This window comes from Elgaria multicarinata, chromosome 7, assembly GCF_023053635.1.
Source record: "Elgaria multicarinata webbii isolate HBS135686 ecotype San Diego chromosome 7, rElgMul1.1.pri, whole genome shotgun sequence".
Taxonomy (NCBI): domain Eukaryota; kingdom Metazoa; phylum Chordata; class Lepidosauria; order Squamata; family Anguidae; genus Elgaria; species Elgaria multicarinata.
Window position 1 is genome coordinate 112,261,916 of NC_086177.1, and position 127,360 is coordinate 112,389,275.

Here is a 127,360-nt window from a genome sequence, read left to right on the forward strand (position 1 = left end):
CTTTAGGTGTTCTAGGAAAAGACGGAAGAGGCGGGGTGTCATCAGGACAGGCATGGCGTCATGTGAGTACTGTGCTGCAAATCTGCACACCAGGCATGGTAAGAGCTCACTAAATCACTGGTGTGATGAAGCTCATCATGATGAAAGACTCTCAAAAATATGGATTAGTCTTGAGCAGGAAATGGGACCTCCCCCACACACCAAAGGACCATAAACTTGAATTTCAAGGAAGACCTCCAGAAGCAGGGAATTCCATAGGAGGGGGGCCACCACACTGAAGGCTCTTCCTCTGGTGGACTCCAATCGGAGGACGGGTCTATGTGGAACCACCAGGAGCAGACCCTCGGTTGACCTCAGTGACCGGGCAGGTTGTAGGGGAGAAGGCGCTCTCTCAGGTATCCTTCCCACATGCAAGCAGTCAAAGCACTACATACACACATGAACATTTACACCCAGCTTGGGGAGTACAATTCATGACCATTGGCCACCCTGGCTGTGGCTGATGGGAGGTGGAGTACAGCAGTCCCGGGATAGCCACCAATTTCCCATGCCTGATTTACATGTCACTTCCATGTTACATGGCAAAAAGAGCATAGACACATTGATATGTGCAATGCTGTCTGCCTCTTGCCTAGAACTGGGAAACATTTCTGGTCCAGTGACTACCGCTGCATAATGACTACGTTTTCTGCACTTGTTGTGCCTTTAAAAAAATAACAGAGGGAGAGAGAGAGAGAGAGAGAGAGAGAGAGAGCAATTCAGTCCCACCCTCCAACTCTCCAGCACACTGGAAATAATCGCATATAATATAAGTGCTATTGAGTGCAAATTTTTATCATGAGCATTTGTAATTTAAATTAAATCTGCAGAGGGAGAGAGGATGGCGGGAGAGAACTCGTAACCGCTGCACTGTTCATTTCAAGCTTGTTATGTGTTTCAGCGAGACCGATAACGTTTTAAATGTGAACATTGTTCCAGAGCCTTGTATAAGAATTAAAGCAGCTTAGCATCCTAAGGCTCCCTTAACTGCTAGAATCGAGTTATTCTTGACAATGGAGAAATCAATTGGCATTCAAGTTAAAGAGATAGCAGAGGAATAAACAAAGCAATTTAAAAACAAAGGGAATTGTTTGCATACTGGTTTGCAAAGGACGACTGTCTCCCATTATTTCTATTCCTGTTCCCACCTCAGTCCCTCCTGCCACTCATGAGCAGTGCTTCATAGAACCATAGAATAGTGGAGTTGGAAGGGTCCTATAAGGCCATCGAGTCCAATCCCCTACTTAATGCAGGAATCTGCTTAAAGCATCCCTGACAGATGGTTGTCCAGCTGCCTCTTGAAGGCCTCTAGTGTGGGAGAGCCCACGACCTTCCTAGGTCATGGGTTCCACTGTCGTACTGGACTGGACAGCAGTGCAGTTATATAATTTTACACCTTTGATTTAATGGTCTTACAGGGAACTCTCTTTACTTGGGTAAGAGCAGCCCTCCTGCATATAGAAGCCTTCATTGAGTTGGGCTCTTGACCTCTGACCCTGACAGCACCACTGGGCCTTGGTTTTAAGACATCTTTCCAAAACAGCTGGTTGCGATTACACAGAAATGTACTTTGCATGTGTTCAAAGGCTTATTATTATTATTATTATTATTATGTGCTCCAGAGATTAAATTTGGCTTTAATAATTAGTTATAGGGCGTAGCCCAATATGCTGTGTACCTCAGGGATTTGTTCTGCCGAGGAACATTCAAGATATAGCAAGGCCACGAGGAAGCAGTTAAGATCATTAGAAGATCCATGCCGGATCACACCAAGGGTCTGTCTAGTCCAGCATTCTGTTCAGACATTAGCCATCGAGGTGCCTGTGGGAAGTCCTTAAGTAGGACATAATAGCACTCTCCCACTGATGTTCCTCAGCAACTGGCACACAGAGGCATATGTCTCAATACTGCAGGTTCATCATCTGTAGCCACAGAATCATAGAATCATAGAATAGCAGAGTTGGAAGGGGCCTACAAGGCCATCGAGTCCAACCCCCTGCCCAATGCAGGAATCCACCCTAAAGCATCCCTGACAGATGGTTGTCCAGCTGCCTCTTGAAGGCCTCTAGGGTGGGAGAGCCCACAACCTCCCTAGGTAACTGATTCCATTGTCGTACTGCTCTAACAGTCAGGAAGTTTTTCCTGATGTCCAGCTGGAATCTGGCTTCCTTTAACTTGAGCTCGTTATTCCGTGTCCTGCACTCTGGGACGATCGAGAAGAGATCCTGGCCCTCCTCTGTGTGACAACCTTTTTAAGTATTTGAAGAGTGCTCTCATGTCTCCCCTCAATCTTCTCTTCTCCAGGCTAAACATGCCCAGTTCTTTCAGTCTCTCTTCATAGGGCAGCCATTGAGAGCCTTATCCTCCACAAAGTTCTCATTCGCATCTGTTTTACTTGCATCTTGACACCTGTGGCCTTACACCCCACAAGTCAGTTCACTAATGAATGTCTAGGATTTGTAAGTCTATTGTGTTTAGGATGTTGACCTGAGTGGGTGGAGATTGAATATCTTAGGAGGGGGGAGGAGGATATATAAGGGAATGACTGAGGTGATGGGGTTTTTTTTTAAAGTACTTGGGTTCGAGGGGAGAATTAGAGGATCAGGGTAAAGAGGGTGGTCTTTTGAGTGTAGTGTGCAGATAGTCAGTTGGTGTCTATTAAACAATCCTGATAATAAAGAAAATTCAAGAGTGAAGGTGTGAGAGAAAGGAAAGCGTGTATGAGAAGAGAGAAAGGATCGGATGAGGGTTTTTAACAAGGGTCTGAAACGTTTTATTATGCAACAAAGTTTGTGAACGTTGAAATAAATTTTTATTCAGTTTGTTTTACTACCACAAAAATCCCACGTCTCCTTGGCATTTATCATCTGCAGTTATATACATATATACATATAACACCCATTCTGACATTAATTCACCATCTGCGCATATAATTCACAGCGCATTATTTTATTCCTGAAATTATTCCTGTTGAACCCCTTTCTCCACATAGTTTGTAGAAAGGTGGTGTTGGTCCCTCACCTCAGGGCTCATAAAGTGGTGGCGCTTAGCTCGAGCAGGGAGTGTCCGCGGACAGGCCTGTTGTAGAGAGCCTGTGTCGTGGCACAACACCTTCCGCCTATTTAGATGAGTCTTCTGTGGCATGATAAAATGCAGGTGTGTGGACCCAACTCCATTTGGGAAGATGTTTGCATGAAGCAGTCTCTCACCTTATCCCACACAAACACACACACACACAGTCACAGCAGTCCCACCGTAACAACAGGACCTATCGTTTTTCTTGATGGTAATTGCAGCAGTATGATTGAAATGGGCGCATTCCCAGCTGGAGTTGTGCCAACTCAGTTGAGTTTCCCATGGTCTTCCATGCCGCAAAGTGTATCTGTAAATCAAATGTGCTAGGATAATGTGTGTTACTATCTTCATTGACTGTACCACTTCAGCCAGACGGTGGGGAAGGGGTTCTGAAATAAGCAGGCCCAGCCTCTGGCTAGACGCAGCCAGCCCTCCAGATGTTTTGGACTACAATCTCAAGATCCCTGGCCATTGGCCATGCTGCCTGGGGCTTCATGGAAGTTGACGTAAAAAAAAGTGTCAAGAAGAAGCTTGGAATACCTGTAATTTGCCCCTAGGTATCACTAAAGTTCTATTTACATCGCTATGACAAGTTATCAGTTCTTGGTAACAAAATTAAGTCTTTGCTCTTAAATGTTATTTATTTATTCATTCATTAAAGGCATTGATTAGAGACTGAAACAGCTGGGCATGTTTAGCCTGGAGAAGAGAAGATTGAGGGGAGACATGATAGAACTCTTCAAGGGCCAGGATCTCTTCTCGATCATCCCAGAGTGCAGGACATGGAAGAACGGGCTCAAGTTACAAGAAGCCAGATTCCGGCTGGACATCAGGAAAAACTTCCTCACTGTTAGAGCAGTACGACAATGGAACCAGTTACCTAGGGAGGTGGTGGGCTCTCCCACACTAGAGGCATTCAAGAGGCAGCTGGACAACCATCTGTCAGAGATGCTTTAGGCCTGCATTGAGTGGGGGATTCGACTCGATGGCCTTGTAGGCCCCTTCCAACTCTACTATTCTATGATTTATAGGAGAGGGGAGTCATTCTAGTCCCGAGGAAAGCAAATGCAATGGTGGCAGGAGAAGGCCAGGAAGAGCAGCCAGCTGAGATCACCCTGAGTGAAGAAAAATCATCCAAAGACTGCTAGTAGGGGGGGCACTGCCCTCCCCCCTCATGTCAGTAGTTGTAAGACAAGAAAATGGAGCCATGGGGGGAGGGGGATACACATCAGGGAATTCAACCCACATGACGCTTTAGCTACAAAAACCCAGCCTCGTTTTCAGACAGTAAAGGACTCGGTGCCGAGAATGTCCTACTGCCCATATGGTTTTCTCCAGTGATCATTCGTCTTTTGGCATTTCAGACACTTTTCATGAGCCTGATAAAAGTTCCCTTGGCTGCTGTCCACCCGTTTGGTTAACTCTCTGCAGAGAGCAATTAGAGCCATTGCAAACTCTGCTTCAGCACTCGGAGTTCAGTCGAAAGCTTTTGCGACAAGATCCCTGTCCCCTCCATCCCACTTTCTTCTCCCTTCACAAGCAGCTCCTTACGCTGGAATTCTTCCCTGGTATAATTCATCCCGAATAATTAGGTGGGCTGTCTGGCCTCATAGAAGCAAGCAGCCTTTTATAGTTCAAAAGGCTGCTTCTAATTGGGCTTGCCTCTTCTGCATGCAACACCATTCTTCCCTAACTTTCTCCTTCTCTCATTTGTCTCATGGAAGAGTGGGGGGAGATTATTCCGGTAGTCAGTCTGACCCCCTCCCCGAGCAAACTCCAAAGCCCTATTTTTAAGTACCACTTTGGAAGAACACAGCCCACAATTCCACGAGCCACAGATTGTTTCTCTCTGCAGAATGGAATTGCCCCATTCATACACTGTCATAGCAATAGATCCCCTTTTTAAATAAATAAATAAATAAAACCTTTCTCTCTGTCTCTGATTCTGTCTCTTTCTCTGTCTCAATGTCTTCTATCAAACACAGAAAACCTCATTGGAGTTTGGTGCTGAAAGACTGGGATGATCGAGCAGAGGTCCTGGACCTCCTCCCTGTGACAACCTTTCAAATATTTTAAGAGTGCTCTCATGTCTCCCCTCAATCTTCTCTTCTCCAGGCTAAACATGCCCAGTTCTTTCAGTCTCTCTTCATAGGGCTTTGTTTCCAGACCCCTGATCATCCTGGTTGCCCTCCTCTGAACACGCTCCAGCCTGTCTGCGTCCTTCTTGAATTGTGGAGCCCAGAACTGGACGCAATACTCTAGATGAGGCCTAACCAGTGCCGAATAGAGAGGAACCAGTACCTCATGAGATATGGAAGATATACTTCTATTAATGCATCCCAAAACACTATTTGCCTTTCTTGCAGCCACATCACACTATTGGCTCATATTCAGCTTGCAATCTACTTTTTTTAAAAAAAATATATTATTTAATACTTCAACATACATCAATACAATAAAAAACAATACTACATAATACATAAATTGTTAGATATCATTTGATAACATATATTCTAACTTATTCTATTGACATAATCATACTTAACATAAAAGTGCTCCCACCACCACCATGGGATCTTATTCCTGTTTCCAAAATCTCATTGTTTCTTCTGGAGGTGCTTTCCCACTCCCCTCAAAAAAGACAAATTCTAGGAATTGTTTCCATATTCCCTCAAAATCATTCGTTTTTGTCATCCCTCGTCTCACTTTTATATTACACGTTAATTTGTCATTAATAGCAATATCCCATATTTCTTTATACCAATCTTCTATATGATAATCCCCTTGAAACTTCCAATTCCTAGATATCATTAACCTTGCTGCTGTTAACAAATTCGTTATCAATTCTTTTGTCTCTTTCCTACAATTTAATTCTCCATATAATGATAACAATGCCACTATAGGTGTCTCTTCAATCTCCATTCCTAAAATTTCTTTTATCTCATTAAACGCCATTTTCCATAACTTTTGTACAAATTCGCATTCCCACCACATATGTAAATACGTTCCCTTTTTTTGACAACCTCTCCAGCAATTTGCTGAGTTCAACTTATTTATTTTATTTAATCTCACTGGGGTTAGATACCACCTCCATATAATCTTATAATAATTTTATTTTATCCTCACAGACATACTTCTCAACACTCTTTGTTTCCATATTCCTTCCCAGCTCTGTTGCCCTATTTGTTCCTTTAAATCAGTTTCCCAAACTATCTTGCCAGTACTTTCCATCTCCCCCTTTTCAACTAATATTCTATATATTTCACTTGTTAACCCTTTTATTAATTTATTTTCCCATTTCTCAAATTCTTTTTTTAAGATCAGCTCCTCAAATTTCGTAATCACTCTACACTCTCCATTATCCTTTATCCATTTCTTCGTTCATCAGCTTGTGATCTACAACAATTCCAAGATCCTTCTCGTTTGTAGTATTGCTGAGCCAAGTATCCCCCATCTTGTAACTGTGCATTCGGTTTCTATTTCCTAAGTGTAGAACTTGGCATTTATCCCTATTAAAGTTCAGCCTGTTGTTTTCAGCCCAGCACTCCAGCCTATCCCTCCCAAAGCAGTCTGTCAGTGAGCATTATGTGCCCATGGAGTTTATAATCGCATCTACAACTGCCTTCCTCACCCCCCAGATGTGTTGGACTACCTCTAGTCATGCTACCTGGGAGTTTTAGTCCTACACATCTGTATGGGGGGCAGTTGGGGAAATCTGGGACAGGGTATTGACAGAGGTCTCGCCACCACCACCCTCTTTTCAAAATGGGTCACCAAATTAAGGACGCAATCCTATCCAGTGCAGGTTAGCTGGAGCACAGTGGGGATTCTGGCCTCCATGCTCTGCCCATCCTGCATTTTCCCTAGACAGATGATTTCACCCTTCTAAGCACAGCTTCAGGGAGGGGAAGGGAAGGAGGCCAAGATATCCATAGTAAGTTGTGTAAAGCATCTTCTGCTGTCTCATCCCCTCTCCAATCCACTACCACCCCAACTGGCCCTTTTTCACCATCTCCGTGTTCTATTTTTAAGCATGGAGGTGTAGCCAGTGTGCTCCACCTACGAGAGAACCATGCCAGCTATGAAGGGGTGGGGAACACCATTGCTATGCTCCAAGGTTGGAGAGGTGGTTCTGACCTCGGATCTCAGAAACCAAAAAACCTATGTCCCTCAGACACTGTCTAGGGGACATAGGACTGTTCCCTAAAACACATTATGGGCACAATCCTATCCATATTTTGACAGGGGGGGGGGAGTCCTACAATGCTGAAGGAGCAGTTTCATAGCATGGGGGTTCTCCTGGAACCATCTCTGTCACTTGAGGCTCAGGTGGCCTCGGTGGTACAGAGTGCCTTCTACCAGTTTCGGTTGGTGGCCCAGCTATGCCCCTATCTGTACAAGGATAACCTGGCTTCAGTTGTCTATGCTCTGGTAACCTCCAAGTTGGATTACTGCAATGTGCTCTATGTGGGGCTGCCTTTGAAGATGGTTCAGAAGCTGCAGCTTGTGCAAAATGAGACATCCAGATTAATAACGAGGACCAGGAGGTTTGAACATATAAGACCGATTCTGGCCTGCTTACATTGGCTGCCTGCATGTTTCCAAGCCCGATTCAAAGTGCTGGTTTTAACCTATAAAGCCTTACATGGCTTGGGACCACCATACCTGATGGAACGCCTCTCCCAACATGAACCTAGCTGTACACTTCTGGTCACCACACCTAAAAAAGGGTATTATAGAGCTGGAAAAAGTGCAGAAAAGGGCAACTAATATGATTAAGGGGCTGGAGCATCTCCCCTATGAGGGAAGGTTACATCCACTGGGATTGTTTAGCTTGGAGAAAAGGAGGCTAACGAGAGACAGGATACAGGTGTACAAAATTAAGCCTAGTGTGGAGAAGGTGGACAGGGAGACATTTTTCTCCCTCTCTCAAAATACTAGAACCCAATGGGGTCATTATCCCATGAAGCTGATGGGTGGGAGATCCAGGACAAATAAAAGGAAGGACTTCTTCAAACAGCGCATAGTTAAATTATGGAACTCACTACCACAGGATGTGGTGATGGCCACCAATCTGGATGGCTTTAAAAGAGGGTTGGATAAGTTCCTGGAGGGAAAGGCTATCAATGGCTACTAGCCCTGATGGTTGTGTATTATCTCCAGTATTCGAGGCAATAAGCCTGTGTGCACCAGTTGCTGGGGAACGTGGGTGGGAGGGTGCTGTTGCACCATGTCCTGCTTCTTCATCCCTGGTTGTCCACCGTGTGAACAGAGTGGTGGACTAGATGGACCCTTGGTCTGATCCAGCCTCAGGGCTCTTCTTATGTTCTTAACCTACCCAGTACACTGCGCTCAATATCTAAGGTCCTCCTCCGGGTGCCTACTCCAAGGGAAGCTCAAGGATGGCAACAAGGAAGAGGGCCTTTTCAGTGGTGGCCCCCCAATTACGGAACAATCTCCCCAATGAGGCCTGCCTGGTGCCAACATTGTTATCTTTTCGGCACATCAAGACTTTTCTTTTCTCCTAGGCATTTAATAGCAAATGCTGAGTTTTTTAATTGACCCCAGATCTATATTTGGCCTGGCTGAGAGTTCACAGTTGTTTTAAATATATATTGTCCTTGTATGTTGTCTTTTGTCTGTTTTTATGCTTTTATGGTTTAAAATTTTATATATCAATTTTAATGCTCAATATTTTAATCTTTGTAAACTGCCCAGAGAGCTTCGGCTATGGGGCGGTATATAAATGTAATAAATAATAATAATAATAATAATAACAACAACAACAACAACTCCCAGCATTCCACAGACTGCCATACTGCCTGGGGAATCCTGGGAATTCTAGGACTTCTTTGTGTAATCATAGAATCATAGAATCATAGAATAGCAGAGTTGGAAGAGGCCTAAAAGGCCATCAAGTCCAACCCCCTGCTCAATGCAGGAATCCACCCTAAAGCATCCCTGACAGATGGTTGTCCAGCTGCCTCTTGAAGGCCTCTAGTGTACGAGAGCTCACAACCTCCCTAGGTAACTGGTTCCATTGTCGTACTGCTCCTAACAGTCAGGAAGTTTTTTCCTGATGCACAGGATTGCCCCCATGTTAGAATGATTTCAGAAAATAATTTAAAATACTCGTTTTGACATGGGGACCTATTCCAAAACCACCCCAGAGGTTTTGCCCATCAGGACTATGATTTCCTAACTGCTGGTTTAACAAAGGATCTCAGCACTTTTGTAATCATTTTAGATGACTGTTAAAAATGTACGAAAGCTTTGGTTGAACAGCAGGATATGTTAAACAACAAAGCTCCATCCAACTTTGCTTCTAAATTCCATTCACTGTAAGATAAACAGTTCTAATCTGTTGGCTCTCTTGGGTAAACCTTAAGGAAGATTTCCACTTGCATTGTAGTGTTTAATTAATTTAGATAATTAATTAATGTTATTGTATATACAATAGCCTACTAATCAAAGCTTGCCCACACAACATAAGCATGGCAGCAGGAATGTAGATACTGAAGTATATAAAACTCATTCAACAATGACAACCCTTGAACAATAAAACCCATTTAGCCCCAAATTATAGCATGGCCATGAGAGTGAGAGGAAAATTGGTCCCCATTCACACTACTTGGCAGATGTCAATTTTCCAACATGAATATTGGTTTTGTGTATGGAAAACCATGTACCACTCACATGACTTTCTCCGTGTGAATAACAATGAAACTCTCTTGCACGGCCTCAGGCTCAGAAGTTCTCAGTGAGTCATGACCCATGTTATTTAGTGGAAGAGACACTGTTTGTATTTTCAACATCAGGCAACAAAATTTCTTGGACCAACTCAAAATATTATGTTCCAGCAAAGCTGAGAAGTCAGAGAATCATAGAAACATAGAATAGTAGAGTTGGAAGGGGCCTACAAGGCCATCGAGACCAACCCCCTGGCTCAATGCAGGAATCCACCCTAAAGCATACCTGACAGATGGTTGTCCAGCTGCTTCTGGAAGGCCTCTAGTGTGGGAGAGCCCACAACCTCCCTAGGTCACAGGCTCCATTGTCATACTGCTCTAACAGTCAAGACGTTTTTCCTGATGTCCAGCTGGAATCTGGCTTCCTGTAACTTGAGCCCGTTATTCCATGTCCTGCACTCTGGGAGGATCGAGAAGAGATCCTGGCCCTCCTGTGTGTGACAACCTTTCAAGAATTTGAAGAGTGTTATCATGTCTCCCCTCAGTCTTCTCTTCTCCAGGCTAAACATGCCCAGTTCTTTCAGTCTCTCCTCATAGGGCTTTGTTTCCAGTCACTGGATGCCTGGGAAGGTTTGAAGAGGGGTGTAGCTTAAGATCAAAAGGATGTGGATACAGGAACAGAGATGTCTTAGCTTGCAGAGAGTTGCTTACAGGGAACTGATCAGTCAGACCTTGGACAGACCACAGACCTTGGACAGCTCCCAGAGGAAGCAGGAGTTGTTCCAGCAGGTTGCAAAGCCCTATTGAATCCTCTTACAGCACTGTGCAAGGCTGGATTGTTACCAGAGCTCTGCCCTTCAACTGGGTTGAAAAGAATTTAAAGGGTTGTGGTGCTTTGGTGTCAAAGCACGGAATGTGATGTCATTACATGATCTCAGATGGAACTTTTGGTCTTCTTCAGAAGGGACCGCTCATCTCTTCTACCTTCTCCTCCATGAGAGTTCATAGAAATGTAGGATAGTAGAGTTGGAAGGGGCCTATAAGGCCATCGAGTCCAACCCCTTGCTCAACACAGGAATCCACCTTAAAGCATCCCTGACAGATGCTTGTCCGGCTGCCTCTTGAAGGCCTCTAGTGTGGGAGAGCCCACGACTACCATAGATTTTCTGTAAACCGCCCAGAGAGCTTCAGCTATGGGGTGGTATAATAATAATAATAATAATAATAATAATAATAATAATAATAATAATAATAATAATAATAATAATAATAGGTCATGGGTTCCATTGTCTTACTGCTCTAACAGTCAGGATGTTTTTTCTGATGTCCAGCAGGAATCTGGATTCCTGTAACTTGAGCCCATTATGTCCTGCACTCTGGGATGATTGAGAAGCGACCTTGGCCCTCCTCTGTGTGACAACTGTTCAAGTCCTTTAAGAGTAGTCATGTCTCCCCTCAATCTTCTCTTCTCCAGGCTAAACATGCCCAGTTCTCTCTTCATAGGGCTTTGTTTCCAAACCCCTGATCATCCTGGTTGCCCTCCTCTGAACACACTCCAGCTTGTCTGCATCCTTCTTGAAGTGTAGTGCCCAGAACTGGATGCAGTACTCAAGATGAGGCCTAACCAGCACCGAATAGAGAGGAACCAGTACCTCACACAATTTGTAAGTTCCCCCTCAGATATCTGTGGATTTACAGGCTGTGATGCCCTGGCAAATTATCACAGCTTACAATCATTACAGCAATCTCTATCAGAAGGATCTTTTGACAGAGTCTTAACCTTGACCACCCAGGGCCAAATCAGATGACACCTGCCCCTCATCTGACATGCACACGGCAAGGAGCTAGAGTGCACCTTTTCTTTCCACTCACCTGACACTTGCCCTGCCTCCAACATCTGGATCCTTGGATGTCCATGTGCAAGAGTAACACTCAAATAGGACCTATGCACATAAAATCCCACACATGTCAGCCTAGGTCACATGGCTATTTTCCAGGTTTTATGTAGAAAATTGACTGTGTACACATAAGCCCTGTTTGAATGTTATGCCTCCAAGGAGAAAGTTCCCAGATTTGGGATGTGGGGCAGATGTACGGGATGAATGGGGAGTGAAGGCACACTCTCATTCCCACCATCACCACAACCACCACTATGACATCTGTGGGCCAGTTTGGGCATTGCTATCATCCAATCAGACCCCAGGCTTTCAGGCTGGTTTGGATGAAATTCTTACAGGAAGTCTCATAAAAGGATGATTGGGAAGTGATGTGCTGCAAGTGAAACTTTGTGGGTGTGTTTTTCTCCTCCGTCTGCATGCATTCACAGCAGGAAGCCCCGCTTCCCACAGAGGCAATTTCAACAATTAAAATCAATCATGGACAGGAAAAGAAAAGGGAAGAGCTCAAACAAAAGAGGATGAAATTATGGAACAGAATGGAACGATACTGGCTGCAAGAGCGGTAAAACAGTGTTTCAGTTGAAGATTAGACTTGGTCTCCAATTTCAGCAACGCTGTTCTTTTCCGGCTTTCACCCTTTTAGGTCTTGGATGCACCAAGAAAAACAAGCCTGTCCAACTTTCTGGACCGAGGTGGTTGCACACATAAGCCTGCTTCACAACTAATCTGAGAAAACCAGATTTTGGGGGGTGGGATGTCATTATGTGCAACGATCGAGCACCTGTTTCGCACATGGATCATCCCTGGTTCACTCTGTGCTATTAACTTTCCATATGTCAGGTGCCCCAAGTCACTCTTCTCACTGCAAAGAAGGGCGGAGAAGGAAGTGCCTGGAATTACCCGGGTTTGAGCCCTACAAGATAGTTTCATTCTAGATCTTAAAGGCTAACTCTGTCACTCCCCAAACTGTTCCAGCACTGGGGTCTCAGGACAAACACCAAAGGACGGAAGCTAGATAAAGGAGAGGCTGCACTTTGCCCGTAGTCCCCATGATAAACATTGGATGGAGCAATCCTGGTTTGCTTGATATCCAGAAATTAATTTGGCTTTTCCAAATCCATTGCAGACCAACCTACTATGTAGTCCCTTGCAAGCAATGACTGATCAATAACACCATTCAGTAGGGGTGTGCACGGACCCCCAGATCCTCTTTGCGGCCGATACACAAATTGCGGATGAGGCCCGCTCCGCCCCGCCTCAATCCGCCTGGGGGCCACTCCGCTCCGCTGCGGAGCTCCGGCTCTGAATTGGAGCTCCGTAGTGGCGGGGAGTGGTGTCAGGTAAGGCTCCCCCTCCCTCCTCCCCCTTACCTGTGTCCGTCGCAGCCCATCCCAGCTTCACTAGAGCCTGCAGCTCAACCAGGAACTGTAGGCCCTGCCTACACTTCCTGGTTGAGCCGCGGGCTCTAGTGAAGCTGGGATGGGACGCAACGGACTCAGGTAAGACCCCCTCCCCCTTGGTCCCTTACCTGGCTCTGCTGCCATCGCAGCACAGGCGGCAGCGGTGGCAGGGCCATGTAAACCCCCCTCCCTCCTCTCCTTTACCTGCGTCCATCCGCGGTCCCGCGGCTGCTTCAACTGAGGACTCAATTGAAGCAGCCGCGGGACCGCGGACGGACTCAGGTAAGACCCCCCTCCCCCCTGGGCCCTTACCTGGCTCTGCCGCCGTTGTGGCCTAGTCTTCCTGTTTGAGTCCTCGGGCTCAATTGATGCAGCGGCGGGACCGCAGACGGACGCAGGTAAGGGAGAGGAGGGGGGGGGTTTACCTGGCCCTGCCGCTGTCGCCGCATGGGCAGCAGCGACAGCAGCAGGGCCAAGTAAACCCCACTTACCTTTTTGGCGGAGCTCCGGATCGAGGCGAAGGATCCGCCTTCACCTCGATCTACCCCGTAACACTCCGCGAGTCCCCCAATGCTCTTCGCCTCCGCCTTAAGGGTAGGCGAAGCCCCCCGCTCCTGCTTCTCCGGTTCGAGGAGAAGCGGAGCACATCCCTACCATTCAGCACATAGGCCATAGCTAGACCTAAGGTTTATCCCAGGGGGGAATCCGCACGTCGTACCGAGACCGCTTCTAAGCAACCCCAGTGCGACGTGAAAGCGATCGTGTAACTTGCCTTTGGAAGAGCCGAGGAAGAGATGTCCATGCCGCCACCGCCATCCACAGACCTCCTCGCCGGCCGGCGAGGAGAGCTCGGCTGAAGAAGGCGGGGTGGAGAGCCACCCCGCCTTCTTCCCCCGAGCTCTCCGTCCCAGCCGGCGAGGAGATCTGTGGGTGGCGGAGGCGGCGGCAAGGACACCTCTTCCTCGGCTCTTCCAAAGGCAAGTTACACGATCGCTTTCACGTCGCACTGGGGTCGCTTAGAAGCGGTCTCGGTACGACGTGCGGATTCCCCCCTGGATCGTCCAGGGGTCAAACCTGTTCATCTAGGTGACACACAGGGGATCCAGTGCTCAGGCAGGGGTGAACCCTGGATGATCCCAGGATAAACCTTAGGTCTAGCTGTGGCCATAGAGGAACCTAGTGGTCTTGGGAACATCCAAGCTATTTCGGCACTTTCTGGGGCCATGTCAGATGTCCAAGTATTTCTCTTGGACTCTGAAATGGGTCAGAAATACCTGGACCCCCTAATTCATGAGTGGGCCACTTTCCAGACCCTCCCTCTCTCCACAGGCCACTCCTGCCACCAAATTTCAGTTCCTTAAACAGGACACTTTTAAAACAACTTCTTTTTGTCCTTTTTCAGGATCTTTAGCGGAATTTCCATGGGGAACCTGGCAGAAAAAAATAGTGCTGCATTGCTGAACTTTACCAGTGCCTGGGCCACAGAAGAAGATGAAGGCCGCATGAAGTCCAGGGGGTCCGTGTTGCCTAGCCCTGCCCTAAATGTTCTCCTTCCCTTTCTGGACATGTTCACCACTTACATCTACCACCCAGCACAGCCATAGGAACATAAGAAGCTGCTTTATATTGAGTCAGAGTCCATCTAGCCCATTATCATAGAATAGCAGAGTTGGAAAGGGCCTACAAGGCCATTGAGTCCAACCCCCTGCTCAATGCAGGAATCCACCCTAAAGCATCCCTGACAGATGCTTGTCCAGCTGCCTCTTGAAGGCCTCTAGGGTGGGAGAGCCCACAACCTCCCTAGGTAACTGATTCCATTGTCGTACTGCTCTAACAGTCGGGAAGATTGTCCTGACGTCCAGCTGGAATCTGGTTTCCTTTAACTTGAGCCCGTTATTCCGTGTCCTGCACTCTGGGAGGATCGAGAAGAGATCCTGGCCCTCCTCTGTGTGACAACCTTTTAAGTCTTTGAAGAGTGCTCTCATGTCTCCCCTCAATCTTCTCTTCTCCAGGCTAAACATGCCCAGTTCTTTCCGTCTCTCTTCATAGCGCTTTGTTTCCAGACCCCTGATCATCCTGGTTGCCCAGGGTGATTGTCAATGCTGACTGGCGGCTTCCTTCCCTCCAGGGATTCAGGCAGGACTTCTTTCCTCACCTTACCTGAAGAAGCCAGGGATCGAACCTGGGACCTTCTGCATGCGAAGCAGGTGCTCTATCACATCAGCTGTGGATCCTTCCTATAAACGGTGGTGCCTACAAGTGGTCCCTATAATTGGTGGTGCCCTTTGCACTGAAGGGAGGAGTCATCACTGTTTGCTGCCCTGAGCCCCAGGGCACCACTACAGCCCCATAGATCAGTGAGAAGGGGCTTCCGTGCTCTGCATTTATTTATTTATTTATTTATTCATTACATCTTTATACCGCCCAATAGCCGAAGCTCTCTGCATGACTCCTTGCCACATCCGCAGTACGACAATGGAATCAGTTACCTAGGGAGGTTGTGGGCTCTCCCACACGAGAGGCCTTCAAGAGGCAGCTGGACAATATCTGTCAGGGATGCTTTAGGGTGGATTCCTGCATTGAGCAGGGGGTTGGACTCGATGGCCTCGTAGGCCCCTTCCAACTCTACTATTCTATGATTCTATGATCCTATCCCAGCACAGATGCTATGAAAGATATGCAAATATACTTTCATGTCTGAAAGGCCCCAGAGGGTGGACACAAACCCTTTCCCAGCAATCAGGTCTAAGAGGTTTAAGGAATTCAATCTTATATATTTGCTATTTATTATTACATTTACATCCTGCCTTTTTTCCCTCTTGCAAGGAACCCAAGTCAGCTTACATGGTCTTCCTCCTCTCCATTTTATCTTTACAACAACAACCCTGTGAGGTAGGTGAGGCTGAGGGCCTTGCTAGACCTGCCGGGATAAGCCGGCAGGGAGGCGGGGCGACGGCGTGCAAACTTTAACGCGCGCCGCCCAGCCTCCTAGATGCACAACGCGCAGGGACGACGGAAGCCCTGCAGCGCCGGCCATTTTTTTAAAAGTTTAAAGGGGCCACGTGCGCCCGAAGACTGCGGAGAAGGTAAGGGTTTTTTATTAGTTAAACCCCCCCCATCCGCTCCTGATCCCTTCCTGATCTTTCTCTCCCTCCATGTCCCGTGTGTCGTCTCCCCTCCTTTTCCCTCCGTGTGTGTGTGTGTGTGTGTGTGTGTCCTGTGTCATCTCCCCTCCTTTTCCCTCCGTGCGTGTGTGTGTCCTGTGTCATCTCCCCTCCTTTTCCCTCCGTGCGTGTGTGTGTCCTGTGTCATCTCCCCTCCTTTTCCCTCCGTGTGTGTGTGTGTCCTGTGTCGTCTCCCCTCCTTTTCCCTCCCGGGATCTTCCCAGCCGATGGGCACAGCGCTCAGCGCTGTGGCCAGTCCGCGGCTTTTTGTGGCTACTCGTGAGTAAGCGATTAGCCGCAAAAAGCCACGGAAGTCCCTAGACCTTCCCCAGCTCCGGCCTCAGGCCGGAGCTGGGGAAAAGGCGCGCCATAAGCGAATTCGCTTATGGCGCGTTGGAGAAGGCCTCAGCGCGGCCTGTCTCCGGATTCCCCTGTGCGTCATCTGGACGCACAGCAGGGAAGCCGGGACAGAAGGCGCGCTAAGGCCTCGTCTAGGAAGGCCCTGAGAATCCATGACTGCCCTAATGTTTTCCAGTAAGCTTGATGGCTGAGTGGGGACTAGAACCCAGATCTCCTGAATCCCAGTCCAACACTCTAACCACTGCACCACACACCGGCTATTAAATTCTTTGCAAATTCCTATCTGAAAAGATCTGCTCTTCGCCTCTTTGACTCACAGTCTAATGGAAACTTCAGTATCCAGCAAATTTCACACTCCCCATAATGTTGCAATACAGTTCTTGGCCATGTAAATGTATTAAAGCATGCATTTAAATGCATATTTCAAGAGAAAGTACACATATACTTTCCGTTTTGAATGAAAAGACACATTCAAATGCACATTTAAAACGCACACTTAAAACCATTTCTGAAAGGAGTATTTTTAAAAACATTGCAAATTTAAGTAGAGAAGGAACAAGTGGTAATATATTTCCAAGCACATCCACACAACTTTTGTCAAGTGCTTTTCCTCTCGTACCACCAGTGCTCTTTTTCTATGGCAACGCAGGAAGACCAAGCTCTCTCTGTGCTTCGAAGACGCTAAGTCAAGACAGGAGCCCGCTTGTGTAAAGGGCAGCTGAAACGGAGCCATGGATGGCTCTAAGTGGGCTTGACTAGAAGGAGCTCAACCATAGAATCATAGAATCATAGAACAGTATAGCTGGAAGGGGCCTATAAGGCCATCGAGTCCAACCCCCCACTCAATGCAGGAATGTTGGAGGATGTTGTCTCAGCAGCAAGCTAATGCCAATGGGAGGAGGAGGAGCAGGATGGCCAGCTAAAGGGCCCTCGCCTGATTTTATAGTTGTAGTGAGGCTGGGGAGATGGAGGTGCTGCTACTGGTTCTTCAGACTCAGAGGACAATGTCAAGAGAGCCAGTGTGTTGTAGTGGCAAGAGTGTTGGACTGGGAATCGGGAGATCCAGGTTCTAGTCCCCACACAGCCCTGCAAGCTCACTGAGTGACTTTGAGCCAGTCACAGACTCTCAGCCCAACCTACCTCACAGGGTTGTTGTGAGGATAACATGGTGAGAATAAAATGGAGAGGAGGAGGATTATGTATGCTTCCTTGGGTTCCTTGGAGGAAAAAAAGCTGGGATATAAATGTAATAAATAAATAAACTGCCTGGATATGGGTTAGCTGAATACAGGACTGCCTGTCTGTCCCCTTGAAGAGGAGAAGAAGGAGGAGGAATCATAGAATCATAGAATAGCAGAGTTGGAAGGGGTCTACAAGGCCATCGAGTCCAACCCCCTGCTCAATGCAGGAATCCACCCTAAAGCATCCCTGACAGATGGTTGTCCAGCTGCCTCTTGAATGCCTCTAGTGTGGGACAGCCCACAACCTCCCTAGGTAACTGGTTCCATTGTCATACTGCTCTAACAGTCAGGAAGTTTTTCCTGATGTCCAGCTGGAATCTGGCTTCCTTTAACTTGAGCCCATTACAACAATTCCAAGATCCTTCTCATTTGTAGTATTGCTGAGCCAAGTATCCCCCATCTTGTAACTGTGCATTTGGTTTCTATTTCCTGAATGTAGAACTTGGCATTTATCCCTTTTAAATTTCATTCTGTTGTTTTCAGCCCAGCACTCCAGCCTATCAAGATCACTTTGAAGTTTGTTTCTGTCTTCCAGGGTATTAGCTATCCCACCCAATTTTGTGTCATCTGCAAATTTGATCAGCATTCCCTGCACCTCCTCGTCCAAATCATTAATAAAAATGTTGAAGAGCACTGGACCCAGGACTGAGCCCTGCGGTACCCCACTTGTTGCCTCTCCCCAGTTTGAGAAGGTTCCATTGATAAGTACTCTTTGAGTACAATTCTGTAGCCTACTGTGAATCCACCTAATAGTTGTTCCATCTAGCCCACTTTTAGCTAGTTTGTTAATCAGAATGTCATGTTATACTTTGTCAAAAGCTTTGCTGAAGTCAAGATATATGTCCACAGCATTCCCACAGTCCACAAGGGAGGTTATCCTATCAAAAAATGAGATCAAATTAGTCTGACAGGATTTGTTCCTGACAAATCCATGTTGGCTTCTAGTAATCACTGCATTGATTTCAAGGTGTTTACAGATTGACTTCTTTATAATCTGCTCCAGAATTTTCCCAGGGATGGATGTCAGACTGACCGGTCTGTAGTTCCCAGGTTCCTCCTTTTTGCCCTTTTTGAAGATAGGGACAACGTGAGCCCTCCTCCAGTCGTCCGGCACCTCACCCGTCTTCCATGATTTTGCAAAGATAATAGAGAACGGTTCTGAGAGTTCTTCCATTAGCTCCTTAAGGAGAAGGAGAAGGAGAAGGAGAAGGCGGAGATTCTTCTGAAAAGGATGAGGGCCAGAGATCATGACACCAGTCTGAGGACTGACGCCAGGGCCAATTCATATCCATCAGGCCCTTACCTCAGTGCCTTCTTTTGAGGCGATGCAACTTGTATGAGGAGAACTGTCTGCCTACATGCTGGTCCTTTAGTCTTCATTGGTGGTTTCAGCTTGATCCCAGCATGGCTTTGACAATGCACCTGACTCTCGTCCCTTTAATCCTTGATTGTTAACTGGGAACGTGAGCCTTGCCAGGTCTGGACTGTGCCACTGCTTTGAGACCATTTTGCATGACAGCCAACTCCTGAGAACCTGGAGTTTCACCCTCGTCAAGGCCTCACACTTCTGGAAAGTCTATAGGATGCAGAATTCAGTTTTGAATTCATTCTTGTTCTGCTTTGACAAATAATTTCACATCTTTCGTTTAGTGTGAAGCATCAGAGGTATGTAGGCTGGCTGTTATTAACACCATGTCCCGGATATTTCTGACAGCACGGCAGGCAACAGAGAGGATCCCGTTTCAGCTGCAGCGGCATAGCGAGCCCCTTGAAAAACAGCGCGTGACGGGACCACCCAGGCCTTGTGGCTCAAATCGCCTGGCATGCTGTTAAAGCAAGCTGGGGAGAAGTGTTTTCATGCAATCAAACTCAAAACCACAGTCGCTGTTGCCTTTCCACTGGGGGAATCTCTTCCCTGACATTTCTCATTATCGCACGGTAAAGGTGTGTGGGAGCTCGTACGAAGCGTCTTCGCTTCCATCTGTTTGAAGGCGCTGAGAAGCAATGAAGTCAAAGCAGCTGCCTCCCCTGCTCCTCAAACCTCTGCTGTGAGTGTCAGATAAACCTTATCAGGGAAGGAGCAATTCAGCTGCAGTTAAAACTCCAAAGGAGGAGCGAACCTGCACGAATGCAGAGACTCAGGGGACCCCAACGGCCCCAGGCAGAGCCTTCAGCCCCGTCCTGTCCTGTTCATCGGCACTGGTTTCCCTCCACGCATGACACAAACAACTTGTCCCGAATTGTTCCAGATGGCGAAACCCCATCTCCCCAAAACCCGACAAAGGGGAAACAAAATGGCAGGTGTAGTTTTCGTTTGCCTATCCCGAGTCTTCTGCTGATCTATATCATTCACTGAGTGCTGAGTTTTGATGTTATGAGACAGGCAAAGAAAGATCTTTCTATCTGCTTTCTTCACACTATGCCGAATCTTATAAACCTTTTCCAGCCTGGTACCCTCCAGACTTGTTGGGCTACATCTCCCATGACTGGCTGAGTGGTGCTGAGATTGTAGTCCAAAACATCTGGAAGACACCAGGTCGGAGAAGGCTGTTCTATCCCTCATCATCCATTTTCCAGACGTAGTCCAAAACATCTGGAAGACACCAGGTCGGAGAAGGCTGTTCTATCCCTCATCATCCATTTTCCAGACTAAAAAGACACAAATCATGAGCCTTTCATCTCAAGGAAGGGCAACTGTGCCTCCTTCTGCACCCCTTCCAAATTCTAGCAGCTCATCTACACCAAGCAGGATATTCCACTATAAAAGCAGTATGAAAGCAGTATATAAAAAGCAGGATCTACACTACTGCTTTATAGCGGTATTGAAGTGCACTGACAACTATTGGGACCCATGACACATCGACACCAAGCAGGATATAGCACTATGAAAATGGTATATGATCTGTGTCAATAGGCCCCAACAGTTGTCAGTGCAATTCAATACCGCTATAAAGTAGTAGTGTGGTTCCTGCCTTTTCATACCGTTTTCATAGTGCAATATCCTGCTTGGTGTAGATGAGCCCTAGGTTAGCCTTCTGCAATCTCCAGATATCTGGGGCTACAAAGCCCATCATCCCCAACCAGCATGGTCCATTTTTGTTCTGGCAGACCTTTGGTGAACAGTCTGGACCTCTGTTTATGCATTGGCATGTTTAAAATTGTTATTTGTATTTTACATTGTTTAAACATTTTAGGGTTTTAACTGTTTAACTTTGATCTATTTCATAGAATCATAGAATAGCAGAGTTGGAAGGGGCCTACAAGGCCATCAAGTCCAACCCCCTGCTCAATGCAGGAATCCACCCTAAAGCATCCCTGACAGATGGTTGTCCAGCTGCCTCTTGAAGGCCTCTAGTGTGGGAGAGCCCACAACCTCACCAGGCAACTGATTCCATTGTCGTACTGCTCTAATAATCAGGAAGTTTTTCCTGATGTCCAGCTGGAATCTGGCTTCCTTTAACTTGAGCCCGTTATTCCGTGTCCTGCACTCTGGTAGGATCGAGAAGAGATCCTGGCCCTCCTCTGTGTGATGGCCCTCCTCTATTTCTATCAATAGGTTTTAATTGTATATGTTTACATTTTGTAAAGCTGCCTTGAGGCCTAGTATTGGCGAAAAGGCGGGAAATCTATATAAATAAAAATGTAAATGTCCGTTCGAAACAGACGTTATATCTCTGAAAGTTCTTCACCGATTGCTTTGAAATTTTGACACAACGTTGCATTCGAATATGCGAGCGTTGTTATGTAACTATGTTCTATATGGGGTCAAAGGTTTGTCTTAAAATTGAAGAAATAGGCCTCCTCAAAACCAGTCCTGCTGATCATTGTGACATCGCCAACCAGTAGGCCAATCCGCTGCCTCTGACTCCTCTCCTATTTGCATGTTCTCTCACAATTGGCTGAGTGAATATAGATGTCACACCTGTGACAGTTACACGTTCTGAAGAAAGGTAACTGCCAGGAGTTTCCACTAACCTCCTCACCGTAAAAACATCCTTTTTAAAAAACCAAACAATCTGCTTTACTTCATCCAAATAATGCCTCGCAGAAGATCACACTTAGGTCGTCGTACTCACGGAGCGGAAGCACTGCGATGAGAAATTGCAAATCAGACTGAGGAAGAACGGGCATCAGCAAACGAGAAAAAAAGAAAAAGAATGCCTCAAATACGTGCCAAGGAACCAGCCAAGCAACGTTCAGCCAGACTTGAGGATGCACGGTTGCGAGCACGGCAATCGCGTTCTACAGCTTCAGATCTGCTTTGTTCTCAACAGAATGAACGCGACAGGCTGAGAGTGGCTGAAAGACGTCCACGAGAAACAGCACATCAGCGTCAAACACGACTCCGTGGTAAACAATCACACGATTACAATCGCCTTGCATTCCGGTACAACCCAGCTGATGATTATAATTTGAGGCGGCATGTTCTCATCGGCACTGTGACTGAAGTGTGTCCTTATTGCAAGGCTCTTAAATTTAATGGAGAAACAAAAGGAATGTGTTGTGCTGCTGGAAAAATTAAACTGCCTCAACTTGGAGAACCACCAGAGCCATTACAAATTTTGCTTGCCGGATATACCGCAGAATCAAAGCATTTCCTATCTAACATCAGGAAATACAACTCATGCTTCCAAATGACGTTGTTCGGCGCAGAAATCATCACAGCTCCATTTATGCCAACTTTCAAAGTCAAAGGACAAATTTATCATAAAGCCAGCTCCTTCCTTCCGTTTCAAGATAGTCAACATAAATTCCTACAAATGTATTTCATTGGTGATGGCAATGATGAATTGAATGCACGCTGCGGAATTTATACCGGCATAAAAAGGTCCGTCGTTTCAAAACTGCAACAGCTACTTCACGAAAAAAACAATTTAGTACATTTGTTCAAAACAGCAATTGACATGATGCCATCTGATACACACAAGATTGTTATTCATGCTGACAAAACGCCTGCTGGAGAACACGTGCGAAGATTCAATGCTCCAACTATAGACAAAGTGGGAATTGTTATAGTCGGAGATCAATCTTGACAGGACCTTTCAAAGGTGAAGATGTCCTCATTCCTCGCATTCCTATGATTCCAACGGATATGCCATTTCAATTTAAGAGATTGCAATTCCCCATTCGATTGGCATTTGCAATCACCATCAACAAAGCTCAGGGCCAATCTTTAGAATTGTGCGGTTTAGATCTAGACACAGATTGCTTCTCACATGGACAATTATATGTTGCGTGTTCTAGAGTCGGCAAACCAGACAATCTCTATATCTACACAGACAATGGAACAACTAAAAATATTGTATATCCACAAGCATTGTGAAATTAAACATATTAGAAACATCCGCTTTGTCTTTACTTTCTTTTCAATTTAACCAGACTGAGCCACAGCAACGCGTGGCAGGGTACAGCTAATAATAATAATAATAATAATAATAATAATAATAATAATAATAATAATAATATCACAACAACACCAATTCCCTTCATCTCCATTGACTGCATCCCAAAGGAAACCAACCTTGGCTAAGTCCTGCACCCCTGGAATTTCACAGGGAATATTTCCTGGCCCTTCCATCAGAGGCCTCCAAGCTACATGAGAAAAGCAGAAGTAATTGGATTCGAAGAGGCTGGATATGATCAATAGCAGAGGTCTTTGTTCGAGGGATGCTATAACACCAGGAAGTATATTGAATAACACTGCTGGGAGGGGAGACCTCTTACAGTGATAATGGCTGATTGACAGGCATGCAGTGTAGCAGGGGTCCTGTCAGGCATAGGTACAAGGCTGGCCTTGTACCCATACCTGACAGGGCCCTTTCCTTCTCAGGCACTTCAGATTGGGCAGCTGAGCCCCACTTTGCGTCAATATAGAAAAGCCCCAGTAGTGGCGTTGGGCTGGCCAGTCTTGGCGATATGTCGGGCATGTTACATGTGAAGCTGCCGTGCCATTTGGAACCCTTGTTCCTGGTCCAAATTTGCACCATGCAAAGCAGGTGCTCTGTGCCTGAGCTGGGACATCTCCCCAAGGGGGCTGCCTCATACAGAGTTGAAACATCAGTCCAGTGCAACCAGTTCTGGCTGCGAGCAACTCTCCAAGGTATAAAAAGAGCCAGTGTGGTGTAGTGGCTAAGGTGTTGGCGTGAAAGTCAGGAGAGCCGGGTTCTAGTCCCCACTCGGCCATGGAAACCCACTGGGTGACTTTGGGCCAGTCACGGATTCTCAGTCCAACCTACCTCACAGGGTTGTTGTTGTGAGGTTAAAATGGAGAAGAGGATTATGTACACCACCTTGGGTTCCCCTTGGAGGAAAAAAAGGCAGGATATAAATGTGATGATGATGATGATGATGATGATGATGATGATGATGATGATGATGGAGGAAGCAGCAGCCAGGCACCTCTCCACCGTGCCTGGATCCAGCTCCAGCTGAGAGCCCCCTCCCTCCTGCTACCAACTGTCTCTGCAGAGACCACCAGTGAGGGAGGAAGCAGCAGCCAGGCACCTCTCCACCGTGCCTGGATCCAGCTCCAGCTGAGAGCCCCCTCCCTCCTGCTACCAACTGTCTCTGGAGAGGCCACCAGTGAGGGAGGAAGCAGCAGCCAGGCACCTCTCCACCGTGCCTGGATCCAGCTCCAGCTGAGAGCCCCCTCCCTCCTGCTGTCACCTGTAACTGCTGAACTTTACAACTAAGATTGTAGTGCCTGAATTTGCTTTCCTTTTCCCCCTCCTCCTCCTCCCTCCCAATCCCCTTTCCTTTTGTGTCATGTCTTTTAGATTGTAAGCCTGTGGGTAGGGACTGTCAAGAAATACTTTTGTAAGCCGCCGTGAGAGCCTTTTTTGGCTGAATGGCAGCATAAAAATCCTTAAATAAATAAATAAAATAAATAAATGATGATCCTCTCCAGCCCTGCAACATGAGAGCAATTAACTCGGAATCTTCTGCTTGCAGAACATTTGCTCTATTGCTGGACTGTGGCCATCTCCCTGAAAGGTCTGAACTGATGAAGCCACCTTATACTGTAGTAGGGGGTTCCATGTTTGATCATGGGACCTAACAAGCTAGCTTCAATCCCTTCCGACCACATGCTCAGCATGCAGGAGAAGGAGACACACATGTAGACTGATATATGCGCATAGAGCTCTTCCATGTAAGGATGGATCCCGGGCCAGTCAGGATCTCCACTTGCATCAAGGATCTATATATATATATATATATATATATATATATATATATATATTGGTAAATGTGCACATCGGCAGGTGTGATGCTCACCAAATGTTCAGCGAGAGGTGCACATGGCTGGCATTCACACTGGCATCTGGGGCCATGGTCACTAGATGCTTTGTCTGAAACACACACACACACCCCAAACGAGTCAGTCCTTTTGTCCATCTAGCTTAGCACAGTGGTTCTTCTGGCTGGAACAGACTCTGCAGTTTGGGATCCACTAACTTGAGGTGCCCAAGAGAATTGTCTAAAACCGCCATCATCAACCTGATAGCCTATGGATGTGTTGGATGACAACAACCAGCATCCCATGAACTGTAAAAGTTTGCAGTGGTGGCTATTTCAGAGACGTCAGGAGAGGAAGGTTCCCAGAATCTAAATCTTAAGATCTAGATTCTAGGATGGGCAAGGAGAAACCCATCTCCATGTGAAGAAACCACAGGAGATAAAGAACTAACAGAACTTGGGCCACAGCTAGACCTAAGGTTTATCCTGGGATCATCCAGGTTTCGCACCTGCCTGAACACTGGATCCCCTGTGTGTCACCTAAATGAACAAGTATGACACCTGGATGATCCAGGGATAAACCTTAGGTCTAGCTATGGCCTTGGTGTGCCTTTTTTTGGTTTGTTTTAGCTTTCCCACTCATTGAAACTTCGCTGTGCAGCTCTTCACTCTAGATGGAGCAAATCCACAAGGTTAATGAATCACAGCCATGACATTTGGCCCATTTTTATTGGGGATATACTTATTTCATGCCACACAGTCCATCAAAGAAGGAATTGGGAGAATTATTTGCACTCAAGTGCAATCACTTTTGTTCCATTCGGGTCCTCCTGAGGACACTTTGCGACTCACAAATTGCCCATTTAAGAGTAATAAAACCAAACCCATGTAAGCTATTACGTGTCACAAATGCCTGATGCAACAAGCTACACACACACACACACACACACACACACACACACACACCAGGGACACACACACACACACACAAATGAGATATTTGCAAATGGAAATGTATATGCAAATTCCTTCCCACATAACGAGTTGTTTCCCAGAGTGAAGGGGTGACCACACATATCTTTAGGTGTATTCTCTCCATTCCAGACGCTTGATGATTGTCAATAAAGCTGTGACCCTTTTACGCAAAGCAAGAAGCTATTCATGCCTACAATAAACTCAATTGTATCTTCGTTCTCATAATAAACCACACCGAAGCCTTTTGAACAGAGCACACAAAAGCTATTTCATTGTCCTCCTGCAGCCTGTAGGGAATCAAGATTTCCTGTAACTGCGGCACGGAGTTTCAATGAGCAACAATTCCCAACCGTCTGCACGGAGGGTACCTCTTTGTCTGGAGCAGTTTGGGATTCTTGGTCTATTGAAACTGGGTGAGCCGATGAAGGAAGTGATGGACAAAACATCAACACGATCATAAGCAAACCTGTTTTTCATCTCACAGAGGAAACGGGGAGGTTGCTGAGAATCAGGAGATTTAAATGTTTGAGCTTTATATTCCAATTGGAGGTTTACTTGTCACACTACCAGTCCCCTCGATCTTGATGCACTTCACGTACATCCAGGGTGAAAAACCTCAAGTCCAGGGGCCAAATCTGGTCTTCCCCAGGGGCCATCTTCTTTTCCCCTAGTAGACTGCAGCTCCTGAGTCCTTCTCGGAAAGGGAATTTGGCCATGGGCTGAAAGAGATTTTGTACCCCTGATGTAGATCAGTGGTTCCAAAGTGGGCGGTACTGCCTCCTTGGGGGCGGTGGGATTGCATAGGGGGGGCATTAAGAGGCAAGGGGGCGGCAGGGGGCACTCGAGGTGCTCTTTTCCGAGAAGTGCCTCTCCAAAAGGCACTTAAACCCAGGGACATTTTTATGGGAGAAGGTAGTTTGGTCCCAAGCCACAAAGGGGAAGAATCCACACATGTATTAATACCGTCTAAGAAGAGTCCTTTTAACGGTGAATTGAAATGTTTCAAAAGCACCAAACTGCTAATGAAGAGACATACCCTGTTTGGTGTGCCCCGCCACGCTGGCTGCAAAACAGGCGTTCGCTCTCTTTTCCCTCCCTCCCTCGGCAAGCCTGGGGCAGGTGCTTCCCATTTAAAGGGGCTGTGTGCAGTGCAACCCTTTTTTCATTCTCAACTCAGCTCCTCTGCCCAGCCACCACCGCTGCTGCTCAGCCCAGGCACCCAGACCAGCAAGATCCAGAGGAGTGTGGCCCTTATGGGAAGCACCTGCCCCAGGCTTGCCGAGGGAGGGAGGGAAAAGAGAGCGAATGCCTCTGTTTGCAGCCGGCGGGGCGGGGCACACCAAGCAGGGTACGTCTCTTTATTAGCATTTTGGTGCTTTTGAAACATTTCAATTCACCGTTAAAATGACTCTTCTTAAACAGTATTAATACATATGTGGATTGAGGAGGGTCTTGTTGGCAACATGGCTCCAGACAACTCAGGCTGATGGAGCGCCTCTCCCGGCATGACCCTACCCAAATATACTACACTCATCATCTAAGGCCCTCCTCAGAGTACCTCCTCCTAGCAGAGGTTTGCAAGAAATGGAGATTTATTTATTTTTTAATTAAGTTAGGATACTGCTGTGATTGACCTGCTTTTTAAGCACATGCATTCTCTTGCAGCAGCATTTTGCCCCCCCCCCCCCCGGGCGCTCCTTGGAGTGAGGCTTGCAACCACTGTTAATCCCTCCCCCCTCCCTCCCCAACCCCATTGGACTCCATGAGACTTACTTCTGAGTAGACATGCTTCTGAGTAGACATACTTCTGAGTAGATCAGGGAGGGAACCTGTTGATTATGAATTTGTTACTGTTTTGAATTTTATTGCTATTATCTTCCTTAGTGGGTCGTTGAAAAACACTATTCTGAATAATGATTTTTATAGTGTAAGATAGAGGGCACTGGGCATGAGATTGTGGAACCAAGGGGGTGGTTACCTGAAAAAGTTTGAGAACCACTGATATAGATGCTTCCATTCCTGCTGAACATTGAGCTCCTAGTACAACACCCTGACAATTGCATGTAAACTAGTGTTCGTCTGGGCTTCCATCAAGAAAGAAGGTGGGAATTGTAGACGAAGGTTGGAGTCAATCCAACCTTCCTGCAAGGTAGGCCCCAGACCAAACGTCCTGTTGTCCCCGGCCACCCCTCGCCCTAGCCCTCTTCCCAACCAGGACGAGCCAGAGATTCCTGGAATAAAACACACACACTCAGCTAAGGGCCAAAACAAGTTCCATTCAGCTAAAACTAACATGTAAGGTTTTGGCCAGAGGTAGCAGCAAATGGGAAAGAGGGGAAGAAGAGGACAGGAAGGGAGGAGAATCAAAGGAGGGACCACAAAAGGATAATGTACTAGAAGCCAAGGCTCCATCTGAAACCTTCAAACACACAACCCACCCCCACCCATAAAAGCGGCTAGCCTTGTCTCAGGAAATCCAGACATTTAAAATAAACAAAAGACCCTAGCTTACTCCGAGCAGCCGTCCAATGCTGACTGGGATGTTCTTCCTCCAAAACCAGAGCAGAAGAGACTCACCCCAAACGGGATACCCTTTTTGGAATTTAGGGCCCCATGACCTCTCTGAACCAACCCCCAGCTCTGCCTAACTCTTAACAACCCTCCTTCTCACCACTAAACCCAATTATCCTAACGACCAGGGAGATAACCTGCAGGTGAGAGGCCCAATCTGACCTTGCAGTCTCGGCGCCAAGAGTTCCACACTCCCACCTCCACTTAACATGCCATCATCGCTACACAACACATACCAGAGCAGATACAGAGCAAGAATAATACAATTAAAAAGCCAGTACAGCCCGCAAACCCGCAAGGCCCCATGTCCTTCACAGGAATTATTGATTTGAACCCAGGCCACTTTCCCACCTCCCCCTGATCAGTAATCTCAGGGTAGACAGAATGCCTATACACGAGTGGAAACACCCCTAACTTCAGGGATAAAACACTGAGAAGTATTCCCTCTCTAGAAACCTATGAGAAAAGTGAATCTGATGAGAATCCCGAACCATTTGCAAAATAAGAATCCAACTCACTAAACAGATCCATTTTCTGTCCAAGAAAGCATCAAATACAAATACAGTTTCCTCCTGGAGAATGAATAAGGAATTACTGCTCATTATCTTTTTCTATACTCTTCCTCTTGAGTCTTCAACTCCATCAATGCAAGGACAGCTAAAGTTGGAGATAGGAGGGAGAGGGCACAGTTCAAGCTGCAGGTAATAGAAAGGAGATCAAATACAGCAGCCATCCAGAAGGGCTGCCCTGCAACTTCCATCATTCCCAGCCCACGTGCTGGCTGGGAATGATGGGAGTTGCAGTCCAACACATCCAGAGGGGACCAGGTTTGGAAACCTAGTTTACGCTGTCTGGAGAAAAGTCTGCACTTCTCAGTGCAAGGCCTAATGTAAACCACAAGAGAACCATAAACCAGAGTAATTTGTAGACATGCCTGACCCTGTGAGGGAGTAGAGGCAGGCATGCGTTCTACTCAGTGGAGCATACTAGGAATTGCAAAAGGCAAAGTAGATTTCAAAAAAGAAGAAGAAGAAGAAGAAGAAGAAGAAGAAGAAGAAGAAGAGGAGGAGGAGGAGGAGGAGGAGGAGGAGGAGGAGGAGGAGGAGGAGGAGGAGGGGGAAGAAGAAGAGGGAGAAGGGAGAAAGGAGGAGGAAGAAGGAAGGAGGAGGAGGAGGAGGAGGAGGGAGAAGAAGAGGGAGGAGGGAGGAGGGAGGAGGGATGACACACTAAACCATGGTAGTTAACTATTTTGAGCTAAACATTAGGGCTTAGCGTGTCATGTGAACCATGACTTAGCATATTGTGTGAATCATTCCTAACCATGGTGGTGACATAAATACGGTTTAAACATGCTCATTAACCATTTGCTGCAAAAGGGTTAGCAGCCTAACCGTGGTTGAGTGCATTGTCTGAACAGGCCCACTATGTTCTGTCACTAGCTGTCCATATTTATAATTTGCCTCTTGACCTAAGTTCTGCCCGGTCAATAATTGCCACTGTTTCATTTTGCCTCTGTGGCGCATCTTATGGAACATAGGATGCTGTCTTATTTACTGTTCCATGTCAGACCAATAGTCCATCTAGATCAGTACTGTCTGTGTTGACTGGTGGCATCTCTAGGGTCTCAGATTAGGTTCTTCCTCAGCCCTACCTCAAGATGTGAGAGATTGAACCTTGGGGCTTCTGCAAGCAAACCACGTGCTCAGTTGTATGTCTGTCGCTCCCCCAATCCCAAAACCCACATGGTTCCTTGCAGCACGTGTAAAAACTTAAAACACAAAATCACAGGTGACTCAATTCCCAAATGCACACAACCAACCACAGGACCATCATAGAATCATAGAATAGCAGAGTTGGAAGGGGCCTACAAGGCCATCGAGTCCAACCCCCTGCTCAATGCAGGAATCCACCCTAAAGCATCCTTGACAGATGGCCTTGACAGATGGCATCCTTGACAAATAGCCATGCACGTTAATGTGAAAAGTCACCCTTATTCTCCAGGCCTTCCTCTCCTTTCCTATAACCCCCATACTTACAACTCTAAAAATAACAATTCCAAAATATTTGTAAGCCTGAACAAGGGATGCAACTCGTATCATGCAATGTAAATATAGACGCTTTGTTGCAGGAAGTAATTTGTGCTATTTCTCTCCCCACCCCCCATCTGTACCTGATCGGCACAGCAAGGTTCCGAGCCGACTCCCAGGGGTGCCTTTGTGGCGATGGATTGCTCACTGAGTCAGCAAACAGGCTAAATGTAGAAAATGACAATATGAACAAGCAGAAGAGGAAAACTCATTAAACAGTAGGGGGAAGAGGAGCGGCGGCGTTCTCCGTACTAGTGCAAAATGATTAACATTGTCCAAAAGGAAACAGCAGCTCACTGGAATGAAAACAACCCAATTGCCATTTTAAGAATTGAGCTATAACCTGCATCCCTTGTGTCAATTGTGGCCAAGATGCAGTAAATTAACTGCCTGGAACAAGAATGCTCGGGGTATTGCGTCCAAGGGACACTCGGGGCATTTCCCAGGGCACTGAGGCCAGGGGACACTCAAGCATCAATCTGAGTCACCACGGATGTTTGAGTATCACTGTAGCCATGCCAACTTATTGAGGGTGGGGAGTTAGTGCGTGAGCAAGGGGGAAAGGCTGTCTTGAGGAGCCTGGGGAAATAGTCAGATGGTCCTGGAACCAAGCTAGAAAGAAAAGGTGGTGTCAGAGGGCATGTCTACACCATGTCTTATTCCTGGGATTGTCCTGGGATCATCCCTGCGCGCCCACATGATGCACAGGGGATCCCAGGGGCAAGGAGGGATGATCCCTCTATTTCCCCAGGATAACTGGGACGGCTTTTAGCCCAATTTTCCCTGCAGTCTCGAGACCGCGGGAGTTGTAGGCGGCCATCCTGGTTTTGTCCCAGCTCCTGGGACACGAGGAGACGGGAACCGGGCATGGGGCATGAAGCTGTTCAGGCACTCCGTGCCCATCGGGAGTGGGATGGGGGGAGCGGGTGCAGGGTTTTTTTTAAAAAAAAACCCTTACATTTGCATTGGAGCACATGTGCACTCATCATCTGTTAAAAAAAATGGCGGGCGCAACACCCCTCGTTCCTCTTGGCATGTCGCGCACACATCTGTCCAAAGGGGAGGATCTCGTGAGCACAATATTGCGAGATCCTCCCTCCCGGAATGCCGGGAGGTGTAGACATGCCCATAGAAACAAGCAGTCAGGAAGAGAGAGTAGGGAAGGAAAAGATGAGAAGCAAAAGAGATGAACTGAGCCGTTGGCTCTTTGGCAAGAGCGGTGGATGTCAAGGGTGGAGTGAAGGTGCTTTCAGATCCACCTACCCCATTCTGAAACCATCTTTGCGTTGGTTCTGAAGAGACACGTGCGTTCGTCAGGTTTCTTTTGTGCTCCAATCAGCCCCCATTTGCCAAGCCTGGCTTTATCTGATCCCCTGTGACACAGCCATAAATCAGGGAAGAGGCAGATTTATAGGCAAGTGACTCAGGCAATCACCAAGGGCTTGGAAGGCACCACTCGGAGGCTAGCTCCTCAACTGTTGGCTCAACAGTTCATCTTCACTTGTTAAGCTGTCCAACACTGACCCGCATAGAATCATAGAATAGTAGAGTTGGAAGGGGCCTACAAGGCCATCGAGTCCAACCCCCTGCTCAATGCAGGAATCCACCCTAAAGCATCCCTGACAGGTGGTTGTCCAGCTGCCTCTTGAAGGCCTCTAGTGTGGAAGAGCCCACAACCTCACCAGGCAACTGGTTCCATTGTCGTACTGTTCTAACAGTCAGGAAGTTTTTCCTGATGTCCAGCCGGAATCTGGCTTCCTGACACTTGAGTCCATGATTCTGTGTCCTGCACTCTGGGAGGATCGAGAAGAGATCTTGGCCCTCTGTGTGACAACTTTTCAAGTATTTGAAGAGTGCTGCCATGTCTCCAAAAGATGGCACCACCCTAAGCAAGCACCCCTGCCCTCCTCTGTGGGACAACCTTTTAAGTATTTGAAGAGTGCTCTCATGTCTCCCCTCAATCTTCTCTTCTCCAGGCTAAACATGCCCAATTCTTTCAGTCTCTCTTCATAGGGCTTTGTTTCCAGACCCCTGATCATCCTGGTTGCCCTCCTCTGAACATTGCTGAGCATGGCCAGCAATGTTTTAAACCACCTCCTTCCCTCTCTCTCCCTCTTTTAATGTATAGGAAAATTTACAAGTTTTAGTAAACTGTGTATGTGGATATTTGCGACCAGATTTGTGGGCTCTCCCACACTAGAGGCATTCAAGAGGCAGCTGGACAACCACTTGTCAGGGATGCTTTAGGGTGGGTTCCTGCATTGAGCAGGGGGTTGGACTCGATGGCCTTGTAGGTCCCTTCCAACTCTGCTATTCCATGATTCTATGATGGTCCTGTGGTCGGTTGTGTGCATTTGGGAATTGAGCCACCTGTGATTTTGTGTTTTAAGTTTTTACACTTGCGAGCAGTGGCTGTTTAGAATACCTTCTATGGGCTTCCTTTGAATATTTGGAATTATACCGTATATTGTAGGAAGTGACATCTGATTATCTATATTGTTTGGAACTTTTAAGTCAGTCCCGAGAAAAATTAGCCCACGGTACTAATTAGCTTGGCACACTGGCCATTGAGTAAGACCTAGACTCAAAATGCCTCTGGCCAAATTGATTAAGTCTACTGAGTATTTTCTGTCTAGCAGTTTGATTGTTTTGTTGTATTATTGTACATGTGAAATGCTCTGTGCATGTTGCTTTAAACATTATATTTTAGTTTATAAAATTGCAGGGGGTTTTAACCCATTTCCTTAACTTCCTTGCTTTCATTTATATTGTGTTAGGTTAAGGTTGTCACCTTTTTTTGCAGTTAAACTAGAGTGACCAGATACAAAAGCAGGCAGGGCTCCTGCACCTTTAACTGTGGTGATGAAGAGGGAATTTCACCAGGTGCTGCATGCATACAAAGGACACCTGCTGAAATTCCCTTTTCTATACAACTGTTAAAGATACAGGAGCCCTAACCTCCTTTTCATAAATCCACAGACAACATATAAACAATTTGTTAAACCATCAGCCGAAATCAACTTTTTGACATTGATTTCGCCCTCCAAGCTAGAAGAGGTTTGACGCCAGTGGTCTAGGGCCATCATTTGGTAAAGGCCACTTGCTCACTCCTTCCTGCTGTTGTTTGGGTTCTGTGCCGATGGTCTAGTCTAGTCAAGGGCACTCTGGGTTTGTGTTGTGCTGGAACATGCAGCACAAGGCGCCGTCTCTGTGGGATGCATTCCCTGTGACAAACACACTTGCCTTCAAATGTACTGGGCGAGATCACAGAACTCTTTTGAACATGGATTCATCTGAAGTAACTTCTCTAGAACTGAACTCTAATCTTTCTTTGGCACGTTCAGCCTTGTTTCCTTGGGTCCCAAAGGAACCAAGGCCAGGCGTCCGCTGGGTGCGTTGATAAAACACTTCCTTGCCCGAGCGATCACATTCTGAGCCACACAGGAGCAGGGAAAGTGCACCTTGTCACATATAGAGGGGAAATGTAAGTTGGGAGACTTTGTAGAATAACTCCTGCCTCCACCTCAGCCAGGAGACTGGGAATGCTCTGAATAGCAGCCTTTTCCTGGTTACAGCAAAACTGGGACAGAGCTCCAGGGGATCCAGTCAAGGTCAATTCCAAAAGCAATGCCATAGAATCGTAGAATAGTAGAGTTGGAAGGGGCCTCTAAGGCCATCGAGTCCAACCCCCTGCTCAAGGCAGGAATCCACCCTAAAGCATCCCTGACAGATGGTTGTCCAGCTGCCTCTTGAAGGCCTCTAGGGTGAGAGGGCCCACAACCTCCCTAGGTAACTGGTTCCACTGTCATACTGCTCTAACAGTCAGGAAGTTTTTCCTGATGTCCAGCTGGAATCTGGCTTCTTGTAACTTGTCAGTAGGCAGTCCCAAGTTAAACACCAGGAGATCCAGAAAAGAGCTGGGTTTGTAGGGAAATACAAGGCAGGAAGCTGGTACTCACGCACTGACCCAGCACCTACTGCTTGGAACTGAACCCTTTTAAGCCTGAGCCTTCTGAGCCCCACCCACAGCATAGCTGCAGGCCATTACTGCCAGCTGAGGAAAGGTCTGCTCATCAGCTGCTCATGAGAAGAGCCATGCTCATAAATATAACTTTACTCATGAGGAGTCCTTATTCTTCTTCATCGGGCAGATGGCAGAACCTTGACTTTTGGGTGCTTATGCCCCCTGGGGCTAGGTGGCCGCTCAACATCTGCCGCTTTGAGTCTAAGAGGGGAATAACTGGGCCGTGAGGCTTAAGGTTAATGGTTGTCTCTCCTGAGGGACTGGTCTGCCTCAAGTTCCCCAGACACAGGCAACTCCTCTGTGATGCTTAGCCCAGGAGATTCTAGGTCAAACTCCAAAGAGGAGTCTTCCACTAGGGGAATGACAAGCTTTTTTTCATTTTCTCTGTTAAGTTCTTTCTATCTTATGTTCTGAACAAAGGAGATAAGCAATGCGATGGGGGGGGGGGGTTTGGCATGAAAATGAAAATGTCCCATTCCCTTCCCAACCTGGAACATCTCAACTGGTCCTATTCACTAGGACAGAGAGAACAGCCCGGGCCCATCCCAATTGTGATAAATCCTGCCTCTTGCGGGGGTTGACCCAAAGGTCCTGCCCCTTCTTTGGTCACATAGAAACTCTAGAATAGAGAGTAAGCTCTTCTTTCTGTCACCATAAGAAAACGAAGGTCCCTTCAGCACTGGACAGCTCCTCAACAGTGCATTGCCTTCAATGACTCACACATGGCTCTTCCCACCCTGACCCCACAAAGTTGATTCATCCCTGCCTCAGATGGATGGAGAGATGATGGGTGGTGAGGACAGGAAATAACAGCAAGAGAAGTTGTAGCATCTCCAGCTTTGGACATTTCTAAGGAAACTTTGGACGGACATCTGGAAAAGATTATTTAGATGCAGGATATCCTGTCAAAGTGAGAGGAGTGGGCACAACACTTCAAGAAGGATGCAGACAAGCTGGAGGGTGTTCAGAGGAGGGCAACCAGGATGATCAGGGGTCTGGAAGCAAAGCCCTATGAAGAGAGACTGGAAGAACTGGGCATGTTTAGCCTGGAGAAGAGAAGATGGAGGGGGGACATGATAGCACTCTTCAAATACTTGAAAGGTTGTCACACAGAGGAGGGCCAGGATCTCTTCTCGATCCTCCCAGAGTGCAGGACATGGAATAACGGGCTCAAGTTACAGGAAGCCAGATTCTGGCTGGACATCAGGAAAAACTTCCTGACTTTTAGAGCAGTATGACAATGGAACCAGTTACCTAGGGAGATTGTGAGCTCTCCCACCCTAGAGGCCTTCAAGAGGCAGCTGGACAACCATCTGTCAGGGATGCTGTAGGGTGGATTCCTGCATTGAGCAGGGGGGTTGGACTCGATGGCCATATAGGCCCCTTCCAACTCTACTATTCTATGATTCTATGAAGTAAATGATCTACTGGTACCATCGTACTCGGACTATGAGCCAGGAGCTGGAGATAATGGCTCAAAGGGAGCAGTTAAGCCAGCAAAGGTCTACAGGGGATTGGGGGGTCTGATATATTCATCGCAAACCCTACCTCTTCCCAGGCTTCTGCTGGGCCATTGCGTTTAGCTGGCCCTTCTCCCTCCTTCTGAATAGAGTAATAGAACCTTCTGGAAGTCAAATAGGTGCTCAGAGCTGGCCTCATGTGCAGCAGAAGGAAGCTCCCACATGAAGCGGCAGGGAGGGTAAAGAGCGGCAAATCTGTGCCCCCCCCCTCTCCACGCCCACACCAGAACGGCTCACCTGGACATCCTGAGCAAGGCAGCCTCAGCACAGCAAGGCAAGGGTTAATAGTGCTTGCTGATGCTTCCTTCAGCACACCTGCGCTTCCTGTGAGCCGGCACCTGTGCTGTAGCTTTCGTCGTTGGCTGGTCCTCGCCATCCTCTTCCTCCAGTTTCAGAGAAGGAGCCACATGGGTGGGCTTGTGGCTGCCTTTTCAGAGAAAGGGCCAGCATTAAGTGGAAGGAAGTGGGCCGAGCAGGCGGAGGAGGAGGTAAAGAATGGAGCTCTCCCCCCACAAAGGGTCTGCCACTTCTTAGCAGGTACATGCGCAAACAAATCACCAGCACGCTGCCTCTGGCGTGGCTCCTGAGGGCAGAAAGGCCGTTCAGAGGCAGTGCGCTGGCAATGCGGGCGGGCGTGTTCACGCTTGACAAGCAAGTTCCCTGGTGTCAGGAGCCATGGCGCGGCAAGGTGGACGGGTGTCCAAACAGCTGCTGCTGCTTGGGCACATGTGGGAGGGGGCGGAGGAGGCTGCAGGGGGGAGGATCATGAGAGGGGGCAGAGGGGAGGGGCCATGGGGGCACAGAGGGTCCCCGGCGCTTCAGGCAGCAACCTCCCTTGAGCCGGGCCTGTAGGTGCTCCTATATAAATTCTGGCCTTCCTTCCAGGTCCACTGCCACCTTTTCTTTTTCAGGGCTGGGGGCATGGGTGAAGGAGGAGAATCAGGGAGCAAAGCAGGGCTTCAAGAACATAAAAACTTAAGAAGAGCCCTGAGGCTGGATCAGACCCAGGGTCCAGCTAGTTCAGTGGTTCCCAAAGTGGGCGGTACTACCCCCTTGGGGGTGGTGGGATTGCATAGGGGGGTGTTAAGAGGCAAGGGGGTGGCAGGGGGGCGCTCAAGGTGGTCTTTTCCGAGAAGCCCCTCTCTGACCCAGGGACATTTTTATGGGAGAAGGTAGTTTGGTCCCAAGCCATATAGGGGAAGAATCCACACATGTATTAATACCGTATAAGAAGAGTCCTTTTAACAGTGAATTGAAGTGTTTCAAAAGCACCAAAACCCTAATGAAGAGACATACCCTGCTTGGTGTGCCACGCCACGCCGGCTGCAAAACAGAGGCGCTCGCTCTCTTTTCCCTCCCTCCCTCGGCAAGCCTACGGCGGGTGCTTTGGATTTTGAATAAATATTAAATTAATTGTTACTGTTTTGAATTTTATTGTTATTATCTTCCTTAGTGGGTCGTTGAAAACCGCTATTCTGAATAATGATTTTTATAGGGTAGGGTAGGGGGCACTGGGCATGAGTTTGTGGAACCAAGGGGGCGGTGACCTGAAAAAGTTTGGGAACCACTGATCTAGTTGGACTCGATGGCCTTAGAGGCCCCTTCCAACTCTACTATTCTATGATTCTAGTCCGGCACTCTGTTCACACAGTGGCCAACCAGCCGTCGACCAGGGACCAGCAAAGTAGGTCATGGTGCAACAGCACCCTCCCACCCATGTTCCCCAGCAACTGGTGCACATAGGCTTACTGCCTCGGATACTGGAGGTAGCACACAGCCATCAGGACTAGTAGACATTGATAGCCTTCTCCTCCAGGAGAGGGTTCAAATAGGATTGGAGAAGTTACTGGGAGGCCCAAGTGAGTCATCCCTGAGAGAGGACTCTTCAGGCTGCCGTTGGGCTACTGCAGGTTCCTCCTAGTCTTCAGTTGGAGGGGAGTTCTCTATGGAGTCCTAAGTCTCTTTCTCTGAAGAGGTTTCTCCAGGATCTGGGTCACATGGGACCATGACACATTCTAGCAGCTTTAGAGTGTGTCTGAAGCTTCTGGTTGTCCAAAATCTTGCATTCCACCTTGATATGGCGGCCCAACTCTATTTTTGGTGTATTGAATGAGTGCTTCGAGATAAAAGAAGGCGGGTGTTTGGAGAAACTCATGCTTCTTTTGGGGAGGGGGAATGAAACGTTGTTTGTGAAGGGAGACATCCAACCATTGTTCTTTTTGCAGTAAGTGTAGTGCTTAGCCTAACAGCCTGCTAATATCAAGAAAATGAAACACCCACCTTGAACATTAAGCCTGCTCCCAAACGCTGTGGAAATTGCAGAGCAAACATTTTCCTTTGTGATTGCTGCATAAGTATACAGAGGAAAACCCATGGCTCTTCCAAAAGCTTTCAGGAACGTTCATTCATATGCACGAGGAAAAACGACGAGAAGAAATATCTGTGGCTGTTAAAAGACATTTTCTTGTGTTAAGCATGGAGCCGCTTTTGCTGCAAAGAGAGAGGAAGAGGAGCAAGGGGGAGGCCGGGGGCGGGGGGGGAGAGAGAGAGAGAGAGAACGAAACACCACCCTCACCTAACAGGTTTCTTAATAGTGTGCTTAGACGAAAATTACAATCTTGCTCGCTCGTTTCTCTTTCTTCTAAACAGAAGAATGAAATTGAAGGCCTTGCAAGCCATTAGGATAAATCAAGAGCAGTTAGGCCCGGCGAGGTATTTACAAGGCGTGCGTAATAGAAATTTTTGTCAAAGACAGTGTAATTACCTAGCGGACCCAGGGCTTGAAATGGAAAGGGCGACAGGAAGGAGGGGACAACAGGAAGCATGGAACCACGGTGATGCACATCAAATGCTATTTTGATGCTATTTTGGGCTGCATTAATAGAAGTATAGCTTCCAAATCACGTGAGGTACTGGTTCCTCTCTATTCGGCCCTGGTTAGGCCTCATCCTGAGTATTGCGTCCAGTTCTGGGCTCCACACTTCAAGAAGGATGCAGACAAGCTGGAGTGTGTCCAGAGGAGGGCAACCAGGATGATCAGGGGTCTGGAAACAAAGCCCTATGAAGAGAGACTGAAAGAACCGGGCATGTTTAGCCTGGAGAAGAGAAGATTGAGGGGAGACATGAGAGCACTCTTCAAAGACTTAAAAGGTTGTCACACAGAGGAGGGCCAGGATCAATTCTTGATCCTCCCAGAGTGCAGGACACGGAATAACGGGCTCAAGTTAAAGGAAGCCAGATTCCAGCTGGACATCAGGAAAAACTTCCTGACTGTTAGAGCAGTGTGACGGTGGAATCAGTTACCTAGGGAGGTTGTGGGCTCTCCCACACTAGAGGCATTCAAGAGGCAGCTGGACAACCATCTGTTAGGGATGCTTTAGGGTGGATTCCTGCATTGAGTAGGGGGTTGGCCTTGTAGGCCCCTTCCAACTCTGCTATTCTATGATTCTATGGAATAAATGGTATACAGCTCCAATAAGGTTTCAATCCGGCTACTCAGCACCTTGTCATCTTTATCACAAGCCAGCAGACGTCCAAATGGGCTTGCAAATGAAAAGGAGGCATGAAAACAACTTTATTGGGCAGAAATAATAAATACTAATGCCCCAGGCCACCTCGCTTCGAGAGATCTCAAACATCCTCGTCATCATCATAATGAGACTATGGGCCTTGCTAGACCTACCAGATAATCCGGTGGGGTGTCGGGGCGAGGCTGCGCTGCAGCTAGCGCACGCCGTCGCCCCTAGCGAGACGTAAACCCGCGACGGGGTAAGGGAAAGCCCCGTAGTGTACTCCAGTTTTTTTCATCTTAAAGGACCATGTGCGCAGGAGCGCACCAACGGAAAAGTAAGTAGTTTTTTTTAAAAAAAATAAAGGGTTCCCCACTCCCCCTGCCCCTGATTTTTCCCCCACAATGTCTGATGCCCCCCTGCCCACTCGCTCGCCCGTCCTCCCTCTGCTCGCAATGCCCTGTCCCCTTCTGCCATGCCCGTCCCCGTTCTTCTTCCCCCCCCCATCTCTCCTGCCGGGTCCACTCTTTCCCCCAGCCCCCATCTCCCCCCCCCCGTGATTTCCCCCCCCAGCCCGATGGGCACAGGGCTCCTATGGAATGCTGTGCCAAGTGCGTGGCTTCTCCCTGCTTCTCACGAGTAAGCGAGCAGACGGGAAAAGCCACGGAAGTCGCTAGACTTTCCACAGCCCTGGCCTCGGCCCGGGGCTGCGGAAAAGCCGGGCCATAAGTGGATCCGCTTATCCTGGGTCAAGGGAGGACTTAGCCTGGCCTGACCCTGGGATCCCCTGTGCGTCATCTGGATGCATAGCAGAGAGCCCGGGCCTCACACCGGGCTAAGTCCTCGTCTAGCAACGGCCTATGAAAGGCAAGAAGAAAACCGTCCCAGCCAGGTTCTCTCAAGTCATGCCATCTTATTTCTCCCCAAGAACCACAATGTGGGTGGCACTGCGTTTTGGCCGCTTTTGATCAAAATGTGGAATTTACATTTCGCCCAGATTCCAAATCTAGGCAGCCTAGTTTGCCGCTATCGGCCCCGTCTCTGAACTCTCTCATGGTAAGAGTTCCCATCATGCAGTCTCGGGGCCAAACTGCATGATATGCCAAAGCCTTTGCATGCAGCTGCCCCCTCTTTGCTTTTTACTCACAAGGAAGTGCACAGAGGCTGGATCCAGATCAGGACTACTGCACATGGGTAGGGGAAGTTTAAACCACCCATCCTAGGTGTTGGTTGAGAGGCAGGACATAAATATTCTCAATAAAATCATGGTTGTAGCAAAGGTGCATGCCAAAAGTGAAGATCTTCTTAGTCCTGCATGAGAAGTTTTGGGGCAGTTGAACATGCTCAACTGTATAGCACAGCCTTTCTCAACCTGGGGCGCTCCAGATGTGTTGGACTACAACTCCCAGAATGCCCCAGCCTGGGAGATGCAGTCCAACACATCTGGAGCGCCCCAGGTTGAGAAAGGCTGGTATAGCACATGCCTTGAGGTGCAGAAAATCCCAGTTCAATCCTGCACATCTCCAGATAAAAGGATTAGGTAACAGAGGATGGAAGCCACCTTTGCCAGAGACCTGGAATACTGCCTGTCAGTGTAGAATCTACTACTTTAAAGTCCCCAAACATTTTTGGCTCAGTGGGCACATATTTTTTTTTAATTTTGAGAGGGTGTGGTGGGCACTCTCACAAAATGGCTGGCATGAGGGTGGGGCTTGCCATTGTTGAATGGCTACAATGGTGGGCATAGGTGGACACGAAACTTTGATTTCCAGGAAGGCAAATAGTGAGAGTAAAAGAAAAGCCACTTGTCCAAGAGCCTTATTTCCAGGCAGAGGTGTAGTCTGAGCTCCAAAACACAAAATTAGGGTGATCATATGGAAAGGAGGACCGGGCTCCTGTATCTTTAACAGTTGCCTAGAAAAGGGAATTTCAGCAGGTGTCATTTGCATGCATGCAGCACCTGGTGAAATTCCCTTTTCATCACAACAGTTAAAGCTGCAGGAGCTATACTAGGCAAAAGAGGGCTAGGTTCCTGCAGCTCTAAATGTTGTGATGAAGAGGGAATTCCACCAGGTTCTCCATATATACAAATGATCCCTGCTGAAATTTCCTTTTCAAAGCAACTGTTAAAGATACAGGAGCCCTGTCCTCCTTTTCATAGGGTCACCCTAACAAAACCATTCTTTCAAACTCAAATAAAGATGGTGGTATAGGGAGCACTTCGCTTGACAGCATGACACCTGCCCAGTTTTAAGGGGGGAAATAATTTAAAAGTTTTCAGAAAATGAAAATCAGGAGGGGCAGAGATCCTGGTGGGTACTGAGTGAAGTGTCTGAGCCCCCGGACACCACATTGAGGAACCCAGTGGTAGACTATAGTGGGATAGAAGGACAAATATCTGGCCATGTGGACTTTTCCTACACTGCATCTGCTAAACACAACAGTTAAACATGCACAAAAAACAATTTCCTCCTTTACTTCGGTCATCATGGACATAGGCAGAAAGTAATTTTTAACTTGGCTCCTATGTTTCAGGTTGGAAATGAAGGTAGATCCCAAATCTGATTAGGGTGAGTAGACCAGATACAGCACAACCTTGTTCTCTGGTCGCATACTCCATATCTATCCTTCCAGCACCTTTCAAACAACACAGACTTTGCCCTGTTCTATTCTTCTCATGGCCCCCCATTAAACCGGATTGATACCAGCTCTATTCTGGTATTCAAGAAGTACCAGAAATAAATCTGGTTTTGGCTAACAACGAGGCTATCAACATTCTGTGGGTTGGAATGGATGACCTTCGGGTGGATCCCAATTCTACTGGATAATTGTGCCAACTAGAATAATGACTAACAATGCAAGATGCCACTTGGGCATTGATCAGCCCTTTTTTTTGCATAGTGTGTACCAGTGATGTACGTATCAATCAAGGTTTATTCTCCCAAATATAACAAGACGGAGAGATCAATTACTGGCATTCAGATGAGTCTGTGAGGCCATTACCCCGTCTGATGCACAGTGAATGCTATAACTTGCACGTCTCCTTCTGTATCAATCATGCAGCCTTCACAGCATCCAGAGCCTGCCAGTTCCACCAGTCCTCTGTTGAAGCCTTCGAGGCAGAATGTCCAGTTTGCCTGGTGTAGGGCTGAGCCGAAATGATGCCCCATTTGCATGTGAAAGAATAGGGGCATTTCGGTTGATGGGGAGGAGGGATTCAGGACGTGGGGAAACCCATCCTCCTTCATGAATCTGCTCCTCATTCTCTCCCCAAAGGTCCTCGACAGCAGTGTTACATTAGAGGAGTGCCATTTTCCCCCAGAACTCCTCATACAGCAACACAACATCAGGATTTATTTATTTATTTATTTATTTATTTATTTATTTATTTAAAAACATTTATATCCCACCCTATATCAAGAAGATCTCAGGATGGCGTACAGATAAAAGTATACAGTATAAAACAGTAAATATACACAGCTAAAAACAAATTAAACCAAGTTAAGACAATATATAATTTAAAAGCAGTTAAAACAATGTGCCACCTTAGTGAATTCAACCATTAAAAGGAAAAAGGAAAGGAACCTCTTGTGCAAAGCACTTGAGTCATTGCTGACTCCTAGAGGGAGGCCTGCTTTCGCTGACGTTTTCTTGGCAGACTTTTGTAGTGGGGTGGTTTGCCATTGCCTTCCCCAGTCGCAGTTCCCTTTCCTGGGTGCTCATTTTACCGACCTCGAAGGATGGAAGGCTGAGTCGACCTGAGCCGGCTGCCTGAGAACCAGCTTCCGCTGGGATCGAATTCAGGCCGTGGGGAGAGTTTCGGTTGCAGTAACTGCTGCTTTACCACTCTGCGCCACATGAGCGCCACCATTAAAAGCATTGTTAAAAAGCCATGTTTTCACTCGGCGCCGGAATAAATTATACAACAATGCTCCCAGGGGCACGTGGAAGAAAAAATGGTGGCCGCATGCCAGCAACTCTGAAGAGGAGCTCTGCAGTTCATTCACTACCACCTAACTCCCATCACCCTGGTCCTGAAATTATTAGAATCATAGAATAGTAGAGTTGGAAGGGGCCTGTAAGGTCATGGAGTCCAACCCCTTGCTCAATGCAGGAATCCACCCTAAAGCACTAAGGCAGATTATTATTATTATTATTATTATTATTATTATTATTATTATTATTATTATCATCATCATCATCATCATCATCATCATCATATCTGTACACCACCCTGAGATCCTAGTGATATAGGGAGGGATACAAATGTTTTTTGTAAAATAAAATAAATTTTGTAAAGTAAAATAAAATAAATAAATAAATAAATAAATAAATGTTATATTTATATACCACCCTATAGCCAAAGCTCTCTGGACTGGTTACAAATATTAAAACACGGAACATTGAAAACAAATATAAGGCCATCGAGTCCACCTCAGGAATCCACCTTAAAGCATCCCTGACAGATGATTGTCCAGCTTCCTCTTGAAGGCCTCTAGTGTGGGAGAGCCCACAACCTCCCTAGGTCACTGATTCCATTGTCGTACTGCTCTAACAGTCAGGAAGTTTTTCCTGATGTCCAGCCGGAATCTGGCTTCCTGTCACTTGAGTCCATGATTCTGTGTCCTGCACTCTGGGAGGATCGAGAAGAGATCTTGGCCCTCTGTGTGACAACTTTTCAAGTATTTGAAGAGTGCTGCCATGTCTCCAAAAGAGGGCACCACCCTAAGCAAGCACCCCTGCTTGAAATCTTGCAACACCACAGGTAGTACTAGCTAAAGGCAGAAGCATTGCTAGCTCCAGATTTTTGAGGGCCCCTTGGGCATGGTGCCCTCAATGGTCCCCCTACCTCAGTGAGTCTACCTTCGCACCACTGTTGTAACCAGCTGCTTTCCTCCTCCACCTCCTCTTTCTCATCATTGTTACTAATTGCTTGCTTGATAGGCCTCTGCCAGTGAGCCAGGAGGCCATGGCATCTACTGCTCCTCCTTCCTAGGTAACTGATTCCATTGTAGAGCAGTACGACAATGGAATCAGTTCCCTAGGGAGGTTGTGGGCTCTCCCACACTAGAGGCCTTCAAGAGGCAGCTGGACAAGCATCTGTCAGGGATGCTGTAGGGTGGATTCCTGCATTGAGCAGGGGGTTGGACTTGATGGCCTTGTAGGCCCCTTCCAGCTCTGCTATTCTATGAGTCTATGATTCATTCAGTCAACAGACACCTCTTCAAACTTGGAGTGAATGTGAATGCTAGGAGCTATCCTCTAAGTTTAATTGGGCTGTAGCTAGACCTAAGGTTTATCCCAGGATTGTCCTGGGGTCAAACCTGTTCATCGAAGTGCCACACAGGGCATCCAGCGCTCGGGCAGGGACGAACCCGGGATGATCCCAGGATAAATCTTAGGTCTAGCTACGGCCTTAGTTTAACAAAGCAAGGCAGTTGCTTATCAACTAAATACATGGTTTCCTGCTGTGCTCAGCAAGCTTTTACTGGACTCTTCCTTCAGGGAATGGAATGCCGCAATTTTTGCCATACCACTAGTCTAGCAGACCTCCTCCCACCTCCTCTCAGCTGTCGCACCTGGATTCGACGTTTTCTTTGAGTTATCTCCCAGGGTTTCAAGATCTCTTTCCTTGGTTAATCGCGAACCATTCAGATGCCATCATTGTATCTACAGAGTTAGGATCCAATGTGGGTCAGCTTTTTAATGAACTTGCATACTCTTCAAATACTTGAAAGGTTGTCACACAGAGGAGGGCCAGGATCTCTTCTCGATCATCCCAGAGTGCAAGGCACGGAATAAAGGGCTCAAGTTACAGGAAGCCAGATTCCAGCTGGGCATCAGGAAAAACTTCCTGACTGTTAGAGCAGTATGACAATGGAACCAGTTACCTAGGGAGGTTGTGGGCTCTCCCACACTAGAGGCCTTCAAGAGGCAGCTGGACAACCATCTGTCAGAGATGCTTTAGGGTGGATTCCTGCATTGAGCAGGGGCTTGGACTCGATGGCCTTGTAGACCCCTTCCAACTCTGCTATTCTATGATTCTATGATTCACACCACCACTGCTGGTTGGGCCAGAGCAAGAGGCAGGAGAACCAGCAGGTTGCAAGGGTGAAACTCAGAGGGGCTCTTCTCAGTGGGGCCCCATTCCAAGGATGAATCCATAGCTTCAGAAAATAACATCTAGGCCTGCCAATCTTGCTCACAGTGGAATTTCTCTAGTTACACATTCATGTGCAACAGAGCTCCTTTGGCAAGATTTGCTCTATGACGATCAAAACTCGTCCACACTCCCCTGTCTGTGCACAACTGGTAATTACATTGCAACAAAGAAACATTTATTTAATACCTACTGCTACAAGCACAATGCATAGCGCCAGTTATCTATCCTCATTTTTCTATGACACCCACCGCTGTGGCATCAATGTACCTGCCGAGGTGATAAAGCATATGTGCAAAAATATTCTTCTATCCAGCAGGGACTGCAGTGAATTTCTTAAAAACGGGAGATTGATCTTGTTTTACTAGCGTTGTTGGGAAGGTACTCATTTGGGGAAATTAGCTGGAACAAAATAGTTTTGGGAGCTAAGGCTGAACCAAATGTTCTCCAAGTTTGCTTTTCATCTTGAAAGGGATGGTTTCTGTCCTGGAGGTCAGTCCCACCACCCACACCCCATCACTTCTCTCCAAAAACACTTAATTCCATCTCTTTTGTAAACCTGTGGTACCAATCACAGCCACTTTACTATTGCATCCAGTTCTGGGCACCACACTTCAAGAAGGATACAGACAAGCTGGAGCATTTTTAGAGGAGGGCAATGAGAATAATCAGGGCTCTGGAAGCCCTGATTATCAGGAGAGACTGAAAGAACTGGGTGTGTTTAGCCTAGTGAAGAGGAGATTGAGGGGAGACATGATAGCACTCTTCAAATACTTGAAAGGTTGTCACTCAGAGGAGGTCCAAGATCTCTTCTCGATCAGCCCAGAGAGCAGGACACGGAAGAATGGGCTCAAGTTACAGGAAGCCAGATTCCAGCTAGACATCAGGAAAACCTTCCTGACTGTTAGAGCAGTGTGACAATGGAATCAGTTTCCTAGGGAGGTTGTGGGCTCTCCCACACTAGAGGCCTTCAAGAGGCAGCCAGACAACCATCTGTCAGGGATGCTTTAAGGTGGATTCCTGCATTGAGCAGGAGGTTGGACTCAATGGCCTTATATACCCCTTCCAACTCTACTATTCTGTGATTTTATTATTCTCCTTCATTAGCCATATTTGCCACCATTTCATTCCTCCTCCAATGATCCCAACCAACCAGGGATCACATAGTGGACATGATAGGTCTGTCAAATGCTATTGTTCTTTATGGAACCTCCATGTTCACAGGTAGTATGCCACTGAATACCACTTGTGGGGTGGGGCAAAACGCCAAGGATAGTCTTCATGTTCTACTTGTGGGCTTCCCATAAGCATCTAGTTGGCCATTGTTCGAAGCAGGATACGAGACTAGATGGCCCCTCAGTCAATCCAACCAGGTTCTTCTCATAGCCATCATTCTAGTCTGAAAAAGTCAATCATTGTCAAAGAAATTGGAGTGGGGGGGTGATCATAATCCGTACACCAACACAGATGACAGCATTTCCTTGTAAAACACTTTACAGCCACATAAATGTGGTCAGGTATCATAAGAACATAAGAAGGGCCATGCTGGATCAGACCGAGGATCCATCTAGACCACCACTCTTTTCACACAGTCGTGACCAGGGACCAACAAAGCAGGACATAGTGCAACAGCACCCTCCCACCTATGTTCCCCAGCAACTGGTGCGCTTGCTGCAGTAGTGCACTTTTTCTACACTAACATTTTAAGCAAGCTACGAGCCTCTATGACAGTCAAAGGGGATAATCCTTCATGTGCACTACTCTAAGCTCTTCCAAGGAAAGTCAGCATACAAATGTGATAGATTTATGGGGACAAGAAGCTCAGTTTCGCTGGGAGGGGGGTGCTTCCCTCGCTGGGAAAGACCACACACAGCAAAGCCCAGTCCCTAGAACCCATGCCAGGTGGAGAATCCACCCACCTGAAAGCAAATGATGTTGAGTTATGTCATACAGCCTAGAGGGCCAGGAGGTCACCATCTCTCCTGTCTTTTGCCAGTGTGGTGCAATCAGATTTGGATATGTGATGATACCGAAAAGCCAAATCAGAGTGAGGAAAGTCTTCCATCCCTGACTCTGAATGGGAGAATTGGAGGAAGAATGGGAGAATTCAAAGGAGGGCAACCAGGATGATCAGGGGTCTGGAAACAAAGCCCTATGAAGAGAGACTGAAAGAACTGGGCATGTTTAGCCTGGAGAAGAGAAGATGGAGGCGAGACATGAGAGCACTCTTCAAATACTTAAAAGGTTGTCACACAGAGGAGGGCCAGGATCTCTTCTTGATCCTCCCAGAGTGCAGGACACAGAATAACGGGCTCAAGTTAAAGGAAGCCAGATTCCAGCTGGACATCAGGAAAAACTTCCTGACTGTTAGAGCAGTGCGACAATGGAATCAATTACCTAGGGAGGTTGTGGGCTCTCCCACACTAGAGGCCTTCAAGAGGCAGCTAGACAAGCATTTGTCGGGGATGCTTTAGGGTGGATTCCTGCACTGAGCAGGGAGTTGGACTCGATGGCCTTGTAGGCCCCTTCCAACTCTGCTATTCTATGATTCTATGATTCTATAACACATTTCTCTCATTTTGCAAGCCCTCTGAATTAGTATTGAAATGGCAGGGGGGGTGGGGGAGAGAGAGAGAGAGGTAATCACACAGAGGGCGATATATTCATTTTTTATGAAGCATCACCAACCATTTCAGCTCAGCTCAAGAAATGTTCTAATGTTTCTTTGAGGAGGGCTATGCAAAAACGCATTACAAGCTTGACTGAGGACCATCATACTCTGGGAACTTCTCCTACAACAGCACCATTGAAACGAATGGGAAGTAACATTGTCTTAGTGGATTTTCGTAACAGGAAGTACAAAAACAACAGCAACAATAAGCAGAACAAAAGCACAGCGACGCACGTGCATGCCGAGGGTTATTTGTAGTGATTATGCTTTGTGTGATCAAAGATTGTAGCAGATCTTTCGTGTGGCGGAGCTGTGCTTCTCCCCATGTCTTCATGCGCAAGTCCATACTTTTGCAGGAGAAAGTTAATCTCAGAAACCTACCCTCCCCCCTAAAGATCATGGAGTCACTTCCAGCAAAGGGTAACTGAGAACTTGAACACAGAACTAACTTTGTTTCTTTCCTTCTTTCCACGTCTGAAAAGAGTGCAGCTAATTAGCAAAATGACAAAAACGTCAAATGCCTTTTTTGATGTGCGAAGAGCTGCCAGGGCTTTAAAACAAACCGGATTGCATGGCCCAATGAAGCCTCTGAGGTGTGCATGGAAGTGCAACAGCGACACCTTTTGGGAAAGCACCCATCTAACAGGTGCGGATCGTGGCATCGTGCAATAGAAGGAGGAGGAGGAGGAGGAGGAGGAGCAGGAGGACAGCTGCAAAGGAAACCTTCAGGGCCGGTGCCAGGCTATTTTGCACCCTAGGCAAGGTGAGCTACTTTCACCCCCACCCACCCCCACCCACCCCAAAAAAAATGCCAACTTTGATTTTTAAGAACGTATGTTTCCTGGAAAAAATAAGAAGAACAAAACTTGAAACTGCTAAATTTATTTTAAAGTGCCAGAAATACGTCATGCCAATTATAGCAAACAAATTGGAAAGGAACGTCTATGGGTCTAAAATGCATTATTTAATAGGAATATCACCTCCAAATTATTCCCCCCAACTCACATACACGCACGCACGCGCACACACACTCAGCATCACTCACTCCAAACAAACGGACGCATGAACACATGCATTCACTCAAAGACCCCCTGCACCCCATTCACTCATACATTCTCTCTCTCTCTCCCTGTCCCTCTCTCTCTCTCTTCCGGGCACGTTCCGGAAGTCCGAACGTGCAGCCGCCACACCCACACCCCAGAGTCCCTGGCTTCGCTTCAGCTGGGTGGGCGCAGGCTGCAATCTCGCCCAGCTGAATCCCCAGGCCAGCCCGGCTCACAGCCAACGCGCGTGAGTGCTGCACTGCGCCCAGAGCCCCTCTTAGCTTGGTGCTCTAGGTGGCCGCCTGAGTGGCCTCTATGGTAGCACCAGCCCTGGAAACGTTCAAGGATGAAAAGGGGCCTGAAAAACTAAGCCTACCACGAACGTTGCCTGTTCAAGGATGGATCATAGCTGGAAGTTTGTATCCCATGACCAGGCTGAATGCTGCAAGGCTGATGAAAACGGTATCAACATGATTCATCCTTGCACAGGCGGATTTTTGAAAAAATCTTTCCTGATGCTGTGGTAGTGGGGGAGGTGGGGGCCTTGTGGATGATGACAGTGATCTAAACCCATTGCTGTGTGCATGTGGCACCTTACAGCTACACATGAGCAAAGAGCAGACAGACCCCTGCCCCATGAAGGTTACAAAGTAAGATACATAGGAGAGGAGCATAACAGGAGGAGAGGAAGCAGTTTCAACAAACGTTGGCAAACGCTATTACACATATGTACACATACTTGGCTCAGCAATATGACAAGCGAGAAGGATCTTGGAATTGTTGTAGATCACAAGCTGAATATGAGCCAACAGTGTGATGTGGCTGCAAAAAAAGCAAATGCTATTTTGGGCTGCATTAATAGAAGGATAGCTTCCAAATCATGCAAGGTCCTGGTTCCCCTCTATTCAGCCCTGGTTAGGCCTCATCAAGAGTATTGCATCCAGTTCTGGGCTCCACACTTCAAGAAGGATGCAGACAAGCTGGAGCGTGTTCAGAGGAGGGCAACCAGGATGACCAGGGGTCTGGAAACAAAGCCCTATGAAGAGAGACTGAAACAACTGGGCATGTTTAGCCTGGAGAAGAGAAGATGGAGGGGAGACATGAAAGCACTCTTCAAATACTTGAAAGGTTATCACACAGAGGAGGGCCAGGATCTCTTCTCGATCCTCCCAGAGAGCAGGACACGGAATAATGGACTCAAGTTAAAGGAAGCCAGATTCCAGCTGGACATCAGGAAAAACTTCCTGACGTTAGAGCAGTACGACAATGAAAGCAGTTACCTAGGGAGGTTGTGGGCTCTCCCACACTAGAGGCCTTCAAGAGGCAGCTGGACAACCATCTGTCAGAGATGCTTTAGGGTGGATTCCTGCCTTGAGCAGGGGGTTGGACTCGATGGCCTTGTAGGCCCCTTCCCTCTCTGCTATTCTATGATTCTATGATCCCTCTGGTCCCTGCCCCTGTCCACTCTTGCAGTCAGGGGCTGCCACAGTTAAAGATATGATGTAGGAAAGGGTTTTTTCCCCTGGTGAACTCTATGAAAAGGCTTTGCTCCCTTGATCTGAGATGTGGTCTACTCCAACTGGCAGACTAAGGTCTAAGGCAAGACGTATCCCCAGAAAGGGTACCTGAGCAACTTCCGCCAGAAACTGGATGTCCCATGGGGACTTCTGCATGCAAACCATGTTGCTCGGCCACTAAGCACACCAACCGTCCGACTTTCAAGCGGCTGGCCTACTACTTGTTGTAGACAATGGCTTACATTGGCCATGCTGGGTGGGAATTTTGGGAGCTGCACTCCAAAATCGGAGTGGGATGTCTAGTTTACATTGTCTCAAGAGAAATCTGCTCTTCTCAAAACAAGGAACATATGTAGGAGTGGATCCCCCAGAAAAGTGTGTGCCTGTGGTGTAAAGTATTCCTAGTTTATGCTGTCTGGAGAAAAGTCTGCACTGCTCAACGCAAGGCCTAATGCAAACCACAAGAGAACCATAAGCCAGAGTGATTTGTAGAAGTACCTGAGCCTGTGAGGAAGTAGAGCTAGGCATGTGTTCTACTCATTAGGAACTGCAAAAGGCAGGGCAGGTTTGGAAGGAGGAAAAGCTACAGGGCAGATGTAGATAACTGCAGTGAAGTGTGCCACCTCCCAGAACCTCTAGCAGTGCAAGGCTGCCATCTTGAGGAATCGAGGGATTTTTGCACCATCTTTTAACATATCCCATAAACCGAAGACAGCATCCGAGATGACAGAATGATAGGGCTGATTCATGCCATGAATGAATCGTGCATCCATGAAGACCTCTTGATTTCTCTATTCTTAATTACTAGACCCTTGATGACAGGCAGCTGACTGTCCTTCTGTTTGAAGCGCTACTCAGTCCAATTTTGGTTTAAAGATGAAGAACTCTCGGAAGTGAGAGAAGGCGCCTTTGAAGTTGCCCATTAACACTCAGGACCCCTCGTCACAATCTTCTTCGCCATGGTGAAATTCATTGCATTTCCATTCCAATTATAGTAATTATTTCCCATTGTGCATATATGCATATAAATTAGCATATGCAGTTTTATGCAAATCTGTGTTCACTTTTACACTCTCTTTTGATGATAAGTAAATGGCCACCTTCGGCAAAACTACGGACATTTTTGTTAACCTCCATAACTCCAATATTTAAGTCTGCAACAGGCTTCTGACGCAGGTGTATGACTAAAAACTGCTGAAAGAAGCACTCTTCAAATACTGAAAAGGTTGTCACACAGAGGAGGGCCAGGATCTCTTCTCGATCCTCCCAGAGTGCAGGACACGGAATAACGGGCTCAAGTTAAAGGAAGCCAGATTCCAGCTGGACATCAGGAAAAATTTCCTGATTGTTAGAGCAGTACGACAATGGAATCAGTTACCTAGGGAGGTTGTGGGCTCTCCCACACTAGAGGCCTTCAAGAGGCAGCTGGACAACCATCTGTCAGGGATGCTTTAGGGTGGATTCCTGCATTGAGCAGGGGGTTGGACTCGATGGCCTTGTAGGCCCCTTCCAACTCTGCTATTCTATGATTCTAGGAGTAGTACCAAAACCTCAGAGGCCAGATAAAAGAGACAAAGCCTCAAGCCTCAAATATTATTATTATTATTATTATTATTATTATTATTATTATTATTATTATTATTATTTATATAGCACCATCAATGTACATGATGCTGTAAATAAATTCCATTAATGAGCACCAATTTGCCACACACACAAAAATAAACTTTTAGTTTTTAATAATTAAAAACTAACAGTATCAATGTGTCCTTTAAAAAAAAAAACCCACCCCTAAGAAGGCTTCATAGAATATGTCGTCTTACAGAGGCTCTTGTTATAATTACAGGACAATAGTAGCTGCAGCACAAATTTATCCAGCAAAATTCATCCACTGGATACACTGTTTTGGTGCTTCAAGAGTAGGAGAGAAGCAAGCGTACATTTTGCCCAAGGTATGAAACTGGCATCCCTGAAATTGCCCTCTCCCCACCCACCCACAATAGCAAAACAGGGACAATAAATATCAGAAAAGGAGCAGTCCATGGAGTATTTGGCTCTATGGTTGAATCTGAGGACACAATGCTAGGCCCGTCACCATAGAAACCTGCCGAGCTGGTATCAGTGCAGTAACTAAGAACACTGAACGTTCTAGAAGAACAGCCGGCTTTTATTTGTTCATTTAGTCAAGGGCGGAGGCCTAGAACGTGTCAACATAGCCTGGGCAACCATGAGAAAATTCTGCTAGAGGAAATCTCAAAGGCAGCCTTGGAGGTCCAGCCTTGGCGAACCCAGGGGCAGTCCAGAAAAAAACTAAACTACAGCATCTGAATGACATATTCCAGCGAGTGGGGCCTTGTGAGGATGGCCAACAACTGGTTTTGCCAGAAGGGTGGCGAACCCGCGAACCCATATTTTATTGGTCCTACCTGTTTTCAGATTACAAGTCCTGGCAACTCAAACTGAAAAGCTAATAAACAAGGTTCTGTCACAGTCTGCCAACACTCAACCAGATTCCATCCTACCTAGAGCTCTGACCCATAAGGTTCATCCATCACTCTTCCCTTTACTAGGGTGACCATATGAAAAGGAGGACAGGGCTCCTGTATCTTTAACAGGAATGTAGAAAAGGGAATTGCAGCAGGTGTCAATTGAAGAAGGTGAAATTCTCTCTTCATCACAACTGTTAAAGCTGCAGCAGCCCTGCCCTCTCTTGTATCTGGCCACTCTACTATAGCTAGTGTAGCTTTAACTGTTGTGATGAAGAGGCAAGTTCACCTTCTTCAATTGACACCTGCTGAAATTCCATTTTCTACATTCCTGTTAAAGATACAGGAGCCCTGGCCTCCTCTTCATATGGTCACCATACCATTACCTTCTGGGCTCAGTCCTGACTCCACCAGTGATCATCCAATCTCCTTCCGGCGCCCGCCATCTTTCGCCGACCAGCTTCTGCCCTGTCGCCACGCATCAGACCCATTAGGACCTTTATCCTGGATTTGTTCCCTGGGTCCACGCAAGTGGCCTTTATTTTAAACTCAGATGTTGGTGCCTGGAATAGGGGGCTAGGCCCAAATTCTGTGTCCACACACAGGCCAGATCTACACCAAGCAAGATATGACACTTTGAAAACAGTTTGAAAACTCTATATGAAGTGTGTCTTGGGCCCCAACAATTCTCACTACAGGTTATAAACCATTTAAAAGCAGTAGTGTAGATCCTGCCACACATACAGGGCTACTTTAACAAAGCCCATTTTTCTCCTCTGGCGATGGAAACTGAGAGACCCACCTGGTGTCACACAGAGGCTTTGGATTTGGCTTAAGTAGCAACTGCATGACCCCTCCTCTCTGTTCCTTTCCAAGCAAATAATGGTTTCTGGGCATTTAAGAAGGTCTTTGCAACCTAGCTTCAGGCTCAGGATATGTCCTGCTGGACCTGCTGCTAGGATTTTCTGGTAACTGCAGTTCTAGCCCACATCCAACCCTAGGCTCTGCTTCTGGGTTTCGTTGTGGGGGAACTTTATGGCTCAATAAAGAGTGCTTGAGAAGACAGCATGGCCATCTTGCCATACTGCCAAAAAACCAATAGAATCATAGAATAGTGGAGTTGGAAAGGGCCTATAAGCCCATCAAGTCCAACCCCCAAACTCAATGCAGGAATTCACCTTAAAGCATCCATGACAGATGGCTGTCCAGCTGCCTCTTGAAGGCCTTTAGTGTGGGAGAGCCCACAACCTACCTAGGTAACTGGTTCCATTGTCATACTGCTCTAACAGTCAGGAAGTTTTTCCTGATGTCCAGCCGGAATTTGGCTTCTTGTAACTTGAGCCTGCACTCTGGGAGGATCAAGAGGAGATCCTGGCCCTCCTCTGTGTGACATCCTTTCAAGTGTTTGACGAGTGCTATCATGTCTCCCTTTAGACTTCTATTCTCCAGACTAATCATGCCCACTTCTTTCAGTCTCTCCTCAAACAACAACCACCCTCGCCAGCAGCTTGGACATTTCTGGTTACCTTTCACAGCACCTCAATATGCAGAATTCAGCCACCCCCAGCACAGCAATAAATGTTATCAGCTGCTAATCTTTTGCAAACTAAGCAGTTGCTAAAGACACAGCAACAGTGGCCAGTTGAAAAGATGATAACCCTAGGAAAAGCAGAATCTCCCCATGTATCCGCTTAAGGGAAAAGCAGTTCATACCAGAGAGATCAAGGAGCTCAGCCTTCACAAGAAGGTACCGGTTGATGATGTTGGTGAAGGCAGGTGATCTGTGGAAACAGTGGAGCCTTTTCCAGGGCTGCAGGGCAAGGCAAAGGTAGATGAGGGCTGGGGGCGTGGGACGGCGCTCTGCTGCAATTGTCACAATCTTCATGGCTACCAGAGAGGCTCCCTTATGCTGGAGGCCACGTAGGGTGCTCAGGCGTCCTTCTCTACAGAGCGTGGTCCTGTATTTTGAAGAGATTGCAGAGGACAACCTTCTATTTAAAGGCACCCTCTTCTTGAAGAAGTATCCAGTCCAAGTCTGATTTGAGGTCAAAGAACCATATCAAGGGCTCATCTACACCAAGCAGGATATTCCACTGTGAAAGTGGTATGAAAGCGATACATAAAACGCAGGAGCCACACTACTGTTTTATGACGGTATTGAAGTGCACTGTAGGATCTTCACTACTGCTTTATAGTGGTAATGAAGCGCACTGACAACAGGTGGGGCCCATGACACATCTACACCAAGCAGGATATAACACTATGAAAATGGTATGAAAGCAGTAGATGGTCTGTGTCAATGGGCCCCAACAGTTGTCAGTGCACTTCAGTACCACTATGAAGCAGTCGTGTGGCTCCTGCATTTTATATAGCGCTTTCATACCACTTTCATAGTGGAATATCTGCTTGGTATAGATGAGCCCCAAGGGAGTGCAGAGGCATTGGAGTTGCCCCTCCACAGTTCACGCGTGGAGAGCAAATGCACAGGATGTCACCTAATCAGTCTTCTCTCTTAGGCCACAGCTAGACCTAAGGTTTATCCTGGGATCATCCAGGGTTCGCCCCTGCCTGAGCCCTTTTCTGGGGTGATGCATTTCTTTTTGGGGGGTTGATGTGCAAGTGGCCACCCTAGAAGACAGGAAGTTGAGAAGAACGGCCAAGATAGCTGTGGTCCTGCTCAGACTTGTTCAGACCTCCTAATAGGGAGGAAGGGGAGAGTTTATGAGAAAAGCTCTCAAGGTCCATCTCTGAGAAAACAGATCATTAAGCTGAACACTCTCCCCCCCCCCCCCCAACAACAGCACCTGGGAAGTTTTCAGCCTAGCTCAAGGTCATGCTCATTGGGTCCTGACTCACTTCAGCTGTGGGGAAAACGACCTGGTGGGAAGAGGCCCCATTCACAAGGGAGACGGAGGCCTGAGTGAAGTTTGGGATTGGTTGGAATGGGTCATAGAATCATAGAGTCATAGAATAGTAGAGTTGGAAGGGTCCTACAAGGCCATCAAGTCCAACCCCCTGCTCAAGGCAGGAATCCACCCTAAAGCATCCCTGACAGATGGTTGTCCAGCTGCCTCGGGAAGGCCTCTAGTGTGGGAGAGCCCACCACCTTTCTAGGTAACTGGTTCCGTTGTCGTTCTGCTCTAACAGTCAGGAAGTTTTTCCTGATGTCCAGCTGGAATCTGGCTTCCTTTAACTTGAGCCCGTTATTCCGTGTCCTGCACTCTGGGAGGATCGAGAAGAGATCCTGGCCCTCCTCTGTGTGACAACCTTTGAAGTATTTGAAGAGTGCTATCATGTCTCCCCTCAATCTTCTCTTCTCCAGGCTAAACATGCCCAGTTTTTTCAGTCTCTCTTCATAGGGCTTTGTTTCCAGACCCCTGATCATCCTGGTTGCCCTCCTCTGGACACGCTCCAGCTTATCTGCGTCCTTCTTGAATTGTGGAGCCCAGAACTGGATGCAATCCACCCTAAAGAATCCCTGACAGGTGGTTGTCCAGCTGCCTCTTGAAGGCCTCTAATGTGAGAAAGCCCACCACCTCCCTAGGTAACTGGTTCCATTGTCATATTGCTCTAACAGTCAGGAAGTTTTTCCTGATGTCCAGCCAGAATCTGGCTTCCTGTAACTTCAGCCTGGTACTGCTAGGCCCAAAATGGGATAAAGGAGTGGACAACCGGGGGCGGGGGGCAGCCATCTTCTCTGGAACTACCTGCGTGTGGAACGGGAGATCCTCAGCGAGCCGAGTTACAGCTCAGTTTTAGAAAGTTTTTTGTGTGTTTTAAGTGCCTGCACCATGTCCTGCCTTGTTCATCCCTGGCCGATGGCTGGTTGGCCACTGTGTGAACAGAGTGCTGGACTAGATGGACCCTTGGTCTGATTCAGCATCAGGGGACTTCTTATGTTCTTAACTAGTCACCTTTGTGGCATGGTTTAGAGTGGGCTAAGGTTTTAAGTGGTTGGCTGTTGTTTGATTTCTCCTAAACCTACCTCAATCCTCTTCCCTCATTCCCCTACCCCTTTCTCTCCCTTCCCTTTACATGCCTTTGCTTGCGCTTCTGACTGGGTCCTTACGTGTTAGTTTTAGTGTGTGTTGATAAAACTGCTTCAGTCCTTAGCCTGTGGTGTGTGTGGCCCTTCTCCGAAGGGCTGGCTAATACCATCTTGGAATGGTGTTAGGGAGATGAAGATCTCAGTTACCGGACGATTGATCCAGAGCCTACCTTGCAGGGAGGTTGGGTGGACCCCAGCTTTCCTTCACAGAAGGTATAGGCATGGGAAAAGGCAGGAGCTCACTGGAAAAGCACTTTCTTTGCGTGCATAAAGTTGTAGGTTCATCCTTAGGTTATCTCCAGCTGAGTGGATCTCAAGTAGAAGGGATGGGAACAGCAGGGTGTATTCTATGCATGAAGAAGTTCCTGATTTGTGGTTGAGTGTTATCACTCTTATTGTACCATTGTTATTTTCAACCACAGCCTTCTATTTTATTTTATCCTCCAGAAGCTTGGCAGAACCACTGCAAATTGGAGCAGGCAAGAGCGACTGAGCTAGACAATCCATGGTCTAACTCAGGAAGGGCACAACCTTTTGCACGTTTAGACAGAAAAAAAACCCTCCTATAATTCTTAGCTGGATGGGGAACGCTAAGAATTGTAGGAGTATTTTCTGTCTAAATGTGCATAGGATTGTGCCCTGACTGGAAGCTTTACAACTCAATGTGACAGTGCTCAGCCTGCAGCATTCTGAGGAAGGCAGTTTCTCCCTTCACAGTAGTGGAGAAAATTGCCTCCAATAAAATATTACCCTGCTATGGGAAGTACTTCTTCACACAGCACATAGTTAAGTTATGGAACTCATTGCTGCAGGATGTGGTGATGGCCACCAATCTGGATGGCTTTAAAAGGGGGTTGGATACGTTCCTGGAGGAGAAAGCTATCAATGGCTACTAGCCCTGATGGTTATGTGCTACCTCCAGTATCTGAGACAGTAAGCCTGTGTGCACCAGTTGCTGGGGAACATGGGTGGGAGGGTGCTGTTGCACTACGTCCTGCTTTGTTGGTCCCTGGTTGATGGCTGGTTGGCCACTGTGTGAACAGAGTGCTGGACCATCGAGTCCGACTAGATGGACCCTGAGTCTGATCCAGCAGAGCACTTTTATGGGTGAGGGCAAGGGGTGGTGGGGAATCTCCAGGCCTTGTTATCACATCTGAATATCTGGTTACCCTGCCCTGGATTTCTGGCAACCCTGCCCCAAAAGTTGATGATCCAGGAGGCAGCGTTTGTGACACTGCATCCAGCACTGATGTCACGCCCAGCAGGCTGCTGAACCAAAAAAAGTCAGAGCCCAAGAAGGACCTCTACAGACAGACAGACAGACAAGCCATCAAATGTATGTCCAAAGACGTTTGGCCATAGTAGGTTTTATAGAATCATAGAATAGTAGAGTTGGAAGGGGCCTACAAGGCCATCAAGTCCAACCCCCTGCTCAATGCAGGAATCCACCCTAAAGCATCCCTGACAGGTGGTTGTCCAGCTGCCTCTTGAAGTCCTCTAGTGTGGGAGAGACCACAACGTCCCTGGGAAACTGGTTCCATTGTCGTACTGCTCTAACAGTCACAAAGTTTATTGATTTTGGCCTTGCTCATTTTGCATTTCGCACCACCCCCTTTTGTCTTTAGTTCTACCCACCACCAGAAAGCAGCCACTGAGAGCCTCTCAGAAATTGAATTCAGCCCACAGGCAGCAAAAAGGTTCTGCACCCTGGTCACCAATGTGGCCATTCAACAAACCGCCCAATGTCATAGGACTCTCTTGTAAGGATTACAAATGTGATGTGTGTGTGTGTGTGTAGAGCTTTCATGCTGGTATGTAAGCAAATGTTTTGTCCTATATGTGGGTGGAAGGGGGGCTCATGTCACAAGTTTATACTGGCCTTGCCCCTCCCCAAAATTACACTGGGCCCGAAATCTTAACAGGTATAGCTTTCAGTCTCATGGCTACAAGCTCCAGAGAGAAGCACATTAGCATCCAGACCTTTCCACTCTTCTAAGGTTTCTATTTTTACAAAAACAGCCCAAGGAAATAGCTTTCTGGTACAGATAAGACTTAATCCATGATGACTTAGATGCCCTCAGGCCACAGCCAGCCCCACCATAATATGCGTACACGAAACCCAGTGGAGCATAATCTACATTAATTGAAACCAATGGACCAACTCAACCTGAGCTTGATAGGGCTGGTTTGGATAAGCAAAGGCATGCCATCGTTTTAACCTTTGAACAGGAGAAATCTCACCCACCCTGTTTGAGAAGGGAGAGGGCCATTCACAAAAACTGTCCACCCCATTCCTGAACCTCTTATTTCAGCTGATTCACATTTGCCTAAAAGGGTTCAGGAACCATCGGATGAAAGAACAGATTTGTAGAGGAGGAGTGTTGATGTCTCACACTGTCGCTGATGTGTTGGAAAGAACCTGTTGGTCCTGTATGGAGCCTTAATTGATCCTCACAGCCTCACGTGGTTGTACAGTTACTTTTCTGAGCATATAAACCAACCCCAACGAAAGAGGATGTCCCATTACCGACGTGACGGATCCATTCACCAGCAATGAAGGCACTCCTGATCTTCGCATTGGCTGGAAGCCTCTTCATACAGCCAAGTAAGCCTTTCTATGGTCTTCTTCCATTCCACCATTATTTCCCCTGGGAAATTCAGCTCCCCCAGAGGTCCTGCTTACTCTTCTCCAGGCACCCCTTCTAAGTTTTTACGGAGCATAAAGTTTTATCATCCTTCTGATCCAAAACTGAGCCTTATAAGATGGAAGAGACATTATAGATAAGGGGTGTTCAGCTCACTCATGGTGAGAGAAGGTTTTGGATGGTGGGAGGAGCCCCCACTCCATCGGGGACCAAAAATGTGGTTGTGAACAAGCTGAAAACGCTGTATACCCACTGGCCACTGAAGCTTTATACCCAAATATATATAGGAGATGTAGACTGGAGGCTACCCTGATAGGCAAAGCAAGAGAAAAGGGTTCTCCAAAGTAGAATTGAAATGAAATTCCTCCCAAACATCTTCAAGAAATTTGCTGATATTCACCGGATATTCTCTGCATATTTTAATTGTCATCAGACGTTTGGAATTGGAATTTTACATGCAATCACCTTTGATTTCAACATTCCGTTGTTGTCAGGGTTTTATAGTTAGAATACAGTGGTATTTAGCATTTGGCAGTTATTGATGTGTGGCATGCAAATGAGTTTAAGTGACTGTGTTTGAGACTTGGGCCATAGCTAGACCTAAGGTTTATCCCTGGATCGTCCAGGGGTCAAACCTGTTCATCTAGGTGATACACAGGGGATCCAGTGCTCAGGCAGGGGCGAATCCTGGATGATCCCAGGATAAACCTGGGATCATCCTGCATTGATCAGGGGGTTGGACTCGATGGCCTTGTAGGCCCCTTCCAACTCTACTATTCTATGATTCTATGATTCTATGAAACCTTAGGTCTAGCTGTGGCTTCAGCATGTAACCGTATTTAGTACTGGATGACAGTTACTAATTGTCAATTTAGATACAATGCTATTCAGTATCTGACAGCATGCAGAAACTGACATGCAAAGGCATTTGTAACTGACCTGCAACGGTGTGTACTGAGAGTATTTGACAGTCAGCAATTTCATATTTGGCATCTGCCACATTCAAAACAACCCAGAGATGCTAGTATTATTATTATTATTATTATTATTATTATTATTATTATTATTATTTATTTATTTATATAGCACCATCAATGTACATGGTGCTGTACAGATAACACAGTAAATAGCAGGACCCTGCCGCGTAGGCTTACAATCTAATAAGTTGTAGTAAACAATAAGGAGGGAAAGAGAATGCAAACAGGCACAGGGAAGTGTAAACAGGCACCGGGTAGGGTGAAGCTAAACAGAAATGTTGCAAGTGTTTGCAACATTTTGCTTCAGTCCAAACACAAGCAGAATGGGCATGTAAATCAACCCCCAGAAAATAATAATAATAATAATAATAATAATAATAATAATAATAATTCTTACCCACCTCTCCATTCTGATCGAGGTGGGGAACAACAGTAAATATAAAATACATAAAACTGAATTAAAACATAATATACATTCTTAAAACACCCTAAAAACGTTTTTAAAACATGCTAAAATTACACTGTATAGGCCTGCTCCAAGAGATCAGTCTTAATAGCTTTCTTAAATGCTGATAGACTGTTAAGTTAATGAGTCTCCTCTGGCAGGCCATTCCACAGTCTGGGAGCAGCAGAAGAGAAGGTCCTCTGGGTAATGGTTGTCAGCCTAGTCTTTACTGACTGAAGTAGATTCTTCCCAGAGGACCTGAGTGTGTGGGGCGGATTGTTTGGGGAAGGCAATCCCGCAGGTAGCCTGGACCCAAATCATGTAGGGCTTGAAAGGTGATAACCAACAGTTTATACTTCACCCGGAAACTAATTGGCAGCCAGTGAAGGGATTTTAAGACTGGTGTGATGTGGTCACCCCTAGGTGTACCAGTGACCAACCTGGCTGCCATATTTTGAACTAGTTGAATTTTCCGGACTAATCACAAAGGTAGCCCTGTGTAGAGCGCATTGCAGAAGTCGAGCCTCGAAGTTACCAGTGCGTGCACGACCGTCTCTAGGTCTTCCGACATGTTCGTACAGAGGGAAGCTGACAGTAAAGGGAGGGCACAGCCTTATCTTTCTTCCAGCTCTGCATTCTGGGCATGTATGTGTAGACCATGGCCAAGAGGCAGAGCGTTTGTGTGTTCGATTGTTTGCTTGCTTGTTTCTAATGTCTCTATACCACTTGATATACTAAAACCCCATAGCGGTTCGCATTAAAAAAATACAATATGACAAGAAAAGAAAAAGATAAAATAATAAATAACAATAAAGCAGGAAAGCAACATAATCGTTTACAGGTCAGCGAAAGCCTGGGTGAACAGATATGTTTACAAGAGAGGCATTTAAAAGTTGCCACTGTTTCTGCCTCTCAAACTGAACATGGTAGAGCGTTCCAGAGGGTGGGTGCCGCCACTGAGAAAGCCAACTTTCTTGCCATTACCTGGCCAATATTACATTGGATGCAGAGCAACTGGTAAGGTCTCCTCAGAAGATCTCAGGAGTCAAGTAGATACATACCAAAAGGTAGTTAGCTTGCTTTTCCCTAGGGCCATTTTGCTCTACAACGACTGTTATTCCCTGGGGCCATTCTGCTCAGTGTGACACTAAGCATCCCTCCATGACTTTGAGCACTGTTTAGACCCTGATTCTAATACATCTTTCCATTCTTTAGATCTCGATATGTCCTTGCCCATGACCTTCATTCCTCCACCTCCACCACCTTCAGCTACCCAAAGCCACCTACCCCTCAAATGACTCTAACTTTTACCTCTAGTTGCCCTTATGCTTGGAATTGTCTTCCAGAACACCTGAATGATGCTCCCTCTCTTACTAGTGTCAAATCCCTCCGCAAACACCAACTTTTCCATGAAGCTTTTGACACTCTTGATCATCCCAGAGTGCAGGACACAGAATAACAGGTTCAAGTTACAGGAAGCCAGATTCCGTCTGGACATCAGGAAAAACTTCCTAACTGTTAGAGTAGTATGACAATGAAACCAGTTACCTAGGGAGGTTGTGGGCTCTCCTACACTAGAGGCCTTTAGGAGGCAGCTGGACAACCATCTGTCAGGGATGCTTTAGGGTGGATTCCTGCATTGAGCAGGAGATTGGACTCGATGGCCTTATAGGCCCCTTCCAACTCTATGATTCTATGATTCTATTGCACCTTAGTCCCTTTTCCCAACAAGATCTTGATAGATCCAGTTGCTTACCATGAGTCCAAGGGAAAGAGGGAAGAGATTTTGGCTGGGAGGTGGAGCTGTGGCTTTTCTAGGCTTAGAATACGATGTCTCCTTCCTTGCTTGTGTGAATATCTCACTCAAATATCATCTGAACTGGCTGGGTGAAAGCTAGATCTCTGTGTGAATTCTTGAGAACAAAATTGCTGATAGGAAATATGAGGGAACGGAGATGAAGTCAAAGGGCATGTCTACACCAGCTCATTTTTCTGGGGCCATCCCTAGATTGTCCCTGTGCATCCAAATGGCACAGGGGATAAGAACATAAGAAGAACCCTGATGCTGGATCAGACCAAGGGTCCATCTAGTCCAGCATTCTGTTCACACAGTGGCCAACCAGCCATCGGCCAGGGATGAACAAGCAGGACATGGTGCAACAGCACCCTCCTACCTATGTTCCCCAGCAACTGGTGCACACAGGCTTACTGCCTCAAATACTGGAGATAGCACACAACCATCAGGGCTAGTAGCCATTGATAGCCTTTGCCTCCAGGAATTTATCCAACCCCCTTTTAAAGCCATCCAGATTGGTGGCCATCACTACGTCTTGTGGTAGTGAGTTCCATGGTTTAACTATGTGCTGTGTGAAGAAGTACTTCCTTTTATTTGTCCTGGATCTTCCACCAATTAACTTCATGGGATGACCCCATTGGGTTCTAGTATTTTGAGAGAGGGAGAAAAATGTCTCCCTGTCCACATTCTCCACACCATGCATAATTTTGTACACCTCTGTCATGTCTCCCCTTAACCTCCTTTTCCCCCCCCAAACTAAACAATCCCAGTTGATGTAATCCCAGGGGCAAGCAGAGATGACCCCCCCCATTTTTGCAGAATAACTGATTGCCCAGTCATCCTGATTTTCCCCACAGTCCCGGGACCATCCCGAGGACCGCAGGAGGTGTGGGCACCCATCCCGGCTTCTCCTTCCTCCCCACGAGTAGCGGGTCTGGGCATGGAGCTGTTCAGGGGGGCCTTCAGGGGTGGGGGGCAGCAATTTCACCATCCCAGGGATGGCAGGGGGTGGGCACTTCTTCTTTTTTGCTGCACACGCACATGGCTCCTCTTCTGAAAAGAAAAATGGTGGCCGCAACATCTTTCTTCCCTTCCAAGATGTCACACAGCTGTCTAGATGCTGGGGGAGGATCGTGGAAGCAGGTAAGTCCACGTTCCTCCCGCCTCCCTCCCCCTACACACTTAGGTGTAGACATGCCAAAAGATTCAGGGTTAGAGTTTCAAGAATGAATGGGTCTATCATAAGGAGGTAAAGAAATCTCTGAGTAAATGTTCCAAGACATAGAGATCTTTATGCTTTCTAATGGAAACATGAGGGTTTTGCAGAGCATGGTTCTTTCTGCATCCAGTCCTCAAAACATGTCCATCCTTTCTTCAGCAATAATTGCAAACTAATGTGTACCTACTGAGTACAGCCACACCGCTTCTGGATAGATGCATATTGGTCAAGCATCACAGCATAGCACGGAACGTGCCCATTTCCTGCGCTGACGAACACCACTAAGAAACTGTTATCCAAAATACCCAAGAGTCATAAAGAAAAATACCAGATCTTGCATTTTTATTATCACCTTTATTTCATTGTAACTTTACGTGCCCTATTTCAGTTCATTCCCCTAGTTCTTCAGCGCAGCCCTCTTTTTGGAATTGCAACATGACTTCTAACGCAACATAGTGGTGGAGAGCAATGACCTAGAACAAGGCCCTGGGGGGATGTGTACAATATAAATTTAAATCAGTTTCGGAATTGTTAACTATCATGACTTCCAAGCAAAGTTCCCTCAGCTCCACATTTCTCATGATCATGAGCAACAGAATATATTATATAAAATGGGAAATATTTATGTTGCTTTCTTATAGAATCATAGAATCATAGAATAGCAGAGTTGGAAGGGGCCTACAAGGCCATCGAGTCCAACCCCCTGCTCAATGCAGGAATCCACCCTAAAGCATCCCTGACAGAGGGTTGTCCAGCTGCCTCTTGAAGGCCTCTAGTGTGGGAGAGCCCACAATCTCCCGAGGTAACTGATTCCATTGTCGTACTGCTCTAACGTCAGGAAGTTTTTCCTGATGTCCAGCCAGAATCTGGCTTCCTTTAACTTGAGCCCGTTATTCCATGTCCTGCACTCTGGGAGGATCGAGAAGAGATCCTGGCCCTCCTCTGTGGGACAACCTTTTAAGTATTTGAAGAGTGCTATCATGTCTCCCCTCCATCTTCTCTTCTCCAGGCTGAACATGCCCAGTTCTTTCAGTCTCTCTTCATAGGGCTTTGTTTCCAGACCCCTGATCCTCCTGGTTGCCCTCCTCTGAACACGCTCCAGCTTGTCTGCATCTTTCTTGAATTGTGGAGCCCAGAACTGGACCCAATACTCTAGATGAGGCCTAACCAGGGCCAAATAGAGAGGAACCAGGACCTCACGTGATTTGGAAGCTATACTTCTATTAATGCAGCCCAAAATAGCATTTACCTTTCTTGCAGCAAATAAACAGAACTCCCCACTTAACAGGGAGCTGAAATCCATGGCACTGGAGCAGTCTGGGGTGATGGGATGCCTGCTATGTTAATTGGGGCTCTGATTGGCTTGATGGGGGCTTGTTTACAGGACCAACCAGATGGAAAACCTTTGCCCTCAGCCTGCATAAGAAGCATTGTATAGCACTGGGGTCACCCACCTACCCACTCCTGGTGGTAATAGGTCTTGCAGTGGACAGACATGGCTGGGAAGGAATTTTACCTTCATTCCCTTTGGCAATACACATTTTTTTTGCCTTCCCCATTGCAACATTACTTCTGTTGTAAATTGGTTGGCCGGTCCTGTAGATAAACTTTCGGAAGATGCTTCATCCGATAATGCTTCATCATGTTACAACTCAGTAAATGTGATAGGCGCTGGACTCCCATTTGTGAGGGGGAGGGGGATTAGGCTCCCTGCACCCCCACAAGTGGGGATCCCCTTAAGAATCTTGGTGATGTGAATCGCCCAGGGAGCTTCAGCTATTGGGCGGTATAAAAATGCAATAAATAAAGAAATAAATGTGGCACCAAGTCCAGACCAGCATGGGGGCTGCAAGCCTACCACATCTAGGGTGGTGGGGAAAGGGTTCAAATTTGTGCCGTGTGCACAAATGTGACCCCGGATCCCTGCCATCCCCGACCAATGCTTCTGGCATGCAGGCCAGGAGGGGAGGAGTCAGCCAGCAGGAGGGCTGCCTGATGTGAGTATCCATGTTCCACGCCTCCACCAATCCTGATCAAACTAAAACCAGGAAAAGTTGTTGTTGTTGTTTATTCGTTCAGTCGCTTCCGACTCTTCATGACTTCATGGACCAGCCCACACCAGAGCTTTCTGTCGGCCGTCACCACCCCTAGCTCCCCCAAGGTCAAGTCTGTCACCTCCAGAATGTCATCCCTCCATCTTGCCCTTGGTCGGCCCCTCTTCCTTTTGCCTTCCACTTTCCCTAGCATCAGCCTCTTCTCCAGGGTATCCTGTCTTCTCATTATGTGGCCAAAGTACTTCAGTTTTGCCTTTAATACCATTCCCTCAAGTGAGCAGTCTGGCTTTATTTCCTGGAGTATGGACTGGTTTGATCTTCTTGCGGTCCAAGGCACTCTCAGAATTTTCCTCCAACACCACAGTTCAAAAGCATCTATCTTCCTTCGCTCAGCTTTCCTTATGGTCCAGCTCTCGCAGCCATAGGTTACTATGGGGAATACCATTGCTTTAACTATGCGGACCTTTGTTGTCAGTGTGGTGTCTCTGCTCTAAATATGTGTGGCCTTTCCCCCTTCTTTCTCTTTCTGGACCCAACTAGCCAGTACCCACACAGTTTATTCAGAATTTGGAGCTTTGCTTGCTGCAGAATTTGTACAAAGGACACAGTGAAGGCTGAAGGCTCCGATGTCAGCGGAACAGTGAATCCTCTCCGGGTTTCAGTCACAGCCAGTCAGAATTCTAAAGGAGCTCTCCAAGTTGTGGAAGGACCTTGGAGAGCTCCTTTAGAGTTCTGACTGGCTGTGACTGAAACCCGGAGCGGATTCACCGTTCCGCTGACATCAGAGCCTCCACTGGAAGGACGTATCACCCAGCCTGTATCTTGTGGTCAATTTGTTTCTCAAGACGTGGCTTCAAGAGCAAAACAGAAATGTCTTCACTTCTAAATGTGACACGCAGACGTGAGAATATACACACACACAATCCAATGTCAAAAGGCCATTGTTAGATTTAACTACATTTTTCATCCTAAATTCAAAGCTAATGTGTGGCTTCGTAATCTTGGATTACGTGGTCCAAGCTCCCACCTAAGAACATGGAATCCAGCACGGATTTGGGCAAAGGTCCACCTAATCAAGCATTGTGGGTTGGATCCAGATTTAGCAATACTTAGAGTAGACCCATTGGAACCAATGGGAGCTAATTGAAACATGATAAACTCAACTTTGAATGATTTCATCACGTCTATTCTAAGCATGACTAAGGCTGCAATCCTGTGCATGTTTAGACAGGAAAAAGTCCTGCAACTCCAAACTGGGAGTTTTAGGCTTTTTTTTTCCCCTGCGTAAACTTGCATAGGATTGGGCCCTAAATCTGTATCCATCCCTGTTTCAACAGCACCCAGCCAAAAGCCACTGTGAAGGTCACAAAGGCCACTGCTAGACAAGGAGTTGTGAGGCCCAGTCTCCCTGCTGTGCATCCAGATGACGCACAGGGGATCCCGGGGTCAGGCCTGGCTAAGTCCTCCCTTGACCCGGGATAAGTGGATCCGCTTATGGCCTGGCTTTTCTGCAGCCCCGGGCTGAGGCCGGGCTGCGGAAGGTCTAGCAGGGTCAGTGGCTTTTCCCGGCTGCTCACTTACTTGCGAGTAGCAGGGAGAAGCCACGCACTGGGCACAGCATTCCATAGGAGCGCTGTGCCCATCAGGTGGGGGGGATTACAGGGGGGAGATGGGGGCCGGGGGAAAGAGTGGGCCCGGCAGGAGAGAGGAAGGGAAGAAGAACAGGGATGGGCATGGCAGACAGGGGGGAAGAAGAACAGGGACAGCATGGCGGACGGGAACAGGGCATGGCAGAGGGGCGGGAAGAAGAACGGGGACGGGAATGGCGGACGGAGACAGGGCATGGCGGACGGGGAAAGGGCATGGCGCACAGGGGGAGAAGAACCGGGACAGGCATGGCGGATGGGGACAGGGCATGGCAGAGGGGCGGGAAGAAGAACGGGGACGGGAATGGCGGACGGAGACAGGGCATGATGGGCGGGGGGAGGACGAGCGAGCGGGCAGGGGGGCATCAGGCATTGTGGGGGGGGAATCAGGGGCAGGGAGAGCGGGGAACTCTTTATTTTTTTAAAAAAAATTACTCTTCCGTTGGTGCGCTCCTGCACACATGGCCCCTTAAGGAAAAAAAATGGAGGACGTGACGGGGCTTCCCTCGGCCCCATCACGTCTTACGTGTGGATGGGGCCTACAGGCCGCGCTACTTCTAGCACAGCCTGGCCCCTCCTCCCAAACAGATTATCTGGTAGGTCTAGCAAGGCCCAAAGAGTGCGTCTTTTTCGCTTGTAAGTTGGATTTTTCCCTCCCAGCCTCCACCATTAAAACGTTTCTATCTCTTGCAGCCGGTTCACTCAAGTGTTACACGTGCAGCACCCAGGTCAGCAACAACAACTGCAAGGCACCGGTAAACTGTGATGCAACTGCAAAAGCGTGCAAAACGGACGTAATCGGTAAGACAAGCCCTAGGCCTTCGTTCCCCTTGGTCTGTTGGCTCTTGCTGCAGCTTCATCCCTGGCAAATATTGGAACCAAACTAAAACGTTGAAGGTGTTTTTTTTTCTGTTTTCATTTTTGCTGTTCCAGAAGTTAGTAGTAGTAGTAGTGGTATCCTGCCTTTTGCCCAATACTGGGCCTCAAGGCGGTCTTACAAAGTTTAAAACATACATTGTAAAACCTAGGAAAAGAAATATAAAAAAAAAACTTTTAAAATACACAACAAAATTATAAGTCATTAACATAGATGGAGGACTAAATTACTCTCCAAAGGCCTGCTGGAACAAACAAGTTTTATCCTGCTTCCGAAAGCCCATCAAGGAGGGAGCCAGCCTAGCTTCCCTGGGAAGAGAGTTCCAAAGCACTGGAGCAGCCACCGAGAAGGCCCTCTCCCACGTTCCCACCAAGCGCGCCTGTGAAGATGGTGGGACTGAAAGAAGGGCCTCTCCAGAAGATCTTAAAGCACGGGCAGGCTCATAAGGGAGAATACGGTCTTTCAAATAACCTGGACCCAAGCCATATAGGGCTTTATACGTCACAACCACCACTTTTATCTCCCCCTTTTCAATCCAAGACACCAAATCCTTTTTCATTTTCATTCAATTTCCTCTATTCTTAATTGTGAAGGAGTTGTTGTTTTTAAAAGGAGGCCCGTGGTCTCTTTAATTCTTGGCAGCTTCTGCCAAATTCTGTTTATTTTCCAGTAGCGTATACTTCTTTTTTGTTTTCTGCTCTCTGTCCTACCCTGCCCCTCCAAGTACTTTCAGATTTTATATTTTTTTAGTTGATGTATCCTTACGGTATGGCTTACCCTAAGTTAAGTGAATATAGGATTGCAGCCTTAGAGATGACTTCAAAAGTCCTGATAGACAATAAAAATTCTGAATGTTTATATGTCTCCAAACAATCATGTAAACTTCTTCAGCAAAGGAAGCTCCATACTGGTTCCTCTCTATTCGGCCCTGGTTAGGCCTCATCTAGAGTATTGGGTCCAGTTCTGGGCTCCACAATTCAAGAAGGACGCAGACAAGCTGGAGCGTGTTCAGAGGAGGGCAACCAGGATGATCAGGGGTCTGGAAACAAAGCCCTATGAAGAGAGACTGAAAGAACTGGGCATGTTTAGCCTGGAGAAGAGAAGATGGAGGGGAGACATGAGAGCACTCTTCAAATACTTAAAAGGTTGTCCCACAGAGGCGGGCCAGGATCTGTTCTCGATCCTCCCAGAGTGCAGGACACGGAATAACGGGCTCAAGTTAAAGGAAGCCAGATTCCAGCTGGACATCAGGAAAAACTTCCTGACTGTTAGAGCAGTGCGACAATGGAATCAGTTGCCTGGAGAGGTTGTGGGCTCTCCCACACTAGAGGCCTTCAAGAGGCAGCTGGACAACCCTCTGTCGGAGATGCTTTAGGGTGGATTCCTGCATTGGGCAGGGGGTTGGACTCGATGGCAGTGTAGGCCCCTTCCAACTCTGCTATTCTATGATTCTATGATAATCAAGATTGATTGATTGATTATATTTTTATGCTGCCCATCAGCTGAAGCTCTCTGGCCAGTGCACAATTAAAAACCATAAAATACAAGTATAAATTTAAAACATTAAAAGTTTAAAAGTCAATATGAAAGCAGCTACACTGAAGACCAGGGAAAGCCTGTGTAAAAAGGTATGTCTTCAGGAGGCGTTTAAAAGATGTTATGTTTTCCGCCTCCTGAACCGCATGAGGGAGGGTCCTCCAGAGGGTGGGTGCCGCCACACAGAAGGCCCCGCCACTGAGGTTCTTCATGGCGACATCCCGTTCGTCTCGGAATGGCCAGCAGGGCCTCCTCTGAGGATTGTAGTTGTCGTCCGGGTGCATATAAGGGAAGGCGGTCTGCTAGGTATCCTGGTCCCAAGTTGTTTAGGGCTTTATAGGATAACAAAATTATTATTATTATTATTATTATTATTATTATTTATTTATTTATTTATATAGCACGATCAATGTACATGGTGCTGTACAGATAACACAGTAAAAAGCAAGACCCTGCCGCATAGGCTTACAATCTAATAAGTTGTAGTAAACAATAAAGAGGGAAGGAGAATGCAAACAGGCACAGGGAAGTGTAAACAGGCACCGGGTAGGGAGAAGCTAACAGTATAGAGTCAGAACAAACTCAATGTTTGAAGGCTATAGGGAAAAGAAAAGTTTTTAGCTGAGTTTTAAAAGCAGTGATTGAGTTTGTAGTTCTCAAGTGTTCTGGAAGAGCGTTCCAGGCATAAGGGGCAGCAGAAGAAAAAGGACGAAGCCGAGTAAGGGAAGTGGAGGTCCTTGGGCAGGTGAGAAGCATGGCATCAGAGGAGCGGAGAGCACGAGCGAGGCGATAGTGTGAGATGAGAGAGGAGAGATAGGCAGGAGCTAGACCATGAAAAGCTTTGAAGGTCAACAGGAGAAGTTTATATTGGATTCTGGAGTGAATTGGAAGCCAATGAAGAGATTTCAGAAGTGGAGTGACATGGTCAGAGGGTCAGAGCGGCGGGCCAAGAAGATGATCTTAGCGGCAGAGTGGTGGACAGAGACCAGCGGACTGATGTCAGACGAAGGAAGGCCAGAGAGAAGAAGGTTGCAGTAGTCCAACCGAGAGATAACCAGTGCGTGAACATAACCTTGTATGTGGCCCAGTAGCTAACAGGCAACCACTGCAGTTCTTTTAATACAGGTTTTATATGAGCAGAGCTAGGCGGCCCCGTGAGAGCTCTAGCTGCTGCGTTCTGCACTAGCTGCAGTTTCCGACCCACGCGCATGGGTAGCCCCACATAGAGTGCATTACAGTAGTCTAATCATGAGGTTACCAGTACATGAATGACCGTGGCAAGCTATCCCTATCCAGGAATGGATATAGCTGGTGTACCAATGAAAGCTGATAATGGGCGCTCCGGCCACTGAAATCACCTGGGTCTCCTGTGACAGAGATGGGTCTGGAAGCACCCCCAAACTAGGGACCTGCTCCTTTGGAGGGAGTGCAACCCCATCCGGAACAGGTAACCCCCTGCAATTCCCAGACCAGGGAACCAGACCAGCCCACAAGACCTCTGTCTTATCGGGATTCATCTTCAGTTTGTTTGCCCTCATCCAAACCATAACTGTATCCAGGCACTGGTTCAGAAAATGCACGGTCAGGGAGGTGACATTTAGGTTTGGAGGAACCATTTCATGGCGCAGGTCCACATGGTTCCTGGATCCAAACATGTCATAGAAAGAAGCCCCGGGCTGTTTCCTTCCAATAGGACCGTGAGTAGCTCCCCTCATGGGCATCATGGTTTTACGTTTTTGATGGTTTTAAATTTTGTATACTTTTTTTTTTTACTGTTTACTGTTTTTAACTTTTGTAAACCACCCAGAAAGCTTCGGCTGTGGGGTGGTATATAAATGTAATAAATAAAAAATACTAATACTACTAATAATAATAATAATCAACTCTGCCAATCTTCTTTTCAGCTGTCGTGGGACTTTTCAACGTCATCTCGAAAGAGTGCACTTCAAATTGTGATCCGCACTTCAAGGACTTCACTGTCGGCAAAAGGAACATTACCTGCTGCACCACGGACCTCTGCAACGTCAACAAGGCCCACAGCTTCAGTACCAACTATGCCCAGGTGGCCTTGGCTGTTTTTACCAGTGTTGCGTGCATCTTTCTCAAAGGCGGACTGTGAAGGGCAAGGCAGGAGGCAAGGGGCGTGTAGCCGCATAGAAGAGAAACAAAATCTAGATTCTTTCCCACCAAAGCTACATTAAAAAAAAAAATCACACTCTAGGGTTTTGCTGCATATATCTGTTACGTAGCATTAATGGCTTGCTGTCACTTTGAATGCCGAGAGCTTTTTAGAGCTAGTTATTAGGGATTATGGGGGTTATTTTTGTGCCCTTTGCATGCATAAGAGATGGTGTGCACGTCAGATTGTAGTGTGATGTCATTTAGGTATGCAAGCAATGCATCTTCTGTACAGACGTTCTCTTTAACTAGGTGATGGCTGATGAGGAAACAAAGCCCTATGACGAAAGACTGAAAGAACTGGGCATGTTTAGCCTGTGGAAGAGAAGATTGAGGGGAGACATGATAGCCCTCCTCAAATCCTTGAAAGGTTGTCACACAGAGGAGGGCCAGGATCTCTTCTCGGTCATCTCAGAGTGCAGGACACGGAATAATAATAGGCTAGCCGGTGGAACAAAAAGTAGCTGTGATGGGCTTGCTTGTATCCCTTGGGTATCCCTGTCCCAAAACAAGCAGGACTCATTGGATAAGGAATAAAAGCTTAGCCAGGTCTCATACGAAGAAGCTTTTACTTGCTGATCAGACTTTATGACTGATCCAGTGTGCTATTTTTATCTTGCATTTTTATTCTTATCTGTAGGCCACTGTGGAAACATTTTACATTGAAGGGTGGCATAGAAATCCTTTAAAAAAAATACATAAGGTTTTAAAAGGTCTCCATGTTGCCTCTATTCTCCTTTAAACAAAAAAGAAGTGCATTGCTATGAACTCTGTGATGAGAAAATAATCAAAGTTAATGGTAACTATGGTAAGACAAAAGGTTCAACAAATAACCAAAAGAACCAAAGTGATGTATTTAGGTTATTCAAGAAAAATATGTGGTTGTAGTTGTTTTCAAATTATCTTGTGATTTGTAATGACTAAGATTGCCAGACATGGATTTTGCATTGAGCAAAGAATGTGTAAAGAACTGTAAATAATAAATTTTTAAAAGTTTGTGTGCATGGGGTTCCGTTTTGTGTGAGGTCACCCTGCGTTGCTTTTCAGAGGAGTTCTGCAATCCCTCCCACACCTTTCTAGTTCAATAAGAAACAAAATAAGAAACTGACTTGCTGGATTTTTGATGTTTCTTCCGAAAGAACTAAGTAGTCCAGTGGAGAAGCCCAGTGCCACTTCCAGGGAGGTGGGGGGGGAGCTTAGATAACATATCCGGAGTGGCCCCACCTCCATCCACTGCTGCCCATTCACTTGCCCTCTTCTGGGCCCAATCCACATGGACACCCAGGGAGAGAATGCAAGGGCAGTGGAGGCTGCTGTCACTCACTCAGGTGGACATGCATCCACAGGAAAAGGACCTTGGAAGCTCCATATTATTCAGTTCTTCTATGCAGTGAGCTGCACATCGTCTGTCCAAGAGTATGTCCAACTCAAGAGTGTCATTAGAGAAAAGAAGCACTCTTCAAAGACTTGAAAGGTTGTCACATGGAGGAGGGCCAAAATCTGTTCTCGGTCCTCCCAGAGTGCAGGACACGGAATAACGGGCTCAAGTTACAGGAAGTCAGATTCCGGCTGGACATCAGGAAAAACTTCCTGACTGTTAGAGCAGTACAACAATGGAACCAGTTACCTAGGGAGGTTGTGGGCTCTCCCACACTAGAGGCCTTCAAGAGGCAGCTGGACAACCATCTGTCAGGGATGCTTTAGGGTGGATTCCTGCATTGAGCAGGGGGTTGGACTCGATGGCCTTATAGGCCCCTTCCAACTCTAATATTCTATGATTCTATGAAGTCCTGGCCATCTGGGAACAACCTTGGATTCTGAATCAGTCAAGCAAGGCCACCATCAGCATAGGCTTGCCTTACTAAGCTCCATAGCTCAGGACTGTGGGGTCAAATACCATCTAGATCAAAGTGCCATTACTGGGTAATGTTGATCGGTAGGAGTATTCTAGAACCAAACCAGGCATGCCGGGAATAAGTGGCCCAAATCAAGCATTTAATGACAGAAAGTAGGTTTGTCTTACCTACTCCTTACCTTGCAAGATCGTGTCCTCACTGTGATCTAGTGACACAGCCTCACAAAGCCTAGTTTTTGAGACATTCTCTTCAAAAAGAATCCTTCATTCTAGAAAGCAAATTCTCACACTCAGGCCGTAGCTAGACCTAAGGTTTATCCCAGGATCACCCCAGGTTCGTCCCAGCCTGAGCATTGGATCCCTGAACAGGTTTGACCCCTGGACGAACCAGGGATAAACCTTAGGTCTAGCTATGGTCTCAGATGTCACCTGGGGTTTCACACTAGCTGTAAAATATCTGGAATTAAATATCCTTTGGCAAAGTTTCCAAGTAAAACAATTCTTCAAAAAAAGAGATGCGGTAGTAAACCCATGTATTGGGGGGGAATCAGTTCAGGTTGTTGTTGTTTTTATTAGTGACTTCCTTGATTTCATAGTTTCAAACCACTATGAGAACTGAAACTCAGCTCGCCTTCAAAATTCACACTCCTCCAAATTTTACAGTGGGAAAAAATGCATACATAAATGCATCTATTAGGGCAAATAACATTCAAACGTGCATTATATTAGGGGAATTGCTTGTAAGATTTGTATACATTAGACAATGAGGCATACAAAACCGCATGTAACAGGAGAAATTTGTATAAACATGCCTCTTGAATTTTTATGCAAACTTAAAAAAAAATATCTCAAAGTCTAGGATGAAATGAATTTAAGACTGGCAAAATTCTCAAACTTTGAGATGAACCAAGCTTAAGATCGGAAAAACGAGGCTTGAGAGAAACAAAAATTGACAGATTCATCCATTCCTACCATGTCGGGACTCTACCACTTTGGATTAGAGGTGGGGCTCAGATGATAGGATGCCTCCTCATAAACAGCAGAAGAAGGGGAGGGGAGAGAGATTCCTACACTCTGTGGAATGTTCTCGGTATCTCAGTCTTCTGTATGCAAGTGATTTGTTTGTGTAAAGGAGCATCCCTTCATATGTGGATAAGCATATGTGGTTGGGCTGTGGCTCAGTGGTAGAGCACCTGCTTTACCTGCAGAAGGTCACAGGTTCAAACCCCAGCATCCCCAGGTAGGGCTGGAATCGCATTTGCCTGAAACCCTGGAGAGCCATTGCTGCCAGTCAGTGTCGACAATACTGAGCTAGTATTGACTCAGTGTAAGGCACTTTCTTATGTACCTATATTCCCATTTCCTCGGGTTCAGGGCCATAGCTCCGTGGCGGATTGCATGCAGCAGAAGATCCTAGACTCAGGGCTCATCTACACCAAGTAGGATATTCCACTATGAAAGCTGTATGAAAGTGGTATATAAAAGGCAGGAGCCACACCAAGCAGGATATGATCCTGGAGGGGAAAAGCCTGCATTCATGCCTCAGTGGAACGGGGCATGAATGGTTATCCTGCATTGTGCAGGGGGGTTGGTCTCAATGGCCTTATAGGCCCTTTCCAACTCTACTATTCTATGATTCCATCTTTCAGGCCTCTCTCTTATTCTAAGAGAGGATGGATGAACTGTAGCTCAGAGCTTTGAAGCCCTCCAAAGTAGTCACAGAAAGCATGGCTGGAAAGGGGAAATGGAGCATGAATCATAGAATAGCAGAGTTGGAAGGGGCCTACAAGGCCATCGAGTCCAACCCCCTGCTCAATGCAGGAATCCACCCTAAAGCATGGGTAAGAAATATTTCACATGCATCATGTGGGGCTGAGGATTTGGGACAAGACCATGCAGGAGGAGTCTGACAAGGGAAAAGGTAGGCTAGCCGGTGGAACAAAAAGTAGCTGTGATGGGCTTGCTTGTATCCCTTGGGTATCCCTGTCCCAAAACAAGCAGGACTCATTGGATAAGGAATAAAAGCTTAGCCAGGTCTCATACGAAGAAGCTTTTACTTGCTGATCAGACTTTATGACTGATCCAGTGTGCTATTTTTATCTTGCATTTTTATTCTTATCTGTAGGCCACTGTGGAAACATTTTACATTGAAGGGTGGCATAGAAATCCTTTAAAAAAAATACATAAGGTTTTAAAAGGTCTCCATGTTGCCTCTATTCTCCTTTAAACAAAAAAGAAGTGCATTGCTATGAACGCTGTGATGAGAAAATAATCAAAGTTAATGGTAACTATGGTAAGACAAAAGGTTCAACAAATAACCAAAAGAACCAAAGTGATGTATTTAGGTTATTCAAGAAAAATACGTGGTTGTAGTTGTTTTCAAATTATCTTGTGATTTGTAATGACTAAGATTGCCAGACATGGATTTTGCATTGGGCAAAGAATGTGTAAAGAACTGTAAATAATAAATTTTTAAAAGTTTGTGTGCATGGGGTTCCGTTTTGTGTGAGGTCACCCTGCGTTGCTTTTCAGAGGAGTTCTGCAATCCCTCCCACACCTTTCTAGTTCAATAAGAAACAAAATAAGAAACTGACTTGCTGGATTTTTGATGTTTCTTCCGAAAGAACTAAGTAGTCCAGTGGAGAAGCCCAGTGCCAGTTCCAGGGAGGTGGGGGGGAGCTTAGATAACATATCCGGAGTGGCCCCACCTCCATCCACTGCTGCCCATTCACTTGCCCTCTTCTGGGCCCAATCCACATGGACACCCAGGGAGAGAATGCAAGGGCAGTGGAGGCTGCTGTCACTCACTCAGGTGGACATGCATCCACAGGAAAAGGACCTTGGAAGCTCCATATTATTCAGTTCTTCTATGCAGTGAGCTGCACATCGTCTGTCCAAGAGTATGTCCAACTCAAGAGTGTCATTAGAGAAAAGAAGCATTCTTCAAAGACTTGAAAGGTTGTCACATGGAGGAGGGCCAAAATCTGTTCTCGATCCTCCCAGAGTGCAGGACACGGAATAACGGGCTCAAGTTAAAGGAAGTCAGATTCCGGCTGGACATCAGGAAAAACTTCCTGACTGTTAGAGCAGTATGACAATGGAATCAGTCACCTAGGGAGGTGGTGGGCTCTCCCACACCAGAGGCCTTCAAGAGACAGTTGGACAACCATCTGTCAGGGATGCTTTAGGGTGGATTCCTGCATTGAGCAGGGGGTTGGACTCAATGGCCTTGTAGACCCCTTCCAGCTCGACGATTCTATGATTCTATGGGCCTTGCTAGACCCAGTCGAAAATCCGGGGGAGAGGAGGGGACAACTCGCATTATGACTAACACGAGATCTCGCCCTTATGCACACATGAGCCGCGACGAGCGCTGGAGGAGAGCCATCGCGGCCGCCATTTTTTTAATTTTTAAAGCAGCAGCAGCAGCACAGGAGCCAGGAAAGGTAAGTGGTGTTTTTATTTTTAAAAAAATATATTCTCCCCACCCCCCGCATCCCCGATCTGGTCACCCTGTCCCTGTTCTCCTTCCCCCCCCCCCCATCCACCATGTGCGATGCCCCCTCCGCCCCCGCCCCCGTCCGTGATCTCCCCACCCTGGCTCCACTCTTCCCCCCCATCTCTCCCGTCGGGTCCGCTCTTTCCCCCCTGGCTCCCATCTCCCCCCCCCGTGATTCCCCCCCCCCAGCCTGATGGGCACAGCGCCCAGTGTGCGGCTTCTCCCGGCTACTCGCGAGTAAGCGAGCAGCCGGGAAAAGCCACGGAACTAACTAGACCTTCCGCAGCCCCGGGCTCAGCCCAGGGCTGCGGAAAAACCGGGCCATAAGCGGATCCGGTTATCTCGGGTCAAGGGAGGGTTTAGCCCGGCCTCGTCATCTGCACGCACAACAGGGAGCCCGGGCCTCGCACCGGGCTAAACCCTCATCTAGGAAGGCCCTATGATTGTAAGCTTCTTGATGTAAGCTTCGCTATGGAAGGAGCCTAGAAATCATGTGGCTTGGCCCAATTTTCTGCTGTAGGAGGCTGTCAAATGAAATGGGGGGGTTGCTTGCAATGAGGGGAGGATTACTTCAAAAGCAGCCACCTGATTAGACATCTGGATAATAGCTGTTGACATTCTCCCCTCCCCCCATTCTATTTTCCGGTGAAATACTCCCTCCCCTGTTTTCCTGGTGTGAAGGAGTCCTAAGTGTTGCATTATTTGGGCTTAGTTTGCTTTGGATGAGCGAATACGCTGCATATATTTGCTTTATTTACAAATATATAAGCAGGACGTGAGCGGCATCACAGGCACTAGTTTCACTCTCTCTCAAAATTCAAAACTGCCAAACTACTTTGAGATGTTTCCTTACCTTCTCCCTAGATGGAAGGTATCAACATTGCCAAAATGTGATGGGATCTTAATATTCTATTTCCAAACTTCAGGGGAGCATGACTGCTGTTATGTAGCCAAAACATTTACATGCACACACAAGAGAGGTTTGCAAAAGTACACACACGCAAACACACAATGGAGAGAGAGAAAAACCTAGGGGGGGACCCTAAAAACAGTCCTGTAAGAACTCAATGGCTTGGAATGTTGAGAAACTGAGAAGGATAAAACAGACAACTGGATGGGAATGGAATGGCTGGAAAGAGAAAAGGGAAGAGACACAAAGATATATAGAATACAGAGAGCACCATCTTATTGTATGGATAGGTCACTTCCTGCTTCACACTGAGATCCTACCCTGTTTCCCCGAAAATAAGACAGTGTCTTATATTAATTTTTGCTCCCAAAGATGCGCTAGGTCTTAGTTTCAGGGGATGTCTTATTTTTCCATGAAGAAGAATACGGTACACATTTATTGTTGAACAAAAAAAAAGTCTTATTTTTTGGGGGGGATGCCTTATATTACAGCGAGAGGCAAAACTGGAAGTAGGTCTTATTTTCGGGGGATGTCTTACTTTCGGGAAAACAGGGTATATCAAAATGCCCCAGGGACAGAGGCAAGAGCCACATGGAAATCAGTGGGTCCACTCCAAACCCCTACTCCAAAAGATAGCAGCAAAGAGAACCATTTTCTTCACTTTCCAATTTAGTTCTTATCTCGTGTTCTCCGGATTGCAGTTTGGGAAGGAGCTTGGCTCAGAAAGCGTGGCTCATGACAGCCCTGCGGTATAGTTCACAACGAATACTGTACGTCAAGCCCTATGTGATTTACAATGACCCTGCAGTGTTGTTCAGTGGTATTAGACTCCTATTGCAGGTTGGGCTGACCAATCATGCCTCCTATTGATACCGGCACTGTATTTTATATTATAATTTACTGTATTAGATTTTGTGTTTTAATAAGCGAACTTCAGCTATTGGGCGGTATAAAAATGCGGTTAAGAAATAAATTATTATTATTATTATTATTATTATTATTATTATTAATAATAATAATAATAATAATAATAATAATAATAAATAAAATAAATGAAAATATATGAAAATACACCAAACAAAAGATGGTCAGCTGGCAGTTCTAATACCATCATGGGGGGACGGATTCAGAATTAGGGACTGAAGAGGAAATCCTCCTGTATCCATGCAGCTTCTCCACGTGAGCAAGAGCACTGAAAGGTCTACGTTCTCCATTGGGGAATCCCCGTACGTTTCCGGTGTCCCTAAAACAAGGTGTGCGACAATGGTTCTCAGTTTGTTGATGAACGATCAGCTGTTTCTTTCCACATTTGGAAAAGTGGATGTCCATTTGGTGTGGGCATCTTGGCAATTTGTAATGCAGGTGATCTCCAATGATTGGGCGATTCCCTTTATTTAGCACACAGCTAAGTAAGGAGAATCCCCTGGTTCCTCCCACCTCCCTGGAATCCCACTAGCTCCTCCCCCCGAATGAGCCTGGCTCCTCCCCCTGAATCTCAGGCTCTGGGGTTCTGGAGCGTGTCACCAAGTGTGGCCAGAATAAGGGGAGATCACCACGCATGAACAGCCTGTTGCATCACTGCCTCCCTCCAGACCCAGCTGTAAGAGTCAGCTGGCAGAAGAGAATAATAATAATAATAATAATAATAATAATAATAATAATAATAATATCTCACCTTTTCCCCAGAATTGGGACTCAAGGCGGCTTTACAAATTAAAACATGTACAATTAAAACAGCTAGAGATATACAAAAATTTTAAAAAACAATTAAACATGCTACAATATTAAAACATTTGAAAACATTTAAAATACAAATATTTTTTTAAAAAAATCCAACATATAAACAATTCATAAACAGAGGTTCAGACTACCGCCCAAAGGCCAGCTGGAACAGAAAAGTTTTTGCCTGCCTCCGGAAACACACCAGAGAGGGAGCCAGTCTAGCTTCCCTTGGAAGGGAGTTCCATAGCCCCGGGGCAGCCACCGAGAAGGCCCTCTCCCGTGTTCCCACCAGGCATGCCTTCGATGGTGATGGGACCGAGAGAAGGGCTTCCCCTGAAAATCTCAGAAGACGGGCAGGCTCATAAGAGAGAGTATGAGTGAGGTCCAACCAGGAGCTGGACTATTACTAATAATATTATTACATTTTTATATCCCATCTTTTTTCCTTCAAGGAACCCAAGATGGCGAACATAATCCTCCTCCTCTCCATTTTATCCTCACAACAACAACCCTGTGAGGTATTGTTTTTATTTATTTATTTATTTATTTATTTATTATATTTTTATACCACCCAATAGCTGAAGCTCTCTGGGCGGTTCACAAAAATTAAAACCATAAAAAGCATAATAAAACAGGGAGGGAGGAAAGGAACCTCTTGTGCAAGCACTGAGTCCTTACTGACTCTTGGAGGGATGTCGTTTTCTTGGCAGGCCTTATAGCGGGGTGGTTTGCCGTTGCCTTCCCCGGCCGTTATTACCTTTCCCCCAGCTAGGTGGGTACTCATTTTACCGACCTCGGGAGGATGGAAGGCTGAGTCGACCCGAGCCGGCTGCCTGAAACCAGCTTCCGCTGGGATCGAACTCAGGCCGTGGGGAGAGTTTCAGCTGCAGAAACTGCTGCTTTACCGCTCTGCGCCACACGAGGCTCATAATAAAACAACCGACAGCCTAAAAACATCAATACAAATTACAATATAAAAAGCACAACCAAGATACAACCACGCAGAAGAAATTGATATAGGTTAAAATATGGAATTAAAACAGCAAAATTTGAATTTAAGTTAAATTAGGTGTTAAAAAAATAAGGGAAGATGCTTAACCTACCCTTTAACCTTGATTGGTAGTACCACATAGTGATTAAGGCATGGCAATTGCAGATGGAGCATGCACCTGTTGGCATGTGCCTTTTAATCTTAAAGGGGGGGGGAGGTGTGAACTACACTGCAGGGCTGTCATGAGCCACGCTTTCTGAGCCAAGCTCCTTCCCAAATTAGGAGACCCTAATTCCATGGTAGAGCCCATATTTTGCACACTGAAGATCCCGGCTGCAAAACCCAATTTAAAAAGGGATGTGGTAGCAGGTAATACATGACCTCTCAGACCCTGGAGAGCTACGGGCAGTCAGAACACGCAATACTTGGCTAGAGAGAAAAATAGTTTGGTCTGGTATGAGTTAGTTGCCTAGGCGCCAGTCAAATTGATCTAACTTGTCAAAAGCAGTGTGAGCTCCATGTTTTTGAGAGCCCTTCAGCAAGGCCTGGAGGAGAAGGCTTTCAATGGCTACTAGCCCGGGTGGCTATGTGCTAGCTCCACGATCAGAGGCAGTATGCCTATATAACACCAGTTGCTGGGGAACATGGGTGAGAGGATGCTGATGCACAGTGTCCTGCTTGTGGGATCCCTGGTCGTCAGCTGGTTGGCCACTGTGTGAACAGAGTGCTGGACTAGAGGGACCCTTGGTCTGATCCAGCATGGCTCTTCTGATGTTCTTAATGGGATCCCTCCCGCAATGAATCTACCTTCCCACCACCATTTTTACCAGCTGCTATCCTCTTTGTTGTCATTGGTGCTGCCACTTGCTTGCAAGAGATAGGTGAAATAACAGGTTGCAATGATGAAGAGGAGTAGCAAGCCCAGGGAGCTCATATCAGTGGCCCCCTCCTGGGTTGTAGGCCCTCAGCCAGTGCCCGACCTTGCCTACCTTTTATGCTGACTGTTGTCAAAGAATACAAACTCAATGACCCTGTTCAGATTACATGCTAAGCCATGGTTAGACCACCAACCCTTTTGCAGCAAATGGTTAGTGAGCATGTTTAAACCATGGTTTTGTAGCTACCGTGGTAAGGAATGGTTCAGATCATAGAATCATATAATAGTAGAGTTGGAAGGGACCTACAAGGCCATCGAGTCCAACCCCCTGCTCAATGCAGGAATCCACCCTAAAGCATCCCTGACAGATGGTTGTCCAGCTGCCTCTTGAAGGCCTCTAGTGTGGGAGAGCCCACAACCTCCCTAGGAAATGGTTCTATTGTCATTCTGCTCTGTCAGGATGTTCACATGCTAAGTCATGGTTCACATGACACACTAAGCCATAAATAATGTTTAGCTCAAAATGCTTAACCACCATGGCTTAGTGTGTTGTCTGAACAGGGTCAATATGATTTCACGCAGCTGTGTGACCCTTTTGACATCGTCTTTTCATGCTGGCATTCAGCCTGGTTAAATACTGAAGCCGGGAGTCTTTCAGGCCAAAGCAGAGTGCAAGAGTACCGTCTTGCGTAAGCGAGGAATGTTGCAGGCAGCCATGGGTGGTGTAGAGACGAGAAGATGTTCTGCCTGAGAGACTTGGAAAAATACAGGCCCGCCTGCAACACCCTGCCCCTGGGGCTTTCACATACCCTCTGATTTGTCACCTGAACAAGCATGGGGAGGTTCCGTTGTTTCATTTCATTCTCCCCTCAGCAGAAACCGAGAGTTGTTTTATGGATGCCGGAGCACCCTGCCCTTTTGTTATGAAACCAAAGTGCAAATGTTCATACCCCTACAGGCAACATCAAATCACATCCAAACTCTCATGGAGGTGTCACAGAAATACTGTCATCTTGTTCTCCTTCTCCTTCTCCTTCTCCTTCTCCTTCTCCTTCTCCTCCTCCTCCTCCTCCTCCTCCTCCTCCTTCTTCTTCTCTCTTCCACCCACCCCCAACAATCAAAAAAATCTGGCAGCTTTTGAAAACCCCAAAGAGGAAAATTCTGTCTTGCCCTCGAATGTACTGCCTTACTTCCCCATCAGTAAATATGCATCACTATACATGCTAATAATGATCTCGACACTCTGTCCGTATGTAGCCAAACAGCACACACAGACCCAGAGCGTCACCACACGGGGGGAAATCGCATTTGCTTACCGTCACTTCTCCATCCGTGCATTTATCCCTCATTACTTCCTCTTTTGAAAGGGGAAGTAAGCAACGTGCACGTGGCCCATACAGTGGGCCATTTTGATCCTGTTTCTTCTCCTGCATACAGAGGAGATAGCGGCAACTTCCATCTCTAAAAATAACTCAGACTTATTGGGGTGGGGGGTTTTGCGACGTGAAGAAGGCTAGAAGGGACAGGAGGCAGGTGTGAGAGAGACCCGTGAAAATCCATGAGTGCCCAGTAACGAGCGTGCAATGAAACACTCGTCTGATGGAGCTACCAAACAGCAGTTTGATATCCAGCAGTTAAGGCTGCAATCCAAATGCAAGGCTGCAAGCCAGCAGTTGTCCAAATGGGCTTGCAAATGCAAAGGAGGCATGGAAACAACTTTATTGGACAGAAATAATAAATACTAATGCTCCAGGCCACATCGCTTCGAGAGCTCTCAAACATCCTCCTCCTCATCATAATGAGACAAAGGCCATTGCTAGACAAGGACTTAGCCCGGGCTCCCTGCTGTGCATGCAGATGACGCACAGGTGATCCCAGGGTCAGCCCGGGCTAAACCCTCCCTTGACCCGGGATAACCACTTGTGGCCTGGTTTTTCCGCAGCCCTGGGCTGCGGAAGGTCTAACTATGGAGCGCTGTGCCCAGTGCGTGGCTTCTCCTGGCTAATCACGAGTAAGCGAGCAGCTGAGAAAAGCTCGCTTACTCGTGATTAGCCAGGAGAAGCCACGCACTGGGCACAGCACTCCGTAGGAGCGCTGTGCCCATCAGGCTGGGGGGGGAGATCATGGACAGGGGGGCGGAGGAGGCATCGGACATGGTGAGTGGGTGAGCGAGCGGGGGGTGGACAGGAGTGGGGGTGGACAGTTGAGTGGGGTGTGGACGGGCGAGCAAGCGAGGGGGCGAGTGGGCGAGCGAGCAGACAGACAGGCAAGCGAGGGGGCGAGCGAGCGGATGGGCGAGCGGGCGAGCAAGTGAGGGGGAGAGCGAGGGGGAGAGCGGGGGAGAGCAGGGGGTGGACAGGTGAGCATTTAAATGTAAGGCACGACAAACTCAGGAGGAGAGGCGCTGCGCCCGCCATTTTTAATTTTTTTTTTAAAGAAGACAGAGGGCAAAGGTAAGGGTTTTTTAAATTTTAAATTAATTTCCCCGCTCCCCCCCTACCCCCGATGGGCGCAGCGCCCCATGCGCAGCTCCCGGCTCCATGCGAGTAATCAAGCAGAGCTGGGTCAAGCCACAGCAATGGGCCACACATTCCGCAGTCTCGGGCCCAAAGTGGAGGGCAAGATCCCAGGACAAGGGAGGGATGATCCCTTCCTGATCCTGGGATCCCCTTTGTGTCATGTGGACGCACAGGGATGATCCTGGGGTTCGCCCCGGGATTTTGCCTGGTCTAGCTAAGGCCTGTATTACACTTTAACTAGGAGAATTCCACATCTTTACTCTGGAATAAGCACCCACATTTTTCTCCTGCTGCTCACCATTCCCTCACCTCTATCGGATGCTGCTGCACCGTTCATTTGCACTTCTGCCCACCCAGCCCTCGACTGTACTGATGTGTGCCTTGATAAAACAGTGCTGGGAAATGCAACGTTAGGATATGACCGCCGCGCATGAAGAATTGTAAACAGCGAAGCCAGAAGGAAATTAAATGCAGAAAGTGACGATCACACAATTAACATTCACAATGCAATTGTTGCTGATAACACAACCATCCTGTTTGTGTTATCCGGATTGTATTCTTGTTATCAGCAACAACTGCTATGTACGATAGCTGTTGATAACGTGGCTGTCACTTTATGCATTTAATTTCCTTCTGACCTCACTGTTTACAATTCTCCCCCTCCAAACACGTGCACACACGCACAACACACACGCGCACACACAAAACCGTATGCACTGTATTAAAATCACAAACACTCCATAATATTCCATTCATCTGATGATGTGCGCTATAATCCCCAAAATTCTATGCCAGAAAGATTGTGTTAATCTTTAAGGTGCCACAATACTTTTTTGTTGTTTTCCTGCAACAGACCAACACAGCTACCCTCCAGGAATCTGTAATCTAAGGGGCATTTATACAGCGCCGCTTTTGCTACCGATTCCCCCCAAAACCCACAGCATAGCTGCAGCGAAGCAGAGACAACAGGGTTACATGGCAGGAGTGAGCACAGGCTATCAAGCCAGGAAAATTTGCCGCGCCGTTCTCACACGGCAATAACACGCAGCAAATATCGAGTGACTGAAAACCTCCAAAAGCATTTGTGTTTTGGTGGTTTTCTGGCAACACTGTGCCACATTGTAGCTTTGAAAGTCTGCCGCTGCGCAGCTACGCTGCTACAGTTCATTGAATTCCCCGCTTAAGCGATCGGCACTCATGGGTCACACATGACCGATGTTTACTGCAATGACAGAAGTGTCATTGAGGGAACTCGTGTGCTCCATTATGCCACTTCCACATGTATATCGGTAGAAGTAGGAGGGGCTAGAGAGTTGGGTATGGGTCAGAGGGGTTTTTTTTAATGACTCATGAGGGATGCCCACAAGTGCAGTTGTGCAGCAACACATGGGGATATGAAATCTATTGAATATGCACTCCTGCTCAGAGCTATGTTTGTATTAAAAAAAACCATGCACACTCAGCAGTAAAATATGCTGATACCCATGCAAGAAGGACACAGACAAGCTGGAGGGTGTTCAGAGGAGGGCGACCAGGATGATCAGGGGTCTGGAAAGAAAGCCCTATGAAGAGAGACTGAAAGAACTGGGCCTGTTTAGCCTGGAGAAGAGAAGATGGAGGGGAGACATGATAACACTCTTCAAATACTTAAAAGGTTCTCACACAGAGGAGGGCCAGGATCTCTTCTCGATCCTCCCAGAGTGCAGGACACGGAATAACAGCCTCAAGTTACAGGAAGCCAGATTCCAGCTGGACATCAGGAAAAACTTCCTGACTGTTAGAGCAGTACAACAATGGAATCAGTTGCCTGGTGAGGTTGTGGGCTCTCCCACCCTAGAGGCCTTCAAGAGGCAGCTGGACAACCATCTGTCAGGGATGCTTTAGGGTGGATTCCTGCATTGAGCAGGGGGTTGGACTCGATGGCCTTGTAGGCCCCTTCCAACTCTGCTATTCTATGATTCTATTATTCTATGATGTATTTTAATAGCCTTCTATAGGGATGCTTTAGGGTGGATTCCTGCACTGAGCAGGGGGTTGGACTTGATGGCCCTTCCAACTCTACTATTCTATGATTCTATGATTCTACATGCCTCTCACAGCTGATTGGCTGTTCGCTGAGCCTGAACTCACGGTGAACAGCAATGTCCTTGCAAAGGGGAGGCACACCACAAACATTCTTCGGCATGAACACAAGAGAACCAGAAAACACACAACAAAAGCAATCAGGGATATTCCGGGAAAACTGAAAGGTGGAGCCGAGATCACTGCATGGGGAGGTGAATGTTATGTGCCCCATTAGTGATGATTGTGATACAATCCTGCCATAAATGGCTGGTGTAGATTCCCCCTCAGACTTAACAAAAATAAAACTGCAGTTGTATAAGCTCCTGGCGATCTTCCACTGGCTTGATGCATCAAACAGTTTCAAACTTCTCAGTGCCTTAGACATTTATTATTCCTGCCCTCTATATTGTGTGTTGAATTATTCAAATTACCCGAATTACAGGTAATAATATTATGAATACAAGCCCTGGAACCATAATCCTATGTAAATGTATTAGCTCTACTAAAAGAACCTTTCATATACTGGGCTTATTAGAACTTCCTCCCAGGTAAGAGGATAGAGAATCGCACCCTCAAACTTTACGTGGCTTCTGGGCCTTCCAAAGCAACCCTATTCATGTCTATTGAGAAGAAAATCCCACTTTTCTGAAGAAAAACAAGACTTGCTCCCAGGTCAATGTGCACAGGATTGCTTCCTGGAGGAATTGAGCCAGGGACTTTCAGGAAAAACAAGAAGATAATTGGCCCGGACAAGGGAATTTAAGGAAAATATTTGGTGTCGCTTGAAGGAAGGAAGAAAACCAAGATAAGAGGTGGAAGGACAGCTCCAAAGGCAAAGGCACATTCCTGAGCTCAGGGCTAGCCCCAGGATACGCAGCCCCTGGGCATTTCCCTCACCCCCTCAGTCGGTTTTGCAGTATTTCCAAGTTGTGCTTATAAGGTTTACGGTATTTATAGCCGCTATTCTACCAGTTAATATCACTTCAAAGTAAGGCCCTGTTCTGCTGATATTTATCTAAAGCAAATGGCACCAAGCTGGAACTTGGAAAAGAAGCATACTGTAAAGCTAATTGATGGAAAATTTGTATTTATTACCCAAACTTTTATAGACATTTGCAACTATGATGACGACAACAACAACAGTTAAAAATGCTTTCTGCTTTTTTCACAGACAGTGCAGCCAATAAACAGAGAGGCACCAAGTGATACTCAGGCCATGGCTAGACATGGCTAGATCATCCCGGGGTCATCCCTGTGCATCCAAATGACACACAGGAGATCCCAAGAGCAGGCAGGGATGATCCCTCCATTTGCCTGGGATAATCCTTATGTCTAGCTAAGGCCTCAGTTCCCCCTTCAGCTTCATACCTGGAGTGACTACCCAACTTCAAGAAGGACACAGACAAGGTGGAGCATGTTCAGAGGAGGGCAACCAGGATGATCAGGGGTCTGGAAACAAAGCCCTATGAAGAGAGACTGAAAGAACTGGGCATGTTTAGCCTGGAGAAGAGAAGATGGAGGGGAGACATGAGAGCACTCTTCAAATACTTAAAAGGTTGTCACACAGAGGAGGGCCAGGATCTCTTCTCGATCCTCCCAGAGCGCAGGACACGGAATAACGGGCTCAAGTGACAGGAAGCTAGATTCCAGCTGGACATTAGGAAAAACTTCCTGACTGTTAGAGCAGTACGACAATAGAATCAGTTACCTAGGGAGGTTGTGGCCTCTCCCACACTAGAGGCCTTCAAGAGGCAGCTGGACAACCATCTGTCAGGGATGCTTTAGGGTGGATTCCTGCACTGAGCAGGGGGTTGGACTCGATGGCCTTGTAGGCCCCTTCCAACTCTGCTATTGTATGATTCTATGAGTCAAATGCCACATATGGAGGCTGATCCCAGCCTCCCAGTTCATGACAAAGCCTTGCAGGGCCTTCTGCTCTGGAAAAACACTAGCTTGGAGTGGCCAACCCATAAACTCTGGACTAAATTGAATTTGATTGAACCTGTTTCAAAACATTCAGCCCAAGGCTGCTGAGATAAGAGAGGTTTTGTCACCCCAGGGCCTAGGAAATTATGACCCTCAGATAATGATGGAGGCGCTTTCCAGAAGACATGGCTTGTGTGGTCTCCCTCCCTGTTTCTTTACATCACACTCTGGAAACACAACCCTCACAGGTTAGGAATCACGGTGTTCAAACTAGCCAACATGTGATGGGCACAGGTGAACAGCCTTGCCATGGTGTACACGGAAAAGTATAAGCATAGATTCCTGTTCTTGGGAAAACTCGTGCCATTCCCATGGGAGGTTCATTTCTGCTGGGGCACAAACCTCCCTAAAAGACACATCTTTTGATTTGTAAGTTGGACTTTCATAATCCCAACTGTGATTATTATTCAATATTGAAGGGAAAGCACTCTGCTCAACTTTGCAAACATACAGGCCTTTGCTAGACCTACCTTAAAATCCAGGCGAGAGGAGGGGAGAGCCCGCGACGCAACTATCGCAGGCTGTCGCCCTAGTCTACATGTCAGGCGTGACGAGCTAAAGGAAAGACCTGTTGCGTCCGCCTTTTTTATTTTATTTTTTTAGATTTAAAGGGCTGGCTGCGCAGAAGCGCATGAACGACGAAAGGTAAGTTTTTTAAAAAATAGATTTCCTCACTCCCCCCACCCTGCCCCCAGTGGGGGCAGGGCTCCTGGGGAGCACTGCGCCCCATGCGTGGCTTCTCCCAGCTACGCGTGAGTAATTTCGCAGAGCCAGGAAAAGCCATGGAATGGGCTCAGACTGAGACTGTGGGGGAAATCGGGCTTAAAGGGGTAGGCTATATTCCATGCCCAGGGAGGGTTGATCCCTCCCTGAGCCCGGGATCCCCTGTGCATCATCTGGACGCACAGGGGCAATCCCGGGTATCAGCCCAGGATATAGCCTGGTCTAGCAACGCCACAGAAACAAACAGCTGTGGTCGTGGTACTCCGGTTGTAATCTCTCTCTCTCTCTCTCTCTCTCTCTCTCTCTCTCCTGGGACATTCATCAAGTTGTCTACATTTCAAGAGCCAAATGGAAAGGTTTTTATTCGTCAAACCTGTTATTGGTTAACGATGGTGGTTTCTTACTGCATCTAAGCATTTTCTGAGTTTAATTTTTATGTTCTTCTCTCACTGTTGTTGTTGTTGTTTGTGCTTTTAACTAGGGTGACCATATGAAAAAGAGGACAGGGCTCCTGTATCTTTAACAGTAATGTAGAAAAGGGAATTTCAGCAGGTGTCAATTGAAGAGGGTGAAATTCCCTCTTAAAGCTGCAGAAGCCCTGCCCTCTTTTGTATCTGGCCACTCTACTATAGCTAGTGTAGCTTTAACTGTTGTGATGAAGAGGGAATTTCACCCTCTTCAATTGACACCTACTGAAATTCCCTTTTCCACTTTACTGTTAAAGATACAGGAGCCCTGTCCTCCTTTTCATATGGTCACCCTATTTTAGCATATCAACAGTGGAGTTTCTTTTATAATTGATTGTTAAATAGAAGTTGCCTTGGGGGCATTTTAAAACTGAATGGTGGTTTAGAAATTAGAAAACATGCAAACAAACTTATATAACAAGTTGGGTCAGCTATAACCCCCTCACCGTCTCCTTTAATCGATCACCCTTCCGCACCATCCTCTTGGACAGAAGATCCTGTCCACTGTTATCCATGCTCTGGTAACTTCCAAATTAGACTACTGCAATGCATTTTAAATGGGCTGCCTTTGAAGACGTCTCCAAAACTGCCATTTTCCCCAAATACAGAAGGCCGCAAAGTTGCTGACTGCCAAATGGAAGATGCCACGCTGCCTTTAAAACCTTCACACTGGACATTATTTCCAAGCATGTTTCAAAGTTTTAGTCCTCTTATGTAGGGTGACCATATGAAAAGGAGGACAGGGCTCCTGTATCTTTAACAGTAATGTAGAAAAGGGAATTGCAACAGGTGTCAATTGAAGTGGGTGAAATTCCCTCTTTATCACAACAGTTAAAGCTACACTAGCTATAGTAGAGTGGCCAGATACAACAGAGGGCAGGGCTTCTGCAGCTTTAACTGTGTTGATGAAGAGAGAATTTCACCCTCTTCAATTGACACCTGCTGAAATTCCCTTTTCTACATTACAGTTAAAGACACAGGAACCCTGTCCTCCTTTTCATATGGTCACCCTATCTTATGTTCTTGAGGCAAGATGTGGGTGAGCTATCTTGTGGCTTGGATCATAGCCAATCTGAATTCAGCCTTACCTATCCCCCATCAGCCCTCAACTCACAGCCTGCTACACAGTTTTTCAACCTATACATCCCTCTCTCCCCCAAATCCCATTTCTCTTCTCAGGAATACAGTGCAGGTGTCATTGTGGTCGCCCTTTGGAAAACTCAATTTCCCAGTGACCACTGGGGCTGTGACTCGTAGTGTACTGCAGCACCTGAGATAAGGGGAAAGGGGGGGAACCTCCCCCCTTTCTCCTCCTCCTCCTCACCTGTTTGCCACATCTGTGAGGTAAGTGCAGTTTGAAGGGAAGGGGTGGAGTTTTGGAGTTCTGGTGGATGGGACAGAAATAGGGGGCTGGAACAGGAGTTCTCCTCTGGCTTGGACTTGGAGGTGAGTGTCGTGTGGCGTGTCCATGTCTCCTCTTTTATACGAGACCATCCTTTATCTGAAGGTCTCCCTTATTTGAAGGGCCATCCTGTGCAATCCCAGTCCAAGGATAAAGAACCATAAGAATTGTTGCACATCACCAGTTAGCACCTGAACCGGTAAGCATACGCGCAGCTCCGTTTTCCACACCGTGGTGAGGAGCACCGTGATTCTATTTAAATTATAATAATTCTTTCTAAATTTTCATCTCTGCACATAAGTTAGTGCGTGCAAATGTTATGGATATTGCTGGCCTCTGTTCTCCATCGGCAGCTGGTGGATCCAATGTCAGTGGGGCAGTGAATCCATTGTGGATTTCAGTCAGCTTCCACATCTTGAATAGCTTTCTTGGCGTTCTGACTGTAGATTCACCGCCCCGCTGACATGGTGGGTGGGAGCACCTTGGGGAGTCCTGACTAGTTCTGACTGAAAGCCACAGCAGATTCACCACCCCACTGACTGACATCACACTGACATCACACTGACCTCCACTGCTTTTATCCTCTTTTTTAGTGATGTGTTTCCTCTTTATTGGTGATTCATACATGGCCGCCCAAATTATGAGATGCCAAAAGTGATATCAAAATCCCAGAAGTATGAATTTTGTGGGCGTCGCCACATGGGACCAAGATATCAGAGGTACCATCTCCTACATGAACCTGGACAATTATTAAGACTGGTGTCCCTTCTACAGCTCCCACTATCAGTGTTTAGGTAGGAAACAACTTTTCATTTATTGTGCCTGATTTGCAGAACACCTTCCTCCAGGAAGTTTACTTGCCACCAGGGTGGCCTGTCATGACCCGCTCACCTTGGGAATCCTTTTTACCTTTCTCTTTAAAGGATCCCACCCACAAACACAGTCGGTATACGGTTGCCCACTCCGTGGGTTATTTTTCTTTTCTGTTCCCACCTCTGGCACCACCTTTTTACTCTCCCAGTGGTTCTGTGATTCTCTGACCCTTCTTGGTCCCACAGCAAGTAGCTTGGCACTATGCTCTTTTTTATTCCCCTTTTCTTTACCGCTGCCACCATATAACTCCGTACCTTACCTCAGGTACTTAAAGAATCCAATCCAGTGTGAAAACAAAAATAACATTTATTTAACAAGAAGCCAGTTCACACATTATTAAGCTTGTGGTTTCATTTTGTTCAGTACTGAGTTGTTGCAATACTGTTGTCATGTATCATTGCCTACTCTAGAGAGTAGAGTCAAATCTAACTCCTCCTGTTCCCTTTTATTCTCAAAACAATAAAAAATATGTCCTACCCTGATGTAACCTCTTCAGCAGACTAACCCTGACTCTCTCTCTCTCTTTCTCTCACTCCCAACTGCCAACTACTAACTGTCATTCCCCTTCACACACTTGAATCCAACAGCCTATCAGCATTCACTCCAACATTCCATTCACTCACTCCCCCTCCCAACAGAATTAACCACTTACCAGCCTTACCATACGAAATCCAAACAGCATTTACATCACATATAAATAGCATAAAAAAAGTGAAACATCACATGGCGACTTATCCATCACCAAAAGAGAGGACAAACGAAGAGACCTGTTTTCATAAAATGTAGATGTGCTCATTTATATAAAGAAATGCAAATTGAGAAATAATTGCTATAATTTAAATAGAAATAAAATACATCTGCTGATTTATTTGACTTAGGCCATAGCTGGACGGGGCTTTATCCCGGGGTGATCCCCAGGATCGTCCCTGTGTGTCCACATGACGCACAGGGGATCCCGGGATCAGGGAGGGATGATCCCTCCCTTGCTCCGGGATCTCACCTTCCATTTTGGCTGTTGGCTGTTGGATGAGCCCAAGACCGCAGAAGGTGTGGCCGGGTGCGCGGGTTGACCCGGCTCCGCGCAATTCCTCGCGAGGAGCTGGGAGCCACGCACGGGGCGCAGTGCTCCTCAGGAGTGCTGTGCCCATCAGGGATAGGGTGGGGGGGAGCAGGGAAAGTAATTTAAATTTTTAAAATACTTACCGTTTGTGCACGAGCACTCATGCACTGCTGCTCCTTTAAGTTTTAAAAAAATGGCGGATGCAACACCTCTCCTTCTGAGGTCGCCTCGCGTTAAACACAATGTGAGATCTTCCCTCTTCCGTCGCAGGTTAACCCATAAGTCTAGCTAAGGCCTTAGATTGGATTTTAACCTTTAACCCTATCAATGCTGCTTTATTAGTTTGAACTGCTGTCTTTCAAATATTGTTGTATTTTTCCAAGGATGGTTTTAACATGATTTTATCTTGGTTATCATACACTGCCCAAGAAATTAAGGTCTAGGTTGTTGTTTTTTTAATAAGACTGCATGCACACTTACCTGAGAGTAAGTCCCCCCTTAAACTCAGTGGGACTTACTTCTCAGTAGACACGTATAAATGGACTATTAATTAATGCACTATACATTCATCAATCATACACAATACATATTCTGAATTGACCCCTCCAGCAGAGGAAGGAAAGACAATAAGACAAAGAAGATGTTGTTAGCTCTAGGCTTCAAGCCAGAAAAAGCCTCCCCTTTTGGTATCTTTTCTAGGACGCATTGTGCTCCAAAGGGCACATAGAAGGAAAAGTGCCCTGCCCAGGTGAGCCACACCTGTTACAATCACCTGTCTCTTTGTTGGTGCCTTTGTGCTCATCAGTAACAAATCCAAGGTGACAAGCAATTAAAGGCCCCATGATTCACAACGTTCAGTATTTGTATGGCCATAGCTAGACCTAAGGTTTATCGCTGGATCGTCCAGGGGTCAAACCTGTTCATCTAGGTGACACACAGGGGATCCAGTGCTCAGGCAGGGGTGAACCCTGGATGATCCCAGGATAAACCTTAGGTCTAGCTGTGGCCTATGAGTCCTTCTGGTGGCCTAGTAAAAAGTCATCCTTTTTTTTTTTTTTTTTTGCCTATTCATGATGATTCATGTCACAAGGTGGGCTTGATTTCCAAAAGTCACTGCAATTAGGGCCGTGATGCTTTGGACAGGAGCCAACAGCATCTTTTTCTCCCAGTTTCTCCCCAAACACTGAAAGCTGGGAGTCTGGTTTTTTTTAATTATTATTTAAATGGTGTGCATTTTACCATAGTTTCCAGCAACTTTCGTATTTTTGTACGACTAAATTTGTGCACAATTCTGGAAAATGAAAGATCGATTGGCAAGTTCACGTGATTTAGACAAACCATTCCGCTGCGGAATCTGCAGGTCAGATCCATAGTAATCTGAACTGTGTCCCTACAAGCGCACACTTTTAGGATGGACTTAGGCCTTAGCTAGACCTAAGGATTATCCCAGGCAAATGGATGGGTCATCCCTGCCTGCTCCCGGGATCCCCTGTGTGTCATATGGATGCACAGAGATGATCCCGGGATATAGGCTTGATCTAGCCATGGCCTTAGTCAAGAAAGAGAAAAAGATACAATATTCTTCCCTTTCTTTGTTCATGGAGACAAATTCTTGTAGAAGCTCCATGGCTCAGAGTGCCAGTCTTTTTTGCTTGCAGAACTCAGTGCTTGGTCAATAAATATAAATAAGAACTGCCCATGTTGGATCAGAACACGGGTCCAAGCAGTCCAGTAATCTCTTTCCATCCATGGCTAAGCCTGAAGAGCTACAATTAGGACAAGGAGTGACATGATATTGGTGCTTTTTCCACCATTGCTGCTATTACAGATAACCACTAACTTTGAGGAGCAGTGGGGGGTGGGATTTTGCCCCCCCCCACTGGTCCTGAAAGTTACTGATCTGTAATCGAAGTAATTGATCTGTAATCAATTGGGGGGGAAGCAAGTTTCCATCATTTTCTGTCACTGTTTCTACCACTGAAAGATGTTTAACTGAAAGCAGCCAATCCCACCTTTCCATGGTTCCAACAAGGGTCATCTTCCACATGACATTTCAAAGTCAAATAAATTTATTCATACTTTGTGTATGTCGTACACTGTATGAGGCAATCATTTTTCAGTAAAACAAAGTGCTTATGTGCATTTTTCTAGGGAGGGGGTGCATAGCTTTCACCAGATTTTCAAAGGGGTCCGTGACTCAAAAAAGGTTAAGAACCACTGAGCTAAACATTACAGCTTAGTGTGTCATGAGATTCATGACTTAGGGCTCATCTACACCAACCAGGGTATTCCACTATGAAAGTGGAATATAAAATGCAGGAGACACACTACTGCTTTATAGCGGTATTGAAGTTCACTGACAACTGTTGGGGCCCATAGACACATCTACACCAAGTAGGATATTCCACTATGAAAGCTGTATGAAAGTGGTATGTAAAAGGCAGGAGCCACACCAAGCCGGATATAGTGGTATGAAAGCAGTATATGCTATGTGTCAATGGGCCCCAACAGTTGTCAGTGCACTTCAATACCACAATAAAGCAGCAGTGTGGCTCCTACATTTTATATACCACTTTCATACCACTTTCATAGTGGATTATCTACTTGGTGTAGATGATCCCTGTTAGAGCAGTACAACAATGGAATCAGTTACCTAGGGTGGTTGTGGGCTCTCCCACACTAGAGGCCTTCAAGAGGCAGCTGGACAACCATCTGTCAGGGATGCTTTAGGGTGGATTCCTGCATTGAGCAGGGGGGTTGGACTCGATGGCCTTGTAGGCCCCTTCCAACTCTGCTATTCTATGATTCTATGATTCTACAAGCAAATGAGCATTCCAGTGGAGAGGTTCATCAAACGGGCCAGCCTGAGTCATTCTTTGTCAACCAGCTCTAAGCAGGCTTTGAGCGTTCAAGTCCATTTCTGTCCTGGCACAAGCCTGGTGCATCTCTGACCAAAAAAAAACCTCCTTTCATGGCTGTTCCCTCTGGGCACGTCCCTAGAAAAGCAGGGCGGGGAAGGAAAGAGGTGGGGCCCCGCGGGAGGGATATCTTCTTCTCAAGAACTGAGGGAACCTGTTCTCCTTGGTTACAGGACATCTGCAGTCTGTCAGTTTAGGAAAGGGGTTCTGAATGCACAAGACTCCAACGGAGCTCACTGGGGACTTGGGAAGAAGACTCTGAAGAATTACCCGAGATTAGCCGACGTCTTCAGTTTTTGTGTGCAGTGATGAAGGGCTTCCTAGCTGCTGGGCTGATTTTTGTAGCGTCCTTAGAACTTGGTAAGGCCGTTTTTCGTCAAGGAATATTTGTGAGCTGCCAGGGTTCAGCTGTGGAATTTGAGTTATTATGGAATGGCCGGGGGCGGGGGGGGGGGGGGGCACAAGGGCTGAATCTCGCCCAAAGATTCAAGGAGAAAGGCACACTGTACTAGTTCAGAGGTAGCCTTTTCTTTACATTTATTTGACAAGATTGAGCCCTAGTTGATGGGTGCAAATAGAGAAGTCTTGGGCCATAGCTAGACCTAAGGTTTATCCCCGGATCATCCAGGGGTCAACCCTGTTCATCTAGGTGACACACAGGGGATCCAGAGCTCAGGCAGGGGCGAACCCTGGATGATCCCAGGATAAACCTTTGGTCTAGCTGTGGCCTTGGTTGGCCTCTGAAATGTGGACCTTGGATTGTTTAGTAGTAGTATGGAGTGGGCAGATGGTAGATCTGAATCTATTGTTAAAACTCTGAGTAATTCACAGTAGATCAGCAAGGGTTTCTGACTCACATTTTTTTAACAAAAGCCACAAGAAAATGATTCTCATCTGCCCACAATTATACTGCTAAAACGAAAAAATGTGTGGGGTAACCTGGAGTAGATTTTTGTGTGCTCCATTATGTTCTTGTGCTCAAAAGAAATGGCTAGGCTCAGAATTATTTACCTCTATGTGTAGGGTGACCATATGAAAAGGAGGACAGGGCTCCTGTATCTTTAACAGTTGCATAGAGAAGGATATTTCAGCAGATGTCATTTGTATATATGGGGAACCTGGTGAAATTTCCTCTTCATCACAACAGTTAAAGCTGCAGGAGCCCTGCCCTCTTTTAAATCTCGTCACTCTAGTATAGCTCCTGCAGCTTTGACTGTTGTGATGAAGAGGGAATTTCACTAGGTTTTCCATATATACAAAGGACACCTGCTGAAATTCCCTTTCCTATGCCACTGTTAAAGATACAGGAGCCCTGTCCTCCTTTTCATATGGTCACCCTATCTATATGTATATCTTTTGTACCAGGCCCTGTTTGGTGGGTAACAAGGATGTAGGAGCAGCAATAAAGCATAGAATGTGTGTGGGGAGGGGGGGCGAGAAATGTGAGTTGTGTGCTTCACACTCAAAATAATTTGTAGGGTGACCATATGAAAAGGAGGACCGGGCTCCTGTATCTTTAACAGTTTTATTGAAAAGGGAATTTCAGCAGGTGTCATTTGTATATATGGGGAACCTGGTGAAATTCCCTCTTCGTCACACCAGTTAAAGCTGCAGGTGCCCTGCCCTCTTTTAAATCTCGTCACTCTAGTATAGCTCCTGCAGCTTTGACTGTTGTGATGAAGAGGAAATTTCTCCAGGTTCTCCATATATACAAATGACACCTGCTGAAATTCCCTTCTCTATACAGCTGTTAAAAATACAGGAGCCCTGTCCTCCTTTTCACATGGTCACCTTAGGTAACCTGGAGTAGATTTTTGTGTGCTACATTATTATTATTATTATTATTATTATTATTATTATTATTATTTATATAGCACCATCAATGTACATGGTGCTGTACAGATTATACACAGTAAATAGCAGTTATTGTGTTCAAAACAAATGGCTAGGCTCAGAATTATTTATTTCTATGTGTATACCTTTTGTACCAGGCCCTGTGTGGTAGATATCAAGGATGTAGAAGCAGCAATAAAGCATAGAATATGTGTGGGGTGGGGGGGTGGGGGTGGGAGGGAGAAATGTGCCTCACACTCAAAATAATACATGTAGATATCTAAAGCCACCCCCTCCCCATAAGATAATTAATCCAGGGTCTAAAACTACATAGCTGCCCCGCTGGACCTGGCACCGAAATGGTAGATTTACCTGACAGTAAATGACCCACAGAGATGTGTTGGACTACAATACCCATCTTTCCCAGCCATGCTGGCTGGGGACACTGGGAGTTGTAGTCCAGCACATCTGGAGGGTACCAGGTTGAGGAAGCCTGTGCTGTATTCTCCATTAAAGGCTGTGTTGTATGCGGCACTAGTTTATGAAGCAGGCTTCGTAACTGAATAGAACAGTTTCCTTCTTATTAAACAACTTTAAACTGTTATTCTCACAATGGGTCTGATGGCAGCTATCAGAGAAGAGCTGCCACTTAAATATATTCAGCCCCGTTTATCATCTCAGCAGCTTGTTATGGAGGGATGCAGAAACTAAGATATGTCACCTCTGGAAAGGGATGTGAGATACGTTTTTGCACAGGCACAAAAATTTTGCTGGGGGAGCGGGAGGGAAATTAAAGATATTTCCCATATCTTTCCCAAATGTAAAATATAGGCATTTATTTATTTATTTATTTATTTATTTATTTATTTATTATATCTTATGGTATCTGTGTGGTTTGCAAATGTAAATTTACAATTATTATTATTATTTATTACATTTATATACTGCCCCATAGCTGAAGCTCTCTGGGCAGTTTACAGAAGTTAAAAACTGTGAACGTTAAAAACAAATATACAAAATTTAAAACCATAAAAAGCATAAAATACAAACAAAAACAGACAATCCGTTAATAACAATTATTCTGAGGTCAGTTTAAAAAACTCAGCATATGCTATTAAATGCTGTTAAATGCCTGGGAGAAGAGAAAAGTCTTGTTCCGGCGCAGAAAAGATAACAACGTTGGCGCCAGGCGAGCGTCGTCGGGGAGATCATTCCAAAATTGGGGGGCCACCACAGAAAAGGCCCTCTCCTTGGTTGCCATCCTCTGAGCTTCCCTCGGAGTAGGCACTCAGAAGAGGACCTTAGATGTTGAGCGCAGTGTATGGGTAGGTTCATGTCGGGAGAGGCATTCCGTCAGGTATTGTGGTCTCAAGCCATGTAAGGCTTTATAGGTTAAAAAACCAGCACCTTGAATTGGGCTCGGAAACATACAGGCAGCCAATGCAAGCGGGCCAGAGTGGGTCTTATATGCTCGAACCTTCTGGTTCCAGTTATCAATCTGGCCGTTGCATTTTGCACAAGCTGCAGCTTCCAAACCGTCTTCAAAGGCTGCCCCATGTAGAGCACACAGTTGAGAGTTTCTGGGAAAGAAGGAGCCTTCCCTTTTAAATAGGAAGAAGAATTAACTGAAAGGAGTGGCAAAATCTCTAGCTGGTGTTCAGAAAGTGACATTGTCACCTGTGAGGACCAAACGAGACGTAGCCTTCAATTTGGCTGCATTCAATATGCAGGGATATATATACGATTGCATCAGCGGGACTGGTATTTAATGGGATCAGAACAAGCAAGGAGGGGGGAGGGTTAACCCTTTCTTCCCCTGCTCCTCCCTCGAGGCAAATCCTTTCTCAGGAGCTGCTACTTGCATGGGGAGGAAATCTCCCATTGGCACCGACGGGGGTGGGGGGACCTCCACCCCTAGCAAGTATCAGATTCAGAACATGTCCAGGTGTGGAAGCTCTCTCTCTCTCTGCCAGAGGCGAAAATGCAGCTACGCCCCCTAAAAGTGTTCTCTCCCACTGCAGCTCTCGCTCTGCAATGCTATACCTGCAAAGAACCCACAGACCTTGGCAACTGTGCCTCTATCACCAACTGCTCGTCAAAGGAAACCTCATGCAAGACGACGGTGCACTCCGTAGATTCAGGTAAGGGGGAGCTCAGCTACGGAAGGCCTGGGTTGACCTGTTTGGTCTTCCCATGCTGCTCTTTGATCACTTGTATCCAAAGCCACTGCCCCATGGATCTAGTCACCTATCTCCATTGAATCTGTGGCAGTGGGCTGCACAGAGTTTCTCCACTCATGCCCAGGTGCAATTTTCTCTTCACTTCAATGGGAGAAGGCATTTGCATGCACTGAGCTGCCACCTCCATGGAAGAGAGATTCCCCTGGTCAACCCTGGTATGCTGTAAGGCAGCCTTCCCCAACTGGGCGCCCTCCAGATGTGTTGGACTACAACTCTCATCATTCTCTGCCAGCATAGCCTTTGGGGAAGGCAGCTGAAGGCGCTCTGAACAGAGGTTGGGAAAGCGTCCCCCATGGATGAGTGGAGGGCTTGATGTTATGACTATTCATAGTTTATTTATTTTAAGTAATTTTTATCACACTTATCAGCCAAAAAGAGCTCAAACAATCAGTTAAACAAGATGATTCCTGCCCACAAGACACAGCACACAAGGACAAAGGGAGGAGGAGGGGAAAGGAAAAATATGACGTAGTCTTTCAACAGGGCTATTGGAATGGCCCTGGTTCCCCTCTCATATCATAGTGTTTCATTAGGGTGACCATATGAAAAGGAGGACAGGGCTCCTGTATCTTTAACAGCTCATAAGAATTTTAATGAGCTGTTTAATTGTAATGAAAAGGAAATTTCAGCAGGTGTCATTTGTATATATGGGGAGCCTGGTGAAATTTCCTCTTCATCACAACAGTTAAAGCTGCAGGTGCCCTGCCCTCTTTTAAATCTGGTCACTCTAGTATAGCTCCTGCAGCTTTAACTGCTGTGATGAAGAGGGAATTTCATCAGGTTCTCCATATATACAAATGACACCTGCTGAAATTCCCTTTTCTATGCAACTGTTAAAGATACAGGAGCCCTGTCCTCCTTTTCATATGGTCATCCTAGTTTAATCATTCCCCACTTCTGAGCAATGACAAGCCTTGGGACAACACTACCCGGGGGGAATCTATACTACTGCTTTTAAAGCGCTTTAAAGCACTTTGAAAACGTTTTGAAACCTGTATATGCAGTGTGTCCTGGGCCCCAGCAGTTGTCAAACCTGTTATAAAGCACTTTAAAGCGCTTTAAAGCAGTAGTGTAGATCCTGCCCCGGGCTCAGATGGGTCTTACATTCCAAGGCGGGAGAAAGAATCTCGGTTATTCCTTCCCACGGATGAACCATCCATCAGATCATTCTGGTCCATTAGTAGCCATCAGCTGACAACATCCAAAACAATAGGATCAGGTTCTGAATAGAGGATGTTGCTTGTTTTGAGTGACAAGACAGCAGGGCAGCATTATTGAATTTTTGTCCGCCTTCTCTTACTCTCTCTTCAAACGAATATCTTTCAGGATACCCCTTTTTCGGAAACATCACTGTCACCAAATCTTGCTCGCAGACATGCGTGCCCTCTGAGCCGGACGGAATCGGCGAGAGCCACCCGGACTACTGCTGTTCCACTGACTTGTGCAACCTTGGTGCGGGGCAGCCGGCCTCCGCCACTTTCTCCGCCGTGGTCTTTACAGCTGCCATTATCTCTGCCCTCCTCTGGACAAGATTATAAGGCTTTGGGAAGAGGGTGGGATGGTTTGGCAGAGGAACATCCAGGAAAAGAAACCTGTCCAGAGAATCCAGAGCAAGAGAACTGCGGAAACGTCCAGGCACTTCAGAAGGCACTACAAGTTTGCTGATGCTTTCACTTCAAATGGACATAGAACAAGGAGGTCAAGGAATCATCAGGAATACAAGTTCATGACAAAATGAAGAATAGGGCTTTATCAGTAGTACTGAGCGAGTACGCCTTCTGTCCGTACCTGTTTAACAGTTAAGAGCAACATATCTTTTCTTTTCATGTGTCCCCATTGCCAATGTGTACATAATATTGGAGCAATTCTTCAGAATGTACCCACCTGACTGGTAGGATATCAGGACCTTTTCCTTGGTAGTGGCTCCTATCACTTGACTTGTATATACTACTTTGAAGTTATCGTATTTAGGAACTTGACGTGTAAGGCACTTGGGAAAATAGGGACATTTCATAGAATCATAGAATCATACAATAGCAGAGTTGGAAGGGGCCTACAAGGCCATCGAGTCCAACCCCCTGCTCAATGCAGGAATCCACCCTAAAGCATCCCTGACAGATGGTTGTCCAGCTGCCTCTTAAAGGCCTCTAGGGTGGGAGAGCACACAACCTCCCTAGGTAACTGATTCCATTGTCGTACTGCTCTAACAGCCAGGAAGTTTTTCCTGATGTCCAGCTGGAATCTGGCTTCCTTTAACTGAAGCCCGTTATTCCATGTCCAGCACTCTGGGAGGATTGAGAAGAGATCCTGGCCCTCCTCTGTGGGACAACCTTTCAAGTATTTGAAGAGTGCTATCATGTCTCCCCTCAATCTTATCTTCTCCAGGCTAAACATGCCCAGTTCTTTCAGTCTCTCTTCATAGGGCTTTGTTTCCAGACCCCTGTTCATCCTCGTTGCCCTCCTCTGAACACGCTCCAGCTTGTCTGCGTCCTTCTTGAATTGTGGAGGCCAGAACTGAATGCAATACTCTAGATGAGGCCTAACCAGGGCCGAATAGAGAGGAACCAGTACCTCTCTATTCGGTATTAGATATTTGTCCTATCTAAATGTAAAAAGTGTATTTCCTCCTGAGACACTGGGAGGTGTGTGATTTCCATTCTTCTTTTATGGGATGCATCAGTCAGCAATCCTTCTGGAAGTGCACGGCCTTGCTATCTAATGCTCAGTCCAGTCCCTTTTCATGTAAGAAAACATATAGCTATTTTCACTTGACGACAGCTTGAGGGATGCAGATAAATATGAGGATCATTTCTTTTTAAATGTGTGTTGCTGTTTTTAAAATTTCTCTCCCTCATGGCTACCATGGAAAACGTAAAAGTATGTTGGTTGTTTCAGCTAAAATGTAAAATAGATGGTCTGCACAGGGATCCAAATGGGTTTGAAAGAGGGGGGCTGTTGTGTCCCACTTACGTCCCCTTCTGATAATACAGTGGGCCTGTTCAGACAACACGCTAAGCAATGGTTTGGCTGATCACCCTTTTGCAGCAAATAGTGAGTGTGCTTAAACCGTGGTTATATGTAGCCACCATGGTTAGGAATGGTTCATATGAGACATTACACCATAACGTTTAGCTCAAAATGTTTAATTACCATGTCTTAGCATGTCGTCTGAATGTCAACTTACGTTTGCTCAGCTGGAAAGGCTTCAGCCTACAGTGGGATGAGTGAACGCTTGTGGATGTTGTCTGCTATGGATTATTCACAAAGGTCAGATTATTCACCCATGTGATGCTCATTCCCCCTTCTTTGCCATCTGCAACCCTGATCTATACCCTGATCTATACTCTATTGCAATAGGAATACACTGTGGCCATCAAACAGGATGCTCCAAAGATGCAAATGCTGACCTCACAATTCAGGTGAGCTCAGGTAGGATCCAAGGGTCAGTGGGCCATGAGAGGCCTGGAGGAGCTTTGGATATGGGCAAGTCACTGACCTCTCAGCCTTTGTGCCTCTTCTGTAAAATGAAAATGTTTCCAGTCTAACTTGCAGAGAGTGACTGAGCTCACTGAGGCTGTAGCTAGACCTAAGGTTTATCCCAGGATTGTCCTGGGGTCAAACCTGTTCATCTAAGGCCACAGCTAGACTTAAGGTTGATCCTGGGATCATCCAGGGTTCGCCCCTGCCTGAGCACTGGATCCCCTGTGTGTCACCTAGATGAACAGGTTTGACCCCTGGACGATCCAGGGATACACCTTAGGTCTAGTTATGGCCTACGTGTCACACAGGGCATCCAGCGCTCAGGCAGGGACAAACCCGGGATGATTCTGGGATAAATCTTAGGTCTAGCTACGGCCAGAGTTTTTAGCCCCTGTATATGCTAGAAGTGCCAGAGGCCTGCTCAACAATAGGTAAGGATGGTGAAGGTTGTATTCATGTTTATCCTTCCCTCCTTGGTGTTCATAACATGCTTTAAATAAACAAATAACAGTAACAATGCAAGGAAGGTACATTTTACAATCTGATTTCTGAAAAAGAAAGATGACAGGGGAAAGAAAAGAAATAGAGTGAGGATCCCCGAAATGCCCCTGTAGAATTGTAAAGTGTTCTGCTACGTTGCCTTAAAGCAAGGATGGGGAACGTGTGGCTCACTAGGGCCACAGCTAGACCTAAGGTTTATCCTGGGATCATCCAGGGTTCGCCCCTGCCTGAGCACTGGATTCCCTGTGTGTCACCAGATGAATAGGTTTGACCCCTGGAAGATCCAGGGGTAACCTTTAGGTCTAGCTATGGCCTAGGTCACCTGGGGCTGATGGGAGTTGTAGTCCAGCACCATCTGGAGGGCCACACATCCCCCGGCCCTGTTTTGAGGGGCAGGCTTCAGATGGCAGGGGCCCTGTGCAGTGGCCATTGTTCAACTGAGGCCACCAGGATTCGATTCCAGGGCTAGGTGTTAAATATACCCAACAGGGACCATGTGGAAGACAGCCTGCCATTGAAAGTTGAGAATGATTTGGAAACTGCCAGAATGGTTTGAGGAGAAAATAAACATGTCTGCTCCAACAGCATTTGCGTCTTTCTTTATTGGAGAGCATGCATGGCAAAAACCATGCTGTAAAACTGGGCTATGGCTTGTTCTAACACAAAAGCCAGCAGCTTTTCAAAAACAGTGAGGAAAACAAGTGTCTAGTCCTCCTTGTCCTCCCAAATATTGCACACTGACAGTTCCTGCTAAGATCTTAAGAGGCAGGAAATGGCCTGGCATGTTCCTGAACGCCAGCAAACTGCAAAGCTGTTACTGGCCCTGTTCAGAAGACACCTTAAACCAGGGCTTTAACCACAGCGAAAAAGGCAAAAAGCCATGGTTTAAGATGTCTTCTAAACAGGGGCATAGTAGGGTACAGAAGTGTTGCCAACCGTGCCTCAGAGGGCTTGCAGTGGCATTCAGAAAGATGTGACAAAGACAGATGGCAAGTTAAAGGGTTGATCCATGAGTAATAATGATGTGCAAATCAGGTGGTGGAATCAATGAGTGGGGTTTGGGATGGATGAGGAGAGTAATAAACACCCACTACGCTTGGGCATAGACTAAATTAGGTAATTTATTGAGTTGACAGTGGTGTTTGGCATCGCAGCTGGTTGAATCTTCTTCAAGAATCCTCCATGCTAGTTACTAAGCATGCACCCACGAAGGGACCTTTTGATTTTAGCAAAAGTGCACCTTGGCAGAAGTGAGCCAATGACACAAATACACACAGAGGTTTCTTTGAAAAATGGGAGGTTTTATTAAATGCACTAGGGTCAAAACATGCACGGTGATAACTTCCGGGGAATTAGCTCCTTGGCAAAAGACACTGGAATGTGGTTTCGATCAGTTCATAGATTACAAACAGAAGTATGCAGCGCAAATAACACAATTATGAAATGGGGAGTGTAAATATCCATTTGAATGGTGTGGAAATTAGCTTTAAAAAATCTGCTCAGAGGCTAAACCAAGGACTGCAGTAAAGGAAGAACTTGGTCTTTTACCCTAGCTGCATTTTCTTTTTCAGGCTGCTTCTTTCTGCTCTTCCCTCATGCTCTGATCTTCTCTCTTTCTCTCTCTCTCTGGCACTCTCCTCTCTTTTTATACATTTTCCCCCCAAAACAGAAACTACTGTTTGAAGAAATGAAACTTAAGTAGAGAAATGACACTTAACTGGGAAATGAAACTACTCCTCTCAGGGATACCCCTTCCCAACAGAATAACTCCAGGCCTCTAAGGCCTCAAACCTTCACAAAGCCCCTAACACTACAGGGAGAGAGAAAGAGAAAGGGAAAGAAAAGTTGCAAGAGCAAGGAGGAGAGAAAGCATTAACAGAAGCTTGGGTCAGCATGAGACGGTGTCACAAGCAAGTCTAGTTGTAGCGCCTGGTCACTGTGACAAATGACAAAGGCAAGGCTGGGCTTATCTAGAACTAATTCACACACACTGATTTCCAGTGCCTTGTCTGAAATATCTCTTTGTCTCCTACAATCCATCTTTATTATTGATGGGCCCATTAAAACTCCAACTTACACCGTGTATCAAACCTGCAACTTTCTTCAGAGACTAGCATGATCACAATGGGATGAAGATGAGACAAGGAAAGAAACTCCGACAAGGGACACCTGGCTATCATAGAATCATAGAATAGTAGAGTTGGAGGGGGCATAAAAGGCCATCGAGTCCAAACCCCTGCTCAATGCAGGAATCCACTAGGGATGTGCTCCGCTCCGATTAGAATTGGAGAATCAGAAGCGAATTGGCCTGCTCTGCCTTGCCCAGAGGTGGAGTATCATAGAATCATAGAATCATAGAATAGCAGAGTTGGAAGGGGCCTACAAGGCCATCGAGTCCAACCCCCTGCTCAATGCAGGAATCCACCCTAAAGCATCCCTGACAGATGGTTGTCCAGCTGCCTCTTGAATGCCTCTAGTGTGGGAGAGCCCACAACCTCCCTAGGTAGCTGATTCCACTGTCACACTGCTCTAACAGTCAGGAAGTAGAAGCAGACTGTGGACCCTTAGAAGCATGGCGAAGAGAAGCGGCCATAGGAGAAGCGCTTCTCTTCTCACAGAGCGATCTGCCCGCCATTTTGGATAATTTCGCCCATAGGATTGCATTGCGGAAAAGAACAGGGGATAACTGTGTTGTTTTTAAAGCTATCTTTCTGAAAGTTCGTGTGCTTAGAGAGTCGTGGCTGGGGGTCATTTTGAGCCTACTCACAGCACTCTGTGTGGTGCGGTTCGCTTGCTATAATTTTTTTTAAAATTGGGTAAAAAAGCGGGAGAGGATAAGCAGCGGGGGGGGTTAGCGATGACAGGCTCATTCAACTCCCAATCCTGATGAGAATTAATGACCTCATGAAGCATCCTCCAATCCCAGCGTTGGAGGGGGGACTAAGGCAGCGCCACCCTGAGAGCTTTCTCCTTTCTGTCTCTTTGTGGGTTGGCATTCGTGGAGAGAGGAGTTAGTTTAGGTGCTGCTGCTGTGTTTGGAGTTGGAGGAGATTAGATTAGGATTTAGCTTGGGTTGTGTGGGTTGTGCGTGTGTTTGTTTGCTTGTTTCTGACTGTTTGCTTAGTTTGCTCTGTGTTTTTCCCTTACTTTGATTTAATATAAACTTTATTTTTAAATTTTGGAGTGGTTGGTTGGTTGGTTCCCACCCCCCTTTCCCCTCTTAAAGCCTGACTGTGTTTCATCTTCCTTCGTTCTTCTATATAAAGAAAATACAAAAAAATACCCCCCAAAAAAATTCTCTATTTCTTGTGTGTGTGTGTGTGTGTGTGTGTGTGTGTTACTTGGACTGTGTGTGTGACTGTGTGTTATTGTGTGAGTGTGCTGTGTGCACTGCTTGTGAAGTGCAAAAAAGCCAATACAGTTTCAGCATTTCAAATCCTGTTTGGGCAAAGCATACACACTTGTCCCATTTCCCTAAATACATATTATTAGTATTGAAACAAACCATCCTTGCCTCATTTCCTTATGCCCCCAGAAATGCCTGCTGCCTGCATGCCTGCGTGCCTTCCCCCCGGGGTGCTGCTGTGGTGGGGCATCTGCTGGGACTGACTCCCCCATACTAGATCTATGGCATATCTCTGCCTGGCTCTCTGCCCGCCTGTCCTCCTTCTGTGTGACCGCCTCGCAGGGATGGTTTGCAATGCATGACTTACTGCTGGCTTAGAAAGAAACCATCCTTGCCTCATTTCCTTATGCCCCCAGAAATGCCTGCTGCCTGCCTGCCTGCCTGCCTGAGTGCCTGCGTGCCTTCCCCCCAGGGTGCTACTGTGGTGGGGCATCTGCCGGGACTGACTCCCCCATACTAGATCTATGGCATATTTCTGCCTGGCTCTCTGCCCGCCTGTCCTCCTCCTCTTTGACCACCTCGCAGGGTTGGTTTGCAATACGTTACTGCTGGCTTAGAAAGAAACAAGCCATCCTTTGCTCACTCCTTGCACCCGCCTCGCAGGGTTGGTTTGCAATGCGTTACTGCTGGCTTCGAAAGAAACAAGCCATGTCTGCTGCCTGCCTGCCTTCCCTCCCTCCTCCCCTGCCCACCTCGCAGGGATGGTTTGTGTGTGTGTTGCTTTGACTCAGGGGATAAGTCATTCCTGCGCTCACTTAGACTTTTTGAAGTTCCAAATAAATTTTTCAAGTTTGGAAGAAGATTCATATTTAGGTTTATCTACTCCCCAATTCATGGCATGTTGGGATTTCCTTTGAAATAGCCCCAATGAGCTGTCTGCAGCTTTAAATCCCTGAGATACTGGGGTGTCCGATTTTCAAAAATTCCCCAAAAATCAGGGGAGGCTTGGATTGGATTGAGTCTTGGCATGCGTGTGTATATGTCCATGAGGTGTCATGGTACCAAACTTGAGGTTTCTAACGTGAAAATTGATGTAGTTCTAGCATGGGACTTGATTTGGGGTGAGTTAAGAGGTTAAAGCCCCGCCAAAAATCAGAGGATGATGGGATTTGCTTGAAACTTGCCATGAATGTGGATCTAGATGGCATCTGTGAGGGTGCCCACTTCAAAAAAAATTATCTGATAAAATGTCAGAGCAAATCCAATGTTTGAAAATGGGGTGTCTGATTTTCAAAAATTCCCCAAAAATCAGGGGAGGCTTGGATTGGCTTGACTTGGCATGCATGTGTATACATGGATATGCTATCATGGTGCCAAGTTTGACATTTCTAATGTGAAAAGTGACGAAGATATCGAAAGGGGTGTGAATTGGGGTTACGGGTGATGCATTAGAGGTTAAAGCCCCGCCAAAAATCAGGGATGATGGGATGTGCTTGAAACTTGCCATAAATGTGGATCTAGATGGCATCTGTGAGGGTACCTGCTTCCAAGTTTTTATCTGTCAAAATGTCGGAGAACAGTCCATGTCTGAAAATGGGGTGTCCGATTTTCAAAAAATCCCCAAAAATCAGAGGAAGCTTGGATTGGCTTGAGTCTTGGCATGCATGTGTATACGTGCATGAGGTGTCATGGTGCCAAACTTGAGGTTTCTAACTTTAACAGAAAAAGTTGTAGACTTTTTTGGATTTTAATGCAAGCCTATGGGGGGGGGGAAGCGGAGCTCCGATCCGGATCTGGAGCTTCGCAGCGAAGCGAAGCGGACTATAGGCAGAGCGAAGCAGACCCGATCCGGAAGTTGTGGATCTGGAAGAGAAGCGGATGGGGGGGTCCGTGCACACCCCTAGAATCCACCTTAAAGCATCCCTGACAGATGGTTGTCCAGCTGCCTCTTGAAGGCCTCTAGTGTGGGAGAGCCCACAACCTCCCTAGGTAACTGGTTCCATTGTCATACTGCTCTAACAGTCAGGAAGTTTTTCCTGATGTCTAGCTGGAATATGGCTTCCTTTAACTTGAGCCCGTTATTCCGTGTCCTGCACTCTGGGTTGGACTCGATGGCCCCTTCCAACTCTACAATTCTATGATTCTATGAACCTATGATCCCCGCCTTTGTCTAAACACCTGGCTACCCCTTACAGGGCAATTTACAGCTCTCTGATCAACTCTTGAAATTTACAGTGTCCTTCATGGCCCTTCAGGAACAAGGAAGGATGCTGGTGCCAGGTCATTGCTGAAACCTTTTGGAATGAAATGTTTAGGTTAAATAGTTTAATTTTCAACTATATTGGTATGTAATCTCACAAAGGGGGAAGAGGGGAGGAAGGGAAAGGTCTTCAAAGAAGCTTGAATGTAGAAAAGGTTAATTAGTGTTGAAAGATGGCAGAGAGCCTGGCTTTCAGGGACCGGAGCAGGAACTACACTACTGCTTTTAAACCATTTATATCTAGGGTGACCGTATGGAAAGGAGGACAGGACTCCTGTACCTTTAATAGTTGCATAGAAAAGGGAATTTCAACAGGTGTCATTTGTATGCATGCAGCACTTGGTGAAATTCCCCTGCTCTCTTGACCAGATACAAAAGAGGACAGGGCTCCTGCAGCTTTAACTGTTGTGATGACGAGGGAATTTTACCAAGTGCTGCATGCCTACAAATGACACCTGCTGAAATCCCCTTTTCTATAGAACTGTAAAAGATGCAGCAGCCCTGTCCTCCTTTTCATAGGGTCACCCTATTATGAAGGTAGCCTGAACGTACACACCGGCGAAGTCCGGACTCCTCCGGGAAAATAAGGACCACCGGAGCAACCGGCGTTGACAGGCAAATCACCGGGAAAACGGTTACCCTGCCTGCCTGTGGTTGCGGTAGGCCTTGTTTTCCCGGCGGCCTGGCCTTCTTCCCCAGGATTCCAGGAAATAGGAAGTCTCGCAAGATTTCTGGCGAGATTTCCGGGCCAGGAGCCAAGATCTCGCACGAGCACACTAAAGATCCAGCTGCCTGGCCAGGAACAGCATCATTTGGAGGTGGCAGGAGAAGATACAGCAGCAGCGGGACGACGACAACCCCCATCACCAGGAGCACAGCCATCCTCCAGGCAGCTGCAGGGCTGGGCCTGGGGCCAGCAGCACAGGTGCAGCCATCTTCAGCCGTGTGGGTGGCTTAATCCTGACGTGCACCCCTTCGATCTCCGCAGGTCCTTGCAGAGATCCATCAGGAAGCAGAGGCCACCCTCCTGCCTGCCCAGGTGCTGGAAGAAGCCATGGTAGCGGCGTGTGGTAGTGCTGGAGCTGGTCCTTGGCCTGCAGGAGGGCGCTGGGCTCGGCGTCCCTCCTCCCTCCTCCCATCGCTGCCTCCAGCTGCTGTTGCAGCCGTAACATAAAATCATAGAATCATAGAATAGCAGAGTTGGAAGGGGCCCACAAGGCCATCGAGTCCAACCCCCTGCTCAATGCAGGAATCCACCCTAAAGCATCCCTGACAGATGGTTGTCCAGCTGCCTCTTGAATGCCTCTAGTGTGGGAGAGCCCACAACCTCCCTAGGTAACTGATTCCATTGTCGTACTGCTCTAACAGTCAGGAAGTTTTTCCTGATGTCCAGCTGGAATCTGGCTTCCTTTAACTTGAGCCCGTTCTTCCGTGTCCTGCACTCTGGGAGGATCGAGAAGAGATCCTGGCCCTCCTCTGTGTGACAACCTTTTAAGTATTGGAAGAGTGCTATCCTGTCTCCCTTCAGTCTTCTCTTCTCCAGGCTAAACATGTTGGCGCTCACTTCAGCCACCCGGCCGTGCTTGACACCGAAGTCACGCGCTCGGCCCACGGGTTGCCGCTCCCCAGGCTGCGGTAATAGCACATGAATTCTGCGCTGCACTGCTACAGAGCCGCTCCGGCCGGGGCCGGGGCTTTCTCGCGGGTCTCGTAAGGCAACAGCGGCGGCATAGCATAGGGTGACCATATGAAAAGGAGGACAGGGCTCCTGTATCTTTAACAGTTGCATAGAAAAGGGAATTTCAGCAGGTGTCCTTTGTATGCATGCAGCACCTGGGGAAATTCCCTCTTCATCACAATAGTTAAAGCTGCAGGAGCTATACTAGAGGGACCAGATTTAAAAGAGGGCAGGGCACATGCAGCTTTAATTATTGTGACAAAGAGGAAATTTCACCAGGTTCTCCATATATACAAATGACACCTGCTGAAATTTCCTTTTCAATACAACTGTTAAAGATACAGGAGCCCTGTCCTCCTTTTCATATGGTCACCCTAGCATAGCACAGCCCAAGGCTTCCTCCATGCCTAGGCCAGAGCAGGCCTCGGTTGCTGTGGCAATGGCGCTAGGCCGCAGCCTGCCAGAATTGTGCTGGGCCACAGGCGAAGTGCCCCAGTGGCGCATGCCACCCCCAGCCCTAGTGGACGCTTCTTCTCGTTTCTCCTCCTCAAAAGTAACTTGTCTCCTTAAGTAAGCATGGAGGGGTAGGAAACTTAACGTGGGTTAAGTCCCATTCAGCAGTGCAGCTGGGTAAATTTTAAACCCTGGACATTTTTATTTATTTATTTATTACATTTTTATACCGCCCAATAGCCGAAGCTCTCTGGGCGGTTCACAAAAATTAAAACCATCATAAAACAACCAACAGGTTAAAAGCACAAATACAAAATACAGTATCAAAAGCACAACCAGGATAAAAACTACACAGCAAAATTGATATAAGATTAAAATACAGAGTTAGAACAGTAAAATTTAAATTTAAGGTAAAATTAAGTGTTAAACTACTGAGAGAATAAAAAGGTCTTCAGCTGTATTGCGATGAAAAGAGTACAGTGTAGGTGCCAGGCGGACCTCTCTGGGGAGCGCATTCCACAACCGGGGTGCCACAGCGGAGAAGGCCCTTCTCCTAGTAGCCACCTGCCTCACTTCCTTTGGCAGGGGCTCACGGAGAAGGACCCCTGAGGATGATCTTAAGGTCCGGACATCGTGGTCTTGTGCCCCTCTCCCCATTTTAGATGGACTTGTGTATAACTTCAGTTGTGACGCACATTTATTTTCTCACCCTACCCCTCCCTCACCCTGTCATCCTATGCTTTCCATCTGCTCCTAACATTTCTTATGTTAGAATCTTTTCCAATCCTGGATAAAGACACACACACCTCTGAGCATGCACAGTGAGTTTTTAATTTTAATCTCACTTAAAATTACTATAATGACAACACTGCTATAAAGCAGTAGTGTAGATCAAGCCCAGGAATGAAGTGGAGTTTGCTTCTGCTTCTCACATCACCTACCACTCTCTTTGGCCCCAAGGTCTAGCCCTCACTACTCCATTGGTCCCATTGAAGTCAACAGAGCTTATTTCTTAGGAGACACGAACAGAAATCCATTCTTAAGCTAGCTTCACACTTTTTTCCACTTACCAAACCCTGATGACTCTGTTGTTTTCTGTTGATGGGGTGGGCGATTAAGGAACAGAACATTCTCAGCAACCTTGTCAAACTATAATTAGGACCCTTTGAGAGAAGCCATGTCAGTTAAACTTCTATAAAAAATGAATTTCTTTGTGTAGTGCAGAACTGCAGCAGTGTGTCTATCCCATTGAGTTGAATACAGACATATAATGCAATCTTATGCATGTTTCCTTAGAAATAAGTCCTATTGAGTTCAATAGGTAAGTGTGTGAAGGATTGCAGCCTAAATAAGTTTAACTTAGATCCCATTGAAATCAATGGACTACATTTGTCAACTAAGTGTAGCTACGTTAGTCTGGATCCGGCCCAGTGTTTCTCAGGTTTTGACAGCTATGTGGAGGCACTTTTTAAACAAAGTGGAGGTGGAGGAAAGTTACATTCTCACTGCTCATGGTGGTTTTTCTCGATGAACATAATGGGCTTTGCCAAGTCATGCTGTCTTTTACTGATTCAGTAAAAGAATTCAGTAACCACAGTTAAAGCAACAGGAGCCCTGCCCTCTTTTCTATCTGGTCATTCTAATATAGCTCCTGCAGCTTTAACTGTTGTGATGAAGAGGGAATTTCCCCAGGTGCTGCATGCATACAAAGGACACCTGCTGAAATTCCCTTTTCTATGCAACTGTTAAAGATACAGGAGCCCTGTCCTCTTTTTCATAGGGTCACCCTACTCGAACCGCAACTTTTGAATTTGTGCAATTTTTTTTTTGTTGTTGTTGCAGGAAACAGGCAGTGCACCAGGGGGTGCTGCCCTACAGGCTGCTGGGATAACGCTAGAGGAAACAGACACTGAAGCTCTGAATGAGGGAGAGGCTGGAAGGAACCAAAGAGCAGCCTATGGAAGGGGAGGAAAGGGGAGAAGCAGCTCTTTCTGCCATCTTTGCTCCCCCTGTACACTAAGTGGTTGCTCCTGAGCTGTCACAGCCGCCAGGAAGAAGCCAGTAAGAGGTGCGATCCGTGACCTCAGGTGCCATTGGAAGCCGGTGCAAAAGACAGGATAGAAAAGTAATAGAAAAGCAAAAGATAAAAGCAAACACAGGATAGAAAAGGAAGCTAAAAGCAAAAGATGATGATGATGCTGGCTTTGGGGGCTGCTGCAGTGTTCTTTGCCTTCCTGGATGGCTGGTACCTGCTCAGGATGTCCCTGACGGTGCTCTATGCCAGGTTCCTGCTGCCCACGGTCTGGGACTTGCTGGAGGAGCAGAGCTTCCACACCTGGGTGCTGCCTTCGGACCTCGACTTCTTGCTGCACATGAACAACGCCCGCTACCCCCGCGAGGCCGACGTGGCCCGGTGCGTGCACATGACCCGCTGTGGGCTCTTCCAGTCCGTGCACACGCTAGGAGGCCACACGGTGCTGGCCGCCTCCTGCTGCCGCTACCGGCGCTCTTTACGCCTGCTGGAGCGCTTCGTCATACGCACGCAGCTGCTGGGCTGGGACGAGCGGGCCTTCTTCCTGGAGCAGCGCTTCGTGAGCGCCCGCGACGGCTTTGTCTGCGCCGTGCTGCTGGTTCGGCAGCACGTGGTGGGCGCCAGCCCGGGCAAGGCCGTCGAGCATCTGTGCCGGAGGAAGGTAAGGCCCACGGGATCCGGCCCGCTGCGTCGGAAGCTGGTGCCAGAATCTCTTGACGCATTTAATTTTCATAGTTATTAATAAGACTTTGACACCGCTTCATGTACTAAAATCCCGAACCGTTAAGATTACGAAGTAAGAACCAGAGAAAACAGTCCATAATTAAAGATGATGCAGCAAAAGAACAATAAAGGGGGACAGTACCACAATCATTTACAGGTGAGGGGAAGCCTGTATGAACAGATACGTTTGCAAGAGGCATTTAAGACCATGCCAACGTTTCTGCCTCTCAAACCACAAGTGGGAGGGGGCCACCACTGGAAAGGCCCGCTCTCGTGCAGGGCCGGTGCTACTATAGCGGCCACTCAGGCGGCCGCCTAGAGCGCCAACCTAAGAGGGGCACCAGGCACAGCGCAGCACTCATGTGCATTGGCTGTGAGCCGGCCCGGCCCGAGGATTCAGCTGAGCCTGAGTGGGCAAGATCGCGCTCCGCGCCCGCCCAGCCGAAGCGAAGCCAGGGACGCTGGGGTGGGGGTGGGGCAGCTCCACATTCGGACTTCCAGAACACGCCCGGAAAAAAGAGAGAGAGAGAGAGAGAGAGAGAGAGAATGTATGGATGAATGGGGTGCAGGGGGTCTTTGAGTGAATGCATGTGTTTGTATGGAGTGAGTGATGCTGAGTGTGTGTGTGCATGTGTGTGTGAGTTGGGGGGGATGATTTGGGAGTGATATTCCTATTAAATAATGCATTTTAGACCCATAGACGTTCCTTTCCAATTTGTTTGCTATAATTGGCATGACGTATTTCTTGCACTTTAAAATAAATTTAGCAGTTTCAAGTTTTGTGCTTCTTATTTTTTCCAGGAAACATCTATTCTTAAAATTCAAAGTTGGCATTTGGGGGGCGGGGGTGAAAGTAGCTCACCTTGCCTAGGGCGCAAAATAGTCTGGCACCGGCCCTGCTCTCGCGCCATAATCTGGCAACATCCCGTTGGGTGCAGAACGACTAGTTAGGTTCTTTTCAGGCCGTTTCCCTCCCGAGGGCATTCAAAGGGCCGCACAGAGTGAAAATAGATTCAGATTCAATAAATGGAAACTAAAACACAAAGCAATGATCCAATAAATGAAAACTAAATCACAGAGCAATGAAATACATCAAGAAATCCAAGATGACAATGAAAGAAAAGATAAGAAGCCAAGACGACAGAAATCCATGATGGTGACGATAATGATGATGATGGTGATGATTTACAATTCTATACTGCTCCATAGCTGAAGCTCTCTGGGCAGTTTACGAAAAGGTCTTTGCAGCTTGACAGAAGGCCAGTTATGATATGAAACTCCAGGCGGAGGGAGGCCTCCCTCCAGGGCACTGCTACTGAAAAGACTTTACCTGGGGTCCCTGTCAATCACACTTCAATGGTAGCAGCGTGTAGGTAGCAGGACGAAGAACATAGGAAGTTTTAAAAAAAACATAGTGCATCATTAAACTATAGGATTCACTACCACAACCTGTGGTGATGGCCACCAATTTGGACAGCTTTAAAAGGGGGATTGGATAAATTCCTGGAGGAGAAAGCTATCAAAGGCTACTAGCCCTGATGGTTGTGTGCTGTCTCCAGTATCAGGAAGTAAGTACACCAGCAGCTGGGGAATATGGGTGGGAGGGTGCTGTTGCACCTGTGTCCTGCTTGTGGTCCCTGGCCAACAGCTGGGTGGCCACGGTGTGACCAGACTGCTGGACTAGATGGACCCCCGGTCTGATCCAGCAGGGCTCTTTGAATGTTCTCAACACCTTCATCCATCCACACTGCATATACAACCAGAGCTGACCCTTGTGTAAATACCCATGGCTGCTTCCATTGTGTCTTGCTCGGACCTCACAAGCACAGGAATGGTGGGCAGTGCTGTTATCAAAGTTCATGAAGCAGTTCAGCACAGAGGTGCTTCCAGCTGGAGGGCTCCTAGCTCTAACCATCAAAAAGACATTGCGCAACTATCTCACCTTTTCTTCCTGGCTAGGAGATGCTGGGAGTTGTAGTACCTTTTTCTATCTAAACATGCACAGGATGTGCCCAAACATATTCTCTTCTGTTACGAAAAGAACATAAAACAAAACAAGGCATCATCAGCAGGAAAACACAGGGAAGGCTACAAACAGAAGTTGACATCTTGACCCCCTGTAAAGTTCCGTGAATTCAGACGGCATGATTACACAATGAATGATTCATGTAGAAGCACCAAGAACGCCTGTTTTTCCAGGTCACGTTTGACCCAATTAAAATGTCACCTGTTTGATCGTGATGTGCAGCACAGTTTCTGCTGAAGTTCACTCTCACGTTTAAGGAGGTGCCTGTTGCGTAACCTGCTCTCAGATGTTGCAGGAGAGATCCTCTTCAAGGCCACGTGATGCAGCTCCTGTTGTTCAGCTTAGGAAAGCCTCTCTTGGTCAGTGTGGAATGATACCTAGCCCCACCCTATGCTGGTGCGTTTTCAGAACTGTCACTTTCTGGATAGGGTGAAGAACTGAGGGCACAGTTTTTAAAATGGACTGGGCCCAATTAATTAGAGTCCCCATTCAGAAGACACCTTAAACCACAGTGGTTAAGCCAGAAAGCTGGGCCGTGTTCAGAAGACACCTTAAACCATGGCTTTAACCATGGTGGTTAAGCCAGAAAGCTGGGCCATGTTCAGAAGACACCTTAAACCATGGCTTTAACCGTGGTAGTTAAGCCAGAAAGCTGGGCCATGTTCAGAAGACACCTTAAACCATGGCTTTAACCGTGGTAGTTAAGCCAGAAAGCTGGGCCATGTTCAGAAGACACTTTAAACCATGGCTTTAACCGTGGTGGTTAAGCCAGAAAGCTGGGCCATGTTCAGAAGACACCTTAAACCATGGCTTTAACCGTGATAGTTAAGCCAAAAAGCTGGGCCATGTTCAGAAGACACCTTAAACCATGGCTTTAACCGTGGTAGTTAAGCTAGAAAGCTGGGCCATGTTCAGAAGACACCTTAAACCATGGCTTTAACCGTGGTAGTTAAGCCAGAAAGCTGGGCCATGTTCAGAAGACACTTTAAACCATGGCTTTAACCGTGGTGGTTAAGCCAGAAAGCTGGGCCATGTTCAGAAGACACCTTAAACCATGGCTTTAACCGTGATAGTTAAGCCAAAAAGCTGGGCCATGTTCAGAAGACACCTTAAACCATGGCTTTAACCGTGGTAGTTAAGCTAGAAAGCTGGGCCATGTTCAGAAGACACCTTAAACCATGGCTTTAACCATGGTGGTTAAGCCAGAAAGTTGGGCCATGTTCAGAAGACACCTTAAACCATGGCTTTAACCGTGGTAGTTAAGCCAGAAAGCTGGGCCATGTTCAGAAGACACCTTAAACCATGGCTTTAACCACGATGAATTAGTCACCATGGTTAAAAGCCATGGTTTAAGATATCTTCTGAAGACAGCCCGGCTTTCTGGCTTAACTACTGTGGTTAAAGCCATAGTTTAAGGTGTCTTCTGAACAGGGCCAGAGGCTTCTTGTTTTATACATCTTGCATTTCTAACCTGCAAAAAAATTGTTTCCCCCCCCCTAAGCTGTACATGATAACATAGTTAGGAGGAAAAGTCTCAAGGGACAGAAAATGCAATGCTGTCATCTAGTCAACAAGCTGGCATTTTACCTATCCTTGCACAAAACGAACACCTAAAAGGGATCCTTCCCCTGAGTTTCTTGTGGACACGTGCTTTTATCGTGTGTGTTTTAAAACACTTTCAACTTGAAATGGATACCCACAGTGGTTAACAGATAAATCAAATAATGCAAACAACAACCAAATGCAGTAAAACAAAACCAAACATATACAAATAATACACAAATAAGCAGCCGAGAACTGAAATAAAACAAGGAGCAGACAAAGCTGTTCTCTACAAAAGCTCTGAAATAAACAAAGCAGTATTGTTCTGCCAGAGAGGAAGGGCCCCCTGGGACAGGGGACTGCTGATAACAGAGCTTTGGCAAGGAACAGGTGATTCTCACAGGTGAGAGATGGAGGAGGACATACATAGGGAAGAGATGAGAGAGTTGAGGTGATTGATGGTGCAGGGCGAACAAAAGATTGGGCCAGATTGAGCAGGGGGTTGGACTCGATGGCCTTGTAGGTCCCTTCCAACTCTGCTATTCTATGATTCGATGATTCTAGATTTATTATTGTTATTATTTATTTATTTATTTATATAGCACCATCAATGTACATGGTGCTGTACAGAGTAAAACAGTAAATAGCAAGACCCTGCCGCATTGGCTTACATTCTAATAAAATCATAATAAAACAATAAGGAGGGGAAGAGAATGCACCAAACAGGCACAGGGTAGGGTAAAACTAACAGTATAAAGTCAGAGCAAAATCAAGTTTTAAAAGCTTTAGGAAAAAGAAAGGTTTTTAGCTGAGCTTTAAAAGCTGCGATTGAACTTGTAGTTCTCAAATGTTCTTGGCAGCCTTGTATGGTGCAGATGTAGAAGAAGAAGAAGAAGAAGAAGAAGAAGAAGAAGAAGAAGAAGAAGAAGAGGAGGAGGAGGAGGAGGAGGAGGAGGAGGAGGAGGAGGAGGAGGAGGAGGAGGAGGAGGAGGAGGAGGAAAGATGATTAGGCAATTATAAACTAGGTTGGCAGAGTGTGGGCATGGATGGAGGGACTGCAGGATGATGAGGTGAAGTTCTGAGCAACACAAGGGGGATAGGTACTATGGCGAAAAAGCACTCCTGCGCAGAGATATGTGTGCTTAAAAAAACCAAAAACTCAGTAATGAAACACACTGATGCCCATGCACACGCCCCTGACAGCTGATTCCTGCATTGAGCAGGGGCTTGGACTCGATGGCCTTATAGGCCCCTTCCAACTCTACTATTCTATGATTCTATGATTGGCTGTTTGCTGACCCAGGAGTTCGCTCCAAACAGCAACAACATCGCGAAAGGGGGGGGGGAATACTTTGGGATTGTAGCGAGAGAGCTGGAAATAAACTAACAAAAGCAGTCAGCGATATTCCTGAATTACTGAGAGGTCTACCCAAGATCACAGCAGGATCACCTGTGCATCATGTGGCCCATTAGGGATGACTAATGGATGACTTTCTTTAAGGCAAAGAAAGAAAGAAATGGTCTTGATTCCATCACAGACACCATATTCCAGATTATCAAGCCAGAGCAAGAACCACACAGTACAAATGTAGCTATAAGGACTTGCAGTAGAACTGAAACATACATTTAAAAACTGAACTTGACATTTCAAAATTTGTTTTCTGAGTTTAAATCCCTGGATTCTAATTTTGCTAAAATAAGGGTGGGTTTTTGCTCTTGAAACTTGTGTTTTTTGGCAAACAAGAAATCTGACACATTCCTGCACCAAACTGTACTGGCATTCACTGAAGATTAGACGTAAAATTCATTTTTAAAAACATTTTCTGCATTTAAAAATAGATATGGAGAACGGGATTGCAATGTTTTTGCGTCACTTGTGCTCCTCTGATTGAGATAGATATAGATATATAGAGAGATATAGAGATATATGATTTTTACATCTTTTATTTTGGTTGTGTTGTCATGCAGGTGGAATCTCCGGAACTTCCTGAAGAAGTCCTGCATTGGCTGAAATACAATGAAGCCAGCAGCCAGCGCTTGAGGGCAGAGAGCGACCTCCAGGAGAAAACCAAAGACCAGTAACTGGATTCCTGAAACCTAGCCCCTACTTCATCCATCCTGGACCATACTTGCACTTCAGGGTTATGATGCCTCTTCTTCTTCACTACAGCTGAAGGGAAGACACTGATAATCCTACCCAATGTTTCTGACCACGGCAAAAATATCGATGGGCAGCGTCAATCCCAAAGGATTGGGACTGGGTGGCTGAGCAATCCCATGGCCCTACAATGTCAGCGGCCGTTAACATCGGCACGATGTGACACTGGCAGAGCTGTGGAGCGTAGTCCACAACACTGGCATATCTTCAGGCTGAAACGCAGGCGGATTTAATAGCAATCCTGTCCTCATCCAGTGGGTGCCCATTGGGGACAGGATTGCATTATAATGCCTTTAAGCCTGACATTAGGTTGGCAAGGCCATCGTGGCGTTCTCTTTAAAGAAAGGCAACCTTTGTGGCCAGCCTGGCCCAGATCTAGAAGGGCACTTATCCTCTTTATTTGTGGTCACCACAGATCCAGCTAGAAACCAAAGTGTACACACAACCTATGTCAGCGCTGGGAGGGTTATCGGCCTACAGACAAGAATTTGGAATGTTGGTTTACAGCGATTTGATTTGCGATTGTCTCCAGTTTATGCACAGTTGCCTTTATGGTAGCTTTGCTTCCTCGTGAGTGCTTTAAATGGAAAGAGATGTGTGTCCATCAATTGCCAAATGGACACACAACACACACACACACACACAACCTGTTAGAATTCCTACCGTGCAAGGCTGTGCAAGGAACATCCCACGCTTGCCCTTGCCTAGCGGATTGTGTGTGGAATGTAAGAGGGTTTTAAAAAAAAGTTTTCAATATTCGGACTTCTCTGCACGGGAATTTCCTTTAGCACATCCTGTTCCCAAAACCTTGCCTGAGCAAACATTGGTCTAATAAAGCTTCCTGCACGTGGAAGCCCAGTCCTGAAGGTTGGCTGGTTGTGTTTAATAAGTTAAAAAGTTGGATCTGTCAGCATAGAAATGTATAAGCCATTTGGAGAGTGGGGGGGGGGGGGGAAGGGAATTATCAGCAATCGTGGTGCACATGTGTTATTTATATATTTATTTATTTATTTATTTCACACACTTATATGCTGCTTTTCTGTTACTGTGCCTAAGGGGGTTTACAACTGGAAATGATAGCTTACACTCCATGATACCAAAGGAGACAGTGGGAGAAGGAAGAGGAAAATAAACCATTCATGTACCAATTCTTACATAATTTAGAGAGCAATCCTATGGTCCATAGGAGAGCATCCCAGGGATCATAGGCTTGTTTTGAGTCCCCGCGTCCCCAGGGTGCAGACGCTGCTACGCCCTCGGGAGCGGGACTCTAAGTTCCGAACACAATAACCCCTCGCAGTAGTCGTGCAAAGAACCACAGTGGCTGCTTCCCCTTTGGTGGGCGGAGAGGGGAGGGAGAGGCCAGGATACGATGAATCCTATGACCTCTCCAGACACCATCAGCACGCCTCCTCTAGAGAGGCTTAAAGGCTCATCTCAAAAGGACGGCTAGAGGGGGAAATGTAAAAAGGAGGTGAAAATCGCCCCATCCCTCCTGCCACCAGGGCGTTGGATACTCGGAAGCCTCCAAAATCCTAGGTCTCCTTCTAAGAGGAGGGCAGTCCCTAGGACTGCACTCTTAAATGATGGTTACATATCGACCAGGAGTGGGATAGACACAAGTTTGGGAGGGAAGAATCCAAAGACGGACCTAGCCAAGGACATGTCTACACCAGGCGATATCCCGGGGATCGTCCCGGGATCATCTTTGTGTGTCCACATGACGCACAAGGGATCCCGGGAGCAGGGAGGGATGTTCTTCCATTTCCCTGGGATATTGGCAGGCCCTTTTTTTTGGCAGTTTTTCCTGTGGTCCTGGGACAATCCCAAGGACTGTGGGTGATGTGGCCGCCCATCCCGGCTTCTTCCCTCTTCCACGTGAGTAGCGGGTGTCATCAGAAAGAAGGAGCCAGGCTGGGGGAATCCAGGGCCATCCGGGGTGGGTGGGGAGTGGGGTTGGGACTTTTTTAAAAAAAACTTTATCGCTGGAGCACAGGTGCACTCCAGCTCCTGTCTTTTTTAAAAAAAAATGGCGGGCACAACTTCTTGCTTCCTCCCTGGACGTGGTGCTCCACGTGTGAACCCAGGGGGCGGACCTCGCAATCAGCATATTGTGAGATCCTCTCCCTTCCCTCCCCTGGTGTAGACATGCCCCAGGTCTTGTTCTCTCCCCCCCCCCCTTATCTTGATGATGTAGCCTAGGGGCAATGTTATGCAACCAGTACTACAATGTAACCCCAATCTAAACACCTCAGCTCGATTTGGAAATAATCCAAGATCCCCACAACCCCACAAATCGAAAAAAAAAATTCCAGCCAAGCCAAGGACTTGGAAAAATGCTCCCTTTGAATAGCAGTAAATAAGTATATTAAAATAAATACATATGGTTTGATCTGGTGCTACTACATGAAAACTACTGGTTTGGTTTGGTTTGGTTTGGTTTGGTTGCATCTATTTATGCTCCTTTAGTATTTTCCGGGGCAATCTCCCCCATTTTTCACCTCTACTGTACAATCCATATTTAGTACTTTCGAGTATTTACTTCTATTAGTTATATGTTATCTCAGAGCAACTTTGTGTTGGACTAGATCTAGGCAGTGTTTTGTGGTATCTGAAAGATCTGGTATGCTGGGGCTACAATCTAGAAAATATTGTGTAATTAAATAATACAATGGCTTTGATTGATTTTGTTGCTTATTATTTATGGGCATGCTCAATTAAGCTACTTCTCCCCCTCCCAGGAACAGTCTTCTACGTTTATTAAAAACAAGAGGAGGGACATGCAAGATATATTTGGGGGGAAATGGGGGAAAATATATCTCTGAGCCTAAGAATGAATGGGGAACAATTCATACTGACACTGGGATTGAAGCTAGTAAATTGGAAAATCCTGCCCTCATTAAAATGGTACATCTGTTTTCAGGATAGAGGCCCCAAACAGACATGGCCATTTTTGACAATATGGAAATGTCTGCCAAGATACCAAGGTTTCACACAACCCTGTAGGTGCGTTCATCCACTTCGGAGGAATCCCAATCTGCCCACTTCGGAGAGATTCGCACTGCCTCTAAGGCAACTCTTTTCCGAAGCACTCCAAACTGAAATGGGCTTCAGACCCACTTCAGAGGGTGTGTTTTTTAAAAAGGTTTCTGTTTGGGCCACATCTAGACCAAGCAGGATATAACACTTTGAAAGCGGTTTGAAAACGGTATATGGAGTGTGTCCTGGACCCCAACAGTTGTCAATACTGTTATAAATCATTATAAAGCAGCAGTGTAGATCCTGCCCCAAGGGATGTCTAAACGCTCGGAAAACCCCAGGGGCATTGATTAGACGATGACGCTACAATAGCACACCCACATCAGGGCTTTCTGTTGAAGCTGCAGAGGGGGGAAAAAATTGGGGGCTTACCCCAGCTTTTTTCTCTGCAGTGAGGTGAGGATGTACAAGATGGCATCAAGACAGCCCCAAAGCCTCGCTTTGGAGTCACAGCGGAGGCGTGGCCAGGAAGTGCCTGGTGGAAGGCGACCTGCGATTGGTCTCCTTCCACCAGGAAAAGGGCAGAGGTGCCTCTGCACTAATTTTATTGAAGTTGGAAACCCCAGGACATAATTTATTTATTATTATTTATTTATTTATTACATTTTTATACCGCCCAATAGCCGAAGCTCTCTCTTGGGGCTCATCTCCACCAAGCAGGATATTCCACTATGAAAATGGTATGAAAGAGAGATAAAAGGCAGGAGCCACATTACTGCTTTATAGAGGTACTGAAGTGCACGGACAACTGTTGGAGCCCATTGACACATTCTATATACTGCTTTCATACCACTTTCATAGTGTTATATCCTGCTTGGTGTAGATGTGTCATGGGCCCCAACACTTGTCAGTTCACTTCAGTACCACTATAAATCAGTAGTGTAGATCCTGAAGTGCACTTCAATACCGTTATAAAGCAGTAGTGTGGCTCCTTCCTTTTATATACCACTTTCATAGTGGAATATCCTGCTTGGTGTAGATGAGCCCTTAGTGACTACAGGCAGTGATTAATTTAGGGTGGAATCCTATTCGTGCTTAGACAGGAAAAGTACGACAATTCCTAGCGTACCCCAACTGGCTGGCTAGGGAATGCTGGGAGTTGTCAGACTTTTTTCTGTCTAAACATGTATAGGATTGCATCTTTTTTTAAAAAAATTAAAAATAAAATTATAGGTTCACACCTACCTGGAAGTTATGCCCCTGACAATGACAACAACACCACCAAAGCCACCATATCTATGAGGCCTGCAAATTGGAATCAGTGCATTGCCTAAGATGGAAGGTATTCACAATCCTGGAAATCTTTATCAGAAGTTTTATTATCATCACCATCAGCATCCTATTATCTCATCTAGCACCCTGTTTTTCATCCACTCCATTCAGAAGTGCCGGAGCGTGGTAATAACACACACTGCATTTCCTCCTGAATCAGGCCCCTGTCAAAATGACTGCAAAAGGTGTGGTTGTGTTCTCCCATTTTCTTTGTTCCTGAAGCTCTCACACCTCAATCGTTTCCCCCTTTGCAGAATTCATTCTGAAGGTTTGACAAGGAAACATCTGCATAGTCAGGTGGTTGCTGTCATCTTAGCTGTAGGTGGGACAACCTTTTCACCCAACTCAACAATGCAAACAACAGGTTGTTCCACAAAACAATATGAGGTGCTAATGCTCTTTCATGGTGATTAATCCTTCATTGATTCAGTTGATTTGAAGGCACATGCTTTTGTCATTAGACATCGGAGGAGGAGCGGAGCTGCTAAAGGGTCAGTTATAAAACAAGTCTTAGCAGAAGAAGGGGAAAGAGCAGCACATTATTGCAGTACTAACAACCACAGATACTAACAACCTTCAGCGCACAATGATCAACATGCAACAGGCCCCTTTTTTCAGAACTGAACTTTAGTTCAGGGGGAATTGACCTCTTGTGACCTTCTTTATAATAACCCCTTCGTTGGCCCAAGTTCAACATCTATTAAGGAGATGTGGAATCTCGCAGGGGTCTTTAAGGAGCAACGCCCTGCTTTAAACTAGATTTTTTTTTGAAACCGAGTTTCAAATGGATTTAGCAACGGGTCAAAGCTTCTAAGATTTCCTTGGGTGGGGGTGTTCTTGGGAACAGCTCCCCAACGTGAGAACTTTTGCCTGTTTAAACTGAATTCCCTTGGCTTAAGCAAGCATTTATTTCCCTATCAGCAGACACTATTGTGCTTTCATGTTCTATATTCTGAATAGATTTACCCACGTGATGTCAGGGGTGGAGAGGCTTTAAAGACTGGCCAAATTGTAGTCTACGTATTATCATCTGTACAAAATCTCTAGAAGGAAACTCGTATGCCTCCTCTTTGATAGATACAGAGCTGCCAACTTAACATGTTGTTTTTTCACTGAATAGTAATGATAGATATATTCCTCTTAGGCTGTATAATTTTCTGCACGAGCTGCTAAAATTAGGAAGGATATTTTACATCTTAAACTTATTCAAATGCAAAAGTGATTAAATGGGTGGCATTTTGTCTGGGGCAAATGATTCCTGGTTGTTTTCCAAATATACCCTTGATTTAGAGCTTATATATTGTTTTACCTTGACTTAGTGCATGGATAGCCTCTGGAAATACTCCGCCCTATTTGCAGGCCAAGAAATTATGGGCATAATTCCATTGAATTTCTTCAGGGAAGAGGAGAAATCCTCAGCAGCTTTTCACAGGTAGGGCTCACCACTGACAGGAATGGTAGCCCAACTTCTTTCTTTCTTTTTTTGTTTTCCCTAAGTGTTTTGGGGTGGGGGTACGCTGCATCAACTGAGTTGGCAGGCTGGCCCACCATTTTGCATCCACCACAATGCAGGTGTGAGGTGGACAGCCCCTGCATTTTGCCCGGACATAATGGGGAAAATGGGGATTCCCCCCCCCCCGGATTTGGGTTCCCCCCCTGATTCCGGACATGTCCAGGCAAAACCGAATATATGGTCACCCTAACAGTGTTGTGTCTAGCTCTGAGCCAACATCTGTCCTCCTATTTCCTGAAAGTTTTCTTCCTCCATGAAAGAGGCTTCTGCCTCATTCTCAGGGTGTCTCATAATTTATTTTTGTGGTATTTTG

At 46.6% G+C, this 127,360-nt stretch overlaps 3 protein-coding genes across 3 annotated transcripts; all 3 read left to right on the forward strand.

The window, feature by feature from the left end:
* The first annotated feature begins 60,266 nt into the window (after positions 1–60,266).
* Positions 60,267–73,026, forward strand: PSCA (prostate stem cell antigen). The gene is made up of 3 exons (XM_063131217.1): positions 60,267–60,318; positions 69,188–69,295; positions 72,812–73,026. Exons 1-3 carry the CDS (start codon positions 60,267–60,269, stop codon positions 73,024–73,026), a joined length of 375 nt encoding a protein of 124 aa, XP_062987287.1.
* A 3,771-nt stretch (positions 73,027–76,797) lies between these two features.
* Positions 76,798–102,592, forward strand: LOC134401236 (secreted Ly-6/uPAR-related protein 1-like). The gene is made up of 3 exons (XM_063129986.1): positions 76,798–76,861; positions 100,806–100,925; positions 102,351–102,592. Exons 1-3 carry the CDS (start codon positions 76,798–76,800, stop codon positions 102,560–102,562), a joined length of 396 nt encoding a protein of 131 aa, XP_062986056.1. The 3' UTR covers positions 102,563–102,592.
* Positions 102,593–114,928: 12,336 nt separating this feature from the next.
* On the forward strand, positions 114,929–121,157 carry THEM6 (thioesterase superfamily member 6). Its single transcript, XM_063131214.1, has 2 exons — positions 114,929–115,435; positions 121,034–121,157. The coding sequence occupies exons 1-2, from the start codon at positions 114,929–114,931 to the stop codon at positions 121,145–121,147; spliced, it is 621 nt and encodes a 206-aa protein (XP_062987284.1). The 3' UTR covers positions 121,148–121,157.
* Positions 121,158–127,360: the final 6,203 nt, after the last annotated feature.

Coding starts and splice junctions, on each gene's coding strand:
- THEM6 (XM_063131214.1), top strand. CDS start 114,929: ATGATGATGATGCTGGCTTTGGGGGCTGCTGCAGTGTTCTTTGCCTTC. Junction 115,436..121,033: donor AGCATCTGTGCCGGAGGAAG/GTAAGGCCCACG, acceptor GTTGTCATGCAG/GTGGAATCTCCGGAACTTCC.
- LOC134401236 (XM_063129986.1), top strand. CDS start 76,798: ATGCATCATGTGGGGCTGAGGATTTGGGACAAGACCATGCAGGAGGAG. Junction 76,862..100,805: donor GGAGTCTGACAAGGGAAAAG/GTAGGCTAGCCG, acceptor CTCCCACTGCAG/CTCTCGCTCTGCAATGCTAT. Junction 100,926..102,350: donor GGTGCACTCCGTAGATTCAG/GTAAGGGGGAGC, acceptor AATATCTTTCAG/GATACCCCTTTTTCGGAAAC.
- PSCA (XM_063131217.1), top strand. CDS start 60,267: ATGAAGGCACTCCTGATCTTCGCATTGGCTGGAAGCCTCTTCATACAG. Junction 60,319..69,187: donor AAGCCTCTTCATACAGCCAA/GTAAGCCTTTCT, acceptor TATCTCTTGCAG/CCGGTTCACTCAAGTGTTAC. Junction 69,296..72,811: donor GTGCAAAACGGACGTAATCG/GTAAGACAAGCC, acceptor TCTTCTTTTCAG/CTGTCGTGGGACTTTTCAAC.